We start from the raw sequence: 121,789 nt of genomic DNA, 5'->3' as shown, positions 1-121,789 counted from the left end.
TCTGTATAGCCCTGGCTGTCCTGGAACTCACTTTGTAGACTAGGCTGGCCTTGAACTCAGAAATCCGCCTGCCTCTGCCTCCCGAGTGCTGGGATTAAAGGCGTGCGCCACCACGTCCGGCTGTCATATTCCTGATCTTCCTTCCCCTTCTTATTTTTATTAGCCTCTTGGTCTCCACTCAGTGTTACCCCATGACTTCAAGGGCACATCAGGAATTCTTTACTGGAAGAGGGAGAGCTTGTAGTCAAATAGAGTTGGGTCCAAGCCTAGGGTGATTCTACACACACCACAAACACTGGGGTTCCCACAGCACAAGAGGGAACAGGAAACCAAGGTGCTGCCCATCACCCGTGATTCCACCTTGCTTTCCCATTCCCCTCAGCCTTTGGGAAGGGGTTCCAACCCCCAGGCCATGAGCCTAGGGCGTGGGTGGAACCTACCTCTCCTTTTATCTACTACTGTCTAGAAGTCACATATCAGTGACCAATCTTCACCATCTGCCAACTCCAGGGCTAGAAGCTGTAGCAACATTGTGTTTGTATATGAGCACCCCATTTGTCCACTGGGGATGCTCTGTGGGGGACCACCTCCCCCAGGAGCCATCCAGCAAGCCTATTCCTATGCCCACACTCCAAGAACATGCTAGTGAGCTTCTCCTGCCTGTTGAGTTGGAAATTGGCTTTGTTTGATTGTGTTGAGGCTTGAACACTGGGAGTTGCACAGGTCAAGCAGACAAGTCTACCACTGAGCCCCACCCCCCAGCCCTCAGTTGGAATTTGGGCAGGAAGCATAGACAGGCGTTCTAACCCAAAGTAGTCTAAAGGACCAGTGTGTGCAGCATAGAAATAAGACAGGGAGCAGGTATAGAATGGTTCATGCAAATCAATTCACAAGAGACAGTTTGCTGAGCCATAGTGGGACTCCGGCAGGTGGGTACTCCCTGGGTCAGTTGTCTAGAGGAGGAAAGTTCGAAGTGGAGAGGTCAGAAAGCTTACTCGTGGCTGCACCAGACACTCGTGGTAAAGCTGAGTAGACACAGAAGTGTATTAAAGTTCTGGAAGCTGCAGTCTAGATCAACGCTCTAGAACTCTTGTTCATGGTATAGTGGTATTCACAAGTTGGATATAATCTTTAAAAAAATTTTAAATTTGTTTATTTTATTTTATGTGTGTGAGTGTTTTGCCTGAATACATGTATGTGCACCATATGTGAGCTTGGTGCATGAGGAGGTCAGGAGAAAGCATCAAATCCCCTGGAACTGGATAAAGATGGATGTGAGCTGCCTGCCATGAGGGTGCTGGGAACTGAAGCTCTGCTTTTCTGCAGGAGCAACCAATGCTTTAAACTGCTGAGCCATCTTTCTAGCCCAATAGGACTCAGTCTTACGTATTTATGTGATCTCAACATTGTAACACAGTTATACAGAAGGAAAAGCAGTCTTAGGTATTTATGTGGTCTCAACATTGTAACACAGTTATATAGAAGGAAAAGCAGTCTTATGTATTTATGTGATCTCAACATTGTAACACAGTTATGTAGAAGGAAAAGCAGAAAAGGGAAAACCCAGGCTGAGCTGCTGCTTCTGAAACTTGCTGAGATGAGGTAGCAGCTTCACCGTGGGCAATTTCCTGTGTGCTTCAGCTGCACAACCTCTGTGATGGGAGTGATACTGGGCTTTGTAAGGTTGTTCTGACTATGTAGCAAGTTGGTTCAATTGCACAGTGAATAGCAATTCTTATTACATTTACACACAGACTCCTTTCCTTAGAACTTTATTACTCCATGATCTTACCTGGAATGTCTTTCTCAGACTTAAATCCCCTTTCTGCTTAGCAGAATCTAGGTCATGAAGCTCTGCTCATACCAATTCCTCTGCCCTTTATTTTCTCTTTTCTTTTTTCCATTCCTTCCCTCTTCTTCCCCCGTTTCTGTCTTGCTCTGTCTGCTAGCTTGCTTACTTTGTTTCTGGGAGATGATCTTATCACCTAACCCAATCCCGGGATTAGAGCTGTGTGTAGCTCCTCCACACCCAGCTTTCTCAGCAATCTCTACCCTTAATCTTAGCCACAGGGTGAGAGACCGGTCATGACTCCTGATTTCCAAACTCACTCCCTATCTTCCCTCCTTAGTCAGTGCTCTATTGCTGTGAAGAGACACCACGGCCATGACAAACCTTATAAAGGAAAGCATTTCATTGGGGCTGGCTTATACAGTTCAGAGGTTTGGTCGTTTAGTCCGCTGTCAGCATGGGAAGCATGGTGGCATGCAGTCAAACATGGCTGGAGAGTAGTTGAGAATTCTGCATCTGAACATGAATGCAGCAGATAGAGGGAGTCTGGGGGCGGGCTGTAGAGAAGGAGAACCATTGGGCCCAGCATGAGTTTCTGAAACCCAAAAGCCCACCCCCAGTGACACACTTCCTGCAACAAGTCCATATGTCCTAATCCTTTCAAATAGCCCCACTCCCTACGGCCATTTTCATTCAAACCATCATACCAACTCTTCCACTCTTCTCCTTCTATAAAACTACTATTCATACTCTGCAAGTTTTACTCACAGGTATATACTCTATAGAAATGAAAATAGATGTACATGCATACATGTGCATACACGTACACACACACACACACACACACACTCACACCTACCTCAATGAATTTCAAAGCATCCAAAATGGAAGCAACACAAGCCTTAACATACTGAGTAAATGATAGTAATAAATAATGAGGAATATATTTGGCCATAAAGTGGAACTTATGTTAAAACATAAGTGAGCCCTGAAAGTCGAATGGTGGGTGAAGGAAGTCAGGCACAGAGAGGCACATGCTGCACAATTGTGTTTGTAGGAAATGCTCAGAAAGTCAGCTTTACAGAGACAGGAATTTGAAATGGCAACTTAAGGGTTCTTTGAAAGTCAGTTGTATCGGAAGGTGTTTTGCTGGGGCGAACACATGAAGGAGCGTTTCACTGAAGCAGACACAGGAGAGAGAGGATGTTCTGCTAAAGCAAACACGTGAAAGGACATGTGATGAAGGAGTCTTTGCTAACCACATGCATGCATTGGTCTGCCTTACATTGTTAGTTGAGCTCCATTTGTTGGGATTTTGCAGACTCGGGCAGATTGGATGCACATGCTGAGGCAAGGCACGTGGAGGACATGTGATGTCCGGAGGGCATAAATAGGACTCTGATGGACAGTGATGGAGGCTGAGCTTGGCTTGCTGGTTCAGCTAACTGTGCAATGCTTGTGGGGCTCATGTCTTTGATGATCTCTGCTTCATGGAGAGAGGCACAGCTGAGAACTTCCCCTGGAGTTCCTCCTGGTTCCTCTTGCTGACTTGTGCAGAGGCTGTTGCTGCTGCTGCTGCTGCTGTTGTTGCTGCTGTTGCTGCTGCTGCTGCTGCTGTTGTTGTTGCTGCTGTTGCTGCTGCTGCTGTTGCTGCTGCTGTTGCTGCTGCTGCTGTTGCTGCTGCTGTTGCTGCTGCTGTTGTTGCTGCTGCTGCTGCTGTTGTTGCTGCTGTTGCTGCTGCTGCTGCTGCTGTTGTTGCTGCTGTTGTTGCTGCTGCTGCTGCTGTTGTTGCTGCTGCTGTTGTTGTTGCTGTTGCTGCTGCTGTTGTTGCTGCTGCTGTTGTTGCTGTTGCTGCTGCTGCTGCTGCTGCAGCTAACCCTACTCTATTGTACTGAACTGCTGATGTATCCATGAGGTGTCTTCAAGTAGATCGAGCTGTTGCTGCCTGCTAACCTGTGAACCAAACTACTGATTTCCAAACAACACAGTTAGGAGTTGCTTCAAAGAACCTTTCTAAACATGTCCACTTCCCCTGTATCCTTTCTTTTCTACTACCTCTGGTAGGTGGTGGGCTACACAGGAGGTTAAAGCATTTAAGAACCCTCATTAAAAATAAGGTTTGAGGGGACTGGAAAGATGGCTTCGCGGTTAAGAGCACCAGCTGCCCTTCCTGAGGTCCTGAGTTCAATTCCAGGTCTCTATGAGATCTGGTGCCCTCTTGTGGCCTGCAGGTGTACAGGCAGGCAGAACACTGTACACATAGTAAATAAATAAATCTTTTAAAAAAGGATAATTTAAAAAGATTTTTAAAAAAAGTTACAGAAATTAGCTAAGAAGTTGCTATGGAAACTTAGAAGAAAGGTGGAGGTGCTTCAGGCTACAAGGATGGCTAAGAGATGCATGCTAACAGGTGTTTTAAATTCGTTATACTTTATTCAGGGGTGTGTGTGTGTGGTGTGTTGCACTAACATGGGGATTGAGAATGAGGATTTGGACGCCATAGAGCCCAAGTGGAGGTTAGAGGACAACATTCAGGAATTGATTTTCTCTTTCTACCATGTGGGTTCTAGGGACTCAAACTTCAGTCGTTTCTATTAGCAGCAAGTGTCTTTTCCCTCTGAGCCATCTTGCCAGCCTTTAACAAACATGTAGAAACATTTCTGCTGAAGAGCTCAGAAGATTAAAAACACAAAACCAGAAAGCAGTATAAACGGGTTTCTTTTTGAATCTGTCCATCTGAGTCAGACACCTGCACGAGTTATGTTGGTCCTTCAAGGAGTCTCTATAACGCAGCCATAACAAGGCCAAAGGTAGAACCGTAAGAGAAACAAAGGTACACCATAGTCACATTCCTTCCCCAGATCCCTGCAAAGGCTGCAGCTATTGTCCTAAACCTACAGCCACCTTGGATCTCAGGAACAGCAGAGATGTGTCTAGATCACCCCATGCTGGGACTACCCCCAAGTAGAAATGGTCACCTCTTGGAAGCTCAGGTAATACCACACTGTTGTATGGCTCTCCTCAGGCCCAGGCTAAAAGCCCTGATGGCTAAGAGGTCAGTGAATCTGATCCTGAATTATGAGACATTTGTCAGTCCACACCATGCACAGAGTGGTCACAATCTCTCTCCTGTCTGTCTTTCCCTACTTCTTCCCAGTTCATTCAGGGGTGTGGCAGGTAAGTGTGGGGCTGGGGAATGGTCTGTGCTGGGCTGTGACCATTTGCCTCTGAGCTCTGGTCCAGCTCTGGAGACCAGAGTGAGTGTGACTCAGATGCCTAATGTCTTGGGGGCGGGGTCAAGAGCTGACAACCTGCGCATCTGAAACCAGGGAACAAAAGTCTCAGGATAGGGCTAATGGTGACCCGATCCTTCTTCCCAGGGACCAGGATACTTCCTCCTTCCTGTGTGGACCTGCAGGAGATTTTCCCCAGCTTGCAGAACCAGCCTGTGTTGTGGGCAAACTTTCTGTGTTCATGGATACAGCTGACATGGCCCCTGGGTCTCCAGTGACCTCCTCTGAGTGGTTCCAAGAGCCCCGAAGGAGGCATTGGATGTTCATGGAGTCCTGAAGCAGTATCTCCCTTTCTCCCTTGGGTGCAAGAGACAGATTCTGGTCACTGCTCTCCCTTAGGGGTCCAATCTTTCCCATCGTCAGTCTCTCCTTCTCCCTGCTTTCTTCCCATGCACTGAGAAGCCACAGGAGCAGGGGCAGTCAGCCCGTTGTCCCCACCTTCCCTTACCCTGTAGGATCCTCATCATTCTGATGCCATTCTTGCTTTGCACTGACTCAAAGAAGGCCACAGAGAGTAGCTGGCCATGACCTGACCTGACCTAACACTCCCCCTCCTTTTGTGCTCAGGTGCATTTTCCCAGCTGGGATTTTCTGCTTCTCCATCCCACACTCCTGCACCAGGGTAACCACCTGCCTGTGGATTGGATGCTGCGGATTGGGATCCCATATGCCCAGCAGAAAGCCAAGGCTCTTCTTCATGTGGGGCAACTAAGCCAAGTCCACTGGGAGCTCACAGAATCTTATCGTTTCTTTGCTTTCTTTGTTTTTGAGGCAGGGTGTTCTGGCTGTCCTGGAACTCACTTTGTAGACCAGGCTGGCCTGGAACTCAGAGATCTGCCTGCCTCCTGATAGGGTTAAAGGTGTGGTCTACCATGTCTGGCTTTTTTTTTTTTTTTTTTTTGGACAGGGTTTCATGTGTCCCAGACTGGATTTGAACTCTCTGTGTACCCGAGGCTGGTCTTGAACTCCCAATTCTCCTGTTTCCACTTCTTAAGTGCTGATATTGCAGGCACGTGGCACCACACCCAGCCTGAGCACACAAATTTCTAAGACAAAGTGGACAAAACCCCCAAGCAAACTGTACACGCCAGCATGCAATGGCACATAACACAACCGTAGTGTATTAAATGGGGAAGTGGGAGAGGGGCCATCTCAATACAGCAACTCCCAGAATCAGACAGGACCAGGGAACAGGCTTGCGGTGAGGTAATGGAGCAGCATTTTAAAATTTCTTCTTGTGTGCTCTGGGCTGGGAGGTCTAGAGTCAGCGCATGGCTGGCTACACGTTAGCTGTTTGCAAATATCAGATAAATTCCCGGCCTTGGGAATGCCACAGAAGGTTCCAGAGCTGGACATGTAGCTATTGCTAACCAGAAAGTTTGAAGTGTATTCGTTAGCCCTCATTTCTCTCGGTCCCACCACCCACCCTTGTTTCATGGACCCACTCCAGGATGCAGACACCCTGGAAACTGTGGTTTTGACCTTTCAGCAAGAGACCGTTTGAAGTTCCCCTTAGGCTAATTGCAAAGATCTTCTACACCACCACCCCCCGACCTTGTTTGCCTTCTTATCTCTTCCTGCTCGTGAGGAGAAGGGAAAACCCACTGTGCCCTCAGCTTTGCCTTTGGCAGCCAAAGCCCACATGATTGTAACCTGGTGTGTTTCCAGGTCTCACAGCTCTTGCTTTGCTGCCAGGTCTGAGGAATTCCCCTTCAAAGTTCAGGCTTAACTAACTCTGGATTTGCAATACTCTCTGGCCCAGATGTGACTTCTCCGTGTCCTCCGTTAAAGCAGCAGAGGGTTGCCTTCATTTATCTCCTTTTAAGCTGAGGACCAGCAGTTGAGAAGAGCTAAGCCCAGGACCCATGCTCAGTGGGACCCTCGACGCCACCACAGAACTCCAGCCTTCAGGAGCACTCACAGAAGCCCAGAGTGAGCTTGGGACCCTGACTGTGGCCCCTCTAGGACAAGGCAGGCAGCCACCGTCTCCTCTCCCAGCACTCTGCTTACAAATTGTTGTTTTCCACCAATAAATATTAGCACCTACATATTACTGATACGTGGCATCAGCCTCCAGACCCTCTGGGCCACCTGGCAAAGCTGTGGCTGACTTGTCACCTACTCGGCCTTGCTTAGGTGACCCAGTTAGGGTTACCATTGCTGTGATGAAACACCATGACTGACGTGACCTGGGAAGAAACAGTTTATTTGGCTTGTGCTTCCACATCACTGAAGGAAGCCAAGGCAGGAACTCAGCCAAGGCATGAACCTGGAGGCAGGGACTGATGTGAAGTCTGTGGAGGGGTACCGCTTACTGGCTTGGTTCACATGGCTTGCTCAGCCTGCTTTCTTATAGAACCCAGGACCACCAGCAGGGATAGCCCAATCAACAACAGGCTGCGTCCTCCCCATCAATTCCTAATTAAGAAAATGCCCTCCACATTTGCTTGTGGCCACAGGTTATGAAGGCATTTTCTCAATTGAGTATCGTATCTCCCAAATGATACTAGCTTGGGTCAGGTTGACATAAAACTAGCCTGCAAACCCACTGTGGTGGCGCACGCCTTTAATCCCAGCACTCGGGAGGCAGAGGCAGGCAGATTTCTGAGTTCGAGGCCAGCCTGGTCTAACAGAGTGAGTTCCAGGACAGCCAGGGCTACACAGAGAAACCCTGTCTCAGAAACAACAACAACAACAAAAAAAAAAAAAAAAAAAAAAAAAAAAAAAAAAAAAAAAACCAACAACAACAACAACAAAACCCAACTAGCCAGCACACTGGAGTGGTGACCTCATTGTTGACTCAGGGTAGAGTAATCTGAGAAACTGGGTCTCTAAAAAAGGGCATTGACCTGATGCTGTTCATCCTTCAACTACAGGGACAGGGAGAGCCACTGAGCAAGATTGTTTTCCTGGGGCAGTGGTCTCCTTAATAGCTCAGAAGCAGAGAGGCCAATCAGGGAAGGCAGCAAACCCAGTCTTGGGGATACAGGGGTCGTTTGGTGGTCTGTTTCTTTCTAAAGATTTATTTTTGTTGTTTGTGTATTGGGTGTTTTGCCTGCATGTATGTCTGTGCACCCAGTGCATGCCTGGTGCCGCCAGAGAGCAAAAGAGGGCTTTGGAACTGGGGTTACAGATGGTCGTGAGCTACCGAGTGGGTGTTGTGAATTAAACACGCGTGCTCTGAAAGAGCAGCCAGTGCACTCACGCACTGAACCCAGCCCCCCTGAAGGCCCTAACCAACCCTGTTTTAGGTTACACCATAGCCATTCACTAACCTTCTGTCCCCCTGTCTCCCTCACTCAGGGACAGACATGAGTATCAGGACTGATACACACGCATGCACACATGTACACACGGTGAACTCAGCCACCTCCTGCTTTCTCACAGGGATAGCCTCACTAAAAGCCTTGCACGCTGGCCTGTTTCGCTGAGGAACTAGTGCCATAGAGATGGTGAGGCAGCTTCTGTAATGACCAATCCCTGGGGATTAAGATTTATACCGACAGATCCAGACGAGAGTTTCCCCCATAGGCAAATAAAAGGAATCGGGAAGTGACAGGGGAGAGGGAAGGCGCCTGGACCTGGTGAGTAGACAGCCTTCCAAACTTGCCTGTCTGATTTTTTTTTTCAGGAGAGCCTTCATCTGTACTGAGCTGGAACTGCACCCCCATCCTGCCGCCACCTGGTGGTCACAGAGGACAAAGCACTTATGTAGTGCATCCTGCTGGAAGGTCCCTGAATAATTTCCTGAAGCCTAATTCTGGAAGAGGTTCTCTTTATGATCCCTAGGTATCTTTATCTGGCAACGAAACTTACACCATGCGAGTTAGCTGAGATAATACGCCACAACGCGTTCCATTCACCCTGCTTTCTCCGAAGCAGCACTGGGACCTGCCACCCCTCTCAATGCGGCTCTTGTCACACACACCATACCCCAGCATGCCAGAGTCTGGGAAACCCAGAAAGCTCTGAAGAAGTTTTTCCGAGGTGGCCATGGCAAGAAACTGGAACGCGCCGGTGGCAAACAGGGGTGGCCATCCTCCCGCTCCACACCAGGAGAGCACCAGACCCAATTCTCATGCCAATGAAGAGAGGAGACCTACTTACTGAGAGGATTAATGTGCTTCCTGACCAAGTGTGATCTGGGTACTGATGGGCCACATGGCCTGCCTTTAGTTAAGAGCTCTCTCATTCGACAACTTTCAAGTCCCTCCAGACCACAGCTATCACCCCGTGTAGCTGTTTGGGTACATCCTGATCTCCATGTCACTCGGAGATGATGTCAACACAGCGCTTCCTGAAAGTGTCCACCTCAATGAGCTGGGTGAGTGGGCTGCTCAGGGCTGGATGCTACCGGAAGATGTGAAGTCTGGCCTGTGCTTTAAGAACACAACTTATAAAGCCTTATAAAGTTTGGTAGTTTAGCCCTGCAACAACCCTCCAGGGGAGCTTTTTTCTTTAACACCCTGGTAGCTTCTCCTTTTGTGACATACCACGGGTGAGTTAGAGAGGCAGCGTTAGGCCCAGGAGTTTTGCTCAAATTCACTTTTGAGAGTCTGAGGTCACCAGGCAGCCTGAGTCTGAGCTTCCCCCATCCATACTGTTTGCCCCCCCCTTTTTTTTAAACAGGAAGAGTCAAGAACCCATGGGGGCTTGAGAACTTGAAGAAATATCAAACAAAAAGCATCATGAAATTTTTATTTGATTTATCACTTCTGAGATTTCTCAACCTGTGATGCATAGCCTGCCCCATAGGGTGGTATAGTCTCATCCACACAAGAGGAAAAGGGCTCAGTACTGAGTAGGAAAAGCGACTGAATGGGTTCCAGGAGAGTGACGACGTGGTCTGGAGCTCTGTCAGTCATATGAGGAGACTTGTCCCCTGAGGAGGAGTGTCATCAGGTCTGCTCAGACCTCTCTCAGCTGATCTCAGGCTTCCTCCAGAATTCAGGATTGCCCAAGGGAATGGGAAAACATCTCATGCTCCTCTCTCTGCTTCTCAGGGACCACACGGTTGTCACCCCATTCCCGACTCCACCCCAAGATCCAAAGTTAGAAGTCTGGAGTCCTTGTGCAATTGCCTAAAAGGCTCTTGGCTCCCTCCCGACTCCACCCCAAGATCCAAAGTTAGAAGTCTGGAGTCCTTGTGCAATTGCCTAAAAGGCTCTTGGCTCCCTCCTTGTTCAGCTGATCCAATGCAAGATGCTCCCCCTAGCCCAGCTTCTCACCCTTCTGTCCAAGGAAAGCTGGCCCCGCAGTGCATCTCACTGTCTGGAACAGCGGAGAGGTGGACACTTGTCCTTCTAGGGAGGGTCAGACCATGGAGAGAGTCAATCCTTTCCTGTGTCCGGGTCTTGGCCAAGAAGTTCATGTCACAGGTTCAGGGGGCATGACCTTTTCTTCCCTGTCTTAGGATTTAGGAAACATGGTTTCATCAGGGGGTGGAGTTTAAGCCAGGTTAAGCTCTTCCTCCAGGAGTACTCGAGGCTGGCAATTTCCTTCAGGCTGCTATACTTTGCTGAACTTGAAGGCAATGTGGCTAAAGTAACTGTAGGCAAAGATCCTTGGTTAGAAGAGCACTGTTCCAGGCCACAGCTCTTTCTTACAGGGAAACCTGGGCAATTGAGCAAAGGCCAGAGCTGGGCACAAGCAGGACTGTGACCAGAGGTCCACGTCAAGTCTCCATTCAGGAAAGCGAGCAAGAGGGGATGCAGCCAGTCCCAATAGCTCTCAGACTCAATTTGTGCTGAAGCTTACAGTTCTAAATTCTAGTGCTAAGTCAAGTCCCAGGAAAAGATGACCAGATCATCTGGTACAGACAGATGTCACCTCACCCTTGCTCTAGGCCCTGAGTTATGCCCTCTCTACCGAGCCCCACATGCACAAGAGGTCCATCTCTAAGGGTGTGTGTCACCATTAAGTCATGAAGCCAAATGTCAGGAAAAAAAAACAAAACAACAACCTGGAACTCTGCATTCCTTTTCTTGTCACTGTCACCAGCAGAGACCATGTCTCTTAAGATCTGATAACATGATTGCCTTCACCTGTGTCTTTCACTGACCTATGAGGGAAGGGCGCACCGGGAGCCTCCTTCTCCAGTCACCAGGGGACAGCTGAAAGAGCACACTGAAGGGCCTGGGAGACTACCGATAGAGCTGTCAAGGAATACCTCCCACCCTGCCCATCCCTGGGCTTGGTCCTCACCCTAATCCATGGTAGTCCTTTTAAGCCTTTTTTTAAAAAGTGGTATTAGCTCACACCCACCACAGAGCTCTGCAACCCTTTCTCCTAGCTTCTCTACTGCTCCCCACCCCCACCCCCATTGTCCCTGCCCTTTGACCAACTCAACAGCTGGAGATTTGAACATCCTATTCTGGGTTCTATCTGGCCCCAGCACTCCCTCTGCTCCCCTCCCCCATCCTTCTAGTCTATCTGCATAATATCCTCACACCCCTTTCTTTTCTCACTTTAATTCCCAATTCCAGTTCCCTTATAGTTCCATTCCTTTTGTGTCCGAGAGAGAGAGAGAGAGAGAGAGAGAGAGAGAGAGAGAGAGAGAGGATTGATGATCATCTGTGTCCTTCCTGCTCCCTCTCCAATGTGAGCTCAGCTCCCCCACCCAGACAGGAGGCCGAGGTTGAAAGGATCAGCTGCTCTTAGACAACACTGCCTGGGCTCTCTGCTGCCAGTGTCAGTCTGGGTCTTTGTCCTTGTGCCTCCTGTGAGAGTGGGCACCTGTGGTGGCAGGTTTGCACCTCCTGACCCCATGAATATTATGGAAAGTCCCAAGAAGCAGGAGCTACAAACCCTGGGGAGCAGAGCCTGGGACAATCCTGCCTACAGCGACCCTCCTTCCCCAAATGGGACCCTGAGGATCTGCACTGTCTCCAGTGTGGCTCTCCCTGAGACTCAACCCAAAAAGCCAGAAGTCAGACGCCAGGAGAAGACACAGAGAACCCTGGTGTCCAGCTGCTGTCTCCGAATCTGTCGGAGCATCAGAGGTACAGGGCACAAGGAGAGGTTTTCCTGGGGAGTTAGAGTCAGAGAAGGGACGACCTTAGGTTTGAGAGGGGGGCAAAAGTGACCCAAAGAAGAAACCTTGGTGTCTTCGATTAGCTGGTGTTAGGATTGCTTGCCCCAGAACAGACGCCTTGTTCCTGGTCTGCCAGAAAGCTCATTTAGCACAGTCATTACCTGGGGATCCAGGGGTTGTGGGAGAGTGTGGTTGGTGTGTGGAACACTGAGGTGAGGAGGCTCTAGACCACCCTACTTGAAACAGATGCCCGCCCCGTTCACAGGCTCACTCTGACCCAGTATCCTCACTCTGTCTTTCACAGAGATTTTGTAGGAGGGCAGGCAGGGGTGTGAGTGTCAGGTCCCAGGGGGATACAGGATGGGTGAGGAAGGACCAGTGGAGATGGGGTAGGGACAGGTAGGGCTGGATAATTAAAAAGATGTGCTGTTGGGGACTCTGAGCTTCTTTCTACGCCCGTAGGACTGTGGGGGACAACACTGACTGAGAACACAGCCGAGAACAGAGAGCTTTATGTCAAGACCACCCTGAGGGAGCTTGTGGTGTACATTGTGTTCCTCGTGGACGTCTGTTTGTGTGAGTAGCCGCTGCCTGTGAGAGGCATGAGTGTGTGAAATGCCTGTACCTCAGTATCCGTCTGTGTGAGGCAAGTGAATCCTGGGAATTTTGTGTAAACACCAATAAGCAACTCCTGTGGCTTCTCACACTGAGTTCAGTGGAGGAATCCCAGTGGGTGGAAATATTGTTAATAAAAGGAGATTCCTCTCAGATTACTAGGTAACCTGATTTTCACGTTCAAGGGCCTACTACTGAGCCAGCAGCCACCATGTTGTGTTGATGGGTGGAAATGTTTAATCCTGTGTAAAGGGTAGAGGGTCCCCTCTTCTATTTAGTGGGTTTTGTGTGATTAGTTATTGTGTAACACATGATCCATGTTTCTTAGCGCCAGAAAGAAAACGATTCAGGCTTCGGAGAGTTCCTGAGAAGAGGGTTGGGGTTCAATAGTGTGGGACACTATCTGGAGAGCTTCGGTGTCCAGGTTCAGGGAAGTAGCACCACCGCAGTGTAGGCTGTGAGCAAGCTGGAAGCACACGGATGCTACTCGGCCTGCAGGTGTGGGAACCCATGCTGTCTGTATTCAGCTAAGAGTTGTAGTTGCAGCTTGCACCCCCAACCGCAGCATCCGTCTTCCCAGGCTCTCTGCTTCTTAGGATGCACAAATCATTGGCAAGTGAGGGTGAAGGCCTGATAAGAGGTGTGACCGGAAGCTTCATCTGGGCCTGCCACAGCAGTGCTTTCCTCTGGCGACGGGTTAGATGCACTTTCTGGGCTAGCCTGTGCTTCTTGGAGTCTTTCCCTCCTAAAGAGAGCAGTGAAGCCTGAGGCAGAGGTGATAGGACAAGGGCTGTGGGTCCCATTCAAGCCCTTGGAGCACATGACTACCAGAGAGACTGGTTTGCCGATGTGTTGATTTTCTGTGGTCACCAGCTGTCAAGGCAGGATGCTCCTCCAATCCTGACACCCTGTCACAACAGCCAAAGCTTAGAAACAAAGCCTTTCTGTGCAAGTAACTGCCATTCAGCTACCTAAGCTTTGGAACAGGGTTAGCAGTTTTCCACCTTGCCAGAGTTGGTCACTGCTGCCCATCCTGGCCTCCTGGTATGGGGAGAGTGTATGGAAGTTTGAGCCTTGTCTGCCGGGTATTCGTAATTCTTGTGGGTTCACTGCTCTGATCAGGGGTGGGACTGGCTTGAATTTGCATCCTGGTCCAGGATCACTGACTATCTGAGACTCCTAGAGGATGATTTAGATAGATGGTGGTGCAGGTCAAGGATATAGATGATTCAGAGTCACTTCATCATGGCACCTCCCATGGGGTTTGGTCTGCTATCCCACCAACTCAGCCCTGGGGATACCCAAGAGGAATTTTGTTGTCTCACAGGAAGCCAATTTCACTGTGAAGAGCCCTACTTTCTCCCATGTGTGGAGTCCCCGTCTCTGCCAGACACTGAATAGGAGGCATATATGCAGCTTTCTGCTCCAAGAGCTAACATCGCTTCCAGACCCTTCTTCTTTGGTGCTATAGATGTCTGTGTCACTCTCCAAAGTCACAACCTCCAAGTGTTGGAATGAATGTGTAGTGACAGCCTGCTCTCCAACCTCGGGAATTTCTTTTTGACTCTCGAAAGGGGTCACTGCCACATAGTGACCAGGGATAGCTTATGTAGAGACTGAAGTCTGGGCTCTGAGTTTGCAGATTTAGATTCAAACACTTCACTCTGTCATTTTCCACCTGGGGGGCCTTGTACCTTTTTTCATAACTTCTTTGAATGTCATTTTTTTCTTTCTGATCCAACAAGGCTATGTGACTACTATGTGGGTCATTTGCTCAGTCTGACATGCTGGGACAACAGTTTCAGAGTACTTGCCACACAGTTGCCTATCTCAGCCCCAATCAGTTTATGCCTTTTACTGGAAGAAGTATAGCAAGGGGCATCTGACTGGCACAGTGCCCTGCGACAGCATTACTTCTGTTGTAAGCAGGCATGTTACGATTGGTAGCACTCAGATCTGACTGGATTCTCTCCCTCCTCTATGCGTTTACCAATTTGCCCCGCCCCCTAGGGCCCAAACATATGGCAACCTTGAATTATGATCTCTTATCCTCACAGAGGCCACATGATATGGAACATAGCACTTCCATGAAAATCTATTAGCTCTTTCTCTAACCGGAAAGGTCTGACACTCCTGCCTCTCCCTTTCTGCTTCCCCACCCCCATGGCTGTGGTACATTTTTCTTTCCTCGTGAAGTGCTTCATTAGCTTGCTCTCCCACTTCTCCTGCTGCTGTCTCCTGACAAAGTTTACCTGAATGGTGATACAAGCTCAACTTCCTTTCTACAGACCTACAACATTTCTATATGTTATAACAAAATTACTTCTGGGGATATCACGCAGGAGGAACATCACACAGGCTCTGAAAATAATTATCTTTGTATTCTTATTCATTAGTGGAATTACAACACTTCCTCATGGTCTCCTAGCCTAGTTTTATAAATAAATTAAAACAAAAATCTTTTAGAAAAGAAGTCTGTGAAAACATTACCCACTCCACAATTCCGACTACACAATGTCCTGGCTGGGGTCCCCAGGGGTTGAAGGGAGAGAGAGAGAGAGAAACAGATGAAAAGGATCTTGAAAGTGCTCTGGCTATCTCCGTGTGCCAGTCACACAGTGTCAGGTTTGTTTTGCAACCAGTGTATCTTTCTGGTTGGGATTTTCATACAGAAAATGGCTGTTTACATGAGGCCAGAGGAGTATGGGAAATCTCTGAGCCTTTGAGTCAACATCACAGTGAACCTAAAACTGCTGTTAAAACAAAACAAAAACAACCAACAACAACAACAAAACACAGGCTGGGCATGGTAGTGCTCACCTTCAATCCCAACACTCGGGAGGCAGAGACAGGAGAATCACTGTGAGTTTGTCAGCTTGGTCTACACAGGGAATTCCAGAACAGCCAGGACTATAGAGAGATCTCAAAGCAAGCAAACAAACAAACAAACAAAACAGAAGTCTATCTTTATTCAGTCAGGTTGTTCTTCGTTTGTGGAGACGGGAAGCCCAGGTGAGCCGGACACTACCTTTTTCTTCTGAGCGCTGAGATCTGCCTGAGCTGTAATGCTCAGGTGTTTGTGTTGCTGCTCTACTTATTGATTCCTGAGCCCAGGAGGACCTCAGACATGCTAGGCAAAAAAAAAAAAATGTATCAAACATAACCTTTATTAAGAAAGGAGAACTGGCACACATCTTTAAGTCCAGCATTCAAGAGGCAGAGGAAGGCAGATCACTTGAGTTGGAGGGTAGCCTGGACTACACAGCCAGTTCCAGGCCAGCCAGAGCTACATAGTGAAACCTCTTCAAACAAACAAACGACCAACCAAACAAACAAACTCAGACAACAAAAATAACTCTAAAGTTAATTTAAAAGGACTATTAATTTTGAAATAGCTAAAAAGGAAGACAAGTACACACATAGACAAACACACACACACACACACACACACTCCTGACAAGTATTGGATGTAATGGCAGAGCTATGTAAGGAAACATCACATTGCCCCATCTAGTCATGCAAGAATTATCTGTCAGTGTTAAAAGTAAAGAAGGGGGCTGGAGAGATGGCTCAGTGGTTAAGAACCTGGTTGCTCTTGCAGGGGATCAGGTTCAAGTCCCAGCACCCACAGAGCAGCTCACAGATATCTGTAACCCCAGACAGGGGAATCTGATTTCCTTTGTAGGCCTCCAAAGCTACGGTATGCATGTGCTGCATTTACATACTTGGAGGCAAAGCACTTCCATAAAATAAAAATAAAGAGATAATACATTTGAAAATTTGCATTTGGTTCTATTGGAGAGACAGTATCATTAGGGGATTCTTCTAGAGATTCCAGCCCTTTAGGTTAGCCATTTCTGCAGAAGGCCTCAGTTTAGCATCTCTGTCGGTGAGAGCAGCAACAGTGGGGTCTCACTGACTGGCTTCAGAAGCAACTGTGTCACCAACTGCTCTCAAGGTTTCTGCAAAACTAGTTTAGTTTGTATTCCATTTCACAAATAAGGAAAAACTTCAGGGTGACAAAGAGCTTCCCTGGGGACAGGAAGTGAAGAGAAGAAGAAGCAGGAAATCAATTGAGTAACCATTGCCTACTTTCAAGGTTGAGGGTTTGAGTGGGTCCTGCATGCAAACATTACCTTATTGTCACCCAGCACATTGTAGCTCAGTGATATGGAGAAAGTGCTGTTTGTCACCAGCATCCCATCCTCATCCTCATGAGCATCACACCCTCATCTTCATGAGCATCCCACCCTCCTCCCCATCAGCATCCCACCCTCCTCCCCATCAGCATCCCATCCTCATCCTCATCAGCATCCCACCCTCATCCTCATGAGTATCCCATCTTCATCCACATCTCCAACAGCTGCTCGCATCCTCATCTACTTGACAACAACTCCCTCCCTTACCCAAATAGAAGTAGAATCTTAAGAGAATACTGCTATGCTGCTACCCACATTCTTTCTTCTATTGCTGAATTTAAATCACAAAAACTTTTGGTTTGGTTTTGAGACTGGGTTTCTCTGTATAGCCTTAGCTGTCCTGGAATTCATTTTGTAGAACATCCTGGCCTTGAACTCCCTTGTCTCTGCTTCCTGAGTGCTGGGATTAAAAGCCTGTGTCATCACCAGGCTAAAGAACATTTTTATTTATAATTCACCCCCACCCTGTCCAAACACATCTAATTTTTTATATTACCAACATTTATCCATATGTATGCACATTCTACCTTTTCACATGTAATTAAATCAACCATATTATCTTATGTTTCTGAGAAGTTGATGTATTTTAATTTGATAATCACCAGCTATATTAAATTAAAATTCATTAATTAAAATTTTATCTTACTACTTAAGTATTTATTACAGGTAAGTATGTCCAGACCTGTTGCCTTCTCTTGCTTTTGTTAAATTTGTTCCCATGGTATGTCTAAAGAGATTAAGCTCAAAGATGAGATCTTCTTAGTGTTGTGTGTGGCCATTTGCCTCGGTTAAAGCATTATATGTATTAATTACAGTGCTATGTCCATATGACCACAGCAGTGTAAGACTCGATGAAGATTAGATATTCTCATTCATAAGTATTAGTATTAAGTAGGTATAAAATGATACAACAATCTGCCCTTAATTTTCTTGTTTTGATTCATAGTAAGGATAGACAGTTTCTTATAGCTCCTCTGTTATTTATACCCATTTTGTATAAATTTCACAAGACAGACACTGGCAGGGGGAGAGGGAGATTTTAGGAATGAAGAATTGTTAGACCACAGCAGGAACTAGCAATAAGGGTCTTCATTTTGGAAACTGGGAACCCTGGGAGTGGGAAAAATAGTCTATAAAGCTGGACATCACCCATAGCAAGTGGGCCTGGGGTGAGCCCCAGAGAACTAACTTTTGCTGACAGCCATGCTGACCCAATGCCCTCTCCCTTATGTTTTGCTCTAGCAACTCAATGACTATCTGGTGACTCATTTGGCTAACACAGAGCTATCTTCTTTAGCCAGGCAACATGGAGGAGCCATCAATCTCCTCACAATGTCATAACGCAGCCCTGGAACCCCACAAAGAGCATTCACACCTAGGACCTCACTTGACCATGACTGCATTTCTGTAAGGGGCAGATATCATTATTTCCATGCCAAAGATCAGGAAAATGTCATCCTCATCTTTATGAATAGCACAGGAATGATCTGCCATTCAGAAAGGCCCACATTAGCGGGGTCCATCCTGTCTCCACTATTGTCCAGCAGAGAAGTGCAGGGGAGTGAATGATGGCCATGCCACTCCCTCCACCTCCCTGCCCCCCACCACAATACTTATGAAAGAGCTTCCATCCCTTTGTTTACTTGGAGGGATGTCTGTTGCCTTTTGTTGATGGAAGAAACACTGATGTCTTTGTGCAGAAACAATGACTGTTTGTTTTAGGAAACATTTTTGTTATCTCAAAGGTGCACCTGGGACTGTCCCTATATAGGAGAGGCTCTGAGCCATGACCTATGCTAGGTCTGGTTACCATGGAGTTGGGAAGGAGTATAGTGACCCTCTCAGCCTTTTATGACTCCTGTCTAGCCATCAATACATGCAGATTGATAGCGCTTTGTCATTGCTGGCTCAGGAGAAGCATATCTGCCACCCCTTACTCTGTCTTGTTTTGTTTTGTTTTTTAGATATATATATTTGGGGTACCCTTGAAGATAAGAGGACAATTTGATAGAGTCAGTTCCCTCTTTCCACCATGTGGGTTCTAGGGAACCAAGTTCAGGTAGTGAGGCTCAGCAGCAACTGCCTTTACCTGCCAAGCCATCTCACCAACCTAATATTCTTCTCTCTTTCAGTGGGATTCAAGGTTCAGGTAGAGTTTTACCTCATCAGGATACTAGGAGAAATTGCCTTTCTTAACTGCTCATTTCTAGAATTGACAAGGAAAGAAGCAGAATGTTTGTGGGGGCCTCAACGAGGGTTTGTAGGTGAGCCCCTGTGTGACTGTTAGGATAGTATAAGTTAACTGATCACATGGGGCCATGCCATCAGTGACTGGAGGAAGCATGGTCGAGGTAAGGCCAACCGACTTAAGGAATGGTGCTACCAGTTATTAGCCATAGGGGTTGGGCTACTTAAACTCCTTTGAGCCTTGATCTACTCAAGAGAAGCTGACGTCCGCCTATCTGATGTTGGTAGAAGCAAAGAGAGCACCCTGCCTGGATCAGGCCCTCAGCAGATGTCACTCCACATCAGAGTGCAAGCAAGGAGGGTAGGTGCTGAAGTCCCCAGACTCTGGCTGTAGGTGCGATCGGGCTCTGGTTCCGCTGGCAAAAGTGGCCAGGGAAAGAAAGGAGGTGGCTGATATCATATGGCACTAATTTGAATGCTTGCTCCATCTCTACCCTGCTGAGTGATGACCCTGAGCAAAGATTCACAGAAACTGAGCTATGCAACTCACAGAGAACTTTGCTTATGAGTCCAAAGGTCTGGAGTGTAAGCTTTGCGAGGGACACTGAGGCAGATTATATTTTGGAGTGTAAAAAAAAAAAAGTTTATTATTGTTGGAGAGGTGGCTCAGAGGTTAAAAGCACTGGCTGCTCTTCCAGAGGACCCAAGTTTAATTCCTAGAATTCATGTAGCCGCTCACGACCATCTTTAACTCCAGTCTCAGAAGATCGGACACCTTCTTCTTGCCTCTGTGGGCACTGAATGCATACATGCAGACAAAACATCCATACACATAAAGTAAAAATAAATAAAATCTCAAGAAATTAAAAAAAAACAACAGAGAGGTTTATTAGAAGAGTTAACACCATGGGCAGACAGACAGACAGACAGCTGCATGGTGGAGACTCTGAGGAGAGTTTAGCCCTCAGCACCATAAATAGATAACATGGCAAGGATTCTGATGAATTCAGCCCCATGAGGCAGAGTAGGGATAGCTTTTTAAGAGATCTCAAAGGAGTCCTCAGTTAGGATGTCTCCGCAAACAACAGGAAAGCAATGTGATAGCGTCGGTAAGGTGGTTGGGTGGTGAGCTGGCTATTTCGTTGTCAGCTTGATCCAATCTAACATCATTTGGGAAGCAGGAACCGAAACCGAGAAATGCCCCAGCTAGATTGGCCGGTGGGAAAGCCTGTGGTGCATAATTTGAATTGATCAATTGATGGAGAAAACCCAAGCTCATTGTGAGTGGTCCAACCCCTGGATTGGTGGTCCTGGGTGATAAAATAAAGCCAGCTAAGTAAGCCATGAAAAGCAAGCTAGTAAGCCATTACAGGATATTGGATCACACTGTGAAGCCCAAGGTTGTGTTCTTTACTGAAAAGACCTGATTCTTGTCGTGGTGTGGCTCAGCTCTTAGCACACTTTTACTCCCTTTGGCTAGAATACAGACATGCCCTTAGCACAAACCTTTAATCCCAAACAATGAAGATATAAAGTTAGCCTGTAGAAGGAAGCACATGTGTTTGAAAGTGAAATATTTGACAAAGTAGGATATGCTCAACTCTCACAAGAGGAGAGAAGGGGAAGCTACTTCAGAGGCAGTGCAGAGAGAAGGCAAAGAGAGGAGGCAGTTTTGCCAAGGGACTTTTACAGACAGGTTCAAGAGAGGACAAGCTAGACACAGTTAAAGATAGAATGAGCCAGAGAATGAGAATGAGCCAGAAGATAAGAGCAGATTACTAGAGATAGTTTGAGGTCAAACCGAGTAAATCAGGAGAAACTGAGAAAAGTCCAATTGACTCAATTAGCTTAGAGAGGAGTTTGAGCCAGAACAGCTGAGTTGAACCAGCCAGCCAGAGCTCAGAAAGAACTAGAAAGGGTGAGCTTATTCAGCAGTTAAGTCTCAGAGGCTGGAAACCTTCTAGGCCTAGATAAGATTGTACAGAGGCTAGAAGCTTCCAGGACTAGGCCTAGGTTAGCAGATGGAGGCAGCAAGCCTCCAAGGACAACTACCAATAGGAGTATAAGGGATATTTAGCAGCGAGCTGGATTCCCTCCATGGCCTTTACATATGCCAATTTCTGCCTTGAGTTGCTGCCCTGACTTCCTTAGATGATGAACTACAAGCTGTAAAATGGAATAAACCCTCTCCTCTCCGAGCTGCTTTTGGTCATTGTGTTTTATCACAGCAACAGAAACCCTGACAAGGACAGGTAGTCACTGGTGGTCCTTTGATAATGGGAGCCTGGCAACCTCACTCCACAAAGAATCACAGCCACAGGCTCTTGACTGGAACCTTGCAGGGAGCTGGAATAGCGGTGGGTGGGCGTGAGCGTGGGCGTGGGCGTGGGCGTGGGCGTGGGCGTGGTGAGGAAGGCTGCTGTAGGCATCTTGGTCTGAGCAGCTGTGTCGGCTGGATTCTAACAATGGGTAAGACGGAATCATCAGGCACGTCTGGCAGGCCATTTGGAGTTAGTCTGTAGAAAAATCTTGGAGACTATGAAATAAGGTACACAGGGAATGGGTTCTTAGGACACGAATAACACAGTCTGTGCTCTGGATGGCGGTTGTAGGTGACAGGTTATGGTGATGCCTCAGGCCTGGGTAGAGGTTCGAGTCCCAGAACTAAGGGATAGGGCAATGGTTCTCAAAGGTGTGCTTGGCAGAGCCTGGGGCTTCCTATGACCCTCTCGGGGATGTTGTAAGGGCCTCTCTTACCCAATGGCCTAATTGTGTAAGGTTCTATTCTCTCCTTTCTCAGCCAAAGGAACAGATCGCAACACGTAGCCTGCAGAAGCCAATGTGAGAACTGAGCTATCTTCTCTTAATCTGAATACTGTGGGTCAGGCAAATTCAGTTTTTAAAAAGTGTTTTTTAAGAGAATGCAGTGGTTTTAAGTTCAAATGTTATTTATGTATACATGAATTGTTGGTTACCTTTTTAAAAATATTTATTTATTTATTTATTTATTATTTGTTTGTTTTATATATAGCTATCTTCAGACACACCAGAAGAGGGCATCGGATCCCATTCAGATGGTTATGAGCCACCCTGTGGTTGCTGGGAATTGAACTCAGGACCTCAGGAAGAGCAGTCAGTGCTCTTAATCGCTGAGCCATTTCTCCAGCCCAGTTATCTTTTTTTTTTTTTTTTTTTTTTTTTAAGGCTAGAGATTGAACCCAGGACCTAACCCTTGGTTAGCATATGCTTTTCCATCAAGCTACATCCTCAGACCATCAAATGAGATTACCTGATAGTCTGAAGGGAAAAGTAGATGAGACACGAATGAGATCCTGGCCATTCACACACTCATTCACTCAAGCATTTAGGAAGTTATATTATGTGCTAGACCCTAGGATGACTAGTAAGGGCTGTGAAATATACCAGACAAATCTGCCTTTAAGGAACAAGGGACTCTGACATGTGATCAACAGTGACATCAGTTTCCATTGTTGTGAACAGATACCATGACCAAGGCAACTCTTATAAAGGTCAACATTTAATTGGAACTGGCTTACAGTTTCAGAGGTTTGGTCCATTACCATCATAGCAGGAAGCGTGATAGCATCCAGGCAGACAAGGTGTTGGAGGAGCCAAGAGTTCTACATCTTGATCTGAAGGCAGCCAGGAGGAATCTGATTCCATACTGGGTGGAGCTTGAGCATTAGGAGACTTCAAAGCCCACCTCAACAGTGGCACACTTCCTCCAACAGGGCCACATCTCCTAATAATGCCACTCTCTATGGCCTAGCATTCATATAATCACATATAATTCATATGAATCTATGAGGCCCAAGCCTATTTAAAGCACCACAGCCCACGTCCTGGCCACCATAGGCTTGTAGCCATAACATAATCCAACTTCAAAAGTCCTCTTAGGCTATCACAGTCTCAACAATGTTTTAAAGTCCAAAGTTCAAGGTCTCTTTTTGAGATTCATGCAATCTCTTAACTGTAATCCACTATGAAACCAAAATGAAAAGTTTATCACTTAATTCCCATATCACAAGATACACATAACCACTCCAAAACATCATTGTGAAGAAATACTGGACCAAATCCAGACCAAAACAAAACAGCTGAGCAAACTCCAAATTTTGCATCTCCGTGTCTGATGTCCCACTTGGTTCACCTTTGTTGACTGCAACACAGTTATTTGTCTTGGGCTGGTTAGCACCTTTCCTTGGCAGGTATCTCATGGCTCTGCCATTTCTAACATCTTGGAGTTCCCATGGCAACTTCAACTCCACAGCTTCTTGTTCCAGTAATCCACACATGATCTGGACTCTTCCAAAGGACTTGGGTCACCTCTCCAGCTCTGCCCTCTCTAGCACTCTAGGCTCTGGCTGACTCTACTCCACTGCTGCTGCTGTTCTTGGTGGTCATCCCATGGTACTTGCATTTCTAATATACTGAGGTCTTCCACTGCAGGTAGGCTGGACTTTCACCAATAGCTTCTCATAGGCTCTCTTCATGGCGCCAAGCCTTAATTTCTTTGCATGACCCCCTTGTCCTGGGCCTTCAATTGCCACTGAGGTTGCACCTTTACCAGTGGCCTTTCCTGGTCTCTTACAGTGTCAAGTCTCAGCGGTTCTCCATGACCTCTGCATGCTTTCAAAAGCAGTACCACCTGGGTGATTTTTACACATTACCAAGTCTGGCTGTGAGCACAAGGTCTATCTCTGGAACATAGTTTTTTGTGCTCTCAGAAAACACTTCCCAGAAGATTTTTACCTCAGTGATGCTGGTCTCTTCTTAATCACCATGAATTTCTTAGCTCCATCTAACCAGCATCAATTGTCCCAGTAATCCCTTCTATTCTTGACTCTAAAGCCAGAGCCACATAGCTAAAGCTGCCAAGTTCTGCTGCTTTCTGGGGCCAGAATCTAGTCCCCCTTTTCTATTACATCTTGCTCATAGATCTGCATGCCTCCGTCTCCTGAGTTCTGGGATTAAAAGCATTTAACACCACGCCTGGACCTAAGCTTTCTAAAAATTCCTTTTCACAAGATGTTTATAAGCATGGCCACTATACCTCAAGATCCAGATCAAAAGCTTCTGTCATCCAATGTCAAGATCTGGATCGAAAGCCTGTGTCACTCAGCTTCAAGATCTGGATCACTGATGTGGTGTCCATTTCTGAACGATGGTTTATTCCAGATAGAATCATGTTGACAACTGAAGATAGCCATCAGAATCAATCACTTGTCAACTTGACATACATCATATCTCCTTATGTCCAAATAAAAACAACAACCAGGTCATAATAATGCCTAACATGATATAACTATCTCTTAGTCATCTGCAAATGCACAAACAATAAACTTAGCTGGGTGGGATCTTACCCCCAGCTCACCACTTCCTTAATTCCATTTAATGTCCTTGAACACAGAATTTAGCTCCATTCCACTTCCTGGTGCCTTTTTAATCTTTGAGCCATACATTTTGTAATTTTCACTTCTCAGTTTTCTATGTCTGATCAAAAGGCTTTTCATAAGAGTGCATCATAAGACATAGTCTGTGCTAGGCTATTTTGAGATTTCCTTTGTCAGTACAACTAATCTAAATCAGTTCACTTTAGCCTCAGGCAGACTCTTTCAACAGGGGCAAAAAGCAGCTGCATTCTTCACCCAAACATCACAAGAACAGTCTTTAGGCCACATACTAAAATTCTTTACTTCTGAAACCTCTTGAGCTAGGCCCCCACAGTTCAAATCACCCTTAGCACCACTGTCTTCCATGCTCATACTAGTATGGCCCATTTAGCCCCTTTAAATCATTCTACTGCTTTCAAAAGTCCCATAATTTATACTTCTCCAAACCAAAGCATGGTCAGGCCTATCACAACAATACTCCAGTCACTGGTACCAACTTCTATCTTAGTTAGGATTCCCATTTCTGTGAAGAGACACCATGACCAAGGCAACTCTTATAAAGGATAACATTTAATTGNGGCTGGCTTACAGTTTAAGAGGTTTAGTCCATTATCATCATGGCAGGAAGCATGGCAGCATGCAGGCAGATATGGTGCTGGAAGATCCAAGAGTTCTACATCTTGATTTGAAGGCAACCAGGAAGAGACTCTGACTCCACACTGGGAGGAGAATTAGGAAACCTCAAAGCCCACCCCCATAGTAGCACACTTCATCCAACAAGGCCACACTCCTAAGAGTGCCACTCCCTATGGCCAAGCACTCATATATATGAATCTATGGGGGCCAAATGTATTCAAAGCACCACAGTTGTGATGGTTGCAGCAATGGAAGACTGCTCCAGAACCATGTCAAGATGTGGGGGACAAAGAAACAAGGGGAGACCCAGGAAATCTTTCAGGTCCCGGGGGACAGTATCCATTTAAGTCTTAGGAAGTACTGTCAGGGAGGCCCAATGTCCCTGCCATCTCTTGCTTGTTTGTTCTAACAGAGTAGACTCTTTGGCTAGATGTACCATCTGTTGGGGGATGACATACTAACCAGTAAAGCTGCGGGCTATGGATATGCAAGGCCTTTGCCATATACCGCAGCTTACAGGAAGTAGGGAATTACAGAGGGAGGCATACCTCTATGCCTCTGACATGAACAGAAGTTGTAAGTGGAAGTCTGCTCCTCCACTCCCATCCTGGTTCCTATAACTTAGTTAAATGTTTATCATACTTAGATACAATGAAAGCTTTGTAATGTGGCATTCTGGTTGGTTGGAAATGAACCCCACATAAAATTATATTATGACGAAGAACAGTGGGGAAGGCATTTGGAAGTATAGTGCCAGACCCCTCCCTCCCCACTAAAAAAAAAAAAAAAAACCAATCTGATGCAACTCACAGCAGGGTCTTTATTCTATTCAAGCTAGCTCAGGACCCCCACAATGTACTGCCATCACACAGGACATTTTGGTGGGGGAGCCCTAAATGTCTGTCAGGGCAAGGCGTTATTGTAAGCAGCAAACAGGGAGTATGTGTGCAAGCATCTAATTGGGAAGCTACTGTGGCCTTTAACATATTGGCTGGTGCTAGGAGTCATATCATAAATTTAATTTCTGCTTCCCTCTGCATTGGTGGTGGTTAGGTAGGGGGTGGGCTTGTAACCTGAGGGTGCAGGCTTGTTAGGGGAATAACCAGGAGACCCTGGTCTTGTTGAGGGTGCAACCTGAAAACGCTGCTCTTGTTGAGGATTTGCCTAGAGACCGGGGCTAGGCTCAGGTTTTGTTGGGGACGGGGCAACTTGGCAATTAATGCTAGGTCCCAGCCTGTTAGTTTACCTGAGTTCAAACTTAGGTCAGGTGCTCTAAAATGGAGTCGGAACTTAAAAGATTTGGCCTCTCAGAAGTGAATATCAGCCTCTGCCAAATAAAATGAGAAGAAATATTGTCTGTATCCTGGCACTGGGAGGAAGCAATGGTAAATCAGAGCGCTGCCCGAAATAAACCTAAGATAACAATCACTGGGGAGCTAGATGAAAGCTTTGTTTTCCTAATCTGACAGAATGCTACACTGGTTAGGGAAGGTACTGTGAAAGGAGGGTATAGGGAAGACCTAAGAAAAGGTAGATAGTATTCCATGTAAGAGAAACTAGAAATAGTTCCCCTCCTCTCAGCCCAACCCTAATTATGTATTTGATAAAAACTACATTGAGTCCAATTTGCCGAGAGACAGGCGAACTTCTCAATAAGCCGAGTACCAAGAGGGGCTCAAGGAGATGTGTTGAGGGGTGCTGTGGAATATATAGAAATGTCAACTCTTCGGCCACTAGTCCAGCTGTTCTCAACCTTCCTAATGCTGCGACCCCAAAATACAGTTCTTCATTGTTGTGGTGACCCCCAACCATAAAATTATTTCACTGCTGCTTCATAGCTGCAATTTTGCTGCTGTTATGAATTATAATGTAAATATCTTCCATGCAGTTGGTCTTAGGTGACCCCTGTGAAAGAGTCATTCAACCCCCGAAAGAGGTCACAACCCACAGGTTGAGAACCACTGCTGTAGAGACCAGTAGAAGAGTGGAGGTTGTATATGCAGGGTGGCTATCTGTGTCAGGGTGGAAGAGACCCCAGACAGCCTGAGACCCTGTGATCTAAACATTCTCCCTGACTTAGGAAAGGGCAAAGGGCTTTGGGTCTCGAAATGTGAAAACATTCGATTTCCTTGCAATTTCATTCCTGCAATTCTTTGAGACTTCTGGATATTAGCCCTTTGTTTGAAGTAGTAAAGGTGTCCTCACACTCAGTGGGCTGTCTGTTAGCTCCCCGGTTACTTCCTTTGCTATAGAGAAACCGTTTGTTTTCATGTAATCCCATCTGTTGAGATTTGGGGTTAGTTTCTTGGCTGTTGGTGGTCTGTTTTAAAGGTTTTCCCCCCCTGGGACCGGAGCGATTACTCAGCAATGAAGAGCACTTTTTGCCCTCCCAGAAGACCTGAGTTTGATTCCCAACACCCACATCAGGTGGCTCACAGGCCTTGTATCTCCAGCTCCAGGGGGACTCCATACCTCTGGCTTCCACCGGCAAAACACACACACACATGCCCATACCCACCTCTTCCCTCTGCAACACATCCACACACATAACTAAAAATAATAAACACATATTTTAAAGAAGCAAGATTCATAACCACACAGTGCACAAAGGGTCATTTTTTCTTTTCAGAAAAAAAAAACCCATTCACTTTCTCTTAAAATTTTTGTTTTATTTACTGTTACTATGGTGTGTGTGTGTGTGTGTGTGTGTGTGTTGCATGCGGGTGTGCATGTGCCAACTGTACATGTGAAGGACAAAAGACAGCTGTCAAGGGTCAGTTCTCTCCTTCTCCCTGGCTTCAGGGGACTGGACTCTCACCACCAATCTTTTACAACAAGCGCTTTAACCCACCAGGCTGTCATGCCAGCCAGAAACTCCCAGTTTCTGACATAAGAATGGAGCAGGTCCAAAAAGGACTTAGACATTTGCTTTTTAGGAGACCCAGCTCTTCAGAGGTCTTGCCAGCTTGTACAGGAAATGGATCCTGATCCTGCCCAAGGAGAGGCTGGCTGGCAAAGCACAGTTGTGTTCTGTTCAGTGGTTAACTGGGGACAGGAACGCGCTCTGCAGCACTAGATGACCTGGGTTGCGGTTCCTTAGGCAAGTACAGCCCACAGCACTACACTGACTGCTTGTCAGCTCTGAGCTGGGCTCCTCTCCCAGCAGTTCAAAAGGGAGGACTGGACTCCAAGCCCAGGAGAGGATAAAATCATGCTGTTACTCAAGTTCATGATGATGACAATGTTTAATAATAATTACAACATTCAGGACTTCTTTAATGACAACGTATTTTTATGCCCTGCCCATGTCTAAAAGGAACATAGGTGGGGCATGCAGAAGAACATTTTTTAAAAAAGCACAGCTCTAGTAAAATATAACCCAGTAGAACTATAATAGAAGACATAGCACAAGAGCTAGAAAAAGATAAGAAAGAAAGATCAATTGTACCAGAAAACTCAATAAATAAAGACTTAAGGAGAACAATGCCCAAGGTTCCTGGGCAGTCAAAGTAAGGAAGAAAATACAAGTAATTTGCATAGTGTCCACTGTTGAGTATGGAAATTTTAAAAAAGCACATTGATTAATAACAAGATGTAAATAAACTTCAGGAGCATTGGTGCTGATCATGTTTATATTCAGTACATGGACTATAAAATTGATTTTAAAATGTTAAAACTTAAAGGTACTTTTATAATTGCCTCTCATAATCCATGTTTAATACGCATAAAGTAAATATTTATATTTATATTTATATTTATATTTATATTTATATTTATATTTATATTTATATTTATATTTATATTTATATTTATATTTATGGCATGTATGGCTTTACCTATAAGACAGCTTGGGAGTGCTCAGGATGAATAGCAGGCATGCACGTAAAATTTCACCAACAGTTTGTTTGGTCAGAGGGTCCCACTAGTAAGTTAAAGATGTCTTGATTGATCAGACCCTGCTTTTAAGGTAGTGAAGTGTCTCATTACAACCCCCTTTCTGACTCAGACACTAAACTCTGGAGTGTGCTTGTGAGGAACCTTATAAACATAATGTTGCATAATCTTTGGTGTTTGGATTAATTCTTTTAATGAGATTTTTGGGGATTTCATGTATTGAGGTTTGACCATTTTTATTGCCTCCTCCAACTCCTCCCTGATCCATTCCCTCTCTAAAGATTAATTTTTAGAAGTCAGAGTATTCTGTCAGAAGGATCTAGTGTGGTTAGTGGTCCTTTCATGCAGTACATACAGCATGGTCATAAAAAAAAAAAAAATCCCTGGTCTCTGTGGTAAGAGAGATGGGTGTCTGAATGCCTGAGTTTTGAAGAACTGGTATGTATGTATGTATGTATGTATGTATGTATGTATGTATGTATGTATCTCTGGTGACAGGGTCTCTCTCTGTAGCTGTCTTGGAACTCATTATTAACCACATTCTTGACCTCAGTGTACCTGCATAAAATGGAGATGGTAGTTCCTACTTTCCCAGGGTTTTGTAAGTGCTGTGATAATGTATGCTGAGGCTGGGGCACACCAAGTATCAGTCGCAGTATCATTACTATGCTGTGCAACTGTGACTTTGACCCGAGAGGTCATGAGTATAGACTATGGCTTAGCAGAGGATTTCATCTCTGCCAAGAAGAGGGGAGGAAAAGGGGTGCGGGGAGAAAGATGCCATCTACTCTTGGTGTTGGACCATAAATCCTTCTGGTCACTGAATCTCCTCCACAGCATCTCATGAAGTCATTATCTAGTCTCTAAAGTCTGCATGGAATTATGCTCTAAAAGGTAAAGGGACATACTAGCATTCAGCATTCTGACTCTAATTCTGCCGGCTTCCATTCCTTGATCCAATGCCATTTGAAAGACAAGAGAACAATGCACTCCCCAGTGGTTCAAATATGCCTGGCCACTGGGAAGTGGTCCTATTAGGTCTTGCTAATGTGGCCTTGTTAGAGGACGTGTGTCACTGTGGGGGTGAGCTTTGGGGTCTCTATGCTCAAGCTGTGCCCAGTACAGAAGAGAGAGTCCCCTTCTACTGCCTAGGGATCAAGACGTAGAACTCTTGGCTCCTCCAGCACCAAGTCTGCCTACAGGCTGCCGTGCTTCCCACCATGATGATAATGGACTGAACCTCTGAAGTTGTAAGCCAGCCCCAATTAAATGTTTGTCTTTAAAAGAGTTGCCTTGGTCATGGTATCTCTTCAGCAATGAACTCCTAAGACATACTCCTTTATCAGATCTTGAAGGATCAGGAAGGGCTGCTTTACCCAAAGCAGGTGGAGCAGCAGACTGCCCCTAATTGATAGTCACACAAGTAAAAGGAGCACTTGAGATATTGGCCATTTCATATCAGAAAACAGTAGCACCTCGGAAGCTCCGTCTTTTACTGAACTGAAGTTTTTGCTCTTAACCGTAGTTCTGCCCTCGGAGCAGCGCTCACTCAGCCTCACTTTTGCGTTAGAATCTTGACTCTACTCCTTTCTTACCTAGAGCAAGAGGATGGGAAGTTGGGATCCTCAAAGCAGTCACCATAGAGTTCCTTGTCGTACTAAATGATGAAGTGTTTCAGTGCCCAGCACAGGGCCCAGATTCGGTGTCCAGACACAGGAGTGGACCCTCTGGTCCGTTCAGGAAAAGGATGATTGTGAGATGGTGCTGTTGAGTCCTTTTCCGAAATCTCTGAGCCAGGTATTCCACTACCACAAGCTACTTCTTCCCAATAAAGTCAACTTAGAATTCCTATTAGCTGAATAGAAACTAATGGGAGGCAGTGGAGAGACACTATGGAAAACCAACACACTGTTTCCAATCTTCTCCCACTCCAGTGGACCTGAGGATGTGATGCCCTGCTATGACACCTGTGGTTCAGGTGGGCATTTTCCTCTGCGATGGGTGAGGGCAAGCTCTAAGTGTCTGCGTACTTTGTAAATGCCCTTCAAATTCCAGGGAGGTTGTAAGAGCTCCAGGAGAGGTACAATTGATTCCTTTCCACCCAAGCCTTAAGAATCACTGAAATAGATGGGGAGACCCACGGCCTCTCGACATCTCCACGGAAGACGGGCAGCGCTGACCATCAGACTGCACAGGACACAGCAGCAGTCCTGCAGCACATTGGTGATGCAGGGGGACTTATTAGAAGCACGCATGTTGAGCCCCACCCAGCGCTACAGCAATATGACCTTTAACAAGCTTTCCAGATGTCACATGCTGCTGCTTGCTTATGGGTAGGATAAAGAGGAACAAAGGTGACAGGCACGAAAATCACCATCCCAAGAAGCAACCTGCAACATCTCTGATCTTCATTTGGATTCAGACCACAGCAGCTTCCAGATTTGATGCTTGCTTTTAAAACTGTATTTTCTTTGCAAGTCCTCACAGACGCTAGGCATTGAGCATGGGCTGTTTCAGCAATGTCCCAAGCCTCCATTCAGCTTCCTGAATGACCGTGAGGCAGACTGACTGCACACTGTGTAAAGTTCCTAGTCTACTGAAATTCCTGTTATGTGAGCCCAGGTCTGACTTGACTGAGCTTATTCAAGTCTTCAATGAATTACTGTTCTCTTTTGAACTAAGGAATGTGCCAGATTATTTTCAAGTCTACTAAACACAAGCCATCTTCAACTATTTTGATGGCACTGTTCATGGGTCAAATGCAGTTTGAAAATGATTTGCTTCATTTTACTCTGTATTTTAGTGGGTTTTTTTAAAAAAAGACTTTTCCACGGGAGCCTGGAGAGACGGCTCAGTGATTATGAGCACGCAGTGTTCTTCTGGAGGGCCAGAGTTCAATTCCCAGCACCTAAATCAAGTGGTTCCAACTCAGGGGATTCAACTTCTCTGGCTCCATGGACACCTGCATATATCCCACATCAGATACACATACACATAATTAAAAATAATAAAATAAAGTAAACCCTCTTCTACTGTTTGTCCAGCACAACAAATAGTGACTGAGAACCCATTAAACACTGAATATTAACTGAGCATGGTGGTGTTTGAATAGGTTTGGTCTCCATAGACCCACGTGTTTGAATGCTTGGGAGTGGTACTATTAGGAGGGGTGGCCTTGTTGGAAGAAGTGCATCACTGTGGGGCAGGCTTTGGGGTCTCCTATGCTCAAGCTCTGCCCAGTGTGGAATCAGTCTCCTCCTGGTGGCCTTCAGATCAAGATGTAGAATTCTCAGCTCCTCCTCCATCTGCCTGCAGGTTGTGGCATGCTTCCTGACATGACGGTAATGGACTGAAACTCAAACTGTAAGCCAGCCTCAAAGAACTCTTTTATAAGAGTTGCCTTGGTCATGGTGTCTCTTCATAGCTATAAAACCCCAACTAAGGCAATACCTTTAATCTCAGCACTTGGGAGGCAGAGGTTGTGAGTTCAAGGCCAGCATCGTCTAAACAGTGACTGTCAGGCCAACCAGGGCTACATAGTGACCTCTCTCTCTCTCTCTCTCTCTCTCTCTCTCACACACACACACACACACACACACACACACACACACACACGCACGCATGCACGCGCGCGTGTACACACACACACACACACAAAACCTAACCCAAGTACTATATAACATGAACAAAATTAAGTCCTTGTCCCGGGAGGCAGACAGCCAGAGTGAGTGGAGCGGCTTAGTTACTTAGTGAGCTCCTGTTATACCCCATGTACCCCAAATATGTTGCTTTCATATTCTATTACACGATAAAAGGTGCCATCATTCTGGAACATCTTCACCAGTAGAACTTTTCTGAGGTTTGATATTATGACACTTAGCAAAGAATTTTGCACAATGTTAGACTTTAAATAGTGTCTGTATAATTAATCTAGAAAGCATCTTTATAATAATCTGAGTTGATAATACACTCTACATCAAAAATCAATGGTATTTGAAACAGTTTGGCTAAGTGGAGACAAAAAAACATCTCGTTCATTTTATTATTCTCTCTTTCTCCCTCCCCCCTACACACACACACACACACACACACACACACACACACACACACATTAATATTTGAGAGTAACTGAGATATAATGTTTCATTATTTCTACCTTAAAGTACATTTTTGAACAAAGTACTCAATGTTCATAAATAAAAATGTACAAGGAACACCAAGCATTTCCTTATGAGTGTTCCGGCTGTATGTGTATGTGGATCATGTGCATGCCCAGTGCCCTCAGAGGTCAAAAAGGGCATCGGATTCCCCCGGAGCTGAAGTTGCAAGGCCCCATGTGGATGCTGAGCCTTGATACAGAAATAAATGTTCTAAAGTGCCACGGACCACCCCAGTCAGGTACGGGGTCCCTGGAACGAGGGTCCTTGAAGCTAGGTGGGTAAGGATTTGACGGTGGCAAACAGAAACAAACACAGAGGCAGTTTGAATCTGAGTCTATTTTGCAGCTCTCAAGCAGGGGATTTTATACATTAAAAAAAACTAAACATCACATCTCTTAGAAACTATATCCAGTGAAACAGTCACAGATACCAACAAAAATCATTTGGCACAGTAAAGCACAAAAATCATCCAAGCATTACAGCTCTGAAACTATGTATTCAGTGAATCACAAGCAGAACGGGTAACATCATTATAAATCATCAAAAATATAACAATTCTAAATGGATGTATTCAATGGAGGCTGTCGTCCAAGGCTAGTGGCATATTTCCAGGAACAGGTTAATAAATCTTTAATGGTCAGTGCTCTTAACTGCTAAGCTAACTCTCTCGCCCCATTATTTAACATCTAATGCCTGATTTTTTTTAATCTTCAATATGTAAATTTAAACTATTCTAATTTTTTCTAATTAAGGCTTTCTTTACCATATACCAAAACCCACCTCCAATGACACATGTGTAACCATATGAAATTTTATTGTTGGGAAAGTTTTTATAATAATAGTTTTATAAATGATTTAGAAAGTAAAGCGTTGGTTTCCCTGGGGATAAGGTCATGTTAGTGGCCTCATCTCTAGGGATGGTTTCTTACCCAGTATTCTTGCTTAAGATCTTGGCCTAAGCTACCAGGAATATGTAAATAAGAAAAGGAATAAGAGGAAACAAAACAGATAGATTGCCAGGAGAACTACGGCTCAATATTTTCTCTCCAGCGAAGAGTTCCAACAACCAGTTCCAGGAGGCCTCTGCCTTTTGAGGTCAATCGCCTCAGTCTGTGGAACTTGTCACACAGATCCTACTGGAGGTGGTGTGGCACTAAAGTGCGAGCCATCTTTCCTGTTCCCAGGAATTGAGAGTATTTGAATGGAGAAACCAAGCTTAGGCTTTAATCTAGAAAGATCTTAAGGTTCCATCTTGGTGTTTTTACACATACAAACTTTAATTAAAGAGTTGTTTAGGAGAATGAATACTGGATCTCTGTGTGTTAATAAGCATTTTACCTGCTGATGGCATTTTTCTTAGAAAACATAAGTTTTACTGTCTCAGAAAATAATCAGAGATTGTTAGGGCCAGGCCTATAGCTCAATGGGAGATAATTGTCTAGCATACTCAAAAACCTCGTGTTCACTTCTCAGCACTGGAAAATAACAAAAGCAAAACCAGATGCAAGGGCAGCTATAATCACAGAGCCTGGGAAGTAGGGAGGTTCAGGAGTTCTAGATCAGCCTTATCTACACAGAAGTTCAATGCCAGCCAGGGTTACATGAAACTCTGTATCAAAACTAGCAAGCAAGCAAGCAAACAAGCAAGCAAACAAGCAAGCAAGCAAGCAAGCAAGCAAGCAAGCAAGCAAACAAACAAACAAACAAGCAAGCAAGCAAACAAGCAGACAGACAAAAGACTGAAGCTACTAAGCTCCCATAAGCAGTTGACAGCAATTCAGAGCTACAATAGTTCTAAGCTTTAATTGAGCCTGGATTAGAAAAACCCTGGGGCTAAGGGTACCACCTAGTGGCCACTCAGCAGTATAACAACTTAGCCTGTGGTGGGCAGAGAAAGTTCGTTAACTCAAATCTAAGCAGCTGTCTTTCTCCAGATACTAAGGACAGATAATCTCAGACATGAGTTAGAACTAAGGCCATGTCTTGGGCATTGTTATTAGAGTGGAATGGGATAATTCAAGGGCCAATGATTCTGTCTTTGCTAATGCCCATCCACGGTGAAGTATGATGTCTGTAGCTGAAACCAGGGATCTCTCTAAACAAGCTCCAGTCCACCCAAATCCTTCTTTTCCTAAGTTGGATGTGAAGGAAAAGTGTGTTTCAAGATCCAAAAAATAAAGTTAGTGTTTTTATTAGTGTATATGCATACATACACATGCCATTAGCATGTATGTGGAAGTCAGAGGACAGCTTGTGGGAGCCGGTCCGCTCCATGGGTGATGAGAACTGAACCCATGACATCAGGTTTCCATCCCTCATAAAGATACCTTCATTCAAGTGTATCAAAACTTTGATTAGACTCACTCCTTAATAATAGCCTCCCCTTTTATCCCCTTCTTCTCCCTCCTCACCCTCCTCCTCCTCTTCTTCTTGTACCTCCCCTTTATACCCACACCCCTGTGTGCATGCTTGCATGTGGCATGTGTGTGTATGTGTGTGTGTGTACATGCATTCGTGTGTGTGTGTGTGTGTGTGTGTGTACATACATTCGTGTGTGTGTGTGTGTGTGTGTGTGTGTTTAAGTAAAATCAAGCTTGGATCCACATGTGAGAGAAAATATTTGGTATTTTTCTTTCCGGGTCTAATTGCTTAATATAACGATCCAATTCCATCTCTTTCCCTACAGATGATACAATTTCATTCCTCTTTGCCACTGACTTTATAATACATATGCCATATTTTCTTTCACCCATTGACAGACACGCAGGCTGATTGCATAACTTGGCTATGAACACTGCTCTAGTGAGCATGGGCCTGCAGATGATTGTTACACTAGCCTGTCTTTTACAGACATTCCTAGGCATGTGCAGACAGAACACACTGTAGTTCTAGCTGTGGTTTTGTGAGGCACCTCCACACCGATTTCCACAGTAGATGGTAGCATTTATGATCCTATTCGAAGGATATGAGGGTTCCTTCGACTTCCATCCCTGTCAGCATTTATTGTTGTTATTTTCTTAATGATGGCCATTCAGACTAGAGTGTGGGGGAATCTCAGCATGCTGTTGATTGGCATTTCTCTGATGCTAAACATGTAGGATAATTTCATATAATTAGCTACTCGTACTTCATCTTTCAAAAACTGTTCATTTCACTTGCACGTGTATTGATTAGATTGCTTTACTATTTAATTTTAAAAACTCTTTATATATTCCTGCTGTTAGCACTCAGTTAGATGTGCATCTAGTAAAGACTCCTGTGCTATGGGCTGTTTCTCCAGTCATTTAATTGTTAATTGGTGCTTCTCATCACACACTTTTATTGCATTGAGGACAAGCCATGTTTTTATATTCAGTAGTGTTTGTTTCATGAAATTAAATGCAACAGTGTTTGCTGCATGTATGTTTAGAATTGTTATAGCCTCTTAGTGAACTATTTCCTTAATCACTATGAAGTAAACTTTATTTTCTCTTCTGATTAATTTTGGTTTAAAGTTGACTCAGATATTAGTATCTAAGTTCCATTGGAGAAAAAAATTTAAAGGAATTGCTTACAAGAGGCTGAGAAATCCCATTTTAAAATTCTAACTGGATTATACACATACAAGAAATTATAATAAAGATATAAGGAATTAATAGATTCACTTAAATACTTAAATATGAAGATATTCCTTAGTCCTACCCTCCCCTGTCGCGATCTCCTAACTTGCCAGCAAGAAAGACGCGCCACAACAGGATCCTTCTGCAGACATTTTTAAACGGGTTTTATTGCTGAAGCGAAAGACCCAGAGCCTGAAAACTGGTGCTGCTTAAATAGGCCTACGAGGGATGTGTCACTCTATGATTGGTGCTCACTATATACCCTCATTTGCATGCTCCAGGCTTGATCTGTGACTCATCATCTGTGCTGTTTGAGCATGTGCACTACAGTTGTCAGTTAGTTGTCAGTTAATTGTCAGTTAGTTGGCCGATGCCCTTCAGGCTCAGGTGCCATCTTATAGTGGTGAATGTGGCTTCCCACATCCCCCCACTATCTTTTAAAAGTAAATTTAAAGACATAATGGTGTAAAGCCTTGTTATTTCCAAATACCTTAATGTGTATATTATAAAGATGGGGAATAGTCTATTGTCAAAATTAGTATATTGTCATGATCTAGTACTGCCATTTAATGAACAACCCTTATTACAATTCCACCAATTACTTTACTAATAGCTGTTCTAGCACAAGAGAGAGTGTGACCCAGGACCCATCTCTGAAGCTCATATTACATATTAATTTTAGGTTTTCACCTTGTTAAAAGTAAAAAAAACTTAGCCGGTATGGTGGCCCATGTGTTTTTGCCCAACACTCAGGAGGTGGAGGCAGGCAGAGCTCTGTGAGTTTATAGTTAGCTTGATCTACATAGCAAGCTCCATGGCAGCCAGGACTACATAGAGAGACCCTGTCTCAAAAACAAAACAAAGGAGCTGGAAAGATGGCTCAGCGGTTAAGAGCAGCACTGACTGCTCTTCCGAAGGTCCTGAGTTCAAATCCTAGCAACCACATGGTGGCTCACAACCATCTGTAATGGCATTGGATGCCCTCCTCTGGTGAGCATGAAGATAGTATACTCACACACATAAAATAAATATTTTTTAAAAAGAAATATATGTCTTATTTGACTTTCTGTCTACTCACATATAGCTTTAAAAAATTTTAAAAAAAACAAAATGAAACAAGCAAACAAACAAACAAGTCCATTGAGCAACACGATAAATAATAATAACAAATTAGAGCCCATATGGGGAAAAACTAATCATTCATGAGTCCAAACTGATAAATAAAATCTCTTCCTGAAAAGACCACCGATTTCTTAGTCACTGTCCTAGTGCTGTGAAGAGACACCATGACCCAGGCAACTCTTATAAAGGAAAGCAGTTAACTGGAAGTAGACTTACAGTTTCAGAGTTAGTCCATCATCATCATAGCAGAGAATATGGTGGCATGCATGGCGCTGGAGCAGCAGCTGAGAGCTACATCCTGATATGTAGTCAGGGTGGGAGGGAAAGAGGGAGAGGGAGAGGGAGAGGGAGAGGGAGAGGGAGGGGGAGAGGGAGAGGGAGAGGGAGAGGGAGAGAGACTAGATCTGGCAAAGTCCACCTTCAATGATACACTTCCTCCAAAAAGGCCACACCTCCTAACCCTTGTAATCCTTCTCAAACAGTTCCACTCCCTGGTGACTAAGCCTTCAAATATATGAGTCTTTGGTGGCCACTATTATTCAAACAACCACAATTGGCTAATGTAAAAGAAATAATGGATGGAAAACAAACTCACTATTTGATGATCATCTTGGTGATAATTAGACAAATTTCACCAATAAATACTTGCATCTCATTGGTGAAAGATGAATGAGATATTTATAGAGTGTGAGACTCTACATCCCAAAATGTATATTAATTCTAAAAAAGAAAATTATAATTTTACATTGAAGAAACATAGTAGGCACCATCTTTGTTTGTTTGTTTGTTGTGTTTTTTGAGACAGGGTTTCTCTGTGTAATGGCTCTGCCTGTCCTGGAACTCACTTTGTAGACCAGGCTGGCCTCCAATTCAGAGATCTGCCTGCCTCTGCCTCCTGATTGCTGAGATTAAAGGCATGCGCCACTGCCACCTAGCAAGCCCTGTCTTAATAAGGGATCAGAATTAACTTTAGTAGTAAGGCATCAACAGACAACCTGTATTTTCTGTCTGATGCACCCTGATGACCACATCGCTCATGAGGCCATCTCCTTCAAACCCATCACCTGAATGTAGTTACAGGGAAACATCAAACTAGCCCAGAGTGAGGGACAACCTATGAAACAAGTGGTGTATACATTTTAAACCCAGCCGTTAAGCACAAAAACTTAGAGCTTCTCTATTTTCACCACACAGGGCTGGGGCTGTGGGCATTAGAGCAGTTGAACGAGGTGCCATTATTCAGAGCAGAGGCCAGATTTTTTTTTTGATCTGCAATGCAATGAACCCCGTTCTCAGGAGATGCTGGCACCCACTATGGTGCCCACTATGCCTACCCGCTACTTCCATGGCTTTAGGATTGGTGACATTAGAAGTCATGAGGTTTCCTTTCCATTGCAAGACATTTTGCCTAAGTCTTACTCTAGAATTTAGAAGTGAAAATCAAGAACAAATAAAGAAAAGCTTTGCCCAGTGCAGACATCTTTGAGCTCTGACATGGAAGAACTAGGTAGTTAAACTGTGTCTAGGGAGAAAAGTAAGATTTCAGAATGACGATGCCAATTAAGATTACCAAGTGGGGCAAGCTATTCTAGATGATCTTGCAGCCACACCCTTCCCTAAAGCATCCGCTGGAACCCTTAGTGGTACCACTACCCTCCCCAGACCTCCAGGGAAGATCTGATGGGCTCCTATTGCACCTGATCCCAGGGCAGTGGGCTTTCCTGACTCCTCTGGGGAGATGAGGACATGCCCCTTGGGTTGTGTTCTAGTGACCTACGGAATGACAAGTTCTAGTGCCTATTACTACACCAAAGTGATGTCTGAGTTGTTCCTACACACCCCATCCGACTCCGGAGTCTCCTTCCAGACCATCAGCAGCATGTCAGACTTCTGGGATGTGAGTATGGATGGCGATGCTTTGACTCCACCCCCACCCCACCCCCACCCCCACCCCTAGGCTCTCCTTCTTAATGGTCTGAGACACAAGGCAGAGAGGTCAGTCTGGAACCAGGGCAAATTAAAGCATAAAGCCGAATTAACAGATTGGGCTAGGGTGAAGGTGGAGGCTGGAGAGAGATGAGGGTAACCATCTGGGGGTTGACGAGCAGGAGCCAGAGTTAGCACAGTCAACTGTGGGGGTCCAAACAATAGAGGCTAGAGGAGAGTTGAGGGCACAGGGAATGAAGGCAAAGATCATGCACTAGGGTTCGCAGGAGGCTGGACCAGGCCCAACCCAGCTGCTGGTCCAGTTTGCTCAGGGCCCACTCCTGGACGGTTTGTACTGGACAAAGTGGTACAACAACCAGAGCCTGGGGCGTGGCTCCCACTCCTTCATCTACTATGAGAACCTGCTCCTGGGAGCCCCGAGGTTGCGGCAGCTGCGCGTGCGCAACGACTCCTGTGTGGTTCATGAAGACTTCCGGGAGGACATTTTGAACTGTTATGATGTCTACTCGCCGGACAAAGAAGATGAGCTCCCTTTTGGACCTCTGAACGGCACAGCGTGAGTGAGCCCCTGCTGAAAGCACAGGACCACCCCCCTTTGAGCTTGCCTGTCACTCCAGAGTGTGGAAAACACTTCTACTGGACTTAAAAAAAACCTTAAAGGTGGGGATCTCTCCCTAAGCCTCAACAACGACTCATTAACACACTTTGGTGTGTGCCATTCAGGTGTAGAGGAGGCAGATTAGCAGAAAAGACACAGCCACTGTCCTTGTTCCCACTCACAAGGTGACATCCTTTCTTGAAGGCAGAGTAGAGTCCCTCGCGGGGTGTGGTTCATGAGAGAAGTCCATGGTTGGAGTACTTGACTCCTGGGACTTGATGCAGGAAGCAGCAAGGGATGGAAGAAAGGAAGAATGAAGAGAGGAGAGGAAGAGGGTAGAGAGGATAGGGAAGGAGAAGGCGTAGGCAGGAAAGAAATCGGGGAGGGGAGGAATGATGGGGGTGCTAGAACAAAGAATCCTGGGGTGGAACAACAAGAACCAGAAAGATTGTGTCTGCGTTTATGGCCCAAGTGTTTCCTTCACGTAACTACACAGCCTGGCTCCAAGAGTGCATTCATCTAGTGAAAAAGAAACTTAGGTCTGAGTTTCAGGACTATGGCCAAATAGCCGACTATCTTGGAACTCCCCAGACTTCATTTCCTTTGTTGTAAAATATGGACAGTAGTTTTCCTCTCTTCCCAAACAAGTTTTAGTAAGAAAAAATGACACATGTAAAACATGTATTATATATGTGATATTACGTGCACTATATGTGATATCACCTATAGGGCATATAAGATAAGTTTCTCACAAAATTATGTATAAACCACATATAATATATGCACATATACATGCATACAGTACAGTAAATATCTATAGATTCTCAATGTATGTGGAACTGTGAAGCCAGGCAGTTCATAATTGCTACAGGGCGAGGGTTTAGCCTGGGTCTGACCTCTTTGCTCAAATGGCCTTTTTTCTTCGGCCAGGTGGACATACCATTCCCAGAATGAGCTGAGTGGCTCCTCCCACTGGGGCAGGCTCACAAGCTACAGTGGGGGTGGCTACTACTTGGATCTTCCAGGATCCAGACAAGCCAGTGCAGAGGCCCTCCAAGGACTCCAGGAGGGACTATGGCTGGACAGGGGCACTCGGGTGGTCTTTATCGACTTCTCCGTCTACAATGCCAACATCAATCTTTTCTGTATTCTGAGGTAAGCACCCTTTCCACATCGCACTCTCTGCCCATGGTTCCTGGTTCATCCGATGTGCTTGAGACCTTTCCCCACCAGGTCCCCTATGCTGGGTGTGGGGAGCCAGGGAAGTAGGAGGAGCTGCCTCAGCCTGGTCCCCACTAGCCTTCTCATCTTCCTCACAGACTGGTGGTAGAGTTCCCAGCCACAGGAGGGACCATCCCATCCTGGCAGATCCGCACAGTTAAGCTGATCCGCTATGTGAATAACTGGGACTTCTTCATTGTGGGCTGTGAAGTTGTCTTCTGTGTCTTCATCTTCTACTATGTGGTGGAGGAAATCCTGGAAATCCACCTGCATCGGCTTCGCTACCTCAGCAGCGTCTGGAACATTCTGGACCTGGTGGTTATCTTGGTGAGGGACATGGGACATAATGGAGGGTGGAGAAACTCAGCTTTGATGGGGGAGGGGGAGTCTGAGTTCTTCCTTTTGGAGGCTCAAGCCCTCCTTTTGACTTCCTACAAGCCCTGTGCCAAGTCTCCCAGAGAGGAAGGTTGACACCTCCTGGCTCAGACCTTGGGAAACCTTGCCTTACACTTACACATCTTTCTCTCTCACCTGTGAATGGGCTCTCCTTTTCCCTTTTTTTTTTTTGTATCAGAATAGAATAGATCCGAATCTCTTCTGAATCTCTTCTGCCTTTTGTCTTATGTCCTGACCTCTTGAGAACCCTGCTATTCTCTTCTCTGTTTGAATACCCTGTTCCCTTCACTGTTATCTCCTTCTACTAACAAACACGACACACCCATTTTGTTTTAGTTTTACATTTATTTGTGTGAATGTATGTGTGTGTGTGTGTGCACACGTGTGCATATGCAACAGTGTACTTGCGGAGGTCGGGGACACCTATGGGAGTTGGTTCTCTCTTTCCACCATGTGGGTCCCAGAAAGAGAGAGAGAGAGAGAGAGAGAGAGAGAGAGAGAGAGAGAGAGATCAAACAAACCCAGGTGGCCAGGCTTGGCAGCAAGGATCTTTACTGCAGAGCCATCTTGCCAGCTCACACATGTATTTCTTTTGATGAAGGCTTAGGGGTGCTAGGGTTGGTTGGGGGGGGGGATATCATGTTCCTAGGTAACACTTCCCCATAGTTCTTTACAACCTCCATATTGCTAGTGGCTCCAAAGCCTTCTCTTGGGCTGTTGAACACTACAGCTGTGCCCTGGTCATCTATTCTGTTCTATCTGGACCTCAGCTAGTGAACACCCAGCAGAGAAGGTCTGGCCTGCTCTGGCTCCCCTCTGGGAGCTCCTCTTTGAACATCCCCTAAGATCCTCTTGACTTCTCAGACACTCCCCCATGACTCCTCTGTGGCAGCTCTCCATTGTGGCTGTGGGTTTCCACATATTCCGGACCCTAGAAGTGAACCGACTGATGGGAAAGCTCCTGCAGCAGCCAGACACGTATGCAGACTTTGAGTTCCTGGCCTTCTGGCAGACTCAGTACAATAACATGAACGCGGTCAACCTTTTCTTTGCTTGGATCAAGGTACCCAGGACTTGCCCGACAGCTCTGCCTGCAAGGCTCTCCCCTCCCATCCCCCGGATGGATCTCCTTTTTCTTACCTCATTTGTTACCATCTGTGGCCTCCGTCCGTCCATTCCTGGAGTAGTCTATGCTTTTCACCTTCTCTCCTTCACTTGTTTTGCCATGACCCTTGCAGATATTCAAGTACATCAGCTTCAACAAGACCATGACGCAGCTCTCCTCCACCCTGGCTCGCTGTGCCAAGGACATCCTGGGCTTCGCCATCATGTTCTTCATTGTCTTCTTCGCTTATGCCCAGCTTGGTTACCTGCTTTTCGGGACCCAAGTGGAAAACTTTAGCACTTTCGCCAAGTGCATGTGTGTGCCCTGCCCCCACCCTTGAGTCCCTCCCCTTCCAGCTCCCAGGGTGTGTGTGACCTTGGGGAAGAAGGGAAGGTGTATGGGTGTGTCATAAAGGTATCTGAGCGCATCCTGAAGCTGTGGTGTGCTCTCGAGTAATTTCCCCACCTGCTGTGTCTGTTATGTTGGGTGTATTATATAAGGTGCAATGCAGGGCCTGTTTATGGTTAGGAAAGCGGGGTGAGTATGGATTGGGGTACATGTTGGCTGGGCTCTCCATGAAGCCCAGGTCTGGTTTCTCAGTTTTACTCAGTTCCGGATAATCCTTGGGGATTTTGACTACAATGCAATCGACAACGCCAACCGAATCCTGGGCCCTGTGTACTTTGTCACCTATGTCTTCTTCGTCTTCTTCGTGCTCCTGGTGAGGGTCCCTCTGTGGGCTGGTGAAGTAGAGGGCCTTCAAGGTGCGGTTTTGACCCCACATGTCTCCCACGTAGGATTATAACAGGTTTCTCACAGCATAGGGGAAAGAACTTATGTATGGTCTTTTGGGTTTTCTGAGAGCTGATTAGTGTAGGAATGATGCCAGATGCCCAGGTGGTGTATACACAGGAAATTTCAGATTCTCGGAAAACCAACTCCTCATCTTCCAAGGGTAGAAGGGAGGGGTGCCTTATGAGGAGAAGTTGAGACCTCTGGAGGCGTCCATTCCTGTTTTCTAAGAGATCCTTTCCTCTGGGGAGTTCCTGGTGGCTTGTACTGCCAATGTTTGGTGGCAATTCCCTCTTCTTGCCAACTCAAATATCTGATGTTTATTTCTTTTTAATTTTTAAAAAAGATTTATTTGTTTATTATATGTAAGTACACTGTAGCTGTTCTCAGACACCCCAGAAGAGGGCGTCAGATCTCATTATGGATGGTTGTGAGCCACCATGTGGTTGCTGGGATTTGAACTCAGAACCTTTGGAAGAGCAAGTCAATCCTCTTAACCACTGAGCCATCTCTCCAGCCCCTCTTTTTAATTTTTAAGGAGTTATTTTACTTTATGCGTTTTGCTTGCATGTATACACATGCACTACATGTGTACCTAGTGCCTGTAGAGGTCAGAAAAGGGAGTTGGATCCCCCAGATCTGGAGTTACAGATGGTTGTAAGCTATGGTGTGGGTGCTGGGAACTGAACTCTGATCATCTGTAAGAACAACAAGAGCTCTTAAGTGCCAAGTTATCTCTCCAAGGCCCTGAGTCTGATTTTTCTTAATGTTAGCAGAAGGTGTCCTTATTTGATTAACTGAAAGAGACTCAGGTGTGGAATTGGGGTCGATGGTAAAGAAGAGGGTAACATTTGTACCTTTGCATTGAAAACCTGATGACTTCAGTGATCGCTGGGCCTTTTCATAGGGGAGGTCCATGCCTCATGCTGGGATAGCTTGATGTTTAGAATGGTCCCTGTAGTATCTGAGAATGAGAAACCTCCGGTCAGTGGGCGAACGTGGTCTGTCCTTAACAGATATGTGCCCAAAGGAGGACTTTCAGGCTCTTGAGAGGCAGGTGTGGGTGGACTGAGTACTGAGGTTGAAAGCTCATGTGTGGGACTTGGGGTAAGGGGCTCAGGGCTTTTAGTGGGTTTGGAGGTGATAACCTAGGTCCCAAGCAAGGCATGGCGGTGCTCCCTCCCAGCAGGGGAGACAGAGGCAGGTAGATCTCAGTGAGTCTGAGGCCAGGTTAGTCTGCATAGCAAGTTAGGATAGTCGGGGATATATAGAAAGATCCTGTGTCACAATATAAAAGCAACCATGCCTCTTTTTTATCCTTTAGAACATGTTCCTGGCCATCATCAATGACACATACTCTGAAGTCAAGGAGGAGCTGGCTGGCCAGAAGGATCAGTTGCAGCTTTCTGACTTCCTGAAACAGGTGACTATGCAGTCCCTGCATAGCATCTCTACCTTGGGGTTTGGTTCTAAGGTGCTGTGCCACGGTGGACTGTTCTTGATTGGTACAGGGCCTTTGTTCTTGATGCCTTTGACTTGTCCCTGGGGGCTTGAGATCTTCAGTTGGAGGTGGGGACCAAAGCTGCTGAGAACCCTGTCAGCACGTCTGCTTGCTTCCTCTCCCTTTCAGAGCTACAACAAGACCCTACTAAGGTTGCGCCTGAGGAAAGAGCGGGTTTCTGATGTGCAGAAGGTCCTGAAGGGTGGGGAACCAGAGATCCAGTTTGAAGATTTCACCAACACCTTGAGGGAGTGAGCAAATGAAGATCCAATCTTCTTTGAAATTGGTCTAAAAGTTTGTGATCCTCAACTTTTCTGATCAGACTTGGTCTATGGACCTGTGTTCTTGACTTAAGGATTATGACCTTGTTTTACAGATCTCTGACCATTGTCTATACAAATTCTGGGCTTTGTTCAACAACTCTTATATCTAATATAACAAACAGTATAATTATCCTATTATTATATGTCCTCCACCCAAATATTTAATATTGTTAAATATATTATGAGGACCATCTGTGGACCAGGCATGAATAGGGAGTAACATAATTAAAAATCTTTTCTCCTAGGAGCCCAAAGGCATGTATGCAAATAAGCCAAGACACAGACTAAGTTCAAGAACAGAAGTGAGTTGAAGAGAGGGAGGCATGGACCAAGGAGAGTTATCAATTCTTTGTAAGATTAGGAAGGCTTCCAGGAAGAGGTGTTGACTGGAAAGGGGTTTAGAGAATGACTAGCTTACACGTGACAAGAGAGGAAGGCCAGTGTAATAGCTGAACATTGTTAAGCTATCAAGTGAATGATGAGGTATAGGAGGGATTGAGGCCATGGTTGAGGGCCATGCTGGGAAAGGCCTTAAACATCACCACTGGGGCTGGTGAGATGGCTCAGTGGGTAAGAGCACCCAACTGTTCTTCCGAAGGTCCAGAGTTCAAATCCCAGCAACCACATGGTGGCTCATAACCATCCGTAACAAGATCTGATGCCCTCTTCTGGAGTGTCTGAAGATAGCTACAGTGTACTTACATATAATAAATAAATAAATAAATAAATAAATATCACCACTGGATCCAAGGAATAGGATGCTTAGTTGGGTTTTAAAGCAGGGAATCTTGGATGTGTACTTTCTATTACATTTTATTAGTTTTGAGCCGGGTATCACTGTAGTACCGAGGTTCACCTCGAACTTGATTTGATTCTTCCTCTACCCTCAGCTTCTCAAATATCTAAGAATCATAGACACCTTCCACCATTCTCAGGTATCATTAATTCAAAACGTTGATTATTCTCTTTATGGAGGATGAATTTCAGGAGCAGGGAGTGAAAAGGGAACCTGGAGCTGTGGTGGTGGCATCTGGTTATCCAGGGGCAAAGAAATGGAATAATCTCTGTATACGATCCTGAGGTCCTAACATAGCCAGTAAGAGCCAGGATGTGAAGGAGAAATGAAAGAACTCGTTAGGATAGAATCGCCAGACCCTGAAGAGCCTGGCTTTTCTATACGGCCCTCTTCTTTCCAGAGAGCAACGCTCAGAGATCAAGACCTGAGTCTGGTGAAGGGGCTGGGAGTGCTTTGAGTGGTTACAGTTGCTTCAACCCCTTGTTCTTCTTAGACTGGGGCATGAGGAGCTCGAGGAGGAGCACGAGGTCACTGCTGCCTTCACCAGGTTTGATCAAGATGGGGATCACATGCTGGATGAGGAGGAGCAGGGGCTGGAAAAGGAAAGGGTGAGTGGGACCCGTTGGTGGGGAAGAAGTATATACACATCCCTTGCGCGTCCTCCCTCCCCACCACACCTAAGCCAAATCCAAGTTGAATGTCCTCCCACAAATTGCTTTTGCAAGATTATAATCCTTGATGAACCTCTATGAGGACTTGTTTTCTTGGAATTTTGAAATTGATCCTACTATGCCTGCTCCATCCTTATTAAGTGAAGGTCAGAAAATTCAAGGGCAGTGTCACCAGACCTGGGGAGGACGAACAGAGAACAGGAGCCCAAGGCTGGGACTGTGATCCACAGCAGAGGCGGGATCAAAAGCGGGGACTCTACAGACTCATCTTATTCCCTCTAACATCCGACTTCCGGAGCAGGTGACCCTCAGTGCTGAGACTGAGAACCTAGGCCGGTCCGTTGGATACAGCCCCCCAGGCGAATTGGGCTCAGAGGCTGCCAGAGGACGAAGCTGGGTTTCTGGAGAAGAATTTGACATGTATGTGGAGGCCAGGGCCCAGGAATGGCTGGCTGTGACATCACCTTTTGAGACTTTCTCCACAATTCCCAGTTCCCTTTGCTGGTCCAGCGGGAGTTTCTGGTCCCCTGTAACCCCCTGCCTCCCTGTAAGCTTGAGCCTTGCCTTCCTCCTTCCCATCTATGGTATTGTCTCTAATACACCCAGACACCATTTCTGCTTCCTTGGTCTCTCTTAAATCCTACTCAGGCTCACAAGGAGAGTTCTGCAGCTGCAGCGTGTTCTGGAAGGAGTTGTGTCCCAGGTTGATGCTGTGGGCTCAAAGCTGAAGATGCTGGAGAGGGAAGGGGAGCTGGCTCCCTCCCCAGGAATGGTGAGTACCCTCCAGTTGGGTCCACTGAGTTCTTTACAGCTGGAATCCATCTTATTTTCTAGACAGTTAGGAATGGGGGGGCATTCTAGAAAGACGAGGGAAGTAATACAGTGGTCACTTCTCTGTGGAGGTGGGGTGGAGGACAGGTCTAGAAGTTGCTGTCACCCTACAGATTACCTTGACCTTTTAGGAGGGTCTTTGAGTTGTTATGACCAACTATGAAACTATGAAAGAACAGACTGCTTATAAACAACCAAAGTATATTTTTCAGTTTGGGAGGCTGGGAGGTCCAAGATCAAGTGACTAGCAGATTCAGGATCTGGTGAAAGCCAGCTTCGTGCTTCACGGATCACTCAACTTATGTGTTCTCATGTGGTGGGAGAAAAGAGGGACACTAATTCCCCTTATAAGGGCTCCACACTCCCGATCCTATCACCCCCCCCCCCAAAGACCTCACTTCCTAGTACTGTCACATTGGGGATTTGGATGTCAGCAAAAGACTTTGGGGAGACCCAGACATCAGTCTAAAGCAATCTATGTTCTTTGTTAATAAGTTTCAGAGAAAAATAAATGCTCCTTGAAATGAACTATTCCTATTTATTCCAACAGGGGGAGCCAGCTGTTTGGGAGAACCCATACAATCCATCCTAGATGTCACTCCAGCTCCCTTGGGAGTTCAGGGTGGACAGGAGGATGGGAAAGGGGTCCTAGAGCAACAGACAGCAAGTTCTTCTCTCTCTGCCTTCCCACAAGCCTCGTCTCCACCTCCATCCTCACCCTTTCTAGGGCAGCGTGTCTCATGATGGCTGCTATGGAGTTCCCCCTGTATCTGGCCTTTTGAACCAATGTTTTTGTGTTTAGCTGGGCAGCATGCTTAGGCTTGTCCCTTGGTGTTTCTGTATGGAGTTGCACAGCTCTGTAACGTAGCATTTCCTACCTGGCCCCTCTCTTCCTGGCACTTCTGCCGTAGTGATAGACATCAACAACAAACAAGAAAAAGGAGGAAATGGGAATGACTCTCCGGAAGATCTCAGACAACCACGATTAGTCAACAGGTAGAAGCCCAAAGAGTGGGCAATAGATATAACTTCCTACATCCCAGTAACTCTTACCCTTCCCCAGTGTGTGTCACGATATCATGCATGGTTGTGTGTAGGAGGTCTTCCCTTTCCCCATGGAGTTTCCCTGTAAAAGAGAAAAGGAAGCTGTAATGGAAAGATTTTTGTGTGGTGAGATTCCAACAGAGACGTTAAGAGTGACCCCCTCCAAAGGTGAAGTCAATGAATTCTGGAGGAGCCTGCCTTCTGATTCTAAGGTTCCAGTGACTAGCTGGAACTGAGGGGACTTCAAACCTGGAATCAAACAAAACCTGAAGGAATCAAGTCAGAAATGATATCAGGACTCATTGATCTTTGGACTAATAAGTGGTGGTCTCTGGCTCTCTTCATCATAGGACAATGTGAGGTTCCAAGGTGGTTATCAATAAAACTCTTTAGAAAACCAGGTCTTTGCATTTCCTTCTGGGGTTATTGAGAGAAGACGGAAGGATAGGAATGTAAGACATTCTTGCACACTCTCTGGAACATACTGGGAGCCATGTCAATTTCAGGGAGCTTGCTTCTCTCAGGGGTCTTGAAATAAGAAGCCCTGCCTCATTGGAATGTTTGAAATGGTGGATACTATGATTATCCTATAGAAAAGAGTGGAGAGAAGGCACCTAGGGAGAGTCAGTCTTCAGAGAGGAGATAGGTTAGGTTAGGAAGGCTTAGGGGTAGGGGCAGCTGTGGTTGTGTGTGTACATGTGCACAAGCATAAACGCACAAGTGGCTGGAGGATCATCAAGACTTAAGTCAAAAGCTCTTACACTTAAGATTTTGGATGCTCAGGAGCCTGCATCCTGAAAACCCTTACACACCTCTTTCCCACTCTCCAGTGACTCATTCCCTCACACTGCGCCTTCCATTGCTCCTCAGTACATTTTTCTCATTCATCCCTGTCACCCCCCACCTGTTCTCACGCCCCCCCCCCAAACATTCCGTAAACCCGTGAGACGTGTGCAACAACTAAGTACAATCAAGATAACCTATGTGTCGGGCTGGTGAGATGGCTCAGTGGGTAAGAGCACCCGACTGCTTTTCGGAAGGTCCGGAGTTCAAATCCCAGCAACCACATGGTGGCTCACAACCATCCTTAATGAGATCTGATGNCCTCTTCTGGAGTGTCTGAAGACAACTACAGTGTACTTACATATAATAAATAAATTAATTAAAAAAAAAAAGATAACCTATGTGTCAGCGACGTCGGAAGCTTCCTTCAAGAAAGGTCCTTTCAACTAAATATTAGGGGCTAGCTTGCACTTCAAGAGATATGAGTGAGAGAGTTGATATGAGTCCGAGGCCTATGGAAAGGTAAGGGAGAGAACATTTAGGATCAAGAATCAAGGTCGAAATCTTGTGGGAGACAGCTTGCAAAAGCGTGGAATCCCTGAGCAATTATGTCAGGGTGCTGGTGTCTGGGGAGGAGGCCACCTTTCTCCAATAACTTCAGCTGACAAGTTATGGGTCCACAACCCAAGACAGGCCGTGGCTGGTACAAGAGACTGTTCTAGAGTGTGGCTACAGGGACGAACGCATTGCCAACACCAGATACTGTGATCTCAGCAACGGGCTAATTCGCAATAGCTAGTTAGCTTCAGTTTCGGCTTCATGCTTGGACTTTGATAAAAGGTCCTTATTTGAGTTGCGACTAGGGCCAGCTGATCAAAGCAAGGAAGCAGTGAGCAAGCGGCGGGGCGGGGCACCCGCGGGGCGCACGCGCAGACGCCCCTAGGACCGGAAGCAACCTTGGGTCGGGCATGGCGGCGGCTGCGGAGGGCGTCCCGGCGACGGGACGGGAGGAGCCGCCGCCTCGAGGTACTACCCTGCGTGGATGGAGATGCGGCGGCTGGTGGGGAGGCTGGGTCCGGATGCGGGAGCCGGTGGACCTGTCTGACGCAGTCAGGGCACTGAGACGAAAGTCTGGCTCCTGAGCTTGGGAACGGAGTTGGCGTTTCAGGTGGGCGGGTGCGAGGGGAAGGGACGGGATGGTGGCAGGAGGAGACCGAAGGCGGCGGGAGCACGAGTCGGGAGGGACATAGGAACCGTCCGCTTCGGCTGGGTTAGGTCTGGGGGTAGGACGTTTACTCCTCACTCCCCACGCCCGCCTTGCCAGATGATGCTGCGGTGGAGACAGCCGAGGAAGCAAAGGAGCCTGCCGAAGCTGACATCAATGAGCTCTGCCGGGACATGTTCTCCAAAATGGCCACATATTTGACTGGGGAACTGACAGGTGAGACGCAGCCCCTTCTGGCTGATCCCGGCTGTGTAATTGCATTTGGCTTCTCAGAAATCTGAGAGGTGCTTTAGCAGCCTCTTGTCAGTGAGTGGTTGAATGGGAGGAAAGGAGCCGCTCCCCTCCCCCCTTTCTCTAGGGAAGCACACCAACCACTTTTGAAACACAAATCTGCAGGCCTCTTGTCATAAAGGCCAACAACAAGGATTCCATACTGTTAGAAGTGCCCCGCTGGGGGAGGTGTATTTTAAGCACAATTGTGAAGGAAATGGGAAACGGGGAAACTGTCCAGTTAGTAAAAGACCTGGAATAAGCAAGCATTTGATTAGACCTGAAGGCTAGCCTGAAGATTTGCTGACCCACCCATGGGACACGGTTAGATTTTAGTTCAGTATCCCAGGGTCTGTGTCTGAGGCAGACCCTTATGGGATGACATAAGAACTTAGACTGTTTCACTGCTTTGTAAAAAAAGTTACACTGTGTGTGTGTGTGTGTGTGTGTGTCTGTGTGTGTCTGTGTGTGTGTCTGTGTCTTAGAACGACTTGTGAGAGTTGGTTCTCAGACCACGTAGGTCACGAGGACCACGCTCTGATCTGCAGACTTGGTAGCAGGGGCTTTCTCACAGACCCCACCCCCAGAAATTTTTCTGTTAAGCTCAATTTGTGAACCAGGGTCTATGAGGAAAGGCTTCTTAGAGAAGTTGGGGGGTTGTAAGTCGCCGATTTCTCTGCTTGATCGTTCATTTATTTTTGAGCAAGAGAGACCAAGTAACAAAATTCACGTTTGTGGGTTCTCTCCGCAAATTCTAATGTTTGGTTGTAGTAACTTACTTAGTAGGGCTCTACTTGACCAGAGTTTGGCAGCCTTTTAAGAAGACTGCATGATCCCGTTTGCTTTCACCACTTGCTGATCCTTTAGTAGGATCTTGTGGCCTTTGCTGGTTAGTGCCGTTTTTCTTTTGTGTTTTTCCATTTGCTATAGTTTAGCGATGTAGTTTTCTGACACAGCGCCTCAGAACTAGTAGGGAGTGCTGGGCTGAGAGGGAATGATTTCCTTGTGTGTTTATTATATAAACACTTGTGGTACTCCGCCCATACGCATTCTTCTGCTGGCTTCCAAGTGTGTGGCCCTTGTTTTAGAGAGATTATGATTTGGTGGCCTCGAGAACAACTGTGGAGGAGAGAGACCAGAAACAGAGGAGCAGTTGTCCAGAAAGTAGCGGGAATCTGAGGCAGAGTGAAGATAAAGAGAATGGAGAGTTTGGGCGTGAGCACGTCACAGATGTAGACTTCAAGCGGTACTGAGCAGGCTAAGGTATTTGTAAGTGTGGGTAGGACCCACAACCAAAATAGGGAAACTGAAAAGAGGAACCATGTTTTTGTGGGAGATGCAGTTCTGGCTCAGCTGGTTTGTAGCCGTTTCTGGAACACCAAGTGGCACTACAGAACTGAGACTGATCTTTGCAGAGGAGCCACCTGCGAGGTGGCAGGGGTGGAGGCTACACAGAAAGATTGCTAGGAAGAACTTATAGGTGGACCTCTTCTGGACCTAGATTGACGTCTCAGGAAATGGAGCAGTTTGTGTGGACTCTCTGGGGACCGAACCCAGGGCTCTGCAAAGTGACTGCTTTGTCCAGTGAGCTACATTTACAGCCTTAAGTAGTTTTTTTTTTTTAGAAAATTATTTAAAATTGTAAAGTTTCTAAGTGATTATCCAAACAGTTAAACCAGTGTTATCTCTCCATGGCTGCCGTGCTTACCTGTACACATGCTTTTTGCAGAGAAAAACTGTAACTTACTAACTGGGCACGCGTGCATTGTGCAGCTCATGCGTGGAGGCTGGAGGACAGCTTTGGGAGTCAGTTCTCTCCTTTCACCCTGTGGGTGCCGGGGATTGATTGTGTGCAAGCAAGATGACCTGAGTCCTGGGCAGGTAGAGGAGGAGGATTCCTGGAACTTGTGGGCCCACCTAGCTAAATTGGTAAGGTCCACTTTCAGTGAGAAATCTTGTCTAAAAAAAATTAAGGTAACTAGCAGTTGAGAAAGACCCATTGACCTCTAGCCTGCATACATTTACATGTCACATACACACACATATACAGACACACGCTAATTGATATATACATGCGTACGTATCTACATGTAAGGTTTATATCTCTAGTTGATGCTGATATAATGAGATTCTCCAAATTACACACACACATATTATTATTTAAATTTTTTTAAGACAGGGTTTCTCTGTGTAGCCCTGGCTGTCAAGGAACTCACTCTGTAGACCAGGCTGGCCTCGAACTCACCAAGATCCACTTACTTCTGCCTCTCAAGTGCTGGGAATTAAGTTGTGCGCCATCACTGCTTGGCTTATATTTTTTTATACTACAGAAATACCAAGATGATTTCACCTCTCTTTTCTTAGACTTGAGTTTACTATTTCCTTTTCTAACCACAACACAAACTCTTCTAGACCTTGCTTAGTTGAGTTTGCTGATTGCTGCCTCGGTTTCTACTCAGACCAGGGTAGAGGCAAAGTGTAAATGTCATCGATGGAAAGCAGCCTGCTCTTTTGACATTCCCTGTGGTCTTCCCTTGAGCTTCTGCACTTCCTTCCTAAACCCCTTTGACGTTGAAGTTCTTATTCCAGTAACTGCAGACAAATCAAAGCTCTCCCATCTTCTGTTTATCCTAAAGCCACCAGTGAAGACTACAAACTTCTGGAAAATATGAATAAGTTAACAAGCTTGAAGTACCTTGAAATGAAAGATATTGCTATCAACATCAGCAGAAACCTGAAGGACTTAAACCAGAAATGTGAGTACTCGGGTGCGCCCCTCACGCAGGCACTTCTTGTATTTCATGCTTCTTGGTGCTCAGAGCCCAAGGGCAGGGCACAGGTATTGCTGCCTCCAGCCAGCTCGTGTTGCAGAAAGCATGATCGAGCAAGGGGAATTTCTTCCATCCCGAAGGTGGGTCATTTCTGCTTCTACACCTTGCTTTTAGATAGTATATTCCTAGAAGGAGAGTGGACAGACGAGAGTCTAGTGAATTTGATTTAACAATGAAATCCACAAAGAACTATTTTATAAGCCCAAAATCTACAAATTGAAAAACAAATTAAGACCAGATGTCGCAGCGGAGGCCTTTAATTTCAGCACTCTGGAGACAGAGGCAGGTGGGTCTCTGTGAGTTTGAGGCCAACCTGGTCTAAAATGAGTTCCAGAACAGCCAGGGCTACACAGTGGAAAAAAAAAAAAAAAAGGAAGGAAAGAAAATACTAACTTAGAGTAGTCTGAAAAATGCACTTTGACACTAGGACATCCTTGATGGGCATGGCCAAGATGCAGACTCAGTAGCAGAAGGATTGCTTAAGGAGTAAGAACTTTACTGGGAAGGAAAACTAGAAGAGGAAAAGCTTTAGCTGGGTCACTTATGAACCCGATAAGTCAGCTGTGTCTTCCCAGGGCGAGCGTCTGCCATCGGCCCAGGTCTTTGTTAGGCTTAGCAGAAGAAACTCTAGCTTCCTAACTTCCTTCTCTTTCTCTATACTTGCTGACCATATTTGGACATGCGGTTTGATTCTCAAGATGCTGAACTACAGCCATATCTGGACCAGATCAATGCGATTGAGGAGCAGGTGGCAGCTCTCGAGCAGGCAGCCTACAAGCTTGATGCTTATTCAAAAAAACTGGGTAATCATTTTTACTTGTCTTGATCACGTACACTTTATTTTATAAATTTTCCGCAGCTGTGTTTGTGAACTGTGTGAGTGTGCTAGGCTTGCAGAAATCAGCAGGGGGCATCGGACCCCCTGGAATTGGAGTTACAAGTGGTCCTGAGCTGTCATGTCAGCGCTGGGAATTGAACCTGGCTCCTCTGGAAGAATGGCAAGTGCTCTTAACTGTTACTGAGCAACCTCTCCAGCCCCTTCGATTTGATAAAGAGTACTTAGCTAAGCATGGTAATACAACATCTGTAAGCCCAGTGCTCCCGAAGCTGATGCAGGAGGATTGTAATTTCTTATTCAGGTCAGGTTATACAATGAGCATATCTCAAAAAACCAAAAGCAAATAAATCAAACTTGAGTGTCGCGAGCCCCTTCACTCTGTCCCGCAGAGGTGGGGCAAAGACAACACATACGCCAAGGCAGGGTTTGAGCAGCTTCCACAGCTTCCTTTATTCTCTTTACAGCTCACCCTAGCTCTCTACAGCAATTCAGCTTCTCCCCTCTGCTTCTCAGCTTCTCTCCTTCTCAGCTTTCACTTCAGCTCTCTCCCAGCTTCACCTCAACTTCTCAGCTTCCCTGCTTCTCCTCAGCTCCCCTCTCTATTCTGGGATCACCCAATTTATCCCCTTCCACCCTCTGCACTCATCTCTCATCATCCAATCAGCATTCAGCATGTTCTATATGTGAGCCATGCACGCAGACAGGGTGGGTGTTGATAGGCCAGTGACTCAATATCATGCTGTATGATGCTATGCGTCAGGCGGACAGCGCGTGACCACTCAGGTGTGCGTGATCACTTGGGTGCATGTGATCATTCAGGTGCACATAATCAGGTTTTCGGTAAACAAGCAGGGAATCACGGGGCTTGGCAGTGAGCCAGGACGCTGTCTTGGCTCACGCAGCCGCAGGCGCGGCCACACCCACTTCCCAAATCTCCCCCTTTCTGTTTAATCAAAATGTTGGGGGATGGCTGTAAAAAGAGGGTCGGTGAAGCACCTGTTTTAGGCCATGAGGCTTGCATCTGCGTCCAGCACCCAGTAACTAGGCCTTTTTTAGGTCCTAGGTGGGCAAGGGTTCTGTCTTAGGCTATGCAGTGGGCGTTCTGCAATACTCCTGTCTTTGAATCACCTTGCAGCCAAGAAAGGGGTGTGCATCTGGTTCACAGCACCTCAATATTCCTGTCATTGGTGATTTCATAGCTTATGACCCTCAGCCACTATTTGGAGCCAAACATGGGGCAAATTACCTGACTCTATAGCTGCCACAGCTTGAATCAGCCTGCACCCGTCTGCGTATGCGTCTGCGTATCATCCACCACAACATACCAACACATACAGCACACAGCAAAATTCCCCAGAAGGCCATCCCTCCCCAATTCTTGAGGAAGCTGAAGGTCCTCTGGATCATCTTCAACCACTGCTGAGTGGTGGCAATCTCCACACGGGTGTTATTCACTGCAACAATGGATGACCGTAATTCTTTCATCGTGTTCTGGACAAATTAGCTGCATGAGAAAAATTCTGAAACTGCACAGAGGTTACACAGATTCCTGACACATGGGATACACATGACACAAAGACTAGTTGTTCCAGAATATCTATCTGCCCTTGGAGCAAATCCACTCTCTGATTTACTAGTAAGATTCCAGTTTTCAGCTGAGATTTAACAAGGGAGCTGAGCCAGCTGCTTTGATTTAAGTGGGAATGAAGGCAGCTGGCTCAAACATGGGTCAGGGTCCCACAACAATGGTTTATTGAAGCACCATTTTCTACTAATTCTTACCCCAAGCTAAGCAGGCTTATGGTTACACTGGAAAGTAACACTGTCTGAAATATTCTCCTTGAAAGCAGAGGAAGTGACATGCAGCAAAGGTGATAGATAGATAGATAGATAGATAGATAAATAGATAGATATCACAGTGAAGGAGCTTGGGGGACATAGGTAATTACTTACTCTTTGTTGCCCTTGCTGATCTTGAAACACTGGGAAGGCACCAACTTCTCAAAGCAGATTTTGCCATACTGAAGCATGGTGGCTGCTCTTTCCTTCACTTCCTCTTTCCCCATTATAGAGAGGTGAGGGCAAGGGAGGTGCTGAGGGTTCAGGTGGCCTTCCTCGCCTAAAACTCAACTTAGATATCATGCTAGTCACTTCATCTCCACTGTCAGATGGTTCATCCAAAATTCCCTCCTCACTCTCTTGTTCTTTAGCCTTTTTTCTTTTTATCTGGCTTCTCGTTTGCCTTTTTCTGCTTCTGTTGCCTGAGCCTTTATGACACTGTGAACATAATTTTGGATGTCTCACGGGAGCTGCAGTTGTTGGCCGCGGGTGATTGGGAAAGCAATCTCTTTTAAAATGCCCAGCCTGGCCACAGGAAAACTTTTCTAACTCAGCAGCATACCCTCCACATTTGTCTGCCAGGCAAGATTTAATTAAAGTCCAAATTGCTAGCAGCTGCACCAACGTTCTTACTTTCATTTTTAAAACAATCTCCTCCTGCTCTCTTCACTTTTAACTTTGCCTCTGTGCTGAGAACCTAACTCCATCCTGTAACTCTGGGAGCTTAGCTTGTCCTTATACCAGGAGCTTAACTTATCCCAAAACCGGGAGCTTAACTTATCCCAAAAACCGGGAGCTTTACTTGTCCCAAAAACCGGGATCCTTTTAGGCCTTACCTTATACTTACGAGCTTGTTTCTGAATTTCAAGAGTTTTCCCTGTATGGGCCACCAGACTTGAGGAATTAAATATGTAGTAAGTAGCATTTTCTGTAGTTACTGACTTAAAAGTTCTGTTCAGAATGATTTGCATATACTGTATACTTTATTCCCTACAAGGTGATTTTTTTTTTTTTTTTTTTTTTTTTTTTTGTCTTTGGTTTTGGTTTTTTGAGACAGGGTTTCTCTGTGTATCCCTGACTATCCTGGAACTGACTGTGTAGTAGACCAGGCTGGCAGCAAATTTCCAGAGATCCACCTGCCTCTGCCTCCCGAGCACTGGGAGCACAAAGGCCTTCCTCGATATGCTAGGCAGCTAACACACACAGAAGAGCCATAAGCTAACTGTCTATTCCAGGGCCGAGCTCTTTGCTGTGGTTCACCATGCTGAATGATGAGCATCACTTTTCTCTAAAGAGCTCTTAGTATTGCTTGCCCGCTCTGGCTGTTAGCTACCTGGTAAAGCTTAATGACTGTACTCTTTCCTAGATAGCTTTTACGGGTTCTTTTATTTTTGCTGTTGCTTCTGGTTAACTGCTTCAAGAGAGTAGTTTATAAGTCGCCATTTAGCAGAGTAGTGATCAGCAGTCAGTTTCACTATGTACAGTTACATTTAGTAAATCTTTGCTGTGAACCTCACCATAAAGAAGGTATCACACCAAGGAGTTTTGAGATTTTTAAAAGCCAGAAAAGGCTTGGGTGAGGTGGCATATGCCTGTAATTCCTTGGGAGGTAGAGGCAGGAAGATTGGGAGTTCAAGACTAGCTAACCCAGGCTGATAGAAAATTTGCTACAAGGAAAAAAAAATCACAGCTCTAGGCTTATTTGATGATGTTTTAAATCTCTTTAGGCCTTTGTATCTTTCTAAATTGCTTTCCTGAAGTGAAAGGTAACAATGAGAACATAAGGGACTCGAGAGATGGCTCAGCAGTTAAAAGCACTGACTGTTCTTCCCTAGGTCCTGAGTTCCAACAACCACACAGTGCTCACAACCATTTTTAATGGGATTTGATGCCCTCTTCTGGTGTTCTCACATGCACTAAATCAATCAATCAATCAATCAATCAATAAATCTTAAAAAAAAAAAAAGAATATAAAATGACCAGGAATGTAGCTTAATTGACAGAGGGTCCACTTGCCATTCATGATGTCCTAGGATTAAGAACACCAAGTCCTCATCTCCAGGACACTAAGGATGCCAAGCCCTGGGTACCTATCCAGTGCTGGACAAACAGGGAATGGACATATGTGCCTGTAATTCCAGCACTGAGGATGTGGAGGAAGGACAATCAGAAGGTCAAGGTCATCCTTGGCTGCATCATGAGTTTGAAGCCAGCCTGGGGTTTGTGAGAGCTGTGTAGGCTGCATGGATGCCGGGTAGGAGTAGAAAGCAGAGAGGTGGAACAGACATAAACACAGAAGCATGCATTTATACTTCCTGAGGCTCCAGAGGCTACCTGGGATTGTTCCTGAAATGTTAGTTTCTAAAATGTAGTAAGGCTGCCAGTAGGGCCAGCGCCAGTGGATCCTGCTTCATTCTGTCTGAGTTATCTGAGCATGTGTTATTGATACAGTTAGAATTTAGTGTGTGTGGTCTGGGCTCACAGTCAGTGTTTATGTTTGACTCCTTGAAGTTGTGCGGACCTGTGATCTCCTTATTTGTGCAGATGATGAGACTGAAGTTGCTGCCTTAAGAATATAATGGGTAGCCGGGCGTGGTGGCGCACGCCTTTAATCCCAGCACTTGGGAGGCAGAGGCAGGCAGATTTCTGAGTTCGAGGTCAGCCTGGTCTACAAAGTGAGTTCCAGGACAGCCAGGGCTGTACAGAGAAACCCTGTCTCGAAAAAAAACCAAAAAAAACAAAACAAAAAAAAAAAACAAAGAATATAATGGGTATATTTGAACTTGCTTGAAAAATCTAACTAAAAGGTATCTTTGTGAGCACTGGGTTTTAAAGATACAATTCCTGTTCTTCCCCAAATAGAAGCCAAGTACAAGAAGTTGGAGAAGCGATGAGAATCGTGTTCATGTGGCTCAAGTGTTTGTTAATATGGAAGATGTTTTATAACCACTAAGTCCTGAGGCTGACACATCATCAGAGCTCCTCAGAAGAAAATGGCTCGTTAAGCCCAAGGCCACTCGATACTGGGTGAACTGGAGGGCCATGGCTGCTCTGGAGTCTCGTCTGAGGTGGTACCTCTCAGACACTCACACCTGGAACTCCTCACCGTTTACTTGAATGCTTCATCATCCATCCAAGATGGAGACTATAGAGTTCAGGGCATACCTGGGTTTGCCAGTAGAGTCCAGCGAGGGGACCTGTTTTCCCTGGTATTGGGCAATTAGCACGTTATCTCCTAAAATGGCTGCTTTGTTTTGTTTTCTACTGATGATATAATGAATTGTTAACAAGATTCTAAATTAAAAAGGAAAAACAAATGTGTTTTTTTTTTTTTTTGCAACTTATTACTCTGTGTGGTGATAATTTGCCTTTCCATAACTGCCAATAACAGAAAGCCATGAAACAATTCTAAGCCAAGTGTTAAAGACTGAACAGAAGGAATGAAAGGGGTATTTCAATAACTTCGTATATGAGAGGTCCCTCCACCGGAGCCTTCCTCCAATCAGGGACTGAACCTCGGCCTTGAATGTGCTGGACAAGCACTCCACCAGGGGACTCTTTCCCCGGCCCTTTCACTTTTTATTCTGAAGCTAGGGCTCCAAGGCAGTGGCCCTCAACCTGTGGGTCAATATCCTGCATAGCAGATTATGATTCATAACAGCAGCAAAATTACAGTTATAAGGTAGCAATAACTGTATGGTTGGGGTCACTACCTGAGGAGCTAGCTGTGTTAAAGGTCTCAGTGTTAGGAAGGCTGAGGAGCACTGCTCTAAGGACTTCACTAGGCTTCAAATTAGCGACTTTCTTGCTTCAGCCTCATCAAAAGCTGAGCTCATTGGCCTGGGCCACCAGGCTCAGTTTCTTGTTTCTTTCTACTCGAGGCAGATGTGTGGGGGTGAGATGGCACGTTTACATCTGTTCTGTTCTGGAAATGTGGCAGACATGTGTATGTGTGCCTGTGTGTTAGGTGGGAAAGGCAGGGAGCAGCAGTCATACATAAAGCATTTTGTAACATATTTCCTACTCGTAAGTGTGGGGTAAGAGGAATTTTGGAGAACTCAATCACCTAAAGACATGAGATGGATGATAGGGGTTGATACAAAGCTGGTTGAATTGGGGAGCATCCCAACCTTATCTACAATAACGTGCTATCTTCTAGCAAGGTGCCTAATGTCCTCCATGCCATTCCCAAGTATGGTAGTTTGAATAAGAATGGCCCCTATAGCCTCATCTATTTGAGCCCCGAGGGAGTAGCACTTTTTGAAAGGATTAGAAGGGTTAGAGGGTGTGGCCACGGAGGAAGTGTGTCACTGGAGGTGGGCTTTAAGCTTTCAGAAGTCCATGCCAAGCACAGTGATTCCCAGTGGATCAGGAAGTAGTTCTCATCTACACCAGCACCATGTCTGCCTACAGGTTGTCATGCTTCCTGCCATGATGATAATGGACGGAACCTCTGAAAGTAGGCCCCAATTCAAGGCCTCTATGAGAGTTGCCTCGGTTATGGTGTCTCTTCCCAGCATTAGAACAGTGACGAAGTAGGACACCAAGAGAGGTTACTTCTACCTCTCCTGGCTGTTGTAGACAATAATCATTTATCCTTACTTCTCTGGTCTGTAATGGGCCTTTCATTTAAATACGTTGTATGTACATGTTCTGTCTGCATATATATGTGTGCATTGTGTGTGTGCCTGGTGTCTATGGAGGTCAGAAGAGGGTGTAAAATCCCTGGAACTAGAATTACTGAAACATCACGTGAGTCCTAGGAATGCAACCCAGATCCTTTGCAAGAGTAGAAGTACTCTTAACTATGGAGACATGGTTATATGGGTACTAGGGGTGCAAACTCGAGTCTTCATGTTTTGTGATATAGTTTCTCCAGCCCCCAAAACTAGAATTCTTAAATGTATACAAGAGCCCTACTATATATATATCTTAAGCTGGTGAGATCGCTCAGCGGTTAGAACACTGACTGTTCTTCCAGAGCTCCTGAGTTCAATTCCCAGCAACCACATGGTGGCTCACAGCCACAATAATATAATAATCTGTAATGGGATCTGACACCCTTTTCTTGTGTCTGAAGACAGCAACAGTGTACTCACATACATGAAATAATTCCTACACTTACAGTGTAGTAAGCCACCTTCAGCCACCTTCATCCCTATGAAAAAAATTTTCATTTTTAGAATTCATTTGAACCTACAGGAAGGTTGCAATAATAATACAGATAAATTTTCATATTTTACTGTTTTCTCATCTCTGAAATCATATAGCTGTTCACATTAGCAAATCTGTCTTCAAGATTCAGTCTTGAAAGCCACTCCTGGAGTGCTATATCATCCAAAAAGTAAGAAAAAAGTTTAAGTTACCAACAAAGCAGGGGTATTAATATGTATGAGGCAAAGGATTTAATAACCCCCTCAAAAGCATTGCAGAAATGTGAGAAAATCAGAGATTTGAGATTCTTTCTTACCACACTTGATTTCTGTTAACTGGGATGTCTTTCTTTTGTCAGAACAGTTCTTTCCAGGTCCTTAGCATGCTGTTGCTAGTTGGCCTGGCTCCTTCAGAAAAATCGACTTACCGAAAGCAAAGCAAGAAGAGACTGGAGATAGGACCCGATGAAAATGTGAAGTTTGTTTAATCCCTGAATGAAAATAGTTCCCATGTATATAATCATTTACAGAGAACTAAACATTGTGTACATTAGGTCTTGTTACTGAATTAATTTAATTCTTTTTTCAGTGTGCTAATATTAAGTGTGTAACTTAAGGGAGGATATTTTTACGTACTTATGAGGTGCACACTGAGGTCTGCACTTCGCTTTAGGATAACTCAGTGAGAAGGACAGGGCTTGGGTACCTGGGGAGAAAGGGAGCAAGAGAGCAAATGTAGTGACATGCAGATACACCGAATAGAAGCTATGATTGCTATTCTTTCAGTGTGTAATAAAAAATTTTAGGGGCTAGGGAGATGTCTCATTCACCCATATCACAAAACATGAAGACTTGAGTTCGCATCCCTAGTACCCATATAACTCTGGACAGGTAAGTTTCAGGGCCCACGGGGAATCCCAGCGTTCAGAAAGCAGAATTAGGGGATCTTTCGGGCAATATGGCTTCCTAGACTAATCTAATCCAATGAACTCTGGCTTCAAATGATACCATCTCACTCAATAAGGTTGGGAGCAATGGAAGAAGATTCCCTTGTCAACCTCTGACTTCCACAGGAACCAGCATGCACACAAGCGTGTGCCCACATGTGTAAACACACACACACACACACACACACACACACACACACACAAAGACCCAGCCAGGGTTGGAAAGATGACCTGCATGCACACAAGCGTGTGCCCACGTGTAAACACACACACGCGCGCGCGCGCGCGCACACACACACACACACACACACACACACGACTACAAACACGCAGGCGCACAGTTCAGTAATTCCAAATGTTTCTAAAACAAACAAAATAAGACACTTCTTTTCTATTTTAATTTAGCCTTTTCACTATTTTCAGAATTACCTTTCCTTAAAAAAAAAAAAAAAACAAAAAACAAAAACAAAAACGCGGAGAGATTTTTATCCCTCTACACGCCCCATAGCTAAGTGATTTCTATTGGTTGAGCGACGTGACGTCATATTTCTGCGCGCCGGCGTTCCAACCTTGAGCGCGCGTTCGGGTTTCTAGCACTTGGTGTCCGTCCCAGCCCTGGTTGTCATTATCGATGGCTCAGAAGCCGCTGCGTCTGTGAGTGACCTTGCATCGGTAGACTCAGGCACATAGGAGGAAGGCAGAGAGGCGGGCGGAGGAGCGGGGGTCTTTCTCCAGACCGGAAGGGGAAGCCGGAGGGGAGGTCGCAGGGCTGCTGGGAGCACGAGTGGAGGCTTCCTGTTCTCGCGTCCCAGTTCATTTCTCCCCGGTGTCTTCAGAGCCTCTCCGGCAGAACTAAAGACTTGCTGAGCCGGATTTCCTTTTCCTTAGGCCTATTCCGCCTGCGACACACCATCCATCTCCCTGTCGTTTCTCCCGTTGTCGCATATATTGATTAGCCAAATACTTGCAGTCATGGGGTGCATGCATGGGTTTTGGCAGACAAGATGAACGTTGCCCTGTCCTCGCGTACTTTTGTTTGCGCGGTCGGTTAGCGAAGACATGACTTCATTCAGAAAGACTATTGTATTGAGCAGCGGACAAGCGTTGCACAAACCAATTCCCGCCTTGATAGCTGATAGTCTAGACAAGAGTAACAAGTGTTAACGAGTGCGGAAAATGTAGAGAAAGGGTTGATGGTTCTGGAGGATATATAATAACGATATTTGGCTTAATATGAGTAATTAAGGCTTTCCTGAGAAAGCGAGGATTTAACTCTGGCAAGTATTATTGTATTTAACTCAGAGAAGACATCGAAACGTTTAAAAACTCCTTAGTGTGATCTAGTTTTCGTTATGGAAAGTGATCCTGCTTGGAAGTTGGGAAACAAATAAGAGCCAAGGTAGAAGGCGACAAGGATTAGGTAAAGTAACAGCAGAGAGAAAGTTCAGGAATGGATAGTCTATTAAGCAGGTGGCTTCACAGGGCTTGGTGATGTTTTGATTGTGAGAAACTTCCACTGTAAGGCCATAGATTTCTGTCTTCAGTCATTGGGATCAGAAAATGCTGAAAAGGGGCCCAGATCAGATAGTGAATATTGATTGTGTCTGTCAGGAATTGATAATCAACAAGGGACCAAAAAGATGCTAGAGGCTCTCAGAGAATAAATTAGACTGCATGATCGTTAGGACAGAGTTTGTTCTGAAATGGTATATGGGTTTCTGAGATTTTGAGAAAGTGGCTTTCTCGGCCGACCAGGAAGCTACAGCGACTAGGCCTTGATGGATGGGGAAAGCTTTGAGGTTGAGCACAGTGGGGCTCTTAGGAAAGAGAACTTCCCTAGAACCTCGCAGAGACAGAGTGATCAGTCTGCGGCTTGGGAGAGTTCAGTTAGGAAAACTTAGAGGAAGTACTGGGAAGACAGGCCAGGACCAGAGGAAACCTGTTTGTACAGGAAACGAGGCACTGTGTAGTGCTTTCAGGAAGGAACATTAAACTGAAGCAGAGAAAGCACTATGGGGTCCATAACGTCTACCTTGCCTCCCAAACCTCATCAAGTAGGTTTCTCGGCCTCAGTCGTCCCCTCTCAGTTGTTCAGATTTGTTTCCCTCCATTCCTGCCTCTTCCTCATTTCCCATCCCTCATCCCTCCTTAGCTTGTCTTCAGACTTTAAGTTTCTCATCTGCTTTTCTTGTCCCTGTTTCCATTGTCCATCTCCTCTGTTTGCACTTCGATTATAGTTCAACTGTTCCTCCAGACCATCCTTTTCTGTTATTAGAAGTATTGGTGAAACATGTACAATCATATCATTATGCTGCTTGAAACTGTTCAATGTAGGAATAATAGAAGAACACCACAGAGACATACGGACAAAACAATAGGAACTATAGTATTTTGAGGTGAAAGATGTTATGAAAGTAAGTAAGTGCTGGTGAAATGGCCCAGTGAGTAGTGGCACTTCCTGCCATGCCTGGTGTCCTGAGTACAGTCCCTGATGACACATGTGGTGGGGAGAGGGAACTCTCTTTGGTGGTTCCCTGACCTTCACATGAACACTGTGGCACATACATGCCCTCCCAATACAATACCTCCCCTAAAGTGAAAACAATGTAAATCAGAATTTTACAAGTCAGAACTTAAATGTTAGAGCAAGTCACTTCACTGCTTGGGACAGTCCCCCTTATCAACATCCTCTCTTGTTATTTTCTCCTCCCTGTCCTATAACACGAGATGCTTGCCTCACATCATAGCCTTTTCCATATATACTTGTGATTGGAGCCTCCCTTCCCTTATTGTAAACTCTCTGAGGCTTTACATGAGTCTAAGTGCTTCTATAATTCTAACATGTTCTTAGGGTAGTATTTGGCCCATTGAGCTTTGCATAGTGTTTGCTGAATGATGACGGAAGCCGTGTAGCAAGGCCCAGGCCATGGAGGTGAGGAGAATAGAATGGGTGTGAAAGATGGTTGGAAACTCACTTGGACTTAGAGAAGGAATTAGCTGACTCTTAGTGTCCAAGTTGGTGATAAACCCATCCACAAAATTTAAGAATCAGAAGAGGTTGGCTCAAGTTTGAAGACACGAAGAGCTAGATTTTTAGATATGGTGAGTTAGAGGTATTGGTGAGATATTCAGAAAGATCTGCCTGGTGGCTTGTAGTAGTTGATATTGACCATAAGTCAGAAGATGCCTGCTGGGACTGGATCATATCTCTAATCCAAAAAACAAGTACATGTATACCAAGCCTAGCAGATCCATTTGTGTTTCCTGAATTGCTATAATGTTTATCTCTTGTTTGCAGCTTGGCTTGTGGAGATGTTGAAGGAAAGTTTGATGTGTTATTCAATAGAGTTCGAACAATTCAGAAGAAAAGTGGAAACTTTGATGTAAGACAATCATTTTTACTGAAATTTTACTACTGTAGTCAAACATTAAAGTACTGATTCTTTGTTAATTTTATGATTGACTTTTCCATTTCTTGTTAGGTTGTGGCTTTTGTCCTTAATTACACTAAGTAGCTGCGGATTGATGGGAGGAGGGAGGCGGTCTATTTACTGTTCACTTCTTTACACTGTTGGGATTGAAATCATGTTACTTTCCTACTGAACAAAAACCAAGCAAAGAAATGCAATGAGCAAAGCCAGCCAGTTCTGACACCTGGGTTGACAAGCCCAGATCTGTTTCATGAGTGTGCGTGCAAGTGCTTTACCAAAAGAAAGAGCTGGGAAAGGATGTTGTGTGTGGTTGCCACGTAGATTATGAGTCCCTAGGACACAGGAGAGGATTGTAGGGTTAGGGAGAATTTGTTCATTGGGTTAAGGGATAAGTAAAAACAGCAGCAAATGTGGTGGTCTGATGCCCCGTATTTCGAGAGTCCAGTACTGAAGTTTTGTATTTCACGGACAGATTCCTTATGCGTCTGTTTCAACACTGCTATGTATTCCAGGAAGGAGGATAGAGAGGCCTTGGGAACCTTTGGAAAGCACATAAATTCTGCCTTCTGATAGCTCGTTTCCTTCACTTTCCTCCCACCCTCAGTTTGGAGTGATTGACAATACATCAAAGTTTAATAATTCATAGAATTATCATTAATTAAATTAATGAAGAAATACTTGGTTTGAGACTATTAAATAGAATAATTAGCTGAATATTACAGTCAATGTAATGTTTATTTTATTTTATTTTTTTTGTTTTAATCTCATATATCTTTAAAAAACTCATTTTAGCTGCTGTTGTGTGTAGGAAACTTTTTTGGCTCTACCCAAGATGCAGAGTGGGAGGAGTATAAGACTGGCAACAAGAAAGGTACAGAAATTACTGTTGTTTAATGTTTAATGTTTAATGCCCGTTATGCTAATACTTGAAAGGCTAAGATAGGAGTATCCTAGATCTGTGACCAGCCAGCCTGGGCTACATGGTTAAAATAAAATAATGAAGGGAGTAATGTCCCTCTTAAACTCTGCATTGATCTGAAAAGAATGCATCTATATATATAAGACCCGTGTTTTTCACATTTGGAAGTTTGTTCTGTTTCATTCAAAGGATGCTCATTTATAGTGGCAGGAACGGAATAAGCACAGCTTGTTCTAATGTGTTCTTTTGTCTCAGTCTAAATGCTTTGCTAGCAAGTGCTTTTATTTTGGGCTATGCTGTTTTGTTTTGTTTTCATTGTTATGTACATTGAGCACTTAAGATGGCAATCCTTTGGTCTGGTGGCATTACTTAGTAGTGAAGCCATGGGGTTGGATTAGGAATCCTTGGTAATGAGCTTGTTGCACATTTAGGCTGTGACTCTGGAAGGAATGCACAGGCTCTTGACTTTTGTCATGACTATTTTTCCTATGAGGAAACGTTTCTCAATTTTCAGAGCAGATCCAGTAACCACATGGTGGCATGTCTGTTCCCCATTAGCTCCTATTCAGACATATGTGCTTGGTGCCAATAACCAGGAGACAGCAAACTATTTCCAGGATGCTGATGGCTGTGAGTTGGCTGAAAACATCACTTACCTGGGTAAGTCAAAAAAAATTTTGTAATGAATTTAGTAAAAAAAAAAAAAAATTAGAGATTAATCTCTCAGGAAAAGTTTTGACTGGCTTCTGCCATTACTGCTTGAGAGAATAAGAATTTTGTTTTGTTTTTCCCTTTGGGGAATATTTTTCCTCATAGTCTGTGTCTAGAGCCCTTTGGACAGTGATATTTATTCTTCACTGTTTCTCTGTTTCTCCTCAATCTCCTTGTGTTCCTGAGCCCTGAACCACCTTTTCAGCCAACCATAGTGACCAGTCCCTTGCTCACAGTATATGAAGCACTTAGGGTATATGTTACATTCAAATAAGAGAAACTCTGTCCTTACACTGGCCTTGCTATATACTTACACCTCACTTGATAATTTGGCTTCTAACTAGCTGTATTCTAGGCTTAGTCTAGGCTCTGGCTGCTCAGGTCTCTAGTTTCATCCCTGTTTGTTTTTTTTTTCATCCCTTTTGTCTTTTTTCCATTTTAAGGGACACTTTAATTCCAGCTTAAAGCTGCTCATAGTCCTCTGCATTTCTTCAGTTTCAGGACAAAGACAGTTGTCAAGTTTTGCTGTTGTTCCCTCCCCACTGTCTGCCTTAGTCTGCTGATCATTACTCAACTCATTATGTTCTAAAATGGCTCCTTCACACTCTTTGTGGTCATGTATCTCTAGAAAGCACCTGTATTTCCTTTGTTAGAAATGCTTTCTTCGGGGCTGGTGAGATGGCTCAGTGGGTAAGAGCACCTGACTGTTCTTCCGAAGGTCCGGAGTTCAAATCCCAGCAACCACATGGTGGCTCACAACCATCCGTAACAAGATCTGATGCCCTCTTCTGGAGTGTCTGAAGATAGCTACAGTGTACTTACATATAATAAATAAATAAATCTTTAAAAAAAAAAAAAAGAAAAGAAATGCTTTCTTCACCATGCCCACCATAGTCTGTCATTGCCTCCGATCCTTTATGCAGTTGTGGCCCTCATAGAAACAATTCTAGCTTTCTCCACTCCTGAGACTTCTTTAGGCAGGATGGATGTTGAGGGAAACTTTTGTAATATGATTTAAGATTTATTATTATGTTGTAATTTATGTTTCTGGAGATCAAACCCAGGGCTTCACACATTCGCAAATATGTCTTCTGCCACTGAACTGTATCTCTAGTATCCATGCTTATTGTTTTGTGTCTGTGTGTGTCTCTGTGCACTTGTCACAGTGTAAGTGTGAAGGTCAGAGGACAACCTGGTGAGTTCTCTTCTTTCACTTCACGTAGGTTCTAAGTATTGAACCCAGGTTCTAGATTGAAAAGCAAGCTTGAGCCTTCTTACCAGCCCTGCTTTTAAAAATGATTTATTATTATTTTCTATATAATGGTATATTGCCTACATATACCTACATATGTGTGCCAAATGTGTGCCTGGTACTCTTGGAGATCTCCTGGAACTGGAATTGAAGACTTTTGTGAGCTGCTATGTTGGTTCTGGGAACTGAACCCAGATCCTCTGAAGGAGAAGCCAGTGCTCTTAATGCCTGGGCCTTCTCTCTGCCCTCTGCTTATTTATTTCTAGCTTCAGTTGTGAGACAGACATTTTGAAATCTGAACATGGGTCTGACTTGTCACAATCCTCAGTGTGTTTCTTCAGTGCGTGTTAAGAACACCACTGTATTTGTTAGCCATTTTATTTGGTGAATTCCACTCAGTTCCTTCTTTAGTGGTCCTGTTGGACCTGTGATAGCCTGAGGCACTGCAGCTGAATAGAATTTGATCATTCTTTCTAGAGTAGATCAGCGAGTATAGAACTTGGGGAGTTGGTAACATATCCATGAAAAACAAAGCTGGAAGAGAGAGGGTGAAGCTGTCAAGGGGGTAGAGTGACAGGAAGCCAGGAGGTGACAGTACTGTGGTGACAGGCTGGCATGGGTGGGGAGTGGGGGGAACAGGTGCTCTAGGGCATAAACACTGAGTTCAGGGTAAGAGGCCACTGGCAGTTTCTGTCAGTGACCAGCAGCCACCACAGAAGAGCTCTTCAAACTTAGAGAACAGGAGTACTGTGAGAACCAGCCAGCCTGGGTCCTGGCAGCCAGAGTGGAGCTGTAGGAGTCACACTTACTCAGATGAGTGGAAAGGCAGAGAGCCAGGAGATGGAGGCTTGGGAAAGTGGGAGTGCCATATTTCCTCCTGCAGCTTTGTCTAAAACTCATTGATTTTTCTTTGAACCCAGGTCGGAAAGGTGTCTTCACTGGAAGCTCGGGGCTGCAGATTGTGTACCTCAGTGGGACAGAGTCCTTAGAGGAGCCAGTCCCAGCCTATAGCTTTAATCCCAAGGATGTGTCTTCTCTGAGAACAATGCTGTGCTCGGCATCCCAGTTTAAAGGTGTCGATATCTTACTCACATCCCCGTGGCCCAAGTATGTGGGGAGCTTTGGGAATTCCTCTGTGAGTAGTGTTTGTTCAGTTGCAATTTTAAAGCAAATTATACTGGCTTAAGTTGGGGTTTTATATGTTAACTCTCAGTACCTTTTACTAGAAACATTTTGTGAAAAAAATTCAAGATTCTGTAAGGTACCTCTACTGACAAAAACAGTTGATCTCATAAAAAATATAATTTGCAGATAAGATTGTGGACTCTTAATTATGAGCAAATGGTTCCTGGAATTATGTTTTCTACAAGTATTCTCCTTTAGCCTTCTTTATATATTTTGTAAGTTTATTAATTCCCAGTGGAGAGATCTACAGCTATTGGCATCTCTCCAGTTGCATTTATTTCCCCTTCTATTCTAGAATATTGGGTTTGGCTCTCAAAATATTTCAAAATCGGGTCTTTGTGAAATTGAGTCCAATAGTGTAAATATTTACAGATAGGGAACAAGGTGCTGAGCCTGAATTTCTATTATGGACACAAATCTGGAATGCCCTGGAGCCCACCCCTGTATTTTTATTAATAGTCCTGAGAGGGGGCAGTTACTATAAACTATGACAAAACAAGGCCTAAGAAGACCTTGGGAAGGTTGTGTAAGGGTAGAAGGCATTTCAGCTGAGCCTCAGTGGAGGGAAATGTAAGAATGAATCTAGGAATAAACCCGCACAACTAGCTCCCAAATTCAGTGATGTTCCAGAGCGACCTGTGTGATGTCCCAGAGCGACCTGTGTGTAGATCTGTCCTTCCTGACTCAGCACTAAGTGTCTGTGACCATAAAAGTCAGCAAGATGCCAGTGTCATCAGGGAGAGTGTTTACAGTAAAGAGCCTAGTTTCCTTACCAACCTGTGGTTCCTTCCTGTCTAGAAAGGAAGCCCCTCACTCTGTGAGAACAAAAGTCAGCACGGGGCATAGGGTTGGAGACTACGGTCAAAGTTTGTAAACAACCATATAAGATTTTTATGGGGAAAAAAACTATACTTTGTTATCTTTGTGATACTACAACTAAGTTCAAGGTCAGTCACCTTTCTTTAGCAAAAGCTTGAAGAAGGCAAACATAAGGCAAGAGCTAGGAGTGTTCTGTGAACAAATCTATCATGATAAAATATTTTACTTGCAAGCTTCTGTTTGTTTTGTTTTGTTTGAGACGGGGTCTCTATATAGGCTGTCCTGGAACTTGCCATATAGACCAGGGTGTCTTTGAATTTATAAAGCTCTGCCTGCCTTGGCCTCCCAAGTGCTGGGTTAAAGCACCTGTCAGCTCCTCAGCATAAGAGTGGCTGTGCCATCCCTTGTCTGAACAGCAGAACAGCTTGTGTGGTTCTGAGGCCCCTGACTGTTCACTGGAGCCTGGGTGCTCTGAGTGCTAGTGTTTACTTTCTGCATTGACCACAGCTTACTTTGTCTGATACACGTGCACTATAAATCGTATTACGCAGATGTAGTTTATAGGGTGCAGGTAGAGACCTCTTTTCAAAAGGAGTCTTTAAAGTTTGTTTTAGAGGTTACTATGAAGGGATTGCCTTACCTTGTACCCTCTGGTTTCCAACAATTGTGCCATTTCTGTAATTATAATATTCCAGTGTTCTTATATGTTTGATTGCCCTGGGTATACAGTTCACTGCAAATTCGCATCTATGTATAAATTTGAAAGATATTTGAAATGTTTTTTTGTTTCTTTACATTTCTTTATAATTCCTGAATCTGTGTCAGTAACTAAGTTCCCATTTACTAGGGAGAAGTAGACACCAAAAAATGTGGCTCTGCTTTGATCTCCAGCCTTGCCATGAGCTTGAAACCGAGGTATCATTTTGCTGCTTTGGAAAAGTCGTATTATGAGAGACTTCCGTACCGGTGAGTAGCATCTCATGGTGTCTCTATAAACTCCCATCTGCTTGTTTGCTTTTAGCCATGTATCTTGGTTCCTTCGAATCTAAGACAGGCACTAGTTTCATTTTTGTTGCTGTGGTAAAATATCAACCTACTGAAGACAGGGTTTGTTTTAGTTTATAAGTCCAGGGGAACCCATCCTGGAGGGAAGGCATAGCGTAGCTGCAGGAAGCAGGAAGCTGACTGATCACACTTTCTCTGTGATACCACAGGAAGAGGGCCAAGGCTGTAAACCTTAAAGCCCATCCCCAGTGACATATTTCCTCCAACTAAGCTCCACCTCCCAGGGGATTCCAGAAACTGCCCCACATAGTACCACCAACTGGAAACCAAGTATTCAAAACCACATGACCCTCTGGAGGTCATTTGCCATTGAGGCGCCACACTCATAAATTTCCTAACTTGAGATAAAGGAGTTAGACTATAAGACTCTTTAAAGTTTAGGGTTTACTATTAGAGTGCTGGGTGGTTGTTACAGAGTTAATGGTCCTGGGTTTTTTTTGTTGTTGTTTCTTTTTTTTTTTTTTGAGACGGACTCTCTATGTAGCCCTGCTTATTTTAGAACTTACTTTGTAGACCAGGCTATCCTTGAACTCACAGAGATCCACTTGCCTCTGTCTCCAGAGTGCTGGGATAAAGGCATGTGCTACTGCAACTGGTTAGGTTCTGCTTTCACCAGGTCCAACCAGTATACAGTCTTTATTTAGTCTGTAATACTCAGCTGTCAGCATAGTCACTGTGGAATTAGGGATTTCAATTTGTGAATCAGGAACATAGATTGAACTGGATGTGATAATTGCCCGTAACCCCTTACACTTGGAGGCTGAAGTAGGAGGACTTCAGCGAGCTCAGGGCCAGCCTGGGCTATAGACTGAGACATTTCTTTATCTCTGCCCACCAAGAATTTGTACTGATTCTCACCCTCCAGCACCTCAGAAATACCTTTTACTCACATTTGTTTTACTTTAGTTATACATGTTGATTAATGTAGCATACTTTTAAACATAGAAAAACTAAACAAAACAAAACTGTTTTACCATGTATCTATGACATGTCAACTATTTTTAAAAATCAAAGTATACTATGTATTAGTGTTTGATGCATATCTGCTCAAATTAGAACATACTTCTTTTAGTCTCACTGTATTCATGTGTTCTTACACAAGAGAATAGTAAAATGAGCCCCCATACCTCCAACATCATCTGAGAGCCCTCACACCTCCATCAGCATTTGAGAGACCTCACATCTCCACCATCATCTGAGAGCCCTCACACTTCCATCATCTGAGAGCCCTCACACCTCCATCAGCGTTTGAGAGACCTCACGCCTCCATCATCTGAGAGCCCTCACACCTCCACCATCATCTGAGAGCCCTCACACCTCCACCATCATCTGAGAGCCCTCACACCTCCACCATCATCTGAGAGCCCTCACACCTCCATCAGCATTTGAGAGACCTCACACCTCCATCATCTGTGAGCCCTCACACCTCCATCATCTGAGAGCCCTCACACCTCCATCAGCATCTGAGAGCCCTTCCACCTCCATCATCATCTGTGAGCCCTCACACCTCCATCATCATCTGAGAGCTCTCACATCTCTCTCATCTGTGAGCCCCTACACCTCCACCATCATCTGAGAGCCCTCACACCTCCATCATCATTTGAGAGCCCTCACACCTCCACCATCATCTGTGAGCCCTCACACCCCCATCAGCATCTGTGAGTCCTCATACCTCCATCATCATCTGAGAGCCCTCACACCTCCATCAGCATCTGAGAGCCCTCGTACCTCCATCATCTGACTCCAGAAATCATTTTGTTTACTTTATGTTTTAAAGTGCAAAAGTAGAATTTTTGGTTCTTTTCAAAGGTGTCATCTCATTTCTTTGTTACATTGGCCCTATGAGGTTAGGGATACTTAAATCTCACCAAGGTCACATGACCTGTGGTGAATTTAAGACTTTTGTTCTTCTCATGGCCCTATGGAATCTTTTTTTTTGTTTTGTTTTTCGAGACAGGGTTTCTCTGTATAGTCCTGGCTGTCCTGGAACTCACCTTGTAGACCAGGCTGGCCTCAAACTCAGAAATCCGCCTGCCTCTGCCTCCCGAGTGCTGGGATTAAAGGCGTGCGCCACCACGCCCGGCCGGCCCTATGGAATCTTATCTACTTCACAGTTACAAATCAAAAGTAAAATGATAGTCCATGACCCTGCTTCTGTCTATCCCCCTTTCCTCTCACTTTCTGGTTTCACATAAGCTCACACATGCACATGCACACATACTTTTAAATCTAGGTTTTATAGAAAATGTGTAGTATTTGTCTTTCTAAGTTTGTGTCTCTTTATATAATGATTTCTGGTTTAGTCTTTTTCCTGCAAATGGCATGCTTTTGTTTTTATTTATCCCATTGTTTATGTTTACCATTTAAAACCCTGTTCATGTATCAGCTAGCTAGGCAACTCCACTGTTCCAAGTGAAGAGTGTAGCAGTAAGCAGGTGTTTAAGCATAAGCCTAGTGGTACCGCAGGTCATGTGGGTGGCTCTGACTGTGGTATGTGAGATGCCTCTTAATGCTACTCAGCTTCACAGTCCCACCAGCAGTATTTAAACATCCTCTTTCCTATCTCTCATCACTGTCTCTAGTCCCATTAGAATGAAGGAAGAGAACCAGGGGCAGGTGGCACTGGGAGGGAGAGAATTTACAGCAAAGTATAAAGATTCCTGTCTGAACATGCCATAATGAGACCTATTGTTTTGTAAAGTAAAGTGATGGAGATCTGTTCCCTTTCCCATACCTTTCAGAAACCATGTTGTTCTACAAGAAAGTGCGCAGCATGCCACTCGCTTCATAGCGCTGGCGAATGTTGGAAATCCAGAAAAGAAGAAGGTAAAGATTTGAGTGGTTGGTGGGTTTCTTGGCCTTTAGAGCTTCTGGCCTCCCGAGTCCTCCGTAGTCCCTGAGTCCCAGCAGCTTCAGTGGCTCCTTGAAAAGGCTAGGTTTCCTTGAGTGGTTTGTAGGTGGTCTTAGAGAAAGGCGTGGCTCCCTGGGACATGACAGTGCAGGAGATGGCCTTTCTTCCTTCCACATCCATGTGCTTGCCTCTGTTGCTACACAGGAGCTTGCTTCAGGTGATGTGCATACCTCTTAGCAGCTTCAGTGAGCTGAAATAATAAAATCTTGTGGGGAGTGTTCTCCAGACTAGGCAGAGTGGCGCACACCTGTAATCCCAGCACTCGGGAGATAGTGACAGGCAGATCTCTGAGTTCGAGGCCATCCAAGGTTACCTAAGACCCTGTAACAATAACAACAACAATCAAAATAAAACATCTATGCATGTATATACATATATGTGTGTGTATGTATGTATGTATATTACTTCCTTGGTTTTTTTGAATTAGTAGTTATACCTGGAATCCAGAAAATAGTGTAGATGGTGAAAGAAAATAAACCAGAAAAATAGGTTGTATTTTTGACTTTCCTGGGAATGCTTTGCTCTTGCTAAAAGTTGGACTGTTGAGTGAGACAGCTATACAGTATAGTCAGTGAGACAGTGAAATGGGCAGTGATTTTCCTCTGTGGCTGATTGTCCTCTGTAGCATGTCAGAGACAGTCAGTGTTCATAAGATAAGCAAATTCCTGCCCTTTTCTGTAATTTAAGCTTTGAAGCCCATTCTTAGCAGGGCTACACTTTTAAGCTGACCTTTCCCGCTGAGCAGAGTTCTGTGATTATGTCTCTTACTCAGTCTCAGAGATGTATAAGGCAACCCATTGTAGTCACAGTGTTAACTTGACAGGCACCATTCGTCCCAAAACTGTGTTCCAGTCCACAGCCTTCCCAGCACTCCAATCCCCCCACTCCAATTAAACAGAAGGTAAAATCTATCCTATGACTTAAAGTTCCATTATTTTGTTGAGGTAAAACATATATTTATGCCTAAAGTTTTTTGATCTTAGGCCATTAGCCCAAGATTTATAGCATATATATGAGAGAATTGTGTGTGCGGGGGGAGCTTACCTTTCCAGTTGGAATGGTCATTAAGAAAATGGAATCGGTGTTCTATGGTTCTATTGACAAAGGTCACCCGAGCAAAAGATGCAGTGACAGGAATAGTTTGTCTTCAAGGCTTACAGAACAAGTCCCCCTGAGCCCTGCAGTAAGGGTTGTCACTGCACCCGTCTCCAAGTGAGGAACCTAGTCTAAGAGCTGGAACTTTGACCTGTTACTCATTACTGTGTGAGCCTCCTTAGCCATTGCAGAGGCTGCCAGATTGGCATTTGCTACACTGCTGTAGCACCATGACAGTCAAGACTGTCAGAGAAATTGTCATCATAACATGGGTTGGTCACAGTGAGACACAAGCCTTTTCCCTGACATTACACTCTCTCTTTTTTTCCCCTCCAGTATCTTTATGCCTTCACTATTGTTCCCATGAAACTGATGGCTGTAGCAGAACTGGTAAAGCAGCCTCCAGATGTCACCGAGAACCCTTACCGAGAATCTGGGAAGCAAGCAGCTGGAGGGAAACAAATTCCTGCCCCTCAGGTAGGATCCAGCTGTGGCTGGGATTCAGGCTGGCTGCTGACTGTGGGCGTGCCTTTCTTGCTTATAGTGTCATGTTTTTTCTCTTGACAAATCATAATATTTAGAAGATCCTGCCCAGTGGTATGTGTGCACACCTTTAGCCCCAGCAGAGTCGCAGTCGGAAATTCAGCTCACTTTTTACATGTATTTGGGGTTAACAGGTCTATGCTGAGTCTTTGTCTAAGGTGATTCATACTGTTTTTCCTTGTCTGAAGTTGATTATTCTCAGTTTTTGAGGCAAGGATCTGTTGGTGTTAGAGATTTATGATTTTGTGATCATTTCTAGTAGAGAAATAAGATTTACTTTGAAGACTTTTGTTTTTTTAAATATATTTTTATTAGATATTTTCTTCATTTACATTTCAAATGCTATCCCCTTTCCTAGTTTCCTCTCTGAAAAATCCCCTATACCCCACCTCCCACCCCCGCTCCCCAACCCACCCACTCCTGCGTCCTGGCCCTGGCATTGAAGACATTTGTTAATAGCTAACTTTAGTAATTAATTTTCTCCCCACTAAAGCAAAGCTGATTGATCACATTTCCTTGTTAGAGTTCATGTTCTGTTTTCTTCGACTTTTCTGTCCACTCCAAAATCTTCTCTGCCTCCCCTTTTTGCCTTTGCCCCAAGTGGCTCATCCTCTCTCCCCTTCAGTTGAAGTTGGATCAGACTTGCTTCATTCTGAAATTTTAGGGCTGTTCATGCCATTATTGGGAGAGAAAGGAGATAAATGGACTTGGGTTCATACTGCTCTGACCTAGAGAAAAATTGCTCTGTATCTTGTGTTTAACTTATTTTTCAGAAGAGATAGATTTGGTAATGGTTTTGGATACGTTTGCTGAGATGTGGGCCTGAGAGCCCCACAGGCGTCAGGGCTGGCTCGTCCTCCCTAGGCTAGGAAGGGAGAGCTGAGAGGCAGCAGATATGAGTGGCAAGGAACTTCCCTCTGCTTGCTGCTGCATCACTTGTCCTCAGGCTCCCTGAGTGACATCCTTCCCGTCGACTCTTGCAGGAAGAGTCAGCCTGTCAGTTCTTCTTTGATTTGAGTGAAAAGCAGAGAAGGAAGCGGCCGTCCACAGGCAGGGATAACAAGCCTCTCCATGCTAAGCAGCCTCGCAAGCCTCGTAAGTACCCTGCTCTCCCTTGAGGGCAGTAACTCGTGGGGGATTGTTTGGAAAGTTGCATTGCTAAGAGCATCTTCTGGCAAAGAGAAACTTTACAGAGCCACTAGGAGCAGAGTGAAAATAGAATCATATAAAAATGGTCTGACTCGGCTGAGACTCTTCCTGTAGAGATGAGGGAAAAGCTCTTTCTGTCTGTGTAAAACATGGTAAATATAAAACTGATGTGAGTTCATGCAGTAATAGCAGACCAAAGCTGAGGAGAAGGACTTCCAGGCTGCTTCATTGAGAACGTCATTCTTCACCCTGTTGTTTTAAAGTGGAGAATCTGAACCTAGGAAGGTAGACCCACGGCTGTGTGGCTAGCTGATGTCAGAGCTAAGACTAGAATTGGGGTGCCTGACCATCCCCCACCTAGATGAGTGTTCTCTCATTGTAGCCTATTGCCAGTTTGTATGCTGCTTTAGTTACTAGATGATCTATTTGTGGACCACCTACCTGTGGATCGATTATCAACTCAAAGAGAGCTTCAAAGGGAGGTTTAGTTTCATTGACAGTGGTGCCAGGCATTGGCAGTCATAGTGAGAAACACAAGTCCTGCCCTTTGTGGCAGTTTTTGCAGTCTGACAGATGAGACGGCAATGAATAATAGCAACGAATTCTCTGTTGAAAGTGTTAGTACTGATGTTGGTGTGTGTGCATGCGTGTGTGCATTCTGTGCTGTGGGAGTGAGAGGACAGCTGTCTGGAGTGGGCTCTCCTTCACTGTGAGTTTGGGTATGGAACTCACGTTGTCAGGCCTGTGTGGCAAGCACCTTTACCTGCTAAGCCATCTCTCCAGCCACGAGGAAGATTGTGGAGGGTGATTATGTCTATTGTGATTGGACCATAATAACGCTTGCCTTTCTTTCCTGTGAAGCTCAGCCTCCAGGACCTTGTTGGTTTTGCCTCGCCAGCCCTGAAGTGGAAAAGCATCTGGTGGTCAACATTGGCACACATGTGAGTCACTCCCATAGATGGGCAGCAGAGAAGAAACGGCTGTCCCTTTGTTTTTACTTATGTTACATGGCATATGATCTGCGTATCAAGTATACCCCACCTACCTTTTTCCTTTCTTTGTGAGTCAGGGTCTTTCTATATAGCTCTAGCTGTCCTGGAACTCACTAGATTAAGCTGACCCCCAACTCACATCCTGTCTCTGTCTCTGCCAATTGCTGGGAATAAAGGAGTGAACCAACACTCCCAGACAGTTTTCACATTTTAAGTGTACAGTTCATTGATACTCAATAAGCTTATTGAGTTATGAAACCATCACCTAACAGCGGTTTAGATGCCTGATGTGATGTTGCATGCTTTTAATCCCAGTCCTCAGGAAGCAGAGGTAGGTGATGTCTTGAGCTCAAGGCAAGTCTGTTTACATAGCAACTTCCAGGCCAGCCAGCACCACACAGACCTTTGTCTCAAAAAAAGAAAATATGAATTGGGAGTTTAGAGTATTTCTATCAGCCCAGTAAAATCTCCTAGACACATTTATATTAATTTCAATATCCATTCTGAGCCTTGGCCACCACATGCATACTTTGTATCTTTCGGTTTGTGGGGTTTTAGACATTTTACTGAAATCATGTAATGCAGTGTGTGTGTGTGTGTGTGTGTGTATGTGTGTGTGTGTGTGTGCGTGCGTGTGTGCCCCGGAGCCTGAGGATCCCTGGGGCTGGAACTATAGGAGTTGTGAACCCCCTGACACAGGTGCTGGGAACTGCACTTAGGTCCTCTGAGCACAGCCTGTGCTCTTGATTGCTCAGCTCTCTCTCTCTCCAGCTTGGCTTTAACTTTTTAGGAATTTGTCAAACTGATTTCCAAAATTACTACATTGTTTTCTGCTCCCATCAACAACATTATGAGAGATTGGCCTTTGCACATTGTCTTAGTCAGGGTTTCTATTCCTGCACAACATCATGACCAAGAAGCAAGTTGGGGAGGAAAAGGTTTATTCGGCTTACACTTCCATACTGCTGTTCATTACCAAAGAAGTCAGGACTGAAATTCAAGCAGGTCAGGAAGCAGGAGCTGATGCAGAGGCCATGAAGGGATGTTACTTACTGGCTTGCTTCCCCTGGCTTGCTCAACTTGCTCTCTTATAGAACCCAAGACTACCAGCCCAGGGATGGTCCCACCCACAAGGGGCCTTTCCCCTTGATCACTAATTGAGAAAAAACCTTACAGCTGGATCTCATGTAGGCATTTCCTCAACTAAAGCTCCTTTCTCTATGATAACTCCAGCTGTGTCAAGTTGACACAAAACTAGCTAGTACACACATTCACATCAATTTTGCTTAAAGTCTTTTCTTTTTTCTTCCCTTCTTGAGAGTGTTGGAGACTGAAGCCAGGGTCTTGTGCATGATGGGCAAGAACTCTGTCATTGAGATACATCCTTAGCCCATTGTCTGCCTTTCTAATTATAGGCACTATAGTGTTATGGAATCAGTTTCCTGAGCACTCCTTCTCTGTCTCCCTCCATAGGATAAATCTTCTGTATATGTCTTAGATTCATCTATGTTTCATGAGATATTAAGTTGATTCTTTTAAATTTTCACTGTTTTAAATATTCCTCAGTTTTCCCTGTTGTAAATAGTGAAAAGAGAAGAGGATCATGTGTTTATATACGAATACTAGGTTTAAAGTGTTGAAATTGTTAGCGTGCGTGGTCTTGTGACTTATGCCTGTAATTTCAGCACTCAGGATGCTGAGGCAGGAGGATTGTCACAAATTCAAGGTCAGCGTGGACTACTAAAAATTTCTAGGCTAGGCTGGGCTTCAGAGTGAGGCTTTTTCTTTAAAAACAAACAAAGTTACAAACAAATAAAAACAAGCCAAAAATATCCCTCAGAACTGAATGACGTTCATTAAGCATAAGAAAGATTAAAATGATAAATTCAGTTTGCCATTCAAGGATTGTACTAGTGAGGGTTCTCTGGAGTAACATTAGAGAATAAATTTCTCTACATATTGATTGATTGGTGATTTATTAGGCTGTGGTTCATCTAGTCCAACAACAATTGTCTACCACAGTCCATGAGGCTAGATATCATAGCTGGCCTTCAGTATAACATTGGAATTCCTGTGAGTAGACTTAAATGCTAGTGAAGGAATAGACTTCTTGTCAGTGTGAAAGCAAACAGACAAGGAACAAAAGCTTCCTTCTTCCATGTCCTTATATTATATAGGCTTTTAGCAGAAGCCATGGCACAGATTACAGGTGGGTTTTTCCCAACTCAAATGGTAAATATAGATCGCTCCACTTCAAATTAATCAGAAATCTCTCACAGGTGTCCTCATTTGGGGGTTTTAGTTCATTTCAGATGACAAATGGCAACCAAGCTATCACATGTAGCTTTGCAACTATATATCATACTTGATGTATCTAAAAAAATGATTTTAGTCACATGACTGGCAGGCATTGCATCAGTCTATGGAGCTGATGATCCTTAGTATGGTGACCAGGCTAGGAGAACCCCTTGCTGAACACTGTGTGTCTCAGGACAGTCGTTCAGCTTCATACTTTTTCTCAGAACTCAGTTCAGGCTCTGTAAAGATAGGCCTTTTTCTTTTACTTACAGTGAAACTGCTAACCACCAGAGTTACAGTTACACTCTAGCCCCCAGGACTACTCTGGATGTTCCCGAAGGCCAGCTTACTGTGTGACACTTCTGCAGAGTGGTGGTGCTCATCTGGTTCTCATGGGTTTCTTCTAATTTTGGTTTCTAAAGGTGACTGTCCTCTTCATCTAACAATCTGAGAGTTCCTTTTTTTTTTTTTTTTTTTTTTTTTTTGTGGCTTCCCGTAGACCAACCAGAGTCTCACTTTGATTTTCACTTCCTTTCAAACTGAAGAGGCCTAGACTTACCTATTTATGTTTTACATCTTAATTATTGACACCCGGTCGAGGAAGGTGTTCTGGAGAAAGGCCTATGACACACACGGTTGGCTTGTAAGGCCTTGGATGGACTCGGCGAGCAAGCGTGGCAGGCTTTTACTTTTGTGGGTGTGTTCTTTTTAGATCAGCTTTGGGCTCCCCCCCCCCCCTCACTGGATTACCTTTAGCCAGTCTTCTCTCACACATAGCCTGTAGTGAGGCAGGCTGTGAGCTGCCTTCTGTTTGGGAAGCATAAGAGGTTCCAGAGCCCATGGGAGAGAAGGAGAGGCTGGAGTCAGTGGCTTGGCCTCATGCTCCTCTAGGCCTTGGGGACAAATGTTCTCTCTTTGCTTCCCACAGTGCATTCCCCAGGAAATGGGCCTGGGGATGATGAAGGAAACTGTTTCTGTGTGTCTGAAGCCAGCCAAAGGTGTCTTCAGGCATGCTTTTGACAAGGCTCCCAAGCACAAGGTAGAAGGCCTCGAGCACTCTCTCGTAGACCCTGGTCTACCTGGTAGTCACGTCTATGCTGCCCTGCACTGCCCTTTTCTGGGCTTCTGAGTCTCTAGCAGAGGGCTTGCAGTCTCTTACTTGCGGCCATTCCTCTTGCTTTTCCCTTATTACATTTTCCTCCGGCTTTCTCTGCCGTTGCTGTGGTTTTGTTCCTTCAGGAAGGTACATAAAGTAGGCCAGTGGTGTGGGAAAGGGGAGAGGCTGCTGCGTCCAGGATGATGGCTGCATGGCCATGTAGTCTACACGGGGAATGTTCATTTAGGTGCTTATCCACTTACATGGCTATAGACCACTCAAGTGTGAAACAGGTTAGAAGAGCTTGAGAGGGTGGGACAGATTGGGAAAGTGGGAAACGGTGCAGGAGAACTGGACGTACATTAGAGGTGTGGGCAGCTGCTTAGTCTAGCCTTTAAATAGCTACAGAATACACATCACAGTATAAAGCTGATGCCCATGGCAGTGGCCTGTGACAAAGGCTAGAAAACAAAAGTTTCTAGCGTAACCTTTTCAAACAAATGCAATAAAAATGGATATTTGTAAAAACGTTCGATGCCTCTGAGGATTTGGGGAGGATGTTGTTGGTTATTGGTGACGAGGCTCTTCCTCTCTTACCTAAGCTGGCCTTAAATTTGAGACCCCCCTGTTTTTACCTCCAGAGTAGGTAGAACTATAAGTGTCACTGTGTCCTGCTCCTTGAGGTTTTGGTGAACTTAAATCCCATGGGAAATCAGCTGTAGATGTGTTTAGTTCTCTGTCAGTACATCAAGGAAGAGCATGCTTTGGTTTGTAGCAAGTATATATGTTGCTACTATACTTTCTTACGCAGCCTTAGCTTTGGGACCACCACACTAAAGGTATAGTTTTTATAAGTCCCTGTGTATTTGCCTATACTGATAGTCCTTGGCCTTTTGCCTGCTTACTCAGAGCATCTTCCTGTCAGTGACTGTTAGAGCAGCACTGCTCCTTTGGATAGCTTTGTTTCTGTGTTATTTTACTGTTTGGCCAGGGCTGAGGCTGAACTCTGGTTCTCTACCTACTGAGTGCTGGGCTTAGGGCGTGAACTCCTCTCCTGACTGAGTGCTGGGGTGAGGTCATGAGCCAGTCACCCAACTTACAGGTTGGTTTTCATTTTGTTTTTAGGATTTATTTTGTGTGCATGCTTATACGTGTGTTGCTCTTAAAGACTGACTGACAGTCATTGTTGGAAAACAGAGTTCTCTGTTTCTTTGTATATGTCTGAGTTTGAGGTTTTTCTTTTCATACAATTTCCATACTATTCCTTTCACTTTGTGGAATTTAGTTAGCACCTCATAGCTGTAGGAAGACTCGCGCTGAACATGTTACCTTAGCCTTTTCTGTGAGCCCAGAAGTGTATTGGGGACAGAGATGCAGGGTTGGATATCCTTGGGGGAAGAAGGAAGGAGTCATTTTGAAATAAGAAGTATTATCTTTTGTGGTTGAAGAGAAAGTGATAATAACTGAAAATTGCTTTAAAGTTTAGATCCTGGGAGGGATAACCCGGATAGTCTTTTTGAACTCTAGCATTTCAAACCAAAACCCTTCTTGTATGCCTCTAATTCATTGGCTATTTTAATGGAAATTTGTTAAAACTGACCCCATTCTTTAGAATATATTTAAAAATGCTGTTCTAGCATTTAAAATCATGTATGTATGTATGTATGTATGCATGCATGTATGTGTGTGTATATATATGTATGTATGTATGTATGTATGTGTTAAGTATATTGGTATGCCTGTTGTCTGTAAAGACCAGATAGGGCATTGGATTCCCTGAAACTGGCATTACAGGAGTTGGATCTGTGTCCTTTGGAAGAACAGCCAGTGCTTTTAGCCACTGAGCCATCTCTCCAGCTCCTGTTCTAACCTTTAAAATCAAATCTTTTAAAATATAATTTCTATTAAGAATATCTTGGGTCAGGCATGCTGGGTCATGTCTCTAATCCCAACACTCAGGAGGCAGAGACAGGCAGATAGATCTCTGTGAGTTCGAGGCTATAACATATGTTCCAGGAAGCCAGGGTTGTTATACAGAGAAACCCTATCTCAAAACAAACAAACAAACAAACCAAGCCAGAAAACAAACTAAAACAACAACAACAAAACAAGCAAACAAAAGACTATTTTGGACTGGGTGTATTGGTCCAGGGCTATAGTCCCAGAGCTTGGATGCTGAGCTGAGAGGATTGAATTTGAGACTCCCCTGTACAACATAGCAAGATCCTGCCATCCTGTCCTGGGTGGAAGGGAGCAGCATCTTGAGCATTTTCTACTGTACCTCAGGCTCACTGAGTGTGTATAGGGTTTTCTCTCTGAATGATCATACATATAGGCTTGCTGTCTTGCTTCTGTGATTCTTCTTCAGTGCTACCTTGCCCTGGCCAAAGGAGGCTTATCTGATGACCATGTCCTCATCCTGCCCATTGGACACTACCAGTCAGTTGTGGAGCTCTCGGCAGAGGTGGTGGAAGAAGTGGAGAAATATAAGGCTACTCTGCAACGCTTCTTTAAGAGTCGAGGGAAACGTTGTGTTCTATTTGAAAGAAATTATAGGAGCCATCACCTCCAGCTTCAGGTATGTGTTTTCTGCCCAGGAACTTAGAAATCACTGTGGGAACCCTAAGATTGATAAATTTAAATAATGATGACTTTAGTATTTAATTTTAATTTAATACTTAGAGCATTTAATATTATTTTTATAATAGTACTTTAATAGTGGTCATTTAGAGGGCTGGGAACATCTGCTGATAATCCCAGAGAAGTTCATGCTGCAGGTAACTGAACAGCAGGATGGTTCGTGCCCTGGGTAGAAACAGTATATAGTTAAGAAAGGTTCCAAGGGAGGTGAATACCTGGGCTTTGCTGGGTAAGATGTGGCTGGTTCCTGTGGAAGCCCAGCATGAATGAAGACTTAGAGGTAGGAAATAGTTTCCAGCTAGCATGGGGCTAGTACTTTGGAAGTTGAGTGATTTGTCTCTTGGGTGGTAGGGTCTTCCTGGCGCATTTGTTAAGTGTTCAAATGGGCCTGACTCTGCCACATACATTATGCAGGAGCTGGCAAAGGCTTAGAGACAAAGAAATCTCTCTTGAGTGTTTCCTAATAACAGATTGGCTCCCATATGTGACAGCTCTCATAAGTTTAAGTCCTACAAGCAGTCCAGTGGAGGCTGTTTGGCCTGAGGAGAATCTATTCTGAGGGGTGTTTCTCCACCCCAGTGATGGCTTTGCTACTTCCTCAAGACTTCAAAGACTCAACTTCTTTGGAACCAGTACAAAGAGTTTCTTCTGTTCCTCCCACACCAACCCAGGTCATTCCTGTGCCCCTCAGCTGCTGTGCTACAGATGATATTAAAGATGCCTTCATTACCCAGGCACAGGAGCAGCAGATAGAGCTGTTGGAGATTCCAGAACACTCAGACATCAAACAGGTGAGTCAGGGAGGGGTGGTAGTGTTCAGGGAGGACTTAAGACTTGGTTCTTGACATGTTGAGCCAGCGGTACTAAGTAGCGCCTCCTTAGGTACTAGAATACAGGATATTGGTAGACTATAGAGGAGAGGGCGTCATCATAGCGAAGTCTCTACTTTCCCAGGAGAGTAAGGAATTAGACTTTTCCTGGAGCTGGAAAGATGGCTCTGAGGACTTGAGTGTGAGCTTCGGCAGCCGTGTAAAGGTCACGAGCTGGGGCATGTGCCTGTGAGCCACGTGCTTAGGGGGTAGAGACAAGAGCATCTCGGCCTAAATGGATAAGCTGCAGGCTCAGCGGGAAAGACCTGCCTCAAACATGAGGTGGCAAGAACTGAAAAAGTCACCCAGTGTTATCATCTGGCTACCACAAGCCCATGGACAGACCTGTACGTGTAATCTCACACATGGGAACAGGTACATATATATATAAACACATATGAATTAAACAAACAAGGAGATTAGACACCTCCTAAGATGGGATCTTAGAAGGATGGGTATCACTAGAAATATATTGGCATTTTAAACACTAATTCCTGTGGTGTGTTACACCTTTTAAAATTTTCTTATTTGTCCTTATACATTTCTGTTTACTTCAGATTGCACAGCCAGGAACAGCATATTTTTATGTTGAACTCGACACAGGAGAAAAGCTTTTCCACAGAATTAAAAAGAATTTTCCTTTGCAATTTGGAAGGTTTGTATGTTTCGCTGTATTTAGTATATTTCACTTGATGTGTTATAAACGTGGTGACAGGCTGCATGGTCAGTGAATACCACCCAGGGAATGGTCCAGCTTCGAGAAGCTTAGAGTCTTGGAGCAGAGCAGTGCTACAGCCTTGGGCTGGAGAATTGAAAGTACCATGAACAAGAACAGTATACTTAGAAACTTAGAGAAGGAAGAGCTCATTTCTACCACATGTGAGGCTCCATGAAAGGCTGAGAGTGAATATATGGGAAACTGCAGAGGGAAAGACACCATGAGAACGCTCCTGGTGGAGTACAGGGCGGCCACTGAGCATATGCTGGGTCAGACACAGACAAGACCTTGCTGGGCATTGCTGCATTCAACCTTCCAGTAGTGTTGTTTATATCATGTCATCCCAGCAGACCTTCATACAGACATGAAACACACTGGAAAGCTGCACTAATCCAATAATCCCAAGCTACACTGCTGTCGGGTACTTGAAAGTGAGACTGAGGGGCCATGAGGGAGACAGCTTGCTGACACTCCTGGTGATGTAGTTTGATCCTTAGGATCTACATGGTAGGGGATAACTGATGCCCAACCATGCATGCTCTGACTACCGGTTCTATGGCATGCATGAACCACATACAAATAAATACATAGAGTAAAAAAGTTAAAGGGAAAATGGAAGTGAGCTTAAATTTAAATAGCCGCACCTGGCTAGTGGTTACTCTACTGCATATTGTACCTTAATGTAAGTTAAATAGCAGGCCCATGGTCTCACAGTTGAAGGTTGTAACCTTAGTGTGGTGCACACCAAGATGGAGGTCTTTAACCATGTTCTGCATCATTCTGAGAGCCAGTGTGGAGGGAAGCAGAAATGCACACTGCGGTTGTCTGCTGCTGACCTCTGATTGATAGCTGTCCTCTGAGCACTCCCAGTGTTCACACCAGGCTGTGAATGGCCTCCAGCCAGTCTTGCACTAATGTGGGAGCCTTCAAGGGACAGCCTTGTGGGATACAGCAGCTGGGAACAAGCATCTGCTCCTCCTACTATCTTTTCTTAATGTATGCAAGTCCACCATAGCTGTCTTCAGACACACCAGAAGAGGGCATCGGATCCCATTACAGATAACTGTGAGTCACTATGTGGTAGCTGAGAATTGAACTCAGGACCTCTGGCAGAACAGTCGGTGCTCTTAACCAATGAGCCATTTCTCCATCTTTTCTTAATCTTACTGCCTTAGCAACAGATGTGGATATGCACAGTGGGGACATAGGCAGGCGATGCCAGTATACACAGCCATGTACAGTCCACATCTTTTTGTGAGCATGGTAGTTGTTTATGTTTCAACACTGAAAATTTTCAGAATGCTAATGTACGATTGATACATTTTATACTTAATAGGGAAAATGGCTGTATCTTCATTTTACATATGAAGAAACAATGCTCGTGGTTTGCTGGGCAAACCCAAGTTTGAGTCTAGGTCCTTTTACTTTCAGAGGACCACCGTGATTCATTTCTGCTTTTCTACTTACTATACCTTCAAAGTCGAAATGAGCCAAACAGGATTGCTTCTGACATATTAAAGTAAAGTAAAAGTAAAAATATATAAAAGTAAAAATAAGAGAACTTAGGAGCTGCTTGTATATGTGTCTCTGTAAGTTTTCTTCACATTGAACTTCTTTCGTTTACTCATACAAATGAGGGGACTAGGAGGACAGGTAGGAGAACTTTAAGTTAGAGTGGGTATAACATGTGACTCTGAACCATGCCCTCAGCAAACTCAGTCTACTCGGTATGTGAAAATTATAGCTTAAGGCAAGATAGAATCGCAGCTGGGCATGTGCTCTGAGTATACAGCTTCTGTACTAAGTCCTGTAAGGAAGGTGATTTTGTAAGTGAGGAAATCAAGGCTAAGAGATGAAGTACCAGCCCATAGACTGGAACTCTGACTTTCTGCCACCAGGGGCTGTCCTCTAATTTGAATGTGGTGTTCCTTCTCTGAGTATTAATATTGTGGTTCCAAGTTGTTCAAGGAAAGGAGAAATAAGTGGGGTGGGATATATGGCAGTGATTTCAGTAGCTAGGGTGGCAGAGATGTAGTCAGGGCAGGTGACCAGTGTGAACTGTGACAGTCTGCACACTCTTTAGATGACACTGAGGAGAGCTGGTGGCTGGACACAGGAAGGGTGGCTTTCAGTTACTACTCCCATTTCCTCTTCTTTGTCCTCTCTGCAGGGAGGTCCTGGCCAGCGAAGCTATTCTCAACATTCCTGAGAAGGCTGACTGGAGGCAGTGTCAAACCAGTAAGGACGAGGAGGAGGCCCTGGCCCGCCGCTTCCGGAAAGACTTTGAACCCTTTGACTTCACTCTGGACGACTAGCCAAAGGGAAGGGCACATCACAGGTCACCAATTGGCACAGCAGATTGATCCAATCTGTTCTTAAAATGAAATTACCGTCTCCTGTGGGAGCTGCCTCCCTGCCTCTTTTCAATATATTCCCGTGGACCTACCTGCAGCAGGAGGCCTCTGATTGACTTTTTAAAAAGAAGTCATTCTGAGATGCAATGATATGTTAAAAGAACATTTGCTATGTATTTCTAAGAACAGCTCTGTTCTCCTCATCCTCACAAACTTAAACCTTTCAGATTGGGTATGCTAACTCATGCCTCTTTTCTCAGAAACTGAGGGGTTATGGCTGGAGGATTGCTGTGAACTCAAGGCTACTCTGGACTACATAGTAGTTTCAGGACAGTCTGGGCTATGCCATGAGACCCATCTCACCTCTCCATCCTTGTCTCTCCCCCCCCATGTAAAAATAATGCCCCCCAAATTTTGTAAATAATAAAAAGGGAATGCTTTTCTAAGGTTGACAAATGTCTTATGTTGCTTATGGCTACTGAAATGAAATTGTGTGTGTGGCAGAGATCAGAGTTCTATCCCTGGTTCTTTTCTGTCTGGGGAAGGGAACCAAGCCTGGCCTTTGCTATTGCTTTCCTACACATCTTCTTCACATAAAAGAGTCCATTTTGTCTTTTAGGTATTTAACTCTGCTGTGCTAGGACATACTCTGAGATCCAGGAGTATAGCTAGTGAGTGCCCCAGTGCGTTGCCATTGGTACAGAGTTTGGAGTCTAATTTCAAGAGGAAGTGGCAGATTAAGGACATAAAGTGAGTTTAATTTGAATGTGTTGCTTTAGATGTTTAAAATACCCGAGTTACCCAGTACAGTGTCCAGATTGCCATTAGATGCTTCTAAGACAGGATTGGTGCTAGGGCTTTGAGTGCATTTTCAATGTTTCATGTGTGTACGATACCTGAGTTATCTCACAGATGTGTCCAGAGTGCAGGTAAATAATTCTCAAACTCATACAGATCTAGGTTGGTGATTGGGCTTCGGGTATAGACCAGAGTGAACTTACAAAATAAAAAGGGTGCTGGGCAGTGGTGGTGCACACCTTTAATCCCAGCACTTGGGAGGCTGAGGCAGGTGGATTTCTGAGTTCGAGACCAGTCTGGTCTACAGGACAGCCAGGGCTATACAGAGAAACCCTGTCTGGAAAAACAAAACAAACAAACGAAAACAACAACAAAGAATAGAATATTTAAAATGTGAACTCACTGTAGAAACCATATTGAGTAACCTCATCAGCATTATCTTGGCTGGAGTTTTCAGCATCACTCGAGTACAAGTTATGAAACTGCATCCCACCTGTGGAAACTGCACACACCTATCACTCCTGGCTCTACCATACACAGCAAGTGAGGTCTCATACTGTTACATGACAGTCTCCTCTGCTCCAAAAATGCTCTCAGAAGCTCATTTCTATTACCTTCAAGTCTGATATTCCAATTCCATGAAAGATATGAAAATAATAGAAACCAGCTTATCGAATACCACTCACTATTAGTGACCCACAACATGGAATTGCATGCTGACGTTGAGAATTTGATTTTATGCTGACTCACACTTTTGAGTTCTTAGCATCCTTAGCTTCAGCCCTGTGGAGTACTACAACCCCTTAGTCCCAGTCTTGGAAAGATGGAGGAATAACAAGTTCTAGCCCAGGCTGGATCCTATCTCAGAACAGGACACTTAAAGAGTCCATGAAGCGGATAACCCACTCAAATGTCTAGGCGGGTTGACTTTCCCTGTGCAGCCCACCACTCACAAGTATGCCTCACTGGGCGGAGAGCTCCTCCAGGCTTGGCTTTGTAGCCCTGTGGCGCACCTCAGAAACAATTCCAACTCAAGTCGGCAAGAACAAGGCTTAGCAGTAATGTCGGTAGGAAACTCAGAGAGTTCGGAAGAAGAGTTTTCATTCTGGAATAACCTCACATCCTTGGGTGGCTTGGGATTATAGGAGACATTCTGATTTAAAAGGCTAATCAATCAACAAAGCGGTTAGCACAGTTTTCTTTCATCTTTATGGTGGCCTTAATCGGTGCCGACTGGCGAGTGTGGTAGGATTCGAGGGGCAGAGGGCAGGGCTCTCAAAACGATGAAATGTGAACGAGGTAGGGACAATGGGGTCTTTAGGGTTTGGAGAGAGAGCTATTTTAAATAAAAACACGTTGTATGAAACCTTTAAAGAACTAATTAAAAAATAGCCATACAAACAAAAATAAAATAAATTGGGACCGCACGCACGATGGTCCTCGCAGCCTGGAAGTTGCCCAGGGCACTTAAAACTGCCCAGGGCAAGCCGCGGGTGCCCGGTTTCCCGCAGCACCAATCCAAGGGTGACTCCAGGAGCTCTGGGCGGGACTCTGCATGCGGAAGCTAGCGGAAGTGACGCAGTCTCGCGAGACGGAGCACTCGCAAGCCTCGGCGGCCCGGAACCGGCCTTGGACCGGCGGCGTTGCCTGAGGCGGCTGGCGCTCCCGCCCCATGGAGCGGCCCCCGGGGCTGCGGCCGGGCGCGGGCGGCCCCTGGGAGATGCGGGAGCGGCTTGGCACCGGCGGTTTCGGGAACGTCAGTCTGTACCAGCACCGGGTGAGGCGGGGGGCGGGAGCCGTGGCGCCGGCTCTGTCCGGGCGTCCGTGGAACCCGAGCTGTCAGTCAAGGTGGGAGGGGTGGTGGTCGCGACTCTGGGCGGGGCTTGGGGCTGGGGGCTGGGGCAGTGAGCGAGGGCGGGCGATCGAGCATCCTGTGCTTGTGAGCCTGGGTGGCCGCGGTCCAGGTGTGTCAGGTCTCCGGGCAGTGAGTGACAACAGCCGTTGCAGCTGTGTGTGGTGATGAGGCGTCTGTATGAATGTGGAGTGCCGGTGTGTGCGTGTGCGTGTGCGTGTGCGTGCGTGCGTGTGTGTGTGTGTGTGTCCCCGTCCGTGTCTCCGTGTGCCTGCTCACACTCCCTCGGGAGCGAGCGGTGTGATCCACTGGAGACTGGAGTAGACGAGAAACCTAACTGGTGTCCAGAGTTGACCCTTGCGAAACATTGACAGACTTGGATTTGGAATTGGAGCCTTTCAGGTAAAAACCAGGGTGAGAGTAAGGTGATGAAATTGAGCCTTGCTTCAGAGGAAAGGAAATAGAGGGGTTTGTTCTGCAGAAGACAGCTAAGATCAGGCTCAGAAGTTTGTTTTGATTTATCGAAGAACATGCACCCGTTGCAACAGCAGTTACTCGAGCCTTTAAAAGATTTTTCAAACTAACAGTCACTTTTCTTACTTTAATGTGCTGTTGTTAATGTTAGGGGTGGAACACAGGACCTTGCACATGCTAGGCAAATGGGCTACCATTGGGTTACATCCTCAGCCCTAGTTAATTATTTTTGAGTTGTGGGTCTTTTGAAAAGTCAATAAAACTTATGCATCTTTTGTCCAGGAAAAAAAATAATATCAATACAAGCCAGTGCATTATTAGTGAGGGTTTTGCTTTCCTGAAGGATGTAAGGAATAGATCTTGAACACTGATCATTGTAGTATAGGATTTGTTGACTGTAAAATATTTAGAAGAATATTCCTACATCCTGGGCTTGCTTGAGAGTTGAGTCAGATGGTAACAGAGACATTACTAAGTACAAGGTAGGTACTGTAATTGTCTGCTGATAGCTCTCCACTGTCATGTTATGGCACCCCTCATTGCTTGGACTTTTACAAAAGGTGCAGTAAGATAAAAATGGTGTTCTGGAACATCATATATGAGGAATACATTTTAATTAGAAAAACAGTAATCTTAGTAATGTCCAAGAACAGACATCTTAGTAATATCTTAAGTATACTCACTGATAGCAGCAGCTCCAGTGTTTCATATATACCTTTGAGGACAGGAGAAAGGACATGAAATGATTTAGTTGATTGCTATATCAGGTGCTGATGGTACCCAAATCAACAAGAATAATATTTTCTACTCCGAAGGAGCTTTTCGTTTCAGAGAGAGATGGGCATGATGGCATCCACTTGTAATCCTAGTACCAAGGGTTCTGAGGCAGGAGGATTTGAGGCCTGACTGGGTGGCCTTCATATTGTGCTCAAGGCCGGTGTCAGTTACATAAGAAGACCCTGTCTCAGAAATAAACATAAGTACAGTTTGATACCCTAGGCACTGAAAGATGTCTTAGGGTTTAATTGCTGTGAAGAGACACCATGACCAAGGCAGCTTTTATAAAGCAAAACGTTTAGTTAGGGCTGGTTTTAGAGGTTTAGTCAGTTATCATTTGGTGGGACATGGTGGCATGCAGGCAGAGAAGGTACTGGAGAAGTAGCTGTGAATTCTGTATCTTGACCCAAAGACAGCAAGGAGAGGCTGTGTCTCACAGTGGGTGTAGCTTGAGCTTAGGAGACCTTAAAGCTTGCCCTACAGTGACACACTTCCTCTAACAACACCTAATAGTGCCACTCTCTGTGGCCTAACATTGAAACACATGAGTCTGTGGGGGTCATCACACCCACATTACTTAGTCTCATTTAAAAACCAACAAACATCTTTTTGTTGTTGTTTGGCAACTATAAAGTTCCCAAGAGAATATTCTCTTTGAAAAGATTGAGTTTCTCGGGGTAGGTGAATGTTGCGGTAAATATTTAAAAAGACCCTCCACCTCTCCGCATTCCATCCCAGCTACTCTCTGCCTGCCAACTCACTGGTGGGGCTGCAGCTCCACCCCACTGTCAGCCACCACAACACCCACCAACCCAGTAGAAACAAAACTCTAGAAGTTTATGATTAACCATCAGGTTCATATATCAATACTCAGTTCCAATAGGATAATTTCAAAACCCGTTGATAATGATAAAAGCTGCCCACCTAGGCTAGACAGATTATCCCAATCATTCTATCCTTTATGATAGCATAACTACCTATGGCTATTGAAAACCACACAGGATCAGAATCTTCCTGTCTCTCCACCTCCATTTTGGCTTTCCCCTCTTCCTGAGGTGCTCTCTGTTTCTGTAATTCTTAGCTCCGCCTCCCTTTTCCCTGCCCAGTCACAGGGCTCCTGCTGCACTAATATTTTAATGTAATCGGACAGGGAAAACCCTGCCTCAGGTGAAATAGAAACTAAGGAGTTGAAGGATCTCTTGTGATTATGACCTATATCAAATAGATAAATTTCTGCCTTAATCATATCAGAATTTAGGGCTTATTGTCTTTGTTGTGGTAACACTTTATATAGGATGTCACTATTATCAGATACCTGTCTGTTTATAACAAAAGTGAAAGGAGTGAGCCTGATGCTAAAGCTAGCTTATAGTCTCTCTTAGCCCCAGACTGACCTTTTAGCTTTCTTCCTCCTCCTGATTCCTAGTTAGACTAATCCACCCAAGTCTTGCTCCCTGCTTCCCGCTTCCTCTTTTGGACTCTGGATACTGTTCTCACTAATCACACAGCTTTTACCACACCTTTGGCTTGCATTAGAGATGTCACATTTATACAACCCTTCAGAGTTTTTAACATAGTATAGTCTTTTTTGGTTCTGACTGCATTGTTGGTGTTGCCAGGATATGATATCTGGCTGTTTCCTCTGATGTGGATAGGATAGTTTAACTTTCAGTTCGAATCAGTGACATTACTAGTCTTAGGCAAGAGGTCTTTGGTTTGCATTATAGATGTGTGAACTGATGTACCATTCTTCGGATGATTTTCCGTGTCATTTGAAATGTAAAGGTTGGGATCTAGTTTTAGAGGGTTTTGTTTGGTTTTGTTATACAGTAGATCTGGTCATATGAAAAGTGTTTCTTTTATTTTGAGGCTAGGGAGCCCTGAATTATCTTCTTCATTTTGTTTGTACTGAAGTTTAGGGCCCTTGTTTGTTGTTTTGACAAAGCTTGAGAAAGGATTTGTTAGGGAAATGGGACCTTGATATATTTCTCGGAGTATGTTGTAGACAATATTCTAAAGTATTAAGTAGTATATCTAATCTTCTGAAGAGATCTATTGTAGGATCTGCCCAGTCAGTTTTTGCTTATGTTCTATGGGGTATATGACAGTTTCAAATCATTGGTATAATAGTATTATGGTTCATGTAACTAACGTTGGCTAAAGAGAGCTGTGGACAGTATGTTTAATTAGTTAAGCTAAACTGAATGTTATTTCCCTGGGTTGACATTTTTTGATTGTAAGTAAACCTGTAGGAGAACATAATTTATTTATATTTTCTATTTTGACAGGAACTTGATATCAAAATAGCAATTAAGTCTTGTCGTTTAGAGCTAAGTACCAAAAACAGAGAGCGATGGTGCCATGAAATCCAGATCATGAAAAAGTAAGTGCATGCTCTGCCTTAGTTCTTCAGTTCTACAGCCCAGACAGTTGTCAGTAGCAGGGAAAGAGGTCAGGAGTCCACTTTTCTGAAGACCTTTTTGGGAATGTGATTTTGTCATAAATATGTGTGCTCTATTTTAGATAGTCTGTCACATTATGGCTAAGGAAGTTATAGTTTACATTAGCTAGACAACACTCTCAACCTGACTCTTTAAATGTTTCTTTTGAATATTGGGCAACTTTGTGATTAGTATATAAAAATTTCTTTTTGTAGTTAACTTTTATTAAATAATTCATCCATTGTTTTATAGATATTTATCCTAAAATTTCATAGCTCAAAACTCTGAATATTTAGTATCTTTAGTTTGTGATTGAGCTATCTGTGGTTCTAGCTCAGGGCCTCTCCTGAGACATTGCCTTGGCTTGACCAAGGCTACAGCGTTAACTTCCAGGCTCACTCATGTGGCTGCTGGCCAGAGGCAACAATTCTTCAGTTAGGGCGCCTCTCTGTAGGGAAATGCACACAGTTTAATAGCATGGCAACGAGCTTCCCCAGAACAATGCTCTGAATGAGGAGAACAGGGGAAAAGCTGGCATATCTCTTAAAAAGTTGCCTTAGAAGTTGGGTTTCATTTCTCACTGCATTCTGTTAGAAAAGAGTCACTAAGAAAAGGGCATGTGCTTAAGGAGAAGAGAACCGGGCTTTTGAAAGGACAGTGGATATATTTTAACTTTAATAGCGTGCTCCTATCAGTAATACGCTTTAGGGATCATTCTTGTGGTTGTCTGCACACTTCTGCTTGGGGTATTGCTCTGTTTTGTAGATAAGAAGGAAGAAACACAGTCACATGGCTGGTCCTGGAGTTGAAATGAGCATTTTCTGACTTGAATTTTGTGTCAACTCACTTTATTTTGACTTTCAAGCTTGACAAAGTGGCAGAGTTAACAGGAAACCCAATAATGTTAATTCTCAGATCCTGTAATCAGCACTAGTTTCTTTAGTTCCTGGGACAGGAGAGACTCTGTACTGTTTTAGGGCTTTATTACACTGTGATGATGAGTGCGGAGATTAAGATTGTTATGTTAAAAACCAACCAACCAACCAAGAAGAAATGGGTCAAAGAAAGAGATAAACAGTTCAGAACACTTACTCTTCTTGTAGAAGACTCAAGTTGATTTTCAGTTTCTAGTTCCCACACAGTAGCTAATATATAACCGTCTTTAACTTACTTTCCAGGGGATCAGTACCCTTTTCTAACATTAAAAAAAAAAAAAAATTAAGAACTGTTGAAGTCATAGCCGGGTGTGATGGCGCACGCCTTTGATCCCAGCACTCGGGAGTCAGAGGCAGGCAGATTTCTGAGTTCGAGGCCAGCCTGGTCTATAAAGTGAGTTCCAGGACAGCCAGGGCTATGCAGAGAAACCCTGTCTCAAAAAACCAAAAAATAAAAAAAAACTGTTGAAGTCAGCAAATAATGTGATTCATAATTATTGAAACCAACTTACTTGTATTTAAATTTTAAACTGGAAGGAAATCTGTTTAGATGTTTAGTATTCCTCAGGGTCAGATTTAAATCTTCATTGTCAACCTACTTGCCACATGATTTTATGTTACCTAACCAATTAGTGCTTCGATTTTCTCATGAATGATACCATTAACAAATATACTTGTATTAAGATTATTGTGACAGGTAAATTAGTTGATATATGTAAAAAGCATACTGCTTAGCACACAGAAATGTGATAGTAACAGCGATGATATTTTTCTTATAAATTTGTTTGTTTTATAAATTCGTTTGTTTTAATCAGACAATTCAGAAATTAATAGCCTTTTAGCTAAGATTTAACTACAGTACAATCAGAATTTAGAGTTTTATAAGTAAAACCAATCTTATCTCAGTAGTTATCAAATCCAGTCCCTCTTCATTGGAAAACATATTTTTTATTGTAATGTTTTTTTTTCTTGTTAGGTTGGACCATGCAAATGTTGTAAAGGCCTGTGATGTTCCTGAGGAATTGAATTTTTTAATTAATGATGTGCCTCTTCTAGCAATGGAGTACTGTTCTGGAGGGGACCTCCGGAAGGTAGTGTGGATGTTTTGAGATACTGAGATAATAAATCACAAACATTAGCAGTTTCTGAGTCATATGTGATACGGTCATCGAGAATAAGGATAGGCAACTGTAGTCCTGCCACCCATTCTGTAAATACACTTTTATTGGAGCATGTTTATGGCTGCTTATGAACAGCTCTAGATTTAAGTAGCGAGACAGAGGTTATTTGACTTCCAGAGCTTGAAGTACTTAGTATTTGACTCTTTACAGAAAATACGTTAACCTTTGTCTTAATGATTTCTCTTACTGTGCTAAAGACCACAAACAAAAGCGACCTGGGAAAATAAAAGTTTATATGTTTTCTGATCACAGTCCATCACTGAGGAAAAGCAGGGTAGGAACTGAAGTGGCAACCATGAAGGAACACTGCTTATTGGCTTGTGCGTCATTGCCTGTTCAGCCTGCTTGCTTATACAATCCAGGACTGTCTAGAGGTGGCATATTTCCCACAGTGGGCTGGGCCCTGCTACATCAACTGTGTATCAAGAAAATGTCCCACAGACTTGTCTACTGGCCAGGATGATGCAGGCCTCGCCTCAAATGAGCTTTCTTCTAACTTGTGCCAAGTTGGCAAAAACCTAATCACTATATACATCCTAGGTTTGTGTATGGTCTTTTTTGTTTTTGTTTTTTGTTTTTGAGCAGGGTTTCACTATGGACCCCCTGGTTGGCCTAATACTCACTTTGTAGACCAGGCTGGCCTTGAGATCTGTCTGCTTCTGCCTGAGTGCCACCTTGCTTGGCCTAGAACATGTTTTTTTTTTTTTTAAATTGTTGTTTCTGTGCTGGACATTTTAAATAAAAGTATCAACGTTTGTGGGACTTATTAAAAAGGTTTTTTTTTTTTTTCGAGACAGGGCTTCTCTGTATAGCCCTGGCTGTCCTGGAACTCACTTTGTAGACCAGGCTGTCCTCGAACTCAGAAATCAGCCTGCCTCTGCCTCCCAAGTGCTGGGATTAAAGTTGTGCACCACCACTGCCCGGCAAGTTGTCTTTTATATTATAATCATTCTTAATATTTGATTTTAAATGTATCTCTTTGTCAGCATTTTCAATTTCAAGTGCTATTGCCCTTGTCTTTACTTATTTTATTATTATTATTAATTTTTTTCTATACTTACCTTTACTTCTTATGAGCCTTCTCATAAAATATATTCAACCTCAGTATGGATTTCATAATTATTTTTTACCCTTATATCTCTTGTCATTGTTACAATTTTTGAAACAGACTTTCAGCATAACCCATGTTGGCCTTGAACTCATGGTCCTGCCTCATCTTCCCATGTGCTGACCATATAGACATGCACCAGTCCTTATAACTTCTTTATTATGACTTTTTTTTACTTGAATATTCTCTGATGGTATAGTGATTGATGATTTTGGTATTACTACTCAACAATAGTAGACTTGTTTTTTCCTTTTTTCTTTAGCTACTCAACAAACCAGAAAATTGTTGTGGACTTAAAGAAAGCCAAATACTTTCTTTACTGAGTGACATAGGTATGTAACTAATACTAAAATATCATTGCAATTAAATGCCCCTTTGGTACACAGAAACTTCTGTGTGCTTCTTTGAAGTGAAGGAGAACTGTTTATATACTCTACAAAGCATATGGATTTTTATCATCTCTAAAAAAATTAGAAATATCCATTTCTTATGATGCTAATGAAAACTAGCACATTCTGGCATTTGTTTCTATATGAGGGGGTTTGTTTGTTGTTTGGTTTTGGCTGTGTGTCGCTGTCTAATAAATGTTCCAGTGATAACAGAAGTGGTATAAAACAGCATTCATTTCATCCCCTCTCCCACCTTCCCCCAACACTGACATAGTAGTTTTGTTTATAGAGGAATTACATCTTTAGGAGGATAGGTCCTCAAGTTACCTTGAGATGAATTACTACTGAAAAAAATCCCTAAAATAACCATGATCTAGACCTTTAATGAAACCTCAAAAGCCAAGAATTAATTTCCCTGTGTGTTTTGGTGTTGCTTCTTTTCCTGGGTCATGGGCAGTAAAGTCTAGTTTAAGAATGTGATTTAGGGGTTACAGGTATTTCCTCAAAAATTGATCATTCCATTTGCTTTTAATGTTGATTCCAATAAATGAGTATATATTATAATTTTTCTAGTGTTTATTTGGTGTTATTGAACTTCTGGTGAAGAAAATCTGAACTACTCTAATGATAGATCGTATAAATGTGGGAGGATGTGGCATGTTGTGGTATGTGTGTTACATGGGGTGTTGAGGTATATGTGTGGCACATGGGGGTGATTGTTGGTGCACACTCACAGGGGCATGCATCTGGAGGCAAGGGCAGGATGACAAGTGCTCTTGTTTTCTTACCTTGATTGTTTTCAGACAGGGTCTCTGACTGAACTGGAAGCTCCATGTTTCGACTAGGCTGGCTGACCAGCCAGCTCCTGAGATTTGCCTCTCCCCACTTTTAACCCTGCTGGGGTTATTACACAAAGTCATATTTGACTATTTTATGTGAGTGGCGGGGGTTTGAACTCAGGTCCTTGGGCTTTCACAGCACTTGCTTTGATCCACTAAGCCATCTCCATAATGACTCTGGACATAATTTTTGCATCAGTGTAGATCTATAGAAAATGTGAGCTAAAAACTGACTGTAGCTAGACATGGTAGCACATACCCTTTATTCCAACATTGGGAGACAAAGGTAGAAGTTCTCTGTGAGATCAAGACCAGCAGGCCAGCCAGGGCTATATAGTGAGACCCTGTCTAAAAGCTGAGTATGTGGGACATGCCTGCAATCCCAGCACTTGGGAGATAGAACGAGAGGATTAAGAATTGGAAGGGATCCTCTGCTACATAAGGATTCCATGCCAGACAGCACAAAGGACTTGGTCTCAAAAAACAAAACAAAATGTGATGCGATTTTTTTTAAACAGTATTTTCTGTTACTTCACAATACACTTGAAATTTTATTTAGGATCTGGGATCCGATATTTGCATGAAAACAAAATTATACATCGAGATCTAAAACCTGAAAATATAGTTCTTCAAGATGTTGGTGGGAAGGTAGGTGAAACCTGGAGAATGTTCATGCTTATTGTTATAGTCTTCCTGATATATTAAGTCCTTAGAGACTTTAGTGCCCTTATTAATTATATACACATAGTACTTTATAATTTTTCTATTGCGGTCTTCACTGAATTAAACTGTAGAGTTTTTTAATTCTGGATTTATTATTGTATTGTTCCAGATATATTGTTGTTGTTGCTGCTGTTGTTATTTTATGTGTATGTGCGCCACATATGGTGCTTGTGGAGGGCACAAGAAGAGGGCATCAGAGTCCGTGGGTCTAGATTTACAGATGGCTGTAAGCCATTAGTGAGTGATTGGAATTGAACTCGAGTTCTCTATAAGAGCAACAGGTGCTTGTAACTGCTTGGCCAACTGTGCAGCCCCTGAAGTGTAGTTTTGTGGTGACATTTTTTTCTTCTCTATGGAACAGTGACTTCTTAGAGAAGCATCTGTCTTGCTCATCTCTGGACTAGGAATGTTGACCTAATTGTGTAAGAAACCTTGATCAAGGTTATATGGTTAGCCAGGCATATTACCTGACATTTGTGATAACAACTTTTGGGAGGTTGAGGCAGGAGGGTTGATGTAAGTTTGATGCCAACTTGTGTTACAGTGTGAGACCCTGTCTCAAAAATTAGCAGAAAGATTAACAACGTCTAAATAGTGGTCAGCCTGTGAAACTTAGTCCTTGTGTTGTCTCAGAGCCCAGGTTCTTTACCGTCATCTCTCCAGTTTGTAAAAACATTGGTACCTTTTTTTTTATTATAATTATAATTATGTTATTTTGTGTACATGCATGCATGTATGTGCTGTAACTTGTATTCAGGTAACAGGACAACCTGCAGGAGTTAGTTCTCCTCTCATATGGAACCTGAGGTTCAAATTCAGGTCATCAGACTTGGTGTCAGGTGCCTCTATCAGCCGAGCCCTCTCAGTGGTTCGTTCACCTTTTTATTTTTTGCTATGCTTAGACCCTTATACATTGAATAGGAGCAATCTGTCACTAAACTACACCCCAACCTACCTTCCTTTTACAGATATTTCAGCAATTTAATACATGGTATGTCTTATTATTCACAGACAATACATAAAATAATTGATTTGGGTTATGCCAAAGATGTTGATCAAGGAAGTCTCTGTACATCTTTTGTGGGAACATTGCAGTATTTGGTGAGACAGTATTTCTTTAATTTGATTATTTAAAATTCTCCTTGTTATTTCTTTAGTTCAAAACAATAATAGCTCTTTTCTTACAATGTTGGCACTTAAAGCAATTTCTATTTTAAGGCCCCAGAGCTCTTTGAAAATAAGCCGTACACAGCCACTGTGGATTATTGGAGCTTTGGAACCATGGTGTTTGAATGTATTGCTGGATATAGGCCTTTTTTGCATCATCTGCAGCCATTTACCTGGTAAGAAATGATGAGAACTTTGACATAATTAATGGTAGTGGAAAAATTTCAGTTGTTTATTTTTCTGTTTCTTTCTATAGTGGTAAAATTATCTTTTAACTCAGAATTGAATGAGATTACATGGTGAGAAACCTTGAGAGTATTTGTGAGAATCAGGTTGTCAACTAATGTATCTTGGTTTTGTAGGCATGAGAAGATTAAGAAGAAAGATCCAAAGTGTATATTTGCATGTGAAGAGATGACCGGAGAAGTTCGGTTTAGTAGCCATTTACCTCAGCCAAATAGCCTTTGTAGGTAAGTGGAAGATGAGATAAGTTTTGAGAGTGGTTGTCTGTTTCGGGTAGCATTATCCAGGAGACCTTATCATGAGGGTGAAAGCATTGTCTGTCTGTCACATGAGGTACATGCCTGGCCTGGTGGAGGAGCTGGTTAGTGTGACTGAGAAACTGAATTGTAAGTAAGTAGTAAATATAAATAGCACTGTGATTAGTGATTATCCTATTGGATAACACAGATGTGTTATCCAATAGGAGCAGAGACTATTGCTAATCAACGGATTACCTTAGAAGCTAAGAAAACCCAAGGAACAAGGAATGAAATGGCTTCCCTGAAGATTAAGTGTTGGGCTCATTTTTGGATTTGCCAGTCACAAAGTGATTCAGGGATTGTGGCTGGTTTTTTTGTGGAAGAAATTTTGTTTCTTGTCATTACACGAATTATTTGAAAGTTAAGATATAAACTGATACTGATAAGTCATGGCAAGACAATGGACAACCATTTATTTGGAACATAAAGCTATTCACATGGTTTTGTTTTTTTTTTTTATTAATTTTTCAGTTTAATAGTAGAGCCAATGGAAAGCTGGCTACAATTGATGCTGAATTGGGACCCACAACAGAGAGGGGGACCTATTGATCTTACTTTGAAGCAGCCAAGATGTTTTGTATTAATGGATCACATTCTCAATTTAAAGGTCAGTTTTAATGGGCTGCATTTTAGAATAACTGCATTAACACGTTGAAAATGAGCATAAATTTATTTTAGCTATCTTGGTGTCCATTTAAAAATGAATATTGTATCCTTAAAGTGGATAATTTTTCTTTAGCCAGGTTTTTCAGGTGTGTAAAAGTAACTTTTATTTGCCAAGTATAATTGTTGTTTCAGAGGCTTAATGCTAAAAAACTCACCCTTTCTGACTGTTTCTGAACTCTGGCTTGCTGGTTGAACTTAACTGTTCAAGCCCAAATGCTTCTCCAAGCTGACTGATTCAAACTGGCTTCTTTCTGCTTCTGACTAAATTGTTCTGGTTGGCCTCAAACTAGCTCTGGCAATCTGTTCTAATCTTCTGCCTTCTTATTCTCTGGCTCACTCTGTTTTTACCTGCAACCTGTCTTTGTAGAATAGCGCCAAGTAAAACTGCCTCCTCTTGCTCTCTCCCTCTCTTTTCTGTCTGTTTTCGTGAGACATGGACATACCCTGTCTCTGACTCATTCTGTCAAATCTCTCTCTGATTCATCACTTTGTCTGCTACTATATTAGATGTCACTTTCCAAGATGACTGCTACTATCTACAAACTAACTTTCTAATCTTTAGGGATTTAAGGTGTGTACACTAAGGGCATGTCTGTATTCCAGTCAGATCATACTGTAATCCAGCATGTCTGCATTCTAGCTGGATCACAGAGACCTAGAATTGTGTGTTTGTATGTGATCCCTTGCCAGAGCAGCAGTGCTGCTGGATTAAACTTCCTGGGTTTCCCCTTCTGACGTTGGTTGGTGCCATTACCACTTCATTTCTTGGATTTAATTGTACTGGGTTTGGATTGGTGAGGAAGGCTCCTACTTTGCTCACATATGTATCTTGTGGTATAACTTGCAGTCAGTACAACATGGACTGCCTCTTCTGAAAATGCCTTTTTACTTCTGTGTTCAAGAAACTAACACATTTTCCTTTTGCTTGGCAAGTTACATTTAAACCAGTCTGCTTGTAGCCAGCACATAACTTGTCCCTGCATCTCTTAGCTTCTCCCTCCTCAGTCAGGATTGTCTTGTCATCCACTGCTGCTCATGTCATCAAATCCTGTGTCTTCAGTTGTGCTTTGTCACTGCTAACCTGCCCAGGACGATCTGCACTTTGCACATCTCACCTATGCTGACTAGTGTATCTTCAGTTACTTTTTCCTTAGGTGGTCTCTGTCACACAATTAGTCACTTAATGTTTTCTGTGTTCTCTGAGTATTTCTCAACTTTTTTTTTTTTAAAGATTTATTTATTTATTATATGTAAGTACACTGTAGCTGTCTTCAGACATTCCAGAAGAGGGCGTCAGATCTNNTTACNGATGGTTATGAGCCACCATGTGGTTGCTGGGATTTGAACTCCAGACCTTCAGAAGAGCAGTCGGGTGCTCTTACCCACTGAGCCCCATTTCTCAACTTTTTTTTTTTTTTTCCTCAACTTTTATTTGTAACTTTTTACTTAGATTTTTATTGATTTTTGTTTTATTATTTATATAATATATTCATATATTTATTTTATTTATATATTTCTGTATTATATATTATATTTTATATATTATATTCATTTATATATAGAAATATACATTTCTATATATAAGTATATAAAATATATTACATTTATAAAATGTGTATAATATGTACCTACCTGAACAAATTATTGTGTTTATTATATATTATAGAGCATATATGAAATTTATAACAAAAATATAAATATATTAAAATAAATTATATATATTTACACAATAAATAAATAATTTATAATGATTTACTGATTAATTTGTATTATTACTAGTTGTATATACTGGCATTCAGTACTGAGAGGGCATGTATCAAGTTTTTAGTATATACTTATGGATATGAATGAGAGGTATAGGTAGTTTTACATTTTGTCTGAGAAATTTTTTCCTGGCTAGAAAATATAGGTATATACAGCACATATGAAATCAGACATTTCCTCAAAAGGAATTTTATTTTAAAATGTTTCTTTGATATGCATATATACTTTTACCTTTTATTAAATGTGAAAAAATATACATATTAATGAAATGGATGTGGTTTTTTTTTAATATTTTTTTAAGATTTATTTATTTATTATATGTAATTACTCTGTAGCTGTNTTCAGACACTCCAGAAGAGTGCGTCAGATCTTGTTACAGATGGTTATGAGCCACCATGTGGTTGCTGGGATTTGAACTCCGGACCTTCGGAAGAGCAATCGGGTGCTCTTACCCACTGAGCCATTTCACCAGCCCGGATGTGTTTATTTTTATATAAAGAGTTTTAGCTGAGTATTTGATACTACAGGAGAGTAGAGTTGATTGATGCCTTGATTTTATTATGGTCATTGCTGAAAATGCTTCTTCACATAAGTATTCAGTACAAAGTGACAGGCACATATTGAGGAACATTGCAGAAACTGGAAATTCTGGTCTAATCCCAAGCCAAAATTCATTTAATAATTTTTAAAAAAATTTTAAAAATCAAAAGTTTACAGTAAATACAATCTAAACATAATAATCTGATACTTACTTGATTAAGAATATTAGTAGGAAAATATTAAAAATCTTTGTTTTCTCTAATTAAACCACTATGCTTTTATAAGAACAGAAGATTATATGTACAGTAAAAGATGCTACAGTCCATAGCATGCAGTCATCTAAGATCTCAACTTACATATTCCAAGAAGCAGTCATTGGCTTCCTGTCAAGGGAAGGCGGGCACAGTGTAAACTGCATGTTTTTAAGGCTCCAGTAACATCACACAGTGGGATACTAACGGGTACTGCTGCGAATGCTGTGATGTGATTTTGTACTAACAGTTGTTGTGCATTCGGAAGTGTATATTTATTATACCAAATTCTTTTTTTTTTTTTTAAAGATTTATTTATTATTATATGTAAGTACACTGTAGCTGTCTTCAGATGCAGCAGAAGAGGACATCAGATCTCATTACGGATGGTTGTGAGCCACCATGTGGTTGCTGGGCTTTGAACTCAGGATCTTCGGAAGAGCAGTCGGTGCTCTTAACCACTGAGCCATCTCTCCAGCCCATACCAAATTCTTTGTGACCTGGACATTCCTATATGTTATGTGCTCCTATATGTGGGGTCATAACCCACAGTTTAAGGAGCTGAGCCCATAGTCAGACTTTTAAAATTGGATTGAGAACTCATAAATGTGTAAAGTCCAATCTTGACATCAGCTCAAAGTAGGATTTTGAGGGCATATTGTTACTATTCTTAGCTGACACTGAAAAGATCTGCCTTCTGTTTTTGTTTTTCTAGATCATTTCTCTATGTAGCCCTGGCTGTCCTGGAATTGACTGTAGGCCAGGATAGCTTGAACTCAGAGATCTACCTGCCTTTGCCTTCCTAGTGCTGTGATTAAAGGCCTGCACCACCATGCCTAGCCAGATACTGGCTTCTCAGCTCGGTTCTCTTGTACTGTGCCAAAGAAAAATCATTCCTTAGTGTGTAAGCAGTGCAGAACTTAGCCTCTTATTTCTATGTTGTTTTTAAAAATATTTAGTTGTCCGCACCAATCCCTCCCCACCACCCAACTTACACGAATCAAAGTATCACCCCTGCTTTTTAAAATAGTTATTCTTAGGCTTACATTTTTTTGTCTCTGTTTTCTAGTTTTGTTTTGTTTTAGTTGTTTTTTGAGACAGGGTTTCTCTCTGTAGCTCTGGCTGCCCTGGACTTGCTTTGTAGAGAAGGCTGGCCTCCAACTCAGAGATCTGCCTGCCTCCCATGTGCTGGGATTGAGGGTGTGCACCACCACACCCAGCTGACTTACTTATTTTATTTTATTTATGAGTGTTTTGCTATGACTTCAACATCAGCACGGTGCCTGCTCTCGTCCCCTTCCCTTCTCTGAAGGAGTCTGCAGCCTTTGCTGTAGAGTATGGAGAAGGTGTCTCTTGTTATTTGTGGTTCGTAAGCTTCTGGTTTACAGCACCACTATTGTCCTGTCGGTGAATCTTAGCAAACCTTCTCTTTATTTTGAGTAAATGGATACCTTTTTCAAAGTATCAATCTTAGGAGGCTGACAGAGGCGGACAGATGTGAGTTCCAAGTCAATCTGTTCTGCAGGTCTACATGGCAAGTTCCAGACCAGCCAGGGCTACATAAGATAAGTAAGGAAATTGTGGAGGTTTTAAGCATACTTCCTAGGCTGGAACTAGGAGTAAATTTTGTAGAATTAGTGTTAATAGGGATACAGAAGAGTAGGAGAGATTTATAGGCAGGGCATACAATGAGTAAAAATACAGAAGCATGAGCTACAAAGCAGTTTAATGTTATTGGACACTTTTCTAATGTATTTTTAGATATACTGTACCAGGAAGGCATATGCTGTCTGATTTCATAGCAACAAAATAGTTGTTGAAATATTTTTCTTTAAGAAAGAAAACACTTTAGAGAGTCTAAAACAGTTTATGCTTCAGGTGCTGGAGAGAGAGCTCAGCTGTTAGAGAATGTGTGTCACTCTTACAGCAGACCCAAAATCTGTTCTCAGCGTCTACATCAGAGAGCTGACAAACCACATGTAACTCCAGAAGGCAGAGGCCACAAGGTCTCTGAGTTCAAAGTCAGTCTGGTCTGCTGGTCTGCTGGTCTGCATACCATGTTCCAGGCCATCTGTCTGCCTTTGCCTTCTGGGTGCCAGAATTAAAGGGGTGTGCTACCAAGATCCAATGGGGATGACATTAGCTGAAATACTTTTTCATTCTTAGGCAGTCTCTTCAGCCGTATGTACGTACGTATGTATGTACGTATAGGTTTTTTCTAGTACCATTAATCCAAAATCCCGATCTTTTTCTCTCACTGTGCCATTAAGTGGACATGAGACTGTTTTCTTGTCCAGCTTTGGGCCTTAGGCAGATCACCACCCCAGAATTTGGTTGCATGAAGAGAATAATAATAATACTTTTTCCTGTTGAAAGAGAAGCATCTCTTGGGTTAGATGATTGTTTCTTGAGGCAACATGAGGTAGTTAAGAGTTCGTATCCAAGCTCTACCACTCATCTGTGGGTGAGAAGCCTTTGCTGAAGGGATCAGAGGCTCTAAGTGCAGGGATGTCATGTGAAAGCTCTTCACTCTGTGGGTTTTATTTCTGAAATACTTCATAAAAGGGAGGATTTCCTTCTAGGTCTGGGATAATGATTCTTGAAATAAAAGTTTTAAACTAAAATTTCTGTGGGGTTTTTTTTTGTGTGTGCATTTTGAACTAGAACTTTGAAATTTATTTGGTAAAACTAATTTTTGGCTGGGCTTGGTGGTACATGCCTTTGATCCCAGCACAGGGAGGCAAAGGCAGGAGGATTTCTGAGTTTGATGCCAGCCTGGTTTACAGAGTGAGTTCCAGGATAGCCAGGATTATATGGATAAACCCTGTATCATTAAGCCAAAATGCACCTCCGCCCCCCCCCCAAGTCCAATAACCAACCAGTCAAACAAACAAACAAATAAAAACACCAAAACTACAACCTCATATTGTTGTTTAGAAAAACAGATCTGAGCCTGGCTCTCATAAAGTGTCATTTTGTAAGTATAGAAGGTTTTATTGCTTTGGAGAAGGAGCGAGCCTTATCTAGTACTGAAATAATTCCTGTGCTTAGATTCCCCCCCTTGGTAATCTTTCAGGGAATTGTTTATGTGATAAATGGTCAATAAACATGTTGTTGTTTTTTGTATTTATACAGATAGTGCACATCCTAAATATGACTTCTGCAAAAATCATTTCTTTTCTGTTACCATGTGATGAAAGTCTTCATTCACTACAGTCTCGAATTGAGCGTGAAACAGGAATAAATACAGGTTCTCAGGAACTTCTGTCAGAGACAGGGATTTCTCTGGATCCTCGGAAACCAGCCTCTCAGTGTGTTCTAGATGGAGTGGTAAGTTCTTTGTGAGGGCTTGGGGGGAGCTGGGGATCAGGGTTTTGCCTCATAAAACTGAAATCACAGGCCTAGGCTACCTGTCCAGGGCTTCTTTGTTTTTAGTTGACTAGTGTATTTAGTTGTGGATGATGCTATAGTTATTCAATACATGTGCATATTATGCAGTGATTAAATTCTAAGAGAAACAGTTCATTCCCTTGGCTATTCTATTTCTGTGTATTGGAACTTGCAAACTTCTTTTCCTTTACTTATATTAAAATATAAATATAGACTGTAGTTATCCTTAAGTCCTGTAGAAACGGAGAATACAAATGTGATGCACATGGCTAGGCAGTGGTAGTGCATGCCTTTAATCCCAGCACTTGGGAGGCAGAGGCAGGCAGATTTCTGAGTTCTAGGCCAGCTTGGTCTACAGAGTGAGTTCCAGGACAGCCAGGGATACACAGAAAAACCCTGTCTCAAAACAAACAAACAAACAAAAAGTGATGTACCCACATTAAAAGTGCTGTGGTACATGCGTTTGATTCTCAGCATTTGGCAGGTAGAGAGCCCTGTGAGTCCAAGCCAGTCTGGTCTGTATAGTAGGTTTGAGGCCAGCCTGGGCTATGTGAAGAGACTATGTCTCGAAAAAGTTTTCCTGTAACTTGTATTTTGTTTCTTCTTATATTATAGATGTATATATAATATACCCATCTCAATTATAACTCATAGACTTAATAAAAATAAATTTAAATCAGTATAAAAATATTTCTATTCCTCATGTCCATTACCTTTTAGATTTCCATTCTACCCATCTCATTAATCTACTTTCTGCCTCTGTAGATTTGCATGCCTGTATGTGTGTGGGTATATATGTTTATGAGAGTCTACATATACATATGTCCTGTAGAGGACAAAGGTCAACCTCGGTGCCATTCCTCAACAACAATCAAGTTCTCTAATTGGCTGCAACTTACTGATAAGGCTAAACTGGTGGAACCACCATACCCAACTTTTTTTTAAAAACATAGGTTCTGGGGAATCATACTCTGGTCTCCATGCTTATATAACATTACTGATGGAACTCTTTTCCCAACTAGCATTATATATTGAGCTTTATCAGTGGTACAGTGTGTTTGCCTTTTTGAAAAACAGACTTTCTGTGTAGCCCAGGCTGGTCTCCTCACCCTGTCCTGTGCTGTGGTTACTGTGCTCCTAATCTTTGCCTGTTGATTACTACACATAGTGTGCTATTCTGTGGATGTATAGCCTTTTGTATTTGTTTTTTGTTGGTTTTTTTTCTCTCTTAATTGCTAAAACTAGAAAAACTTAGTATTTTCTGTTTTTCTTAACTTTTAGCAAACAATGATGGTGTTTGTTATAGCATTTTAATGTTCATTTATTTATCACATTTTTTTCTTATACCTCCCTCATCCATCTTGCCCTTCTTTTGCTGGCCTTCCTCTCCCCAAACACTCCCCCTCCTGCTTCGTCGTCACATAAATTCCATTACCCGCTTTCCACACCTTCTGTATTTGTTCTTTTTGGGTCTGGTGATTATTTTTCATTTTGGCCAATATATCTTTTTTTCCCCTAAATTAAACCTTGGGCTCTGAGTCTATAAAGTATATGTGAATACACACTGACTTTGTTCATTGCATTTCAAAGAAGGAAATCTGGTGCTTAAAGATTTATAAAACCTTGAGTTTTCAAGAATCTTCAAATTTTGGTTTGTTTCTTTTTTAGAGAGGCTGTGATAGCTACATGGTTTATTTGTTTGATAAAAGTAAGACTGTATATGAAGGACCATTTGCATCCAGAAGTTTATCTGATTGTGTAAATTATATTGGTAAGTAGAGTCCAGTTAGTAGCTGAACTTTAATCTTGAAATCACATGATTAGTAGATATGATCTTTTAATGTTTTTGTTTAGTATCAGCATCTGTGGTTTCTATATATGGTTGACATGGATTTAATGTAGTTTGGGAGGTGTGAAGGTAGATTTAAATCACCATAGCTCCTTCATGTAGAAGACCTCCCTTCCCGAGGCTAGGGCTCCATCGAGAGGAGAATGAAAGCCACTGGTAAGCCTACTCTCTAATTGTTCCTTTATTTTATGTGTTCAGATCTTTACACACAGCGTATCCTCTGAAGCAGAGCTGGTGGTTTAGGAGATAATAGCTGTTTTTCAGAACCAGAAAAAACTGGTGGACTATGGAGGAGATGGAATTTGGTTTAAAGCTTGGAAGAAGTATAGAATTTGGATTAGTAGAGACAGAAGGCATATTCTTGACTGGAAAGAAGCAAGGTTAAAATAAAGATGTACAGGAATAATCTCCAGTTCCTTGAGAGAAGCAGTTATGTCAGTCATACAGCCCTTACAGCTAGTCAGGCAGTAAATTCTTTTTAGCATCTATGGGATTAATATTTGGAAAGGGACTCACAAAGAATGAAATATAATGTCCTTGGAAGTAGCTTACCTCCCTTAATACCATCTTACTTACAGTACAAGACAGCAAAATACAACTGCCAATCATACAGCTGCGGAAAGTATGGGCTGAAGCAGTGCACTATGTATCTGGTCTAAAGGAAGACTACAGCAGGCTCTTTCAGGGACAAAGAGCAGCAATGTAAGTGGATTGGTTTTGAAGCATAATGCCATGTGTATCATGTACTCAAGAATTATTCTTGCCAGGTTTCATTGAGCAGGACTATGTACAAAGCTAAAATATTGAGCATTAATTAAAAAAAAAAAAAACACAATGTGTTTATGTGCATGTGAATGGGTATACATGTGGAAGCCAGAGGTTGATGTTGGGTATCTTTCCTTTAGTGTTTTCCCACCTAAGTTTTGAGGCAGGACCTATTACTAAACCTTGAGCTCACTGAGTTAGACTGACTAGCCAGTGAGCTCGTAAGATCTGTGTCCCCCCAAGCCTCTTAGCACTGGGGTTACAAGCACACGCTACCATGTACTAAACTGAGATAATTCATGCATGCAAGGCAAGCAGTCTACCCACTGAGCTGTCACCCTGATAATATTCTAACCAGACTTAGATTTCTTATTAATTGTGTAAAATCACTCAGCTGTAATGACTTGGAAGTAGTAGTTGCTGAGTGATCTCAGTTAAAGAAGATTGTTTATCACATACACCACAGGCAGGACATAGGGCAGCTAATTCTCTGAATTGATAATAGAAATTTAGGTTTTGGAGTTTGGATACTGTATATTTGCAAATTGTTATTCAATGTTTCTGAATGTTGATAATTTTGTTTTGTTTTGCTATGGCTTAGGTTAAGTCTTCTTAGATATAATGCTAACTTGACAAAAATGAAGAATACTTTGATCTCAGCATCACAGCAACTCAAAGCTAAATTGGAGTTTTTTCGCAAAAGCATTCAGCTTGACTTGGAGAGATATAGTGAGCAGATGACTTATGGGATATGTAAGTGTCTGGCTGTAATGTATTTGTAAGGAATGTCTAGTCTTTCAAAACCATCTGCTCTTTGGTTGACACATAGCCAGTTACTTAAATTCACAACAGAACAATACACAGGATAACTTAAGTCATCAAACTGTTTTTGTTTTGAGGGTTAGTTTATTTAATCCCTTAATTGAGCAACTTATTTCATAATTGTAATAAAATGATGTAACTCTAGAGAAGATGAATAATACAGAAGAGACTTAAGACTATGAAATTTAAGTCTTATTTTAGAAAGACATACCGAGTCTATACTGAGATGACTTCTTAACAAATATTGTACTGAAATGTGTGCTTCCCCCAATTGGGGTACTGAAACCAAGATCCTTAAGATAATGGTAGGAACTTTGGGAAATGATTAAGTCACAAAGGGACCTTCATGGAGGAATCGTTTCCTTTAACAAAAGAATGAGAGAGATTCCTGCGCACCTTTTGCCAAGAGAGGACACAGAAGGCAGCCATCTAGGAGCCAAATCTTCTCACTTTCCAACACTGTGAGAAATGAATTTCCATGGATATTTGCCACCTAGAATACATTTGCCTTTGTTTTCTAGTTTTGTTCTACCAGTGTAGCAACCCAAATGGACTAACACAGCCAGGAGAATCTTATTAATCTGTTTTTCTGTTTAAAATATACATACATACATACATTACAATTTCCAAGGTCATGTTTTTTTCTGACAATCTGCTGTGAAGGTTAAGCTATTGTTTTCTCATTGTACACAGTCTTCTGACTCAACCTCATCTTCCCTCAGATGTGTTATGGATTTATAAAGAGTTAAAATTCAAATAAACTGAATTTGCTGATTTCATGAAACATCTCTTTTTTAAGGAAGTAGGTTCTGCTTATATTTGTATTTGACAAAGTTATGGATATCTCAGAATATCCAGTTAGTGTCCAGTTAGTGACCAGAAGTGTCCAGTTAGTGAATATGTTTATCTTCCAGTGCTATTTCTTTGTTTGCATATTATAGGCATTCTTGTGAATGACAAAACATAAGTATCTCATTAAGCATCTTTGACTTGCATACCTTACAACTAGTGAACATACTAGTTAACATAGTGAAATAGATCCAGTTGTGCTGATACTAACATATCAGTCAAATATTTGACAGTGACTATCTTGTTACTTTTTTCTTGTAGTGAACAAGGCAACTTATAAAAGAAAGCATTTAGTTGGGAGTTGTTTACACAGGGTGAGCCCATCACCAGCATGGTGACTGGCAGACAGGCAGGCAGGCATGGCTCCAGATTAGTAGCTGAGCGATTACATCTGAGCCACAGGCAGAGAGAGCTGACTGGGCCTAGCATTGACTTCTGAAACTCAAAGTCTACTTTCACTGACATAATTTCCAACAAGGCCGAACCTCCTAATTATTTTTAAACAGTTCACCACCTAGGAATCAAACATTCAAATATATGAGCCTATGGGGGCCATTGTCATGAAACCACTACAGTGATAATTAAATTGTGGGGGAAAGCATGCATAGATTAGATTATCTTGTGAGAGAATAGAGACTATATCTTGTAACAGTCACATTAGTGAGAACACTTGGAGTAAAGGGGACAGTCCTTCCTTTTTATACTTTTTATAGCTTTTTATGTATTTTACAGTATTGGGAATTGAACCTAGACCCTTGTGTTGTTTTTGATACAAGATCTTTATCATGTTGTCTTGGGTGGCCTGGAATTGATGACATAGACCAGGCTGGCCTTGATTTCCCAGAGATCTCTCTGCTTCTGCCTCCCAATCTGGAATGAAAACACGTGCAGCCAAACTCAAAGCCTTATGTACACTAGGCAACTCCTCAACTACTAAGCAACATTCCTAGCCAACATTTAACTTTTCTGAAACATGTTTATGTATTGATTTAAGATAAGTTTTTTTGGAGGGGAAAAATATATATATATATATTATTCTCCTAGAACTTCCATAACAACTCTGTGGCTTAAAAGAGCATAGATGTAAAAGCTCAGAATTTCATGGCTAAATCTAAAAATCAAGGTGCTAGCAATGCCATGATTCCTAAAACTTGCAAAATCAGATGATTTCCTAACTCCCTGGATGACCAGCCGTGCTTACTGTTCTCCGACTTATCCCTTCAGTTGTCATCTGGCATTCTCCTTTGTGTTTCTGTGTACCCCTCCTCCCCAAGACTGTTCTAAGGACACTGGAAAAGAGTCACACTGTGGTAAGGCCTAGCTTAGTCCAGTGTGCGTACATACACATAGGTGATTAACTTTATAGATTGACTATTTCCGGTGAACTTACCTTCTGAGGTATTGGGGCTTAGGAGTATAGGATGCCTATTTGGGTAAGACACTTTCAACCCATTATGTATCTTTGATGTTGATAGATACAGCCAGGCTAATGTTTAAAGATATCTTTTTTTCTTTTTTTAGCTTCAGAAAAAATGCTAAAAGCATGGAAAGAAATGGAAGAAAAGGCCATTCACTATTCTGAGGTAAAAATCATTGAAATCATTCTGTGTATTTAATGTCTCCATTAGAAATTATTTTTGATTTTGACATATAAAAAGTATATATATTTTCATTCCTGAAATTTAGACAAATATCTTGTATATGCTTTGAAAAGAGAGTGGAAGGTTATCATGGGCTATAAAACCAAAGGCATTGGTAGCTTCATTAAACTCCAACTCCAGCTTCCTTTATTTTATATCTATCTATCCATATATGTGTATGTATATGTATATGTGTGTGTGTGTATTAGGGGTGCCGTCTTTTCTAATAGGCTTGTGAACATTAAATGGAAATCAGTAATGAGATGTATCATTAGTAATTTTTCTTACTGGTTTAAGTAAGATGGCTTCACATCTAGTTTAAATGGGACAGTTCTATTTATACCTGATTTCTTCTCATAATTATCAATAGTACTCTGTTTCATTCTCAAAACTGTATAGGTTTAGAGAACGTATACCTCCTAAGGGAGGTATAGGTAGATGATTCCCTAGGTGGCATATTCCTTTCTTCTCCTGTATGCTCATGGCCTTGTGCTGTCACTTCCCATGGTTCCAGTTCATACTTACACTGAGGATGTGAGTAGGGCAGTTGGTATTGTGGAGCTGATATCACACAAAATGGCAGTGGTTTCAGCGACCACTTAGTTTGTCTTGTGAATGGCACTTCTGTTATTTTGCTTCTCCAGAGGCCAAAGCAAATGCTAGTAGTAGCTGACTATGGTTAGAAGGGAGAAACAGGAGTGTGTTTGTTTGTTTGTTTGTTGTTTGTTTTGAGACAAGATCTCACTGAATAGCCCTAGCTGGTCTGGAATTCACTAGACCAAGCTACCTTTGGCTCACAGAGATAGATACATTTGCCTCTGCCTCCTGATTGCTGGGATTAAAGGTGTCACCGTTGCACCTACCATAAGGCATTTTTATATGAAAGACTGTCAAAAGCATAATAAACCCCCACTATGGCTGAGGAGCAATTAGCAGTTATGGGAAGGGGAGTCAGTTTTCTTTAAGGCTGTGGTCCCTAGTAGTTTGACTATGTCCTATTGTATGGCCTCAACATTCTTTTTTTTTTTTTGGTTTTTCGGTTTTTCAAGACAGGGTTTCTCTGTGTAGCCCTGGCTGTCCTGGAACTCACTCTGTAGACCAGGCTGGCCTCGAACTTAGTTAGAAATCCACCTGCCTCTGCCCCCCAAGTGCTGGGAATAAAGGCGTGCACTACCACTACATGGCCTCACATTCTTTAGTGTATATATGATCATCACATATTGGACCCTGTGGATTATTAAAAAAAAAAAAAAAAAGGCATGAAGTTGGAAGAGGTACAAGGGGGGCTAGAGGGGTAGATCTGTGAGGAGTTAGGGGGAATAATGGGAGTAAATATCAAAATACATTATATATACCTATGAATTTCTCAAAATTTTAGTAGATTATTATTATTATTATTATTATTATTATTATTATTATTATTAAAATAGCTTTAACCAGTCTAGTGTGCTTTATACTGTAATCCCATCACTCAGGAAAGTAAGACAGGAGAATTACAGCTTCAAGAATAGTCTAGGGCTGGTGAGATGGCTCAGTGGGTAAGAGCACCCGACTGCTCTTCCGAAGGTCAAGAGTTCGAATCCCAGCAACCATATGGTAGCTCACAACCATCCATAACGAGATCTGACGCCCTCTTCTGGAGTGTCTGAAGACAGCTACAGTGTACTTACATATAATAAATAGATAAATCTTTTAAAAAAAAAAAAAAAAGAATAGTCTAAGCTGGGCTGGGCTTGGTGGCACACGCCTTTAATCCCAGCACTTGGGAGGCAGAGGCAGGCNGATTTCTGAGTTTGAGGCTAGCCTGGTCTACAAAGTGAGTTCCAGGACAGCCAGAGCTATACAGAGAAACCCTGTCTCAAAAATCCAAAAAAAAAAAAAAAAAAAGAATAGTCTAAGCTATGTAATATAGCTGTCTCATTAAATAAGCTTTAACAAAATTACCTTGTAGTAATACATTCAGTTCTACTGCTACAACAGATGCTCTACCTTTTAGACCCGAGCCTTGTTTTATATGGTAGTAAGCCTGTCATTTTCTTGGTTTGTGTCATATTTTAGGTTGGTGTCATTGGTTACCTTGAGGATCAAATTATGTCTTTGCACACTGAAATCATGGAGCTGCAGAAGAGCCCCTATGGAAGACGCCAGGGAGATTTGATGGAATCTCTGTAAGAATGTATCTGTGCTGTTGGTCTTGATTTTATAATATTTTGTTTGTCCTTCCTACTTATGGCTGGGCTTTTCTCACCTCTAATATATTCCTATGATACGATTTTCTTAAAAACATTAATTTATTTTGTTGGGAAGAGGTGACATGCAGCACATCACATTGTACATGTAGAGATCAAAGGATAAAAAGGTGAGATGATATTTCTCCTCTTCTACCATGGTGGGCCCAGGACTTGAACTCAGGTTGCAAGCACCTTTACTTTCTGAGCCGTGTCTCCAGCCCTTAGAATATCCTAAAAGGAAGCTATTTCTTAGTTATAGGGAGTTTGGGAAATAACTCTCTGGATTGTTATCTCCTCTGCGTGTGTGTTTAATGTATATTTAAATTACAAATGATTTCCCCATTTTCTTCCCTTTTGGTCCAAGTATAATCTCCTAACTCCTCTGTTGAGGCGAATTTCCTAAATGTCTAATTAGAAACTTCAGATTTTCTCTCTGATCACAAGCCATGATTTTTTATTCAAGTTGTGTATATTGATCATTAAATTACTTGCACATACAGAAAGATGGTTTTTGTTCTTTTTTGTAGGGAACAGCGTGCTATTGATCTCTATAAGCAGCTCAAGCACAGGCCTACTGGTAAGACTCTTCAGTCACAGTGTTTAAAGGTGGTTTAGGAAACACCCTGACTGAACAAAGTGGGTAGATTTTAATGTTTTCATAGTAAGATCCTGTTTTGGTATTCTTTTTGCAACATTTGTGGCACAATAGCTTTAAATTTATAAAATCTTAAAAGATTAGAAGAGGAAAGTAATAAGGATATTGAAGTAGAAAAGTTTTAAAAGTGAAGTGAAAAGAAAGAAGAGGAGAAAAGAAGAAAAGGAAAAAAAAAGGAATTTAGCATTGGATCAATGAGTAAAGTGCTTGCTCCGATAAGACAAAAACCCGAGTGTAGATTCCCAGCACTCACATAAACACATGCATGGCAACATACCCCTGTGGTCCCAGCCAGTACTGGGAGAGCAGGGACAGATGGGTTCCTGGCACTCAGGGGCCAGCCAGTCTAGCTGAAACTGCAAGCTTAAGATTCAGAGAGATACCTTATCAACAAGTAAGGTGAGATCCGGCAAGGATGATACGTGACGGTGACCTTGAGCCTCTGCATATATTCTCTCCCCAACAAAGGGGAAGAAATAGCACTCCACCCCCTCCCCCAACACACACACACACACACACACACACACACACTAATAAAAGGGTGTAACAGTTGGAGAGAAATACTGCTTAACCTAGAGAGCTTGGAAAGAATTCAACAGAATGGGCTCTGGGTGGGATGGGAAGAGAAGAAGCGATAGTCGATGCAAAAGCAGTTTGTCCTGAAAAGCCTTGCCTTCACCAGCACTGGTCACTGCTCATGTTCTTAGGGGAACAATTTATATTGCACACTGCCAAATACAGAGCACTGTTGTTGGGAGGAATGTAGGTTGGAAACCAGAAGCCTTGAATTCTAAATTGGGTATTTTGCTGACTTAATAATCTCCAGTACATCTCCATGTTTCTATTCCATTTTGTGCAAAACAAGTAAAAACCTAGTCTTCTAACTCATTACACTTTGGCAGTGTATTTGAGAACTGTTTATGAAAATCCTTTGGAAACAATAAGATGATATATATTTATCATATATAAATGATACAAAAACACAAAACACCTTTATTTTAATTAAATGTATTTATTTTGAAGGATTACATAAGTAATAAGGGATACCTGTGCTCTAGAATATATTTTTTATTTTAAAAGTTTTATATTATTTATATAAAGTTTTCAAGTTTTAGATTTGAAAATTATAAACATATAGCAACATATAGCAACTTTATATATTTACATTGTTTTTTTAAAAGCAGCATGCGTGCACTGGGTGTTTTGTTTTGTTTTGTTGAGATTATATTTTTATTTTCTGTGTGTGGGTGTTTGACCTGTATGTGTATCTGTGCACCATATGTGTGCAGTGCCCCACGGAGGCCAGAAGAGAGTGTTGGATAACTGGACCTGGAGTTACTGGTGGCCATGGGTGTTCTGAACCTTATGTCTGTTCAGTGTGTGTGTGTGTGTGTGTGTGAGAGAGAGAGAGAGAGAGAGAGAGAGAGAGAGAGAGAGAGAGAGAGTGTCTCTGTGTGTTTCAACATTCTTTAAACATACTGAGAAATGTGCNGAGAGAGAGAGAGAGAGAGAGAGAGAGAGAGAGAGAGAGAGAGAGAGAGAGAGAGAAGAGGGAGATATTCTGGGAATGAAGCTGAGCTGTGGAGGAGGTTTCTGGAATAATTAAGAAAGGACAGATTTTTTTTCTTTTTCTTTCTTTTCTCTCCCCCACCGCCTCTTGCAGCAGTGGGGATCCAGCCCAGAGCCTGTGTGTGCCTGGCAGGCACTGACCTTCCTCTGAGGTCCAGTCCTACAACCTCCTCAAACCTCTTTTCAAACTAAAAGCTGAATTTCAGGTGTCTACTGATCCTTTTTATTAGTACTTCACATTTGGTTGACGTCAGCTCTTTTTCAGATGTAAGTTTTCTGAGCTGTAAACAGATGGCTTAGCATGAAGTTCCCAGCAACTTGTTAGGGCAGTGAAAGCCTGACTCACCCACTGTGCTAAGCAGTGTTAATCATGTAAGAGAACTAGTCTCTTGGCCAAGGGCTGCATCCGTGTTGGAATTTGGGTTAGTAAGGATTAAATCAACCAGACTATTCTCTCAAACACAGGCAACATAAGTCTCTAAGAATTAAACATAGAACCATGCATAAATTTACTTTTCAGAAAATATTTATGTCTGTACATGTGGGTGTATTCATTTGTGTAGGAGTACCCACAGAATCCAGAAGAGGGCATCAGATTCTCCTGGAGATGTTATTAAAGGCACTTGTGAGCCACCTGACATGAGTGCTAGGATACAAATCTGGGTCCTCTAGAAGAGCAACAACTTGCTCTTGACAACTATACCTAGCCTTGTCACTTTACTTTTTGTTGTATAGCTGTCATTGAACTATACTTCAGCGTCTTAGAATTTATAGTTAATTGAAAATTTTTTTAAATCCATGTGTTAATTTAAATTGTGTTGTAGTTTTTCATGGGGTGATGTGAACAGGCCATTTACCCCAGACAGTACACCAGTTACAGACAAGTCATGACTTTGTCCTGGTCGTGTTTGGCAAATCTGAATTTCAGCAGGATTACTTAGAGGTGCTTCAGGAGCTACACTTCTGAAGAAAATCTCTCCTCTTTCTGTCTCTCTGCAAGAGCTAACCTCTTAGGTTCTTGAAGAGGGGTAAGGCCTCCTGCACCCCTCTCTGTGTCATGGCAGACTGTTAGTGGACCTCACCTTACCTATGTAATCACAGCTTCTAAAAGCTCGCTAAGACAACAGCAGTGCCACACTTCAAAGACAGTGTTCTACAGCAAAAGGAGAAATTTTGTAGACTACTTGCAGATTTTTGAGAGTCTTTAAGGAAATTCCTGTTTGGAAATTGACATGTTCTGCAAAGAAGAGGTTATATAAACTACTAACTGAAGTCGTTTATAGATCACTCGTACAGTGACAGCACAGAGATGGTGAAGATCATTGTGCATACCGTGCAGAGTCAGGACCGTGTTCTCAAGGAGCTGTTTGGTCACCTGAGGTAAAAAAAAATTGCTTTATTTCCTCCTAATTTGTATTCCTTAAAAATTATAATACTCCTTTTTGGTAAATTGTCAGTATCTTATAAAACATGGTGATATGTAAGCCCTGAACATATGCATTACTTTTTGTTTTATTTATATGTATGGGTATTTTTCCTGTATGTTTGCCCCATGTGTGTGAGGCCAGAAAGGGGCATAAGATGTGGAACTGGAGTTACAGATGGATGTGACCGGTACTGGGAATTGAACCCAGGTCCTCTGGAAATGCAGCCACTATGTGTCCAGCTCCTACATTCACTGCTTTTGAGATCATCCATTAACTAGTGTGCTGGTTGTGCTTTATTTCCTCTGGGTTGGGCATATGTTATACAGCCTTGAGAGGTGTGACAAGTATCTGACTCTGACTCAATCTTTCCAGCAAGTTGTTGGGCTGCAAGCAGAAGATTATTGATCTACTCCCCAAGGTGGAAGTGGCCCTCAGTAACATCAAAGAAGCTGACAATACTGTCATGTTTATGCAGGGAAAGAGGCAGAAAGAAATTTGGCACCTCCTTAAAATTGCCTGTGTAAGTAATTATTAGTGAATGTAATACTGAGTTACTGTTATTTTTTGCCACAGAGGCTTTTTATTGCTTTAAGGTATGTCCTTTGAATACTTATACTTTTTTGTTTGGTTCTTTTTTTGTTTTTCAAGACAGGGTTTCTCTGTAGCCCTGGCTATCCTAGAACTCACTCTGTAGACCATGCTGGCCTCGAACTCAGAAATCTTCCTGCCTCTGCCTCCTGAGTGCTAGGATTAAAGGTGTGCACCACCACTGCCTGGCAAATATTTATACTTTATATTGGGTTCACATGTTCCTTGTTCAGTATCCAAGTAATTATGGAGATAGGATGTTTGTATTATCAGTCTCCTTTCCAGTGCTGCTGCTGCTGCTGGTGGATGTGGTGGTGGTGGTGGTGGTGGTGGTGGTGGTGGTGGTGGTGGTGGTGGTGGTGGTGGTATATGTGTGGTTTTGTTTGTTTCTTTTGAGACAAAAGCTCTCTCTAGCCTAGACTGGAAGCTAAACTACCTCACAGCAATTCTCCTGCCTC

The 121,789-nt window shown here is 43.4% G+C and overlaps 4 protein-coding genes and 1 non-coding gene across 7 annotated transcripts in view; all 5 read left to right on the top strand.

The window, feature by feature from the left end:
- The first annotated feature begins 11,848 nt into the window (after positions 1-11,848).
- On the top strand, positions 11,849-48,714 carry Pkd2l1 (polycystin 2 like 1, transient receptor potential cation channel). The gene is made up of 15 exons (XM_021212731.1): positions 11,849-12,083; positions 12,578-12,691; positions 39,711-39,838; positions 40,191-40,444; positions 41,417-41,641; positions 41,806-42,034; positions 42,996-43,166; positions 43,342-43,523; positions 43,809-43,929; positions 45,325-45,423; positions 45,631-45,752; positions 47,114-47,228; positions 47,593-47,711; positions 47,940-48,063; positions 48,673-48,714. The coding sequence occupies exons 1-15, from the start codon at positions 11,849-11,851 to the stop codon at positions 48,712-48,714; spliced, it is 2,280 nt and encodes a 759-aa protein (XP_021068390.1).
- A 2,178-nt stretch (positions 48,715-50,892) lies between these two features.
- On the top strand, positions 50,893-60,269 carry Bloc1s2 (biogenesis of lysosomal organelles complex 1 subunit 2). 2 transcript variants are annotated; one of them, XM_021209678.2, is made up of 5 exons: positions 50,893-50,975; positions 51,274-51,390; positions 54,081-54,200; positions 54,974-55,078; positions 59,815-60,269. In XM_021209678.2, the coding sequence occupies exons 1-5, from the start codon at positions 50,918-50,920 to the stop codon at positions 59,844-59,846; spliced, it is 432 nt and encodes a 143-aa protein (XP_021065337.1). In that variant the 5' UTR covers positions 50,893-50,917; the 3' UTR covers positions 59,847-60,269. The 2 variants fall into 2 exon arrangements, with proteins under 2 accessions (XP_021065337.1, XP_029396419.1); XM_029540559.1 differs by lacking the exon at positions 50,893-50,975 and adding an exon at positions 51,015-51,117 and having other exon boundaries at positions 59,815-60,258.
- A 3,326-nt stretch (positions 60,270-63,595) lies between these two features.
- On the top strand, positions 63,596-89,551 carry Cwf19l1 (CWF19 like cell cycle control factor 1). Of its 2 annotated transcripts, none has more exons than XM_021199975.1 (14): positions 63,596-63,706; positions 66,351-66,435; positions 67,276-67,354; positions 67,961-68,062; positions 70,286-70,500; positions 72,217-72,335; positions 75,176-75,260; positions 76,777-76,917; positions 77,967-78,078; positions 78,994-79,073; positions 84,887-85,096; positions 85,830-85,949; positions 86,585-86,682; positions 88,916-89,551. In XM_021199975.1, exons 1-14 carry the CDS (start codon positions 63,684-63,686, stop codon positions 89,058-89,060), a joined length of 1,614 nt encoding a protein of 537 aa, XP_021055634.1. In that variant the 5' UTR covers positions 63,596-63,683; the 3' UTR covers positions 89,061-89,551. The 2 variants fall into 2 exon arrangements, with proteins under 2 accessions (XP_021055634.1, XP_029387222.1); XM_029531362.1 differs by having other exon boundaries at positions 63,599-63,706; positions 67,292-67,354; positions 88,916-89,523.
- LOC115062966 lies at positions 85,499-85,644 on the top strand. Its single transcript, XR_003842862.1, has one exon. It is a non-coding gene; the product is annotated as a small nucleolar RNA SNORA12 (small nucleolar RNA).
- Positions 89,552-91,504: 1,953 nt separating the features above from the next.
- The window catches only part of Chuk (component of inhibitor of nuclear factor kappa B kinase complex), a 35,315-nt gene continuing 5,030 nt past the window's right edge, over positions 91,505-121,789 (top strand). The window contains exons 1-18 of the mRNA XM_021216299.2: positions 91,505-91,674; positions 95,289-95,383; positions 97,353-97,467; positions 98,928-98,997; positions 100,453-100,541; positions 101,628-101,717; positions 101,835-101,959; positions 102,146-102,253; positions 102,797-102,932; positions 108,682-108,876; positions 110,605-110,707; positions 111,364-111,487; positions 112,152-112,303; positions 114,743-114,804; positions 116,920-117,029; positions 117,620-117,669; positions 120,600-120,696; positions 121,116-121,263. Coding sequence (XP_021071958.1) covers positions 91,570-91,674; positions 95,289-95,383; positions 97,353-97,467; positions 98,928-98,997; positions 100,453-100,541; positions 101,628-101,717; positions 101,835-101,959; positions 102,146-102,253; positions 102,797-102,932; positions 108,682-108,876; positions 110,605-110,707; positions 111,364-111,487; positions 112,152-112,303; positions 114,743-114,804; positions 116,920-117,029; positions 117,620-117,669; positions 120,600-120,696; positions 121,116-121,263 — 1,974 coding nt within the window. The 5' untranslated portion in view covers positions 91,505-91,569. The remainder of the gene's footprint in view (positions 91,675-95,288; positions 95,384-97,352; positions 97,468-98,927; positions 98,998-100,452; positions 100,542-101,627; positions 101,718-101,834; positions 101,960-102,145; positions 102,254-102,796; positions 102,933-108,681; positions 108,877-110,604; positions 110,708-111,363; positions 111,488-112,151; positions 112,304-114,742; positions 114,805-116,919; positions 117,030-117,619; positions 117,670-120,599; positions 120,697-121,115; positions 121,264-121,789) is intronic.

This window comes from Mus pahari, chromosome 1 (assembly GCF_900095145.1).
Source record: "Mus pahari chromosome 1, PAHARI_EIJ_v1.1, whole genome shotgun sequence".
NCBI classification, from domain to species: domain Eukaryota; kingdom Metazoa; phylum Chordata; class Mammalia; order Rodentia; family Muridae; genus Mus; species Mus pahari.
This window is presented reverse-complemented; position numbering and strand designations above follow the sequence as displayed.

Excerpts from the sequence above, each read along its gene's own strand:
- Bloc1s2 (XM_021209678.2), top strand. The coding sequence starts at position 50,918 with ATGGCGGCGGCTGCGGAGGGCGTCCCGGCGACGGGACGGGAGGAGCCG. Across the intron at positions 54,201-54,973 it reads GAAGGACTTAAACCAGAAAT|ATGCTGAACTACAGCCATAT; the intron begins GTGAGTACTCGG and ends TTGATTCTCAAG. Across the intron at positions 55,079-59,814 it reads TGCTTATTCAAAAAAACTGG|AAGCCAAGTACAAGAAGTTG; the intron begins GTAATCATTTTT and ends TTCCCCAAATAG.
- Cwf19l1 (XM_021199975.1), top strand. The coding sequence starts at position 63,684 with ATGGCTCAGAAGCCGCTGCGTCT. Across the intron at positions 63,707-66,350 it reads GCTCAGAAGCCGCTGCGTCT|CTTGGCTTGTGGAGATGTTG; the intron begins GTGAGTGACCTT and ends TCTTGTTTGCAG. Across the intron at positions 66,436-67,275 it reads AGAAAAGTGGAAACTTTGAT|CTGCTGTTGTGTGTAGGAAA; the intron begins GTAAGACAATCA and ends AACTCATTTTAG.
- Pkd2l1 (XM_021212731.1), top strand. The coding sequence starts at position 11,849 with ATGAATATTATGGAAAGTCCCAAGAAGCAGGAGCTACAAACCCTGGGG. Across the intron at positions 43,167-43,341 it reads TTTTCTTTGCTTGGATCAAG|ATATTCAAGTACATCAGCTT; the intron begins GTACCCAGGACT and ends TGACCCTTGCAG. Across the intron at positions 43,930-45,324 it reads TCGTCTTCTTCGTGCTCCTG|AACATGTTCCTGGCCATCAT; the intron begins GTGAGGGTCCCT and ends TTTATCCTTTAG.